Consider the following 144,179-nt stretch of genomic DNA (forward strand, 5'->3'; position numbering starts at 1 on the left):
GAAAAACTTTGTCCTAGTCCTAATACTGTGCAACTTTGCACGTGCACTGGTGCAACGTTTCTGTAATCTGACCCGAAGTGCTACATTCATGCACATAACTATTAGCAACAACACAACAAGATTATCAACGTTGCAGAGCACAAGAAACACACTAAAACCAACTCCTGCACGCTTCGATATGGGCATGAGGAAAGATACCTGAGCAAAGCATAGGCTGCCTAAAAGACGTTCATATATATATGTATGCACTGCAATCAGGTGTAAACTACCAAATCTTCCCAAAATACCACCAAGCAAACAGCATCATACATGTCTGTCATCGTGCCAACTTTCTTTCAGTGAGCAGTCCATTCACACTGACGCCTTTGAAGGGATCTCCCTACAAATATTGGAACAAAGCACGCAGGTGGGGGACTGACATGATGAGGAAGTCTTTAAAAGTGCAAGAGGAGAGAGCGTGGCCCTGCCAGCACGGGGTACCTCTCAAGAACCACAGTTGAGCAGGTGTGTCTAATTAGACTCAAAGGATTCTGGTAGCTGTAGTGAAAACGTTTTTTTCTGTTCAGGTGACCAGCAACCGACACCCCTCCAAAGCACAAGTCCTTCCCAAATTTGGGGGAGGGGAGAGAACCATCTTTATGATTCTCCAAAGTGGGGCACAGTCACCCCGTCTTTTTTGTACTGAATGCTATGGGAGTCCCGGGCTCCAGAGGCAGCGCCACGGGGTGACTGTGCCCCACTTTGGAGAATCATAAAGATGGTTCTCTCCCCTCCCCCAAATTTGGGAAGGACTTGTGCTTTGGAGGGGTGTCGGTTGCTGGTCACCTGAACAGAAAAAAACGTTTTCACTACAGCTACCAGAATCCTTTGAGTCTAATTAGACACACCTGCTCAACAGCCTCCCTGATGATTATTTGAGATAAGAAAGCGCTAGGAGGAGAACAACTACAGACCACAGAAATGCAGCCGAGGGATCTAACCCTGTTATTACTAAGTACCTGATTTGCAGCAAGGGATCTAACCCTGTTATTACTAAGTACCTGATTTGCAGCAGAAGGGATCTAACCCTGTGAATTTTTGTCCATTTTGGGATTTGACCCAGCTACTTATTTTTTACAACAGGTTCAATTGACCAGGACCGGGAGTGCGCGCCTCACCCACCTTCTTTTTTGTACTGGATGTCCTTAATAAGGGCATGGCTGCCTCCAAACTCGGGTCCGGGTTCCCTGAATGAGGAAATACTGGGCTATTCCGACTTTGGAGGGCCCGGTAGTTCCCCATTCAGGGAACCCGGACATCCCCTTTCCCATTCAAGCCCCCGTAGGGCTCAATGGGAATGGGGAGGGAGCTAACAATGGGCCTGTTAATGAAGGGGCCATTGATAGCTCCCTGGTCCCCTTGCGGACCCGCAAAGGACGTCTGGTCTGACCAGACGTCCAGAGCGGGTCCCGCGAGGCAACCTCATAATAGGGTGGTATGGGTTTAACGGCGCGGAACCTTTAACGGCGCCGTTAAACCCATACCGCCAGGGTCCTAATGAGGCCCATGGTCTTTCCTTCCCAATGCAATCTCTTTCTCAAGTGCCACTAGTAACTGTGACTCTAACTTTCCAGGATTCAGTCTTCTGCCAGTTATTCTCTATTTGTCATGTGCGATAACAACCTTTGCCTCCAATGTCCAAGATTTAAATGTTTTTGCATTAAGCTCTTTTTCAAGTGGTACTAAGAAGTTTGACACGTCTCAGCAGTCAGTGTTTCCTAATTCGTCTCTTTCTCCTGTGTCCCAAGAAACGGTGCCTCATTGTTCAGGATGTTATGCATTTCAAACCACTCTTCCATTTGACACTTGGAACTCTGATTCAAAATTCCGGGATTCAGTACGTCTCTGATTTGTCTCCCTGCTGTGCTCCTCGTCACAGTTTACTCTGTGAAGCTTCTCATATGAGTCAATATCCTTCTGGGCTTGACTTGGGGCCACGTTTCTCCCGCCATTGACCATGCCATCATGTCTCATTCTCCCTGGTGGCTTCCATCCATGAACCACTCTCTGCTTGTGGTCCTGCCTGCCATTGTCCCTGACCCATAATCTGTTTGCTCACATGCTCCTGTCAGTCAAGTACATTACTGATATCTTGGGATGTCAGGGCCTTTTCAAGATCTCACCCTCACAGCTGCCCACTTGTCGCATTCCCGACATCCACCATTTATTCTGCTCTCTCTGAGGGCCTTCAATTATTCACCAGCACCCCAAGATGTCTAAGTGTATTACCCCACACTCCTCCTGTTATCCTTGTGTCTCTTCTCTTAACTGTAGCTCAACACAACATGGCAATGGAGACAAGACTTCTAAATGGGTCCTCACATTTTCAGGCTGTTTCTTCTGGTGGTGGATAATCACACCTACATATGTAAAAAAATACTTGCAAATAATTAAAACATATTTATAAAGCACACGCCAAACATGGAATTGGAACTATGAAAATCAAAAATAAAAATAGGCAGGATTATTAGGGTAACTATCCCATCTAGTTTAAGGCCAACCCCAAGACATTTTTAGTGTCAGATAGCAAGCACGTCTTATATCTTTGCTTTCAGGGAGTAGAGAGTGTGATTGGGCTCCCAAACCAAATCTCTTATAGTTTGGTGATATCACGTTGTGAAATTTCAATTTTAGGTACACCAGCTCGAGGCCAACTTTGTTAAAAAATTATAATTGATGCATTTTAGACTTAACGTTTTCACCAAGTCATTGTGGATTTAGCAAAATTAGCATCTGTTCCCTCAAAAAATGTTCACTATCTTGGGAGTATGTATGTCCTAATTCAAGCAACTGTTTAGGTTTTCTTCCCCTATGGTTAAAGAGGCATGGCTACAAGAGCTTCCCCAATTTAACCTCCTCTGTGCTTTCAAGCACAATAAAGAGAACTGCTCACCCTGCTTAAAATCCTATACCCATCCCTGTATCCCTCAACTGCCTGTTTTACATGGAGATTCACTGAGCACCGGCATGGAGGAATCAGAGGGGAAGCACAAACACATGACCACAGCTCAAGTGTTTAGATCTATGCATCCTGATCATATGCATGCCCAGAGATCAGAAGTGCAATGCCAAAGAAAATTGTAGATCTGCCTATATACAACTATTATCTGGGAGCTATGAATTTTGGGCTGTGTACCTTCCTGTACATAGCTGGATGGGATTCAAGTGTATTTAATATGTATTTATGTAAAACATTTCTTAAGCACAACATATACCAGCTAGGGCATATTGGTGCTATGAGAACTAGCTGGAAAGGAAGCAAAATAAAAGGAGAGAAAAAACAAAATAAAAACTAAAAGAGAAAAGATTTGAGGGCACAAAAGAAAGACAAATGATCTTGCCTCTCCCAGAGTGACAGAGAAAGGGTGTTCCAGAGCCATGCAGCGGCAATGGAGAAAGAACATCCACCAATACAGGACCGGTTGAAGCGGGGGATAGATATAGGGGAAGATGCCGAAGAATGAAGATAGCGTGTGGGGGCATAACTGCAGAATTTAGCCTGCAAGTACTCAGGCCCGAACTTGTAAAAAGCCTGATAGACAAAACATAGGGAGTTGAAGTTTACCCACTTGGCCATAGAGATCCAATGAAGTGAAGCTAGAAGAGTGGTAGCCAAAGCGAAACGGGAGTCCCCAGGCTAGCCAGGCTGCTGCGTTCTTCAGAATTTGCAGTCGCGGAAGAAGATATGCTGGTTTTGCCAGGAAAAGGGTGTTGCAGTAGTCCAGCTAGCCAGGCATAAATCCTGCGACTACCAAAGGGTGAAGGTGGAGAAGCAAGTACGGTAACACCTGGGGCAAAGTCCCACGTTTACAATGTACAGCCTGGCAATCTGCCCTGACCTGTGCCTTCACAGAGAGTGAGGCAGAAAGCTTCACCCCCAAATCCTTGACAACCAAACTGGGGGTAGACAAAGGACCAGACTCAGAGGGCCAAAGATTGGTAGACCAGAGAGGGGCCTCCCCCGCCAACCCTATCAAAAGAAATTCATTTTGTTGCCTTTAAGGCAAACCCAGTTGCTCGATACACAAGAGTGGATAGCCATCAAGCATGATCGGCAGACATAAGGAGTAGAAGGGAAAGATAGATTGAGCTGAAACAGTGTCATTCGCATAAGACTAATTCAGAAATCTAAAAGAGTGAATCAATTTAACTAAAGGCTATATGTACACATTAAAGAGGGGAGGAGAAAGAGCAAAGCCCAGAGGTACAACACAGGTGATAGGAATAGCAGAGAAATAGGGACTGTGAACGGCCAGAGAGAAAAGAGCAGAAGGAGTTCAGGGCCAAGCCACCAATAGCAGCCGAGACAAACCTGTCAACCAGGATGGTGTGGTTGATGTGTCGACTGTGGCTGAAAAGTCTAATAATATCAGTGCACTGAAACCTGGGCCAGGTCGTCAACAGCAGAGACACGCATGGACTCGGTACCATGACTGGGTCGGAAACCAAGAAAAGAGCACAGAAGGAGGGGGAGTTCACTAGAGACTCCAGAAGTTTAATAGGGAAGGAAAGTAAAGAAATATGGCATACACTCGAGAGAATCAGATGATCAAGATGGGATTTTTTGAGCAGAGGAATCATGAGAGAGTGCTTAAGAATAGGTGGAACCTGGCAGCAAGAAAGAGAGGTGTTAACTACCAAGGTCAAAGTCGGTGAGATGTTGGGGAGAACCTCAACAAGAATAGCAAGATGGATAGAGTCAGCGGAGATGCACATTTTAGAAGAGGTCAGAGGCCACAAAACTTTGAAATGTATCCCAGAGCACAGGAGCAATACAAGGATTTAAAGAGGGGGCCGGGCATGTGGAGCGCAGGTGAAGGGTGCACTTAGGCCACAATCTTGTTCTGAAAAAAGAGAGAGAGTTACATAAATCTTGGTATGGCAGGACAGGATTAGTGGGGAAGGCAGATGAAACCGACTGAGCCTGTTTGAACAGTTTGCGAGGTGAGTTAACTACCAGTTCAACCTGTGAAGTATAATAGGCTCCCGTAGTATCAATTATGGCTCGTTGATAAGCAGTTGAGGCCTGCAAAGCACCAGGTGGGCAAGGGGACAGTAGGAGATATGCCAATTGCGTTCAACCTGTCTACACAAACGCTGCAGAGTAATGAGCTCAGGAGAAAACTATTTTTCCAATGGATGACCCTGAGGTTTATTTGGCTTGAGTGGAACCAGTGAATCGACCATGGAAGTGAGAGCAGCAGAGTAGGACACAAGGACACGCGAGCTGCAAGAGGCCAGGACATCATTAAGCTAGGAGGATTTGTCAGCATGAAGGACAGGGAACCAACAGTGAGAAGGAGGACGGGGAACAACAGGAGTGGGAGCTGAGGGAGGAACATTGAATGTAGAAGGGATGACCACGCGGTGGAACCAGGACACAGAAAGACATAGAAAAATAAAATAAGCACGGTACATCAGAGCAAGACCGCCACCGGGCTGCGGAGAGTCCCTGTCAAGTCGAGGAGTATCCCAAAAGGGGGAGCTTTGGAGAGAACGGGGGCAGAAGAGGCATGGAGCCAGGTCTCTATCCTGCAAACTAAATACAGAGAGTGCTCTTATAAACGTTCATAGCATGCCAAGGCATGAGCCCCTAATGAGCGGGCATTAAAAAGGAGACACCGAACCACAGAAAGCAACGCAGCAGGAGCAGGGTGTACCCATCCAATAGGCAGGCGAGTATCAGGAGGATCTCACGACAGCAAATCCTGCCAGGAATACTGAACAACTAAGTCAGTGCAGGCCGCCATGCACAAGCCGCCTGTATTGCAGATGGGCGCAGATGGACAGGACTTTGGCCAACTTCAGCGTGGGAGAGGCGCTTCCACTGAACCTCCAAGGAAGCAGTGAAAAAGAGTGGCATATGTCATCTCCACTAGCCCATCAGCTTGTGCTTAGGAGGAGCAACGGCAGTGTCTGTGCAAGTTGGAAATGAAATAAAGGCAGCCCTGCCAGGTGCGACCCCTGGGGTAGATGAGGCAAGGAAATCATGGACCGCACAGGCGGTTACAATGAAATTAAAAGAAATTAGGAAATGGGTAGAAGAAGTAAAATACATAAATAAAATAATTAAAAGCAAGCTGAGTGCAGGAAAACAATGAATCAAAGCGCCCAGTAAAACGCTGGAGGTGCTGGTGAAATCGCGACCTCTGAAAGGAACCAAGCAGAATTATAAATAAATCAAATCAAGATATAAATAAAGCACAATAAAAAGCAAGACCAAGCGAAAACACTGCGTACAGTTAGTCAGCTCACCTGAGAGTCAGAGAGCTATATAACTTTTGACTCTTGCATGCCCAACATGACCACATTTAGAATTAGAAAACAAACAGAAGGTTGATCACCAGGGGGCGCACAGATGAACACCTCTTCTGTGTGAGCTCTGTCCTGAGGTCCCGGAAAAGTGGATTGAGCCCCCACTTCAGACCCCCCCAGAGGTATACTCGACGGAATACTCTTGGGGACGATGTCTAGCATGCCATAGGAAGAAACCCAAAGAAAATCGGGCAAGGAATCACAAAGAAACATTCCAGTTTCTGTTTGCCTGTCTCCTGGCGCAACGCACGTGAAGTTCAACGACAGCGGAGGCGATAGGAAACCCGCATGGAGATGAGCACAGCCTCGAGGGAAACCAAGTTACAACGTGGAGAAAGGGCGCCGAGTCCAATATTCGAAGCAGTGGAGCCGATCTGAGAAAGACGTTCACATGCGACCAGCAGCACCCACTCGACGGCGCTTATAAGCGGTGAGTCGCGCCTACCCCCCCGGATTGTGATAATACGAGGCCCCAGCCCTTAAGCACCGGACCACACGGCGGCACCGCCCATACACACCCAGCACCCGGCACCCAGTGCGTACAACCTGCCAAGCCCAACTGAGCTCGGAAAGAAACATCCGACTCCGCAGGCGCTGGGGGATAAAGTCAGCATGATGGCCGCAGAGGCCGTCTGACCGTGCCCCTGGACCTGGGCGCACGAAGTAAAAGAGACTCCCACCACGCGTGCCCCGTGGGCCGCAACAAGATACTCCCTTCGGTCGCACCTCTCCCACGCTCCTTCACCAAAACAAGGAATACATTGTTACATGCCGAGCCTTACACCGGTGCGGAGGACAGAGATCCCACAACCAGAAACTCACAGAGCACACGGCAAGGGATGTGAAACATGCTCTGAGGGCACTGTGAACCTATTGCATCACTGAGAGACAAAAAGAGGGGAGGCACGTTGGGGGACCCCGAACGCAACTGGAAGCTGAATTACAGAAATAGGCCGTGAAACTTCCCTGAACCCACTCGGGGAGTCTGTCATACCTTGGACCCAAGGGGGGGGGAAACAGGGAAAGGAAAAGGTAACAAATCAGAAGCAACGAAGTCCCGGAACACACCCCTGCAACCGGAACAGTGCCCTTCATTCAGAGGTGCCCTGCCCAGGGCAGACAGAGGCAAAGAGACATTAAAACTAAGGTGGGCCCCATACCAAGGCGCTCCCCCTAAAAAAGATCATTACTCAACGAGACTCCGGAGTCACCTACGTGGCAACAAGAGCAGTACACACACTATCAAGAATGAGGGTAGGGCCCCCATACCATGAAATGCTTGCATTATATTGTACAATTAACTGCTCTGCTAATCCAACAAATAATCCTCGATATAATCACATTGACCGTTAATAATGCAAGAACTAATTTTCAGTGGACCCATCATAAACTGGTTCAATTCAACAGAAATGCTGTGCAAATATTCTTCAATGCAGCATTTAACTCCAACAATCAAGGAAAGTCATACATCTCTATTCTTGAGCTGTATAAGAGCTCCCCTTCTGGAAGAGCGCATCCAAACCTTTGCAATAGACACACTTTTGAACCAGAATTTAGAGCGAGAAAATCTGAACTTCGGAGGCAAACAAACCAGAACTAATCATTAGTCAGTGTAGTCCCGCAGATCGGGCAAGAGCACTTAGTAGTCTTCAATGTAAATATTGGAACTGGATAATATCTCCAAAGAACTTGCTCTATTAACAAGATGGAGAGCACTGGCTACAGGTTATGACATCCAAAAATACAAGGCAGATATGGGCCATTCTAAATCGTGCACCATAGGGAAGCCAAACCTCGGTGCAGATAAATGGAGTCACGGAAACCCAATGGACATCTTATTTTACCAAACTATATGCTGCTCCCACAACTAGGGATTACTGTCCAAAAGTTGCCCCCTCTTCAGAGACCAAATTATCAATAATGCGAGAATATATCGAACACTTCATAAACAAATTGAGTGGTTCGCAAGCGCCCGGGCCTGATGTGTTGAACAACTCAATGTTTAAATATCATCTGCTTGCATGGTCTGTAATTTTACATAATATTTTTTCTCAAATAATACACTTGAACATTATACCCAACTCGTGGCGACGCTCAGTAATTGTTCCCATTTTTAAAAAAGGGGACTGCTCTCTGCCCCTCCAACTATAGGCCAATCGCTCTTCTATATGTACCAGGCAAATTGTTTGCCAGGTTAATCGTACAAGACTTTAATTGTTGGTCTGATATTAATGGCAAGAGAGACCCTTCCAGACTGATTTTGTGGCTGGTTTATGCACTGCGGGTAACCTCTTTACAATCACGACCATTAAAAGTTATCTGGCCATGACGAAACAACCTTTGTATAAGGCATACGTAGATTTTCTTGCTGCCTTTGACTCCGTATATAGAGAGCTTCTCATGCAAAAATAAAATCAAGCCTCTTGCCCCACATATATTTCCACGCTTATTGAAGCTCTACATACTGATACAACAATACAGATCAGGACCACTCTGGAAGATGACATGACTGCTCCTATATAAACATTTCGAGGCATGACGAAAGGATGTAGCCCTCCTTCGGCCCTCTTTCATTTCTTCATCGTTGACCTGCAAGAATCATTCCAACATATACGCTCTGACGCTCCAAAATTGGTTCTTATCATATGCCATCGCTATTGTACTGAAGTGGGAGAATGGAAAACCAGACTCCCGTCCTTCACCTCTCGCGCTTGGCCTAGAGGGTCGCGGCCCAGACACCCGCCACGAGAAGAGTTTGCCCATTTACCAGATGACCAAATACCCTGGTACAGAAACATACGGATGTGTCCATCTGCCTGCCCAACAGCCCGCACTGGCCATGCCGACACCTGCGGCACGGACCAACTAGACTGAAATCTACACATCGTTAGAGATGCCATGACGACCTAGATAACGGGAAGCACCGCTGAACTATTATACACGCTGAACATTTCCACACCAATCTACACGAAGAACATACTCAGTGCTCTGACGTAGGCGACAGGCTTATTCACGGACGTGCATCTTTATTATTTTTACATAGGCTTTCAGAATGCAGAAACGCAAGACGCACCATGAGCTCATTTATAACGCTTGCTCACGCTTCTCTTGAAACCCGTTACCATCATGAGAGATATAATGGAAACACGATACTGGCCATGAAACTGTATGCCACTATAACTTAAAGCATCCATGCACTAAATGGATTACTCGTGCACCAGGCCCAAGTAGGCCTCAAGCAAGAGTTCCCGTGGACATTAACAAAGCAAAAGTCAGGTTGCTGAGCCTGCAGAAAGAACCCAGTGGAGCAACCAGCCAAGGTCGTAATGTTGCAAACCCACAGTCAAGAAACAAATCTTCAAAGGCACGATGTTGCAACCTCGCACTCCACGTACCAATGTTAAAATCATATCTGCAAATTAAACCAGACATACAGTGGAAAAACAATATTAATTGTGCAGAATTATGCCTCAAACACGGTCCCTCCCCACGTGACCAAGCCGAACCTGACGAGATGCCAAAACCCAGGAGAGAAAAGGCGTCTGGGTACCTCGCTACGAGACGCAGGCCGACACACTTGAAAGGCTCAATGGACACCTGCTACAGTGGGAACGGTCAGTCTCCCACCTATGAATAAATCCTCACATTGCCTGCACGTACCCATACTGAAACACTGTTGCAACCACAGGTGCACCGTGTGCTGGGAACAACGGTGGTCCCAGGCTGGGGAGCTCACGGATGCACCAATCAGAACATGAGGTTCTTATCTCAGACGTCAGTAACGTTAGCCAATCCTCAGGGGTCTTCATGTAACAATTCTTATGTATCTAATTGTAGGGACAACCCAGATATACCACCTGACTACATCTTAACCACTAATATCATTCTCTATATGCGTACTATACTAACCCCACCACTCGAGCAACCAATCAAGAGTGGCGATAGGTTCTTTTGGTAACTTTTTGGAATGACGCAAGTAGCGCGTCATAATGTAGTAAAAAGGGCCTGCGAGCCCCACTATTGTGTGTGTGTCAGGACGAACGCGTACGCTCCTTGACCCATCCCTGCCGTTTGCATAATAAACGACAGAAGTTGCCTTGCTCCTTGTGTGTGCCTCATACTCTGTCTCGATCCGAGATATACACGGGAGGAGTTGGGGCCTCCCTGCCCGGAGGTCTGCGGACGGCCCGGCCGACCCCGGCAGAATCCCCCCCGACAAGTTGGAGGCACTGCTGAGATCTGTTTAAGATCGACTTTTATTTTTTATTTTTCCAGGCACTCCCGTTGCGGGGAGGCCCGGCGGCGCGGCCCCCTCTGCCGTTGCCCCCTTCTGAGGACTACAGGACCATCGCGGAGCTGCGAGAGGACCGGACAGCGCAATCCGGATATTGGCCCTCGGGAGCCGGTTGAGAAGTATCCCGCCCGCGGTCGGCGAGTGTCCAGACGTGGTCCAGACGAGGGGAGGTGGCGAGCCGCTTGGAGGGGTGCACGCAGTCGAGCGGCCCTGCATCGAGGGAACTTGGTGAGCATGACACGCACAACAAGCAATGCGAAATTGTGAGGGAGGGGGCGGAAGTAAATAAGGGAGGAGGGAGGTATTGTAAAAAGGTGGGGTGAAGGTTTAATTGAGTGATGATAATGGAATGAATGGTAGTGAATTGAGTGCGAGAGAAGGCGGCTAACGTTACGCGAAAGAGGGGGGCAGGGCACGAGAACAACACGTGCAGACGCTCGCAACAAAAAGCTAACGTTACGCGAAAGAGGGGGGCGGGGCACGAAAACATCACGTGCAGCCGCTCGAAAGACACTGATTGGCCTAAATCGCGACTACGTGTGAGGGTGGGTGTGTGTGGTTTCCTACGATTTGACATTTATCATTCAATGAGTAGATGAGGTTCCCTATTGTTCGAGCAAGAAACTCGATAGGTAGACGAGGTTCCCTATTGTTCGAGCAAGAAACTCGATAGGTAGATGACGTTTCCCTGTGGGCGGTGGCTAGTTACGTAGTTGCCCAAAACGGAAGATAATTGGCTGGTTAAGCCCTCCTGTTGAGGGGCGTATCACACGCGAGGCGACGCAGCGTGCGCAGTCCGGTTATAGTATTGATGAGATTACCTTGTTCCAGGAGAGACAGGAAGACAGCTGTAGGGTTAGCGGGGTAGATTGCAAGTGTATTTTGAATTTAAAGAACATAACACGAATATACCAGTAGTTCGAAGAAATAGGTGACGTCACCAGTAGGGATTTAGTAAGATATCGTGAACACAAGAAGCTTTGGGTTTGACATTGGTGGGGAAGAGAAACATGATAAAGGAGCGGACACGGAGATAAACGATAAACGAGTGGATCAAAGAGGAGAAGGGGAAGGGGGCGTGGCTGCGCACGGAGAACGCCGGCCACGGCAAGTGTAAAGGTGGGAGGAGAACGGGGAAAAAGGACGACTGTGTAAGATCGTCGTAAGGGGTACGCAGCTGCAGGGGGCTGCGTGCGCTTCGGCCGCAGGGGGCCGTAGGGGAAGGAATATAATATAACATCATAAATATATTTGTTTTATAATTTTTTTTTGTGATTATTATCATTGCATAATTTGTCAAAGGATTGTCGTAAGTCCCCACACTTGCGGGGCAAGGTAAGCAATAAAAGGTTGTATGTTGCAAACTGGTAGCAAGGGGAAGGGTAAGAAAGGGTGCGCTAGTATGTCATACGGGAGAGGGTTGGGAGGGTGGGGGAATACCCTCACTACCCCACTACAACATATATGCACCACACTGCCACCACATAGGGAGAAGTTAATTAAGTACAGCATAGAGTGGACCCAGGGGACGGACAACAAAATGTTGACACCATGGCCGCCTAATGGTAGCTTTGACCCATATGCCCAACATTCACTATTAAACCATCTGCACAATACATACAAGGGGAAGAAGTTGGCAAACCATGTGGAGGTGTTTAACTTATGGAGGATGTTCCAGGGGTCTAGACCAGGACCAAATGGAATGTTCACTATGGGGGAAACACCGGAACAAAAGGAGATTAAGAAAGAAGGAACGGATGGGGAAAAGGAGAGTGAAGGAACAAAGAATATGGGGAATGAAAAACTGGGTGGAGGAAAGGTTGATAAATTAGCTGACATAAAACAGGAACCGAGCAATGAGATACCCTTAACACCGGGAGTGAAAACAGAGGGGGGAGGGTTGTACCCTTTAAGAGAATTAGGAGAAATAAAAGGACAGTTAAGGGCGGCTGAAGGATACTCAAACCCGGCATACAGCCCTCCACCATATGTGGCTCATGGAAAGATACCAATGGGGGACGGGAGGAGAGAAGAGCAGACTGTAGAGATAGGAAACGATGAGTGGGTAGCTGCACAGATATTGTTGAAATTACGAGGATCACTAACTGGAGAGGAAAGGGAGGCGGTAAAGAGAACAAACGAGGATAGTGAAAGAGAGAGTGAAATGAGGGGAGAGGAGCTGCTACGGCAGAAGGAAGAGATTTTGGAGGAAAGATTAGCTAAACTAAGGGATGAGCAGAATGAACTGATAAAACAACTTGAGGGGGAGGAAAGAGAGAGAGTGAGGAAAAGGAAAGAAGGTAAGGACGAATTGGAAAAATTAAGGGAGCAAAGTGAGGAGAGAAAGAGGGAAGCTGTAAGGGTAAAAGCAGCAGCAGAAAGGGTATCAAGAGTAGTGATGAGGGAGAAGAAGAAGGAAGAAGAAGAAAATGAAAAAGAAATGGAAATATGGAGGAGGAGGATAATATCAGAGACAGCTAAAAAATATGAAGAGGGGAAGGTAATAGAGAGTATAGTAGAAAGAGAAAGGGTGAAATGGGAAAGGAGGAGAGAGGATGAAAGGATATTGGAACAGATGAGCAACGAAGTAATGGAGGAATTAAAAAGGAAAAGAGAGGAAAATAGTAGGGAGATGGAGGAGAGGAGTGAAGGGGAGAGAGAAGAGAGTAAGAGGGAGAGTGAAAGATGGGGAGAAGTATATAAAAATAGAGAGGTAGCAACAACGTCAGCACTAAGGGGAACAGGTGGTAACAACGGAAAGGAAAAGGGAGACCTAATAGACTTAAAAACTGTAACAATAAAAGGAAAAAAGGCAGAGTGGGGGGCGCAATTTATGAATGATTTTTGTAGTGAGGATGGAAGGAAGAGTGAAAGGGAAAGCTTAGATAAGCTATACCTCACTAGAACAAACATAGATTCGCCATGGGTGAGTAGAAGATGGGAGGAGCTGGAGAGAAGTAAGGAGGAAGTGAAAAGAATGGGAGGAACACAAACTAACGAACACACGCCACCGACGCTCACCAACCAACACACGCCACCCACATCACCATCACGCTCTCTAACGCCACACCCCACATGTTCAACAACTGCACGCTCTCTGCACAGAATAAAGCTCGCACCCTTCATGGACGAAGTTACACCTTATGCATGTCGGCTTAGGGACCTCCCTAGTCGCAGGCAAGACAGGCAAACAGACGTGCCAATATTGAACACAGGAAAGGATGAAAAAAGGGGAAAGGAAGAAGAGGGAGGTAGGAGAAGAGGTAGTAAGGAAGGATTTGAAGTAGTAAAAGGAATGGGGGAAGAGGAGGGGTGTGAAGAGTTAACATCATGGAGCATAAAGGATGACACAAGACAGAATGTAATGCCACTGCTGGAGAGAGGAGGGGTTAGACCACAATATGTACCTTGGAAACATACGGATAAGGAAAACATAAAATGTAGGCTCCCATCATTAAGTGGAGGTGCGGGTAAATGGATATATGAAATGGAAAAACACACCGCAGGACAGAAACTAGCAGTGGGAGATGTTAAGGGCCTGTTAATATCAATATTAGGGGATAGAGCGGATGACATTTGGAAAAGAGCGGGATTCCATGGGGTAACAATAACAAACACATCGCATGATGGGGCACCATTTGCAAACTGCAGACATGCGCTATGGCAGGCACTAAGAGTGCAGTACCCAGACACATCAGACATAGGAGCCATTACTTCCCGTAAGATGGGTGAGAACGAGGATCCTGTTGATTATATCCAGGATATTCAAGAGAAGTGGCGCATGGAAACTAGAGAACAATGGGACAAAACACCAGCCATATTTTATCATATACTAGTACAAGGGCTCCCAGAAGGAGTTCAGAGACAATTAAAGAAAGTAGTGGGGATGGAAGCAAAACCATGGCCGGAAATACAACTGACTATAGTACATCACTGTAGAACATGGCAAGGAAAAATGAAACAAAAGGAAGAGGACAGGAAAACAGAAGAGGCCAAATTAGTACAGAAAAAACTTACTAAATATACCATGGAAGGGGCACTAATAACTGCGCCAACACCAATGGCCCAAAGCCCAACGCAAGTAGTGGCTGCACAAAATCCAGCTCAAATAGCGCCTCCACAAGAGGTAATAGAGCAAGTGCTGCCTCTGCAATCACACGCACAGAACATGGGAGGAGGGTACCCAATGCAAGGAGCTGGGTATTATAATTATAATAGAGGGAGAGGAGGGTTTATGAGGGGAAGAGGATACGGATATAATACCCAACAACAGGCTGGGGGACTCAGAAATAACTACCAGACAGGGCAACCAGTATACCAGGACAACACAGGGAACTTCCCATGGCAAAACAGGGAACCACCCGTGTGTTGGAGCTGCGGACTATTAGGACACATGTCACGTACATGCAGGGTCAGGCCAGGAACACCAGCATGGAACGAACAAGCACAACATAGGACATCACAAGAACAGCAGGGCATACAACCACAGCAGATGTCACCACAAGGGAGTGACCAACACTATTCCCTACCACAACAACAAATAAAACAATACCTGCCACAAGTAACTGGTGCAGCGTTAATACAACCACCACCACAACCTGAACGAACGCAATTGGGTGGGGTGACGGTGTTGGGGCACAACCCTTACACAGGGAATGGCCAGTCATTGTACCCCCAATAGGACAGCCCACAGACGGCCTTGGTGTGTCCCATCCTGTCAGTAACACCTAATAGTGCGGAGGAGCCACGCATAGAGGTAACGATAGGTGACAAAAAATTATCATTCCTTGTTGACACCGGGGCAACCCGGTCTTGCATAAGGGAAGGTAAGTTTAAGATGTCAGGCGAAGCCATGAACACACAAGGGTTTTCTGGGGCTAAAGGGTTGGTTCCATTTACTGATAACGTTCCGCTATCTATTGGAGAGTACGATCTGTCAGTACCACTTTTGTATTATAGTGCCTCACCAGTAAACATACTGGGGAGGGACATAATGAACAGATTAAATATGACGATCTCCTTTACAGAGGATGGCATAATTTGCTCTACTCCAGGGATTAACATGCTTGCAGCACGACAGATTTTGCAAGCATACTGTGGACAGATAGCGATCAGGGCGGAGCCGGTAGACGGCGAGCTATTCCAGTACGGAACAGACATGGCATTTGCATGGATGCCAGGGATAGGAGGGAAAATATGGAGGAGACCAGCAGCCTATCTATTCCGACCAGAAACACCAGCTAATGAACTGGAAGGGAAGGTCATTGCAGTGGACATTGAGAGCATTATTGCAACAGCTGATTATGTTGCTGTGCACGCCCAAGATAAAGAAGGGAGAGCATGGAGGGCGGTGATAGCACTAGCAGAAGGATGTAGGCTGACCCAGGTGTCAGATGAAGAGTTGTTTTCAGAAGAAAAGGAGGAAAATGAAATGGTGTTCATGATGAGTGTAGAAATGTGGCTAACAGTGGCTCACAAACAAGTGGCACAGAAAATTGCAATGGCACTTGAGGCACCCGCTGGCACACCAGTCCCATTTTTTAAAGAAGATATGTCAAAGGTGCCAAAATCATTATGGACTATTAGCCCTTATGATGTAGGATGCATTAAAAGCATAGGGGGTGTAAGGATAAAATTAAAAAAGGGTGCCATACTACCAAGAGTGAAACAATACCCATTGTCAAGAGAGGCAGATGAGGGCATATACGAAACCATAACAGCCCTTATAAACAATGGCATATTGGTCCCCTCAGAATCCCCATGCAACACAGCTGTGTACCCGGTGCGCAAGGCTAAAGGAGGGTCTTGGCGGTTCATACAGGACCTCAGACCGTTGAACAACATAGTAGAAGCAGAGTATCCAGTAACAGCAAACCCGGCCACAATTTTGTGTGGCATTCCAGCAGAAGCATCACGGTTTACAGTGATTGACCTTAAAAATGCTTTTTTCTCAATACCATTACACCCAGACTCACAAGACTTGACAAGCTTCACTTACCGAAATAGGAAGTGGAAACATACCAGATTACCACAGGGATATTGTGAATCACCTTCAATTTTCAATAGGGTAATACAGATGGATTTGGGTAACGTTGAGTTGGAAAGCACAGTGTTACAGTATGTGGATGACATAATAATTTGCAGTACAAATGAAGATAAATGTAGAGAGGACTCATTAAAAATGTTGACGATATTGGCTGAAAAGGGGTACAAGGTAGACATGGAAAAGATACAATACTGTCAGGAACAGGTACTTTACATTGGCCAACTGATATCACAATATGGAAGAAGGATTGCACCACAAAGAGCACAGGCAATATCAGGCACTCCCGTGCCACAGACTGTAAGAGAACTGCAGCAATTTCTGGGACTGTGCAACTACTGTAGAGCATGGGTATTTGATTACAGCTCTTATATAGGACCCCTGCTTGAGGGTTTGAAGGAAGCAAATAAAGGGGAGAAAAAGTTGGGATGGACTATGGAAATGAAGGAGGCATTTGATGAATTAAAAGAAGCAATATCAACTGCTCCAGTACTAGCATCCCCAGACTATGAGCGACGATTTTTTATATTTTCACATTGCGACTCAGCAGTAATGAAAGCAGTATTGGCCCAAAAGACTAGCATGGGCTATAAACCAGTAGCATTTTACAGCGGTCACTTAGATCCAATAATGTTAGGACAATTCTCTTGCGAACAAGGTCTTGCTGCAGCTGCATTTGCAGTAGAAAAAGCATCATCAATAACTATGGGGTGTCCAACTACACTATTTGTAGAACATGCACTATTTGCGATATTGAATAAACCTAAGTCCACACTGACGACACAGAGGGCAACAGGTTATGAGATTATTTTGTCCAAAGCTGAACTGGCAATTGTTAGATGTAGCACGGTTAACCCTGCAAGGTTCCTAGCAGAAGTAATTGAAGAGGGAGATTACGCCCACGACTGCACCCAAGTAACTGAGATGTACTCATGTACTAGGAAAGTTGAAGAAAACGCACTAGAGGGAGGTGAGCTTTTGTTTATTGATGGGTCATCAACTATTGATCAAGGAGACGGGATAAGGAGGACTGGGGCAGCAGTAGTACAAATGATGGAAGCGCCAGTGTGTGTGGCTATTAAGTGTGTACAATTACCACAGCATTACTCTGCTCAAGCGGCGGAACTGGTTGCACTCATATTGGCACTAAAGGAAAGTTTTGATAAAAAAGTTACTATATATTCCGACAGTGCATATGTTACATCCACTGTCCACTCAGGGCTATCAAAGTGGAGAAGAAGAGGGTTTAGGAGAGCTGACGGCACTCCAGTACAACATGCCCTCTTGTTGGCTGAACTAATTGAAGTAATAAACGATCCCCAAGAACTAGCCCTAGTAAAATGCACAGCACACACCAATGGAGAAGACTATATATCAAAAGGAAATGCAGCAGCAGACGCACATGCAAAATATGCTGCATATTTTGGTGAGATATGGAACCCCACAGACTCACAGAGAGGGAGAGGGAGGGGAATAGCGAGGGAGATGTTAATAAAAGAAGGGTACACCCATCTCCCAGCCACCCAGATTATGGAGTTACAAGCGGCTGCACCAATGGCCGAAAAAGAAGTATGGGTGAAAAGAGGATGCACAATGTCACCAACCGACGCACTATGGCGCCAGGGTGGCACTGGGAAAGTTGTAATACCATTGGCATTGTTAAATACCGCCTTGAACCAATTACATCACCCTGCCCATACAGGCAAAGAAATAATAGCAGCACGAATTAGAGAAGATTGGTTCTGTCCCGAGTTAACATCCCATGTGTCAAATTTTATCAGCAATTGCCTTACATGTCAACAGTTCACGGCCGGTCACACTTTAAAGGTGATAAGAGGTACCATACCCCGACCAGAAGGACCTTTTCGGCACCTCCACATTGACTATGTTGATATGATCAACATTTGTCAAGGCAATAGATACATGATAGTAGTAGTATGCCCATTTTCTAGGTGGATCGAAGCAGGGCCCTGTTCACACCCTGATGCGTTTAGAGCAGCCAAATTTATAGTAAGGGAGGTATTCCCCAGGTGGGGAGTGTGCGAGGTGTTAAGATCAGACAACGGACCCCATTTCGCAAATGAAATGTTCCAGCATATCACATCCCTACTGAACATTAAACACAAATTTGCATGTGCGTACCACCCACAGGCCAATGGTGTATGTGAACGCCTGAATGGCCTATTGAAGGAGGCAATTGCTAAAATACAGCAAACAACAAAGAAAAGTTGGTTGTATTGCCTTCCGTTAGCACTGTTCGAACTTAGAAACAGGCCAGGGTCCGACCACCACCTCACCCCACACGAGGTGGTTACTGGACGCCAAATGCGCCTTCCCCTAACACCAACGTCAAGGGCATTCACCGACCAAGAAAGTTCTGCGAATGTGTTAGGTGATGAAATGTATCAATATGTGTCTTCTTTGATTACTAGCGTTGTGTTTGTGTCTCAACAGCTCGAGCGCACACGGGGCGGGTCCACCAGCAACCAAGAAATAGACGAAAATACAGAATTGGAAAAGGAGAACTTGTGCCAACTTGCCAAAGGTGACCACGTACTACTTCGAAATTTTAATAGAAGGTGGAACCAGCAGAGGTTCACTGGCCCCCATTTAGTAGAGGACGTATCAACAAGAGCAGTAAAACTAAAGGATAAGCGTGCGTGGAACCACCTGCATGATGTAAAAATCTACAAACTGCAGACCCGCCCCAGCGCCAACGACAGGTCCATTGGAAAAACGCCAACAACATCCCCGGCAGCGGAAGAAAACACAACCACAGACAACGACCCAATTGTTCCCTCGGAGAGAATAACGGACGAAGAAGGGGGCGATCCCCACACTGCCCACCCCATGGTCACACGTTCAAAGAGTAAAACTGCTCCCGCAATCTGAGCAAACCCCCCCCCATTGACTACTAAATACAATTGTAATAAAAACTAAGGACTTCGCTTGCACCAATACACATGTAAACACGTGAATGTTCTCTTTTTCTCTCGCACATACAGGAGCTGCGTAATATTGTATTGTTAAGAAAAGTTATCTAACAAATTCAGTGTGCAGGCGTAGATGGTGCTGCCAGACGATAGTTACCCAGAAGAATTGTCACACCAATTTGTATACGAAATAAAAAGGCCAACATACTTAAAAAAGAAAAGGGTACGTGTATACTACACGGCCTTCCTCCTGGCCATAGAAAATTACATGCCCCACCTCCGCCCATACTTGCCGGTCTTGAGAGACCGATCACTTAGAGTAGCGTGGGAGCAACTCTTCACCTGGGCACTGAATGACTATTTGATAGGGAGAGCTTAATGAAACAAAACTAACATTTAATAACAAGCACTTTTTGAGAATTTTTAGGCGGGCAACTTTAACGTCGCAAGAATACGCTGCCAGGACTGCAGCAAGGTAAGAGCAAAAATGTCGGTGAGGTTAGCATATGTAATAAAAATAATAGGGATTTTTATGATCACCGGAGTTTTGGCTGCCTCTGTATGGCAGTACAGCTATGCTATGAGTTTTTTTGCTGCACCCAAACCTAATGTACCCCACCTCCCTGCTGCAACAGGTGTTACGTCAGGTGGTAACAGTAACAATGAACAAAAGCGAAATAAAGTTAAACGCAGCACATACTCAGACAATAAAGGTATTGATAATTATGTACAAGATTCAGCACACGTCACAAACAACATATGGTACCAGCACATGACCCGCATTGGTAAGCAGACAACTGAGGATAGCTGTTACGTTTGCTCATTAATACCATACGCCATGAGCGCTTCACGAACATTTGTTGCCACAGAAATAGATGAAAAAACAGCACAGTGCATAATATATTTGGCCCTGTTCCAAACGAAAGGAAGATTCCAAGGAACAGTAGTGCACATGACATGGAAAACACGAGACTCATACCCATATGAAAACAACTTCCTCAAGACCTATCTGAGTTATCACAAGACCAATTTACATGCTGAAGCATTCAGATACATAACAAGTGGCCCTGAAAAAGGAGAAACAAAGAAGGTAACACTGCAGTATCTACCATGTGATTGGTACGCCACGGAAGTTCCGGGTAAACAAGGATGCTGGGAGAGGCCATTACTGACGATAACAGGAAAGGTGTTCCTGGGTACCAGCTGGGAGATAGGAGTGGTTGGCAGCAACATGGTAACAAAAGAAACTATCTCAACCATCGAGACACACAATCATCGATGTTGGACGACATGGATCAAGTATGTACCAATGCTCACGTGGGTAGAAGAAGATGAAGACCCGATACGCAGATGATTTAGTCTTACTATCAAAAACTCCACAAGGGTTGCTACTGGATGCATTGGGAACTTACGTACAAGCCAATTTATTGGTGATTAATTTAGAGAAGACAAAAATCATGTGATGCAATGGAGAGTGGCTCAACATCAAGTTTTACAGATGGAGCCTACAAAATGTTGAACCTGAGATTGTTCACCAGTATATCTACCTGGGCCTACCTTACCATGATCACGATAACAGCAGCATACATGATGCATCTATATTTCAAGCTGACGGATGCCATTTCACAAACTGCAATCATTTTTATCGAAATATGGACAATTTTCCATTACACCGGCTTTAAATTAATATCGACATAAAACAACGCCCATTTTGTTATATGCCTCTGAGACACAAGAGATCATTCCGGAAAGTTCTTTAGTTAAATTAGAAGGAACATTCTGGCGGAACATTCTAAAATTAACCAATTGCGTTCCTATGGCTTGGATTAGATATGTGTTAGGACTCATCTCCCTTTATGGAAGATATCAGTGGAACTTGATGACCCTATTTAGGAAATGCCTCATTGCTCCTTGGACAAATAGATTATTGGACATTACTTCTAAGTACTTATTCTCTTCCAAGCATCCTTTTATAGTCAAATGAAAGTCCATCATTATAAACGTTCTGGCAGAGGTTGTCTTCACAATAGAGCAATTAATTGAGAATCCCACTCGTGCCAAAACTAAATTGTTCTAATTTGACTGGATTCGTACAAGAGTTAAGTGTCAAACATTCCAAGATTTTCGAAATAATCCCTTCTTGGACAAGGCATACGCCACTACAGAATACTATGGGTCTCATTACGAGTCCGGCGGTAACCGCGGTGGTAAAACCACCTGGTTACCGCCGGACTCGTATTACCATTCCGCCTCCGTGATTCCCGGAATTACCGGGGCAATACAACCCTGGTTTTCCGGGAATCACGGAGGCGGAATGGTGTTAATCCCCATTCCCATTGAGTCCTATGGGACTCGATGGGAATGGGGATCATGGAAACACCGGCAGCATCTCGTAATGCTGCCGGTGTTTCCTCGTCCGCCTGCAGGCGGGCGGTGTTAAACCCGCCAGGTCAGACCTGACGGGAACATCACCTCCCGCCTGCAGGAGTCGGGATCAGGCGGTCCGGAAACAACGATGGAGGCGGGTTTACCGCCACCGTTATTTCCGGACCGCCTGAGTTATAATGAGACCCTATATCTACAAAAGTTCCTCTTTTGCACATCGATTACATTTTTTTCTATTTTAGATTCAATTTATGACTGACAAGAAAAATTCAAGCCAGATGTGGCCTCTTGCTCAAAAAAGATAACTTTTGTTGCTTCTGTAAGAAATCATCAGAGAAAGAGACTCTACGCCACCTTATTGCAGAATATATATTTGTTTTTAATTCAAATTTAACTCATGCAAGAATTGCTGTAATCAGCTTCTTAAATGAATTGTTGTTGAAACAAGAATAGTAACAGACCTTGGTGGAATTACCCATTTACATGTAATTATTTTTCACCAATTAGTCTTCAGTTGCAAAATTTGTAAGTCTTCTCATTAGTGCATCGCACAGTTTGTCTGTGATTTGACGATTGATGTTGTTTCTCTTTTTTTTTTCTTCAATCAACGTATCAATTACAATATGTGTTGGCATTGTTATGTTTACAGTAGCCCATGATGTTAACTATATGCAATGGGAAAAAGAACATATGAAGGGAAAGAGGTACATTTTGATGCTAACCTTCATCTTCATTTTTAGCCATTGAAGTCGTGTACTTCTATTGTTATGGTATCAGGTAATATTATTGCCATATATATGGTCGCCGTAAATAATATCGCTGGGAAAATGTTGTGGTGATATTATTTGTGTGACCATATATATGGCGACAGGGGCAAAAAAAAAAAGTTTTGTAAAAAAAAAAGTTTGGGGGCTGCGGGGTGTGGAATCATGAAAATACAATGGGCCTCATTACAACTCAGGCGTTAAGGGTTAACGCCACCGTTAACCCTTAACGCCTGATTCTGATTTTAACGCCTGCTTTTAGCAGGCGTTAAAATCCATGGTGCTAACCTGCCATGGTGCTAATTACGCCGCCGTAATTTACGGCGGCGTAATTAGCTCCTTCCCCACTCCCATTATGCCCTATGGGGCAAAAATGGGAATGGGGAAGGGAAAATGGGAAATGGGGATTTACCGCCCCACTCACCTTGGAATGGGGTGGTAAATCCGCCATCCACCATGGTGTAAACAGAGTTTACACCATGGTGGTAAAGTTGGTGCACTTAGCACCAAGGTTGTAATGAGGCCCAATATTAAGGCTTTTACACCATGCAAAGGAAAATACACCTACACGGGCTTCTAAAGATTCCCAGAATCTTTATTACAAAACTGAACGGTATTGAACAAAGTACACAAATAGCTATTTGGCCGTCAATACATCACAGAGACCACCAGCAGGGTTCAATGTGAGCAGTGAGCAGGATTTGGTAGCTGGACACCAGCGTATTTATACAGTTTGTTATAATGATGTCCAGCCTCTTACAAGTTAATTATATAATGGGCTAGGGTCGCGCCAGGTTCGTTTCCTAATTTACATATCTCGTGCATGCGGTTTACTTTTCAACATATTTACTACACACACTATTATTCTTTAGTTTTAACGCTACACTCTTTACACATTGCTTTAATACAGATCAAACAAATGTTTCACATGTTGTATTTGGATAGCGTTATTGTTCTTGTATACTTGTAGGTTAACATCGCCGATTCAAGTAATCCTCTGATCCCGAGGTCAACGAAGGACAAGGTCTACATGACCCTAACATGTAGCCTGAAGGCAGGTTGGACATTAACCCCCCTACAAAGGTTGGAGAGGTTAAAGCAAGAACAAGAGCACACGAGACAGCCATTTTAGACTACAGGGTGACTTTGTACGATAAACTAAAATGGCGGCTCTAACCTAAAATGGAGGCTTGATTCACTTGAGGTCACAGCCTTGTAATATGGATTTCCTCGCAAAGTGACTGGGCATAGGCCAACTTATACAATGAGGACAAAACAATATTATATCAGTTCTAACAAACCCTCCTTTTGGCCTATGCCAAGCGCTAAACTACTTTCAATCGTTTTGCAGTTAACTCCACATTTCTATGTCTATACATCCCGAATCATTGTCGGACATATCTATTGTCATTAGATCGGACACTAGAGTTTCTTTCAACACATACTCTTTGGAAACCTTATCTGGGGCGTATATTTTATGCCCTAATATACTTGTTGCTTGCGCGCAACACCCCCCTAATACTGAGCATATACCAGGGAGACACTGTATACAACAACAAAGAAACAGAAAACTTCCCAAGATAATCAGCAGGGCTGAAAACAACTTCCATCCCCATGACCGTAGGAGGTCCCAAAACCATGCACTAAGTTCCCAGTTTCCCCCAGGAACATGTACTTCTGAACTAGGAACATGTAGATTTTGGATAGCCCTAAAGATCGTTGGAGAGGAGTCTGGTACGTCAATGCAGCAAGCGGACCCCACTAATTTACATACTCCTCCACGCTCGGCCAGAATGACATCTAATGCCATCCGGTTCTGAAGAGCCACTAATCTTATCGCTTTCTGTTCTAACGTCATATTATAGAGTATGTCAGTGGTCCGATTGATGGTTCTCTCCAATACTCTCGCTAGTCCCCTGATATCTTCTGAATTTGTAATTTGCCCAAAAAATGGCACAAAGGATTTCATGATATCTCCTAGAGTTTGTGCTGGAGTATCCCCTTTCACACCTCGTCGTGGACGAGTTTTCGAAATTTCTGCAGTACTGGCAACAAATACCCGAGGTAGTAGAATTCCTAAATAGCAGGTTCCTTGCCAATCCCTGGGCAACCATGGAAATGCTGCATCACCGCAAAAAAAATAGACAGGTTTGCCTATATACAGAGGTCTGTTCTCACTAGTCAAATTCACAATGTTGGCACACTTTTTAAAATTACCCATTGACCGTGTTCCATTCCTCTGTATGCAGAAGGATACTGAATCGGGGCTATGGTTAACAGAATAAAATGGTTAACAAAATAAGATCTCTCCTCCTCTCTCCTCTCCATCTTGCTCAGTTTCACTGACTGGTCACTTGTTGTACTTCCAGAGCCTCACAGGTCCCAGGCTCCCCCGCCAGTCCTGCACTAGCCTCCGGGCCTCTGCACTACTGCAATCGGAATACGTTGCATGCGAGTGGAAACATCACTGCTCTCTCTGAACTGGGTGCAGTTGTCACCCTCCCCCTCCCTCTCACTCCCTGTCTGTGCACCTGCACTATTAGAAATGCCTCAGTCCTATTATGCTAGTTATGTTTTATTCGATCATTCGGAAACTTCAAGGCCTAAGAGTGATGACCGTAATCCCTTGTTCTCTTCCCACCTTGAAGCGCTTTAGCACTTCACATGTGGTTAAGTGTTTTACAAATAAACAAATACAATTACAATATTTCATTGGTGGTAGGATTAGAATACTGTAGCTTTTGGACAGAGGATGCATCATGACTTTGGACTGCCTTACTGATGACAAGGCCCATGGTTAGCTTTGTCATTGGTAGGGCAAACCTTTGTGATAGGGACAGATAGGCTTTTTCTCATTATTTTAATACAAAAGAAATTGTAAGATTGCCACCATTTGGTCCACCTCCTTCTTCTGACCTACCACAGTTGTTTCGTATATTTTCTTTGCGATTGGCTGGCGGTCAGAAATCAAGACAGGGCATTTCTGGGATAACCTCTGTTATCTTTTTACAGAATCGGTTGTAGTTCTTGAGCAATCTTACGGAAGGATTTTAACTCAGCGTTGAATGCGACAACCAGTGGCACAAGATTTTGGGCCTATTTTGCTCTACCTTCCAGATCTCTGATGGAGGTGGGAAGGGGGGGTATCCATGTCTTGTTCCCTGTGGATATGGTGGTCAACAATTCTGCTATTTGGTGCATGGTTTAGGAAATCTGATCTCAAAATGTGTTTTTTTTTATCCCGGTCACTTGTTTCTGAGCATATTCGATCATTTATTGAAACGTGTCTGAATTCATATGCTTTGGGTAGAAGCTGTCACTCTTCAAAGAGTTGTCCCAGACAGTCTGATTTGTTGTATACTGTGGTCTGTAGAAAGCCATCTTTAATTGTTATGATGGTGTTAAGGAAATGTACTTTTGCAGCTGAGGAGGATAGTTTGAGGTTTATGTGGCTGTGTGACATTCATTAAATCTTCCATTGAAGCATATGAGATCCTGTTCTCCAGCCGTCAAAATCAGGAGGATATTGTCAATGTTGCAACGATAACAAAGTGGTCTGGGGTCACAGGTGGCAAGGAAGTCACTCTAGTTGTGCCATAAATAGAATTACATTCTGTGGCACCATCAGAGTACCCTTGGCCATCACCATCACTAGGAGATAAGTGTCAGTACAAAATGGTAAATAGCTGTGGGTTAAGATGAACTCTATACGCATGTCTATGGGGTTAACACGTTGGTTGTGATTACTCAGATCATTCTTGCATGCCTCTGTGCCATCAGTGTGAGGAAAAGTATTATAGCATGACTCCAAATACATAATTGCAAGTAATGTTCTTCTTGTGAGGGTGCCAACAGCATCCATTTTGTTCAGTAAATTAGTGATGTCCTGGATGTAGCTAGGAGGTAGGTCTCTCTTACAATTGGCTTAAAGATGTTCCCCACCCACCCAGACATGTTCCCAGTAAGTATACCTGATCTAGAAATGATTGTGCATCCATGGTGCTAGTAATGAGCCTCTTGAGAGGGGGCCAATAGCGTTCAGTTTGTTTAGTAGGTCAGTGGTGTCCTGGATAAAGCTGCAGGTCTCTCTTCAAGTGGCTTCAAGATGTTCTCAACCTAGCTGGCAATGTTCTCAGGAAGCGTGCCTGATCCAGAGATGATTGGACATCCTGAGGGGTTTTCTTTAAGTATCTTAGGGAGCATTTATAATGTACTGATAACTTAGTTACCTTGTACCCAGCCCTGAATGTGTACCTTGATGCCATTTGGAAGTGTCTTAATAATCTTGTAGAGTTCTCTTTAATATAATTCGGTTGGATATCCATGCAGCTTTGTGGGGCACATTGGATTTTGCCCTGCTGAAGTACTGGGATGAGTAGGGGCTTAAATGCCCACTCAGCCGCCACACTGCTACAAACCAAGAGCCAACACAATCATAAAGGTAAAACAGGCACAGATAAGAGAAATACCGCCTTCACCTTTTTTCAGAACGTGGGCCGAGGGAGGGTTCTCTGAAGAGGGGTATGTATGTGATTCAGAAGCGACCCAAACAGCAAAGTATAACAGTACAAAATAAAGGGAATGTCCAATCAAGGGTGTATATAAAAATAGATATACTTTAATAAAACACATCACCTGCAAAAATAGAAAATACTCAAATAAAACTACTCAAATCCCACCTCTGATGAAAGAACAGAGAATAAGCAAAGCAAGCATAAAGAAGCACTCTGAGTCTTGAATCAGGGTGAAAGAAAAAATAAGCGACAATGCTCTTTTTAAGAGGATGTGTTTCTTGGATAAAAAAGATGCAAGAGTCAACTAACCAGTCTGTAGGGCCCAAAATGGACTAAGGGGGCACTTATGGAACAATAATACATTGTTTTGGTTATTTGTTGGGTTGACATTGTTGAACCCAGCTTTAAGCAGTGGTGCAAGCGGATCAAGCTCAGTTTGGGTATGGTGGTTCACGTGGGCCCAAGCAGCAAGTGGCCGGCAAGCAGTTTCAAATTCAGTAGCTCTGTATGGCTCAAAGGGGGTTTTCAGCTATGCAGGTCGGGCGCTCACCGGGATCTCTTTGAGGTCTGTCCAATTCAAGTCCAGTTGTAACCACCGGGAATGGTCGATGTGTGACACTTCAGCAGTTAGTGTCAGCGGGCAGTGGTAGCCTAAATAGTGAACAGTGTTTTAGAATCACACAATACTTAATCACAGAATAATCACAATAAATATTGGATCTTCTGGACGTCAACCTGTTTGAAAAATCACAGACATAAATAGTTGGGCCTGTATTGAAGGGGCATTGTCTGTGATTTTCCATATATGTTGACATCCAGAAGATCTGATATTTCTGGTGATTATTCCAACAATTCCTAAAGAATCCGGAAGAACTAGTTAACTTTCAGATTAGCAAATTTAACAGAACAAATCATATATGACTTCACTACATGCTGACAGAGCCGTCCAGTTGTTCTTCATATACATATTGGGTAGTGTAATGAGTATCAATGATAAAAGTCTAAAGGGTATTTCTCATTTACAGACACTCATGTTTGTTATTCACGTTTGAGCACTTTAAGATAAATTCATATTATTGATTTAGAGTCTATGTTTTCCTGTGGGAGTCTGTTTTTTTATAATTCTAATTAACCCATTTTCCACCGAGATAGGGATTTGGCCTTTGGTTCCGAGCAAATTCACAGGAGCCAACACATGTGTGATGCCAAATTGAATGTGGCTGCAATGATCAAACGTAGTACCATGCTTTAACCTAGGCAGAACATATCTTTACAGTTTACTCTGCCACCAGTCTGGGCTACTTATGATCATCATAGTTTTGGTATAAGGGTGCATTTCTTAAATTAAACACCTGTGATGCAGAAACCTGGTTGTCACTTCAGCTGTCAAATGGGCACCTTTGACCTCTGAACCTGTTCTGTGCCAGTTGTAGAAATGGCACTGCAGATCAGGATACTGATGCAGCAAGGCACATATACACACCATGCATTTATTGTGGAGCTTTTGAAAGTGGAATCTGATCAGCAGATTACCCTTTCAGAGATACAATTACCCAAATCACTTTTTTTAATAAATACAAATCAAAAAACCAGGACTACTACACACTAGCTAAATGGCAATCAGTCATACTGTGTTTAGTATCTTGTGTCAGAAACATGTCAGTGTGCTTCCCGAGCATAGTCACTGGTGGTTATTATGACAACAGCTCCTCGTTTGTCTGATGGTGGAATTGGGTTCCATGTGTGTGCAGATACTGTAACCTCTGTTTAGTCGAATCCTGTCAGTCACACAAAGGTTTTTTTAAGTGAGGGATTAGGCCCCTCCACCTTTACTTCCCCTTCCTCACCCACTCTTACTGATGAAGGGTGCACTCTGGTTCTCGGGTATATATATACCTGACAACTCCTGTGGGGTTCACTTTCTAGTGCGTTCAAGCCTCAAGTTCTCTTCAGGAAGGCAATGTTGGGAGTTGATGATTAATTCATTGCCCATCTGTTCAGGGAATTTTGCTCTTTGTACTGTTTTATTTTTTCAGTAACTGAACCTCAGTGGGAGTAGTGATGGAAAAGCTGGCAGTGCTGCATTCCTAAGTAGGGTAAAGTGACCCTGCTGCTTCCCCTCCTGAGTCTGGTTCTGCCGAAAATAAAATATAACACTGGAAGAAGGGTGTACTCCAGTTCCCAGCATTGTAGCTGGCAGCTCTTGGGGCGATCTTCTTCTCGTGCGTTCAAGTCGAACGCTCTTTTCAGGAATGCGGTCCCATGTCTTAATTAATTGCCCATCAGTGCAGAGAATTCTGGTACTTGGGAATGTTACACTGCCAATCCCCCTCCACACTATTGTGGTTCAGCTACTACAGTAATGGTGGAGTTCGCAACACAATACTTGAGCATTGCAACTACAAGGACCAGAATACCCTCTCCTCAATGGGCAATTAATTAACCATCAACACCAGGGCTGCCTTCTTGAAGAGTACGTGAGGCTTCAAAGCGCTTGAAGGGGAACACTAGAGGAGTTGCCCGGTACACTGTTGAGAACTGGAGTGTGCCCTTGCTCCTCTGTTTCACATTTCTTTGGAGAGAACTAGACTCCAGAGGCACAGTACCCGGGGCACTCTGGATTGCAACCTTCATCCTGTGTGTACATGTGTGTGTTCAGGTTGTTCAAGCTGCAGTAGTCGACCAAACAGAGGTCGAAGTAACTACATTTAAAATAAGCCCATAATATGGTTTCATTGTAATACTTTTGTCATTCATTGACTTTACTGCTCTCTTTCTATGAAAGGAAATCAGGTTGGAAGACTGTTTAAGGCGTTTGCTCAGTATGACAAATATTGCTCTTTGTAGGAAACGTGCAATGTAACTGTTCAGTTTGGGGTTGCATAGAGGCTTAGGGGTACAGTTGGAATTGCTCTTATTTTCCCTGTTTCTAACCCTGTTGTTAATCAGTCCAATTATGGCGTGGCTGTCATCCTGTTTGTCATGAAAGTCTTCAGTTGTAAGAAGTCTTCAATATATTAGGAAAGGGACTACAACCCCATTTTAATATGGTAAGCGTATGAAAAGGGGCTGTTTGCCTTTATGGGTGGACGTGTGTAAGGACTGTTAGCAGTCACTGAACATAAATCTACAGAGTATGTTTGACATAAGGGTTGAAATAATGTGTGCCATATGTGAGGTCATTAGGGTGCTCATGGGATGTGCACTGGGAGGTTATAGTTAAGGTGGTGTAGGTTCTAACAGATGCCAAATCTAAAGGGTTTTGGTTCATTAAACCATCACACTTACTGTCGGTGATTAGGGGCTGTAGTGATTCTTCTAATTCTTGCACAATTCTCAATTTCACATGTAATCAGCCCTGCTACTAACATTTTGTGTGATGTGATGTGATAAGCGATGTCTATGTGATTGGTGATGTTATCTGCAATTGTCTTTTACCTAATGTGTTTTAACTGACTCTATATATATATATATATATATATATATATATATATACACACACTCATAGGTGTCACCAACAAGTGGTCTCCTTTTGCAGCAATATACATTTGTATATATTCATCCTCTTTTGGGCTTTGGTCTGTGGCGTTAAGTCCAGTGCCAGCGGTGGTGACAAGAGTGTGATTTCCCAGGAATGTAAGCGACTTTGTAAGTTTTATCTATCCATGCATAGTAGCACCGACTGAAACTGTAACACCATACACATCAGTAACGAAAAGAAGCATAACGGATAATTTTAGAAAACACAGTAAATATGATACAATTCCGACAAATAACAGATTTTCCAATATGCAATAGCTCAGTGGAGTAATGCCTATGTTGCAGGCATTTGCATTAGACATGTATTTCACAGTTCAAATCCTAGCAAGATCAACTCATAAAAACTTCTGAGATGTATAAAATAAGAACGACCGACATGAGTTTTGCCATCAATTTTTTTTTTAGACTTTACCTGAGGACAGGGTTATGCACTATTTAAATTTATAGTTGTAATTGCCACTTTTAAACAATACAAATATATAATTGACATGTTTTCTGATTCCTATATGAGAAGTGGAAACAATGAACGAAGATTGCACACGGTGCCTAGTATGAATTGGAAAATGCTTTGCATTTGTGTAGGTGATATTCTCATATAGAATAGTAAAGAGTATCTGAATTTAGAAACAAGGCAAGAATCAAAAATTGCAGAAATGTATTTTATTCAAAATGAAGGATAAGGCTTATTCCGGCAATATGATTCTCATTTGTGGATACATTTAGGGAGGTAGCCCAGAGGTAACATATCTTGCAGGAGGGGTGGTTGGCAGGCAAAACGGGGGAAAAGGGGCAGTGTCTCAACAGGTTACTTGCAAGAGCAGCTAAGGCTTTGATGGGCCAGGAACAGAGTCTGTTCGTAATAATTGTGCTGGGGGAGTCGCAGTACGTAGATGTGGAGATTATGGTGGATTTTTGTTCATTCTGTACACGGCTATACTCTTCACAAGCTCTGGTTTCGCAACCTGAATATACAGCTTTCTGGAGGAGTTGGCACTTTATTGGTGTGCTGATGAGGAAGAGAATGGTTATGTCGACCTATTACAGAACAGGACGTTTTAGAAGCAATTAAAGCATTCTCATCTGGGAAGGCCACGGGTCCTGATGGCTTTAGAGCCGAGTTTTACAAGCACTTTGCATTAAAGCTAGCTCTGCATCTTCTGGAGGTGCATTAGCAGACACTTGACAATGGCGAGTTGCCAGCGTCTATGAGGGAGGCAGTGGTGACCATACTGTTGAAGACAGGAAAAGAGGCAGATTGATATTCTTCCTACTGCCCGATTTCACGTATTGATTTGGATTAAATTGGATTTGGATAACAACATTTTAGCTAAATTGCCGGTGACAAGGTTAGCGCCTCTAATGCATAAATGTGTAAAATCTGATAAATCTGGATTAAATCCATTGGCTAGTTCGGCCATTTCTTCCAGGGGTGTAAAGGTTGACCATCAAATAAAAAATAAGGCAGTCCTTGTGACGTTGTGTCAAAATAAAAAGGGCCGATACTAAAAAAACCTATTGCCAATTCCTTACAACTAATTACAGAAAGAGTGTGTGGTAAGGTATAAAAATAAAGGAAACAGTGTTCAAATAATAAGTCAGGATATGATTGCCTTGAGGTCTCCCTTCCCCACGTTTTTAGAACAGGACAAGGTGGGACTTTAGAGCAGAGCACATGCTCGAACCTTCCCAGCATGAGCTGACAGTTCCGTTCCAGCTGGCACTGCCCACGCTCAAGTTTCTCAGCCCGAGCCAACAATTCTGTTCCAGCTATCAGGTTCTTCAATGGTAAAGTCTGTTTGCAATAAAAAGTCTCTTGCCCTCGAGGGGCTGATGCATTCCACAACAAACAAACACAAAGTTCTGCTTCACGTATGCTTTGGGGTTACGGCTTCACCCCTGGGTCCCCCTTTTCTGGACGCAAACCCCTCAGCAATTTTATTCAACAAATTCATACAACAGTTCCCTTTTCAGCAAACTTTGGGTGACTGCTTTCCTCCCCTGGATCTTCCTCAACCAGGCTTAAAACCCAATTGACAAGGGGGACACTTTTCTTCGCCTTGTCTTGCAATACTTCTTGCTTTCGCAAATCCTAATGTCTTTTTAAACAGGTTTCCGGGCTTTGACCCTCATTACTGGTTTCCCTCTGCTGGGTTCACTCTTGCCACCTTTTGGTTGTCAGCTTCCCTCTGCCGGGTTCACTCTCATCGAGCTTTGGTTATAGACAGTTCATCATGGGACTTTATATGTCGCTGCCCCTTTTCATTAACATCCCTCCGCCGGGTTCACTCTTGCTAATCTTTACGAAATACAGTTCAGGTATTAACTTTTCACCATGCAGGATTCACTTCCCTTAGCTTTCGCAATCATCTGCCGGTCAAAGACTTTCAACGGTACAGAGGATTTTACAAGACCCCTGTATGACCACTAGGACCTCTTTTCGCCTCTTCCCAAGAGCTTCTGGTTATGGTAGTTTTTCTACCTTCGGGTAATCGCCCAGAGTTTGTTTCCTGCCTGAGCACCCACGTGGTGCCGGCCTCATCTGTTGCTGGTTTTCCCCCTCTTTAGCTTCTCAAAGTTCAAATTAGCCGTTGGCTACTTGTCCATCAACACAGTTTGGTTTCTTATCGATTCTCCCCCCGACTCACCGGCTGTGATGAACTGCTTGCCTTTCTTCATCCTTGGAGTCATGGTTGGTACCACCGAGACTGATGCCCTTACCCGGCTTGGTTATCAGTGGAGCAGGGTCTCGCGTACCGTAGACATCTGCTGCAACACACGCTGGCCTTTGTTTGCAGTCTTATATTTCCATTTGCGAAGGTTTCACGAACCTGGCTCTGAAAGGGCAAGGTCACTTCTCTCCTTATCCTCCCATCGGTCTGTGCCGTCTTTTTCCTCCTCTTGAACTGCCATGCTGAGTTAGCTCTTACGTCGTGCGTACTGCCTTGCTCATATCGTGCTCTTGTGCTCCACCTTTTATCCCTGTGGGGAAGGGAACGGGCCGCCAGGTGTGCGTGATTCTGGACTATTGCCTGACATTACCTGACCCTGGTATTGGGACACGTCAGGCAAATGGTCCTGCGGTTAGTCCGTTGTCTTTCGTGTTGTGCGTGTTTGTATGGAAAAAGTGGGGGGCAGTGTTTTGGAATGTCCTACGTGGTAGGATGGGGAAAAGGTGTTGAAAGAAGAAGGGGGATACCGTGTCTCGCCCGTCAGTGTCCCGTTGCGCACTCTCCAAGGACCCCCAATACAGGTGATCCTCCCTCACTGGTCCACCCCCAGGAACTGGATCCAATAGCGATATCCGTGTCCTGGCCACCGGCATGACAGATCCCTGGGGACTAGCCTGGGAGACACCTTCAGGTTTCTCACATATCCTTTCCCTATGCAAGGTGGATATACCTGACTTTTGGTTAGATTTCCTGTTAAGGCTGGCCAAAGAACAGGGGTGAGAGATGTCCAGGCTCTCTCGCATATTCCACTGATTGTTTTTAAGTTGTGGAGGTGAAGGGATCTTATCTGCCCCTCTACAATAACCTATGAATTGGGTTTCAAAATCTGTGTTGGTTAATAGAGTCTCTTTGGGTATGAAGATAGTAGTATGCAGGCAATGTCTTTGCGGTAATGTTCAAGTGTATTAATATGTTGTTGAAAAGGTAAGGAGTGGGGTCATAATTGTGATAAGGGCTAATAGAACAAGGACAGGGGGACAGAACTATTGTAAATATCTTAATGGATTTCTTTCTGGGGCTTGACAGCATCGAGTGGGACTTCCAGGAACTTTCTAGTGTGTTGAATTGGGTCTGAGGTGGTAGAACTGGTATTACAAGATTTAGAAAGGTGATGAAATTGAACAAGCAGCAACAGCGCTCTGGGACAGGCAAATTATCTACTGGTTTGTATAACATCGCTTCGCACTCAAAGAGGAAGACCGTTTTAAAGAAAGAGCCTTAAGCAGCTTGTTGTGTTCTTTGCAGCTGTGAGGCCCTTTCCAGGGTCTCCGAGGAAAGATGAGTCCCTCTTTTGCCCTTCACAGCCTGAAATGTGGTCAGGGGCACTTGCTGGGTTTGTCACTTCAGCAGACTGAGTATTGGGCACCAGTGTCCAAGCACCAGACAGGGCTTTCCAGCCATCTTGTGTTCGGTGTGCCATAAAGCCATGTTCCTAGACTCTGAGTATGGTTGAGTCTTTCTTCCCAGCCAAGACATTTTCCATTAACACTTGCAGGGGTTTCCACTTCAGAAGGCAGATTCCTGGTGACCGGCTGCATACCAGTGTTCTAACAGCAGGCTGACCTTTTTTCAACAGCTGGTCGATGGTGTGCTGTGAGGCCCTTTCCAGTCCCTGCTCCCAATAAAATTCAAGTGAACAGAATGTTCTTGAGTCTGAAGATAATTCAACTAGTGGAGAGTATTGTCCCATTGGAGAGTAATGTTGCCACAGCAGACTGGTGCATTTCAAACCTTCTGTAAGGGGCCAATCATTGCTGCTGTGACAAGAGTCTTGCCAGCTGATGTGTGCAGGAAGTTGAAAGGGGATACAGTAAGTGTGTGTGACCTAGAAATGCCAAGATGGTGAGACCCTTTTTCGGGGGGTATCATCTTCTCCTGGGCTACAATAAACATCCCCTCTCCCATCCCACCTTATATAAAGAAGACTTAAGTAATTATCCGGCTGCCATGGTTTGTCCATTGTACTAACAGTTTTTCATTCCACCTGGCCCAGTGGGTGCATGTAATGTGCCCCAGTGAAGGTGCTGCGTCTTCTAAGCAGAGAACAAATGGAACCCCTTGGGGTGGGCTAATTTATTTATTTTTGCATTTATGAAGCGCACAGAGCTGCCCTGAGGCATCGTGGCACTATTACAGAAGGCGTAAGCTTAAACATAGGTAGAATGTAACATTCTGCAGTCATACATTGACAGGTGTGGGAGACAAGACAAAGGGTCAGATAGGTTATGCATCTTGTTAATGAACACTAGCATAAGGCAGTGATACACACAACTCTGACACTTATAGGGGTCATTAAAAAATGAGTTGAATAAAAATACCTCAAATGAAATTTGGCAATTTATAAATGGATCTCCCAAAAGGCCAAAAGTAACACCAGGATTTGGGGATATAACACTATACATTGTAAAATGTTTGTGTGCCTTCAAAGGGATTCCCCTTTTTATTAAAAAAAAGGCCAATGTGAAATTAAGGAAGACCTATATGTACATACATTCTTGCATTCTCCTTCCAATTTGTAAGCTGCTTACATATTGTAAGGAATCTGAGGATGTCCTCCCTTCTTTCCCCAAAATATCCTCCTACCAGGTGGCCAGGGAAAGACTGTAACTATCAGATCCTGGCCCTGGGGGTGGGTATGTGAAGAGGACCTCCTGGGTGGAGGAGTCTTGGGGAATGGGGATGAGGCACACTTGGGAGAGACCCAGTATTCCCCATTTCCCTTTGAAAAGTGTTGTGAAGCAGGTTCCATAATAAAAGGCCAACTCTGTAGTAGAGTTCATCAGTTTATTTCTTCAGGTTAATCAGGTTACAATCAGATGACATCAAGATAGATACTTGGGGAGAGCCCACTGGCTCCCACCACCCATGCTACATCTTCCCCAACTGCCTAGGTTAGAACCCCATTCACACAACACTCTGCTCAGGCACAAAGGGTTCCACGCTAACATTCCACACTGACATCACCACTCTGCAGACATGCATACAGGAACAGACCACAGGTATAACATCACACTGACACCAGGATACAACACACCTCCCTCCGTTACAAATGAACAACAGCAATGTCACACTCACACCAAGATACAACATCACACACACCAGGATACAACACACCTTGCTCCGTTACAAAGGAACAAAGTGAACACAGTCACTCTACTGGTTAGCAAACCCATTCACACAACTCTCATACATACCTCCCCTAAAACTCCACCAGAGGACAGGTGCACCCAAACAGGCGTAACTAACTTCCTACAAAATGGGGCAACAAAACCCATGCACTACATACTTATATAAACCCCATGAAACAAAATCATGACTCCTCCCGTCCATTCCTGCCACAAATGAACAACTAGCCTGCCATCCTAGAGCACAAACCTGCCCCTTCATGGGCTACCAAATAACATTCCTCTGCCACTAGTATACAAAAACAGAACACCTTCCATCCATCCATGCCACAGACGGACCTTCAGACTGCCACTGTAGAGCACTGCCAAGCCCCTAAATAGGCTAGTACATTGCACATTGTATCACCAAGAAACTGTATTAACTAATAAAAGTAACATCAACTCTGATTCACACAGGTGGTACCACAACAAAGACCCATACACACACTCACACAATTTTCTGAAGCAGGTTCCATAATAAAAGGTCAACTCTGTAGTAGAATACATCAGATTATTTAGTCAGGTTAATCAAGTTACAAACAGATGACATTAAGAGAGATACTTGGGGAGAGCCCACTGGCTCCCACCACCCAGGCTACATCTTCCCCAACTGCCTAGGTTAGAACCCCACTCACACAACACTCTGCTCAGGCACACAGGGTTGCACGCTAACATTCCACACTGACATCACCACTCTGCAGACATGCATACAGGGACAGACCACAGGTATAACATCACACTCACACCAGGATACAACACACCTCCCTCTGTTACAAATGAACAACGGCAATGTCACACTCACACCAAGATATAACACCACACTCAGACCAGGATACAACAAAAAGGAATCAGATATGCCCCAGGCCTTTGTATGGTATTACAGTCGCTTCCCTATTTCAGTAAACCATCACCTAATACACACCAGTCTTGTACTGGGAAGAGGAAGAGACACCCCATACCCATACATCCTCTCTTTGTTGATATAGACACCACTCTGGAACTGGGACGAGGAAGAGGGATGCTGAGTACCAAGACCGTTATGCAGTGAATGAACATTGCCTGCACCTGAGGCAAAGGGGCCAGTAAAAATGGCCTGCACAGGGGAGGCAAATAAAAATACCTGGGGAAAGCTTGCAGGAGAAGCTGGAGGTGAAGCCAGGAAGACGCATGCCCGAAGTGCCTAAAAACTGCAGAGTCATTTGAGTGAAAGCAGATTATGGTGGGAGCATTCGGAAGGTCTCCAGTAGCATGGCTGGTCTGCATGCCTCCTGGAGTCAGAGAGACCCCCTCTCTGTACAATCGAGGTGGCAGAGATCCTGGAGGAGAGGCGTGCTGAGCCAGGAGCAGCGACAGGCAGAGTGAACCTGCCTCAGTGGAGAAAAGCACCTGGAGACCCGGTGAGTCAGAGAAGCTTGAATGACTCCGGGATGCTGGGGTGTGGACCGCATGTTTGCTGCAGGGCTGGTCACTCACGAGTGAGCAAGGGACAATTTGGAGATATGAATGCTAGTCAAGCTTGAACTAAATACTTTTGATAATCAGGATAACTTGAAGCTGCTGAGAAAACCAAAGGCAATATATATATATATATATTTTTAATATCCACTATAAAAGAGATGAATGGAAATGGTAACATTTGAACTTGTGAATGCACCCGTGAACAGGGTACACATTCCCAGCAGGGAAGTAAACTGGGAATGTGCCGTTGGTTTATTCAATGTGATTGATTTGAATGAAATTAAGCCTTTTTTTAATACTTATTCGAAAGAATGTATGTGTGGTTGAATACCAATTGGATTAAAAAACAGAAAGGTGCATTTCCTTGATAAAAAAGGAACTGCATAACCTGAGAGAACAAGCATTGGCAAGCACCATAAGGATATAAGGAACTGAGTAACTTGAAAGAATAAGCAGTGGCAAAAGCCCTGAGAAGAGTTTGAAAAAGTAATAAGTGAATGGTGGCAAACAAGTAGTAAAGCATCAAGAGGGTGTGAAATGAGACTAAGTCAAATACACCTGTGAAGCTGAAATAGTGACAGTGTGACTGTAAAGAAGAAGCGAGTAAGGTGTGTCCGCTTCGTAACCTGGAATGGATGGAACATGGGGTCAGACAAATACACCTAGACTGAGTACGCACATCAAGGAAAACTTGCATGATGACAAGCCACTAAACTAAACATGAGCTTGTGATTGAATATAAAGGACAACGTGTATGGTACAAAATTAAGGAACTGAATTGTATGATATTGGTGAAAATGGTGAAAGGCAACCAAACCAGCTGGAAAGTTTCCCAAGGAATAGTGTTGTTTTGGAACATTGAGAGACTTGCAAGCTTGGGGAATGGAACCTCTCTTTTTGTAACGTGAACAATCCTGAAACTTGGGGAAGGGAACCCCTCTTTTTGTAATGCGAAATATCCTGCAACTTGGGGAAGGGAAACCCCTTTTCCAACCAAGATCTGGAAGAAGCACTGAACTTTTATTTGAACACTTCATCTCGTTTTGATGCTGAGATCCCTACACATTGTATACAATTAGATGGATAGGTTTTGGACAAAGACAGAAATGTGCTTTGGACTTCCTGACACAGACTATCATTAGTTTCAGTTGGGTAGGGAAATCCCACAATAGCATAGTTCAGGTTAGGCCTTTTTTCCAACCCTCTTTTTCTTTAATAAACGTTTATTGCCCAATCCATATTCAGTTATCTGTGTCTATTTCATGATGTTTTCATAATATGTGTAGCAGGATTGACAACCAAAAACCGGTTTGCACATTTTTGGTAAACATGTCAGCTGAAGCATTTTCTAAGCATGTAGCCCATTGCTTCTAACATGTTTCTGGCATGCCAGTTTTTTTATTTTTTTATTTTTTTATTTCTAGTAGTAAGTATATATTGGGTGTCTTACATATGGATGTTGGTAAATTCAGTTTTACATGCAATGGCTGCAGGCTAATCTTGATACAAACCCATAAACTGCAGTTTGTAAAACACAGAACACTGAAGGATAGTGAGACTGTTTATCAGGTATGACTTACATGACAGTATCATTAACTAGAGCCCCTAAAAATGCAGAAATTCTCAGAAATCCACCCTATCAGAATGTAAATTTGTCACAGAAGGAGGAAAGAAGATGATTATTTTGGTCAGAGTCGCTCCCCACTTCCCATCACTCTCTTCACAATGACAATACTTCTGGGTTCTCCCATTGCAAATACTTTAATAGTACACCAATTGGAAACCGTAAATGCACATTTCTTTGCTGTGACTGTACATCCTGAATGCCTCTATCTTTTATTCAGTCCAGTATGTGTACAGTGCCTCAGCGCCTTCAAGATGGCTCAGCATTTTTAAAACACATTCTTTAAGTGGACCACAAAAATGCAGACTTTACATTAGGCATGCTCTCTTCTGTACTTATTTTGAACATTGGATTACCTTCATGTGTCTCTAAAATGTCACCATGGAAATAGAATGTACTAGATCCCATACCCACTCAGTCCTACTCTTCCTTGGAATGCCTCGTCTGCCTGAATGGTGTCTCTCCTATCCTCTTGCTGACTCCTGCCACCTTCTACAGGACCCCTGGTCTGGTCTCCCTCTTGCACTCGGAGTGGTCTAACCTCACCTACTCTCTCCTGGCATCCACCTCAAAGCTTCTCTTCTGCGGATGCTTCAATATTCACCTTGACTCCCCTGATGCAGCCTCTGGACTCTTCCAGAGCCTCTGTCACTCTTTTCCTCACAATTCTTCCCTCCGGTCAAACACACTCAGAAGGACACTCCTTGGATGCTCTCATCTTCAAACCTCCCACAACACATCTCTCTTGGCCTGATCATGAGCTCCTGTCCTTTCACCTGGATCTCTTGGGTCCCCTGGCTAAGCCTCTGCCCGCACTGTCAGCCTCCTTCTCTGTCATTCGTCTGATGGAGTGAGTGTCAGTTGCTGCTTTTGCCGCCACTTTCATTCCCCCTCCCACTCCGGCCACTGACTCTCACACTGATACAGACATTCTAACGTTCACCTCTCCATCTCCAACACTCTGGACATCCTTGCCCCTGTCATGAGGATCCACATGAAGCCTGCCTCCAAGCGCAACAGCTGGTATGATTGTGGCCTAGACTCTCTGAAATGCAAGTGCAGTGCTGCTGAGTGGAATTGGCTGGCTTTGAGCACATCTCTGACAGACTGGCCTACCGCTTGCTCCATAGGCAATGCAGACTCTCCATCGGCTCAAAGTAGAAGGCCTATATCCAATCCTCCATCTCTGGGGCCACTAACAATGTGGCTGAACTGTTTAAAATTTGCATGCAAATCTGCAATCCTACTGCAGTCTCCACTTCTCCCCTTGCCATGCCTGACCCTTTGAACTGCACTGGCCTCTCACTTCACAACCAAAACTCAGTACATCCTGTCAACACTCTCATCTACACCCCTTTCTTCTCCCTCACCCACTCTTATGCCTCCATTGGCCCCCCTGTCCATTTCCCTCCCACTCTCGTCTTTTCCGCCCATATCACCTGATGAAGTCTCTAGACAAGTCCTCTCTTTGGAAGTCTCTTCCAAACAGGTACTCCACTGTTCCTCCAGAACTATCAAGGACAACATTGCCTCCCTTGATCCAGCCTTGGCTGATTTCTGCAATCACTCCTTTGCCACTGTCTCCTTCCAGCTACTATTCAAGCACTCCCTTGTGTACCCTCTCCTCAAAAAGCCTTCGGTGGACCCCTCCTGCCTGGCTAACTACCACCTTACCTGCATTACCTGCACCCTGAGCAAACCCTTGGAAAAGCTGGTCATCTCCCAGTTGATCCACCACACTGAATCTGTTGGTTGTCTCCACAACCACCAGTTTGGCTTCAGAGCAGCCAGAGGCACAACCCTGTGAAGTCTTGCTCTCAAATCACTATTCCAACTCTCCTTCCATTCTCATCCTTCTTGACTTTTCCTCTGCTTTGATATGTTCAATCATGCCACCTTATAAATCGGCTCTGTGATACCCTTGGCATCACAGGACTGGTTCACCTACTTCTCTGACCGACCATCCCAGGTTCAACTGGGCCCTTTTCTCTCTTCCATCACACTCTCCACCTGTGGCATGCATCAGGGTTCTATCCTCTTGACGTGGCCTTTCAACATCTACCTTGCACGTCTAGCACATTTGTTCTCTGCCTCGTCTCCTCACACTCATTGTTATGTGAATGACAGACAGCTCTCCTTTAAGCTTCCCTCCACTGCTTCCTCTTCTTCCTCTCTCATTCTTGACTGTCTGACTGCTTTGCAGGCATGTTGTGCTTCTAACAATCTCTGCCTTAATTCCAGTAAGACTGCGATCCTTCTCATTGGGACCCCAGATCCTTCCTTCCGTCCTACTCTCTGGCTGCCCACCATGGACCTCGTCCCCTCATTCCCATCCTTTTGTGAGGCAAAAAACCTTGATGTCATCTTTGACTCCTCTCTATCTTCTCTGCTCCCATCATGGACCTTGCCAAGAAGGCCCACTTTCAGCTGCACCTCCTCAGAAACATTCTGCCTTTCCTGACCTTCCCCCAGAAACTCTGTGCCTCCAGAGATCTGGTCCTCTCTAGGATGGACTACTGCACAGACTCTTCCTCAATCTGCATAAACACTCCCTTTGCCCCCTTAAACTATTCCAGAATAAGACTGCAAGACTTATCCGTGGCCTCAAGCCCAGGGACTGCATCTCTCCTGCCCTAAATTCCCTCTGCTGGCTGCTGGTTGCTGCAAGGATCAAGTTCAAGACCCTCTGCATCATCAACAAGGTGTTCTGTGTGCTGGGACTGCGCAACATCCAACTATCTCTCCCTAAAAAATTCCCTTCTAGAGCCCTTCAGTGTTCTAGCTTCAACTCTCTGCAGATCAGACGCTTTCCCAAGCAGAGAGAGGGGGTAAGTTCTCTCTCTTCCACAGGGGCCACCCTCTGGAATGGCATCCCTGAACCTCTCAGACGTGAGCATGATCTCCTTAAGTTCCGGAAGCTTCTCAGGACCCTCCTTTACCCTTCTTCCTTCCCTCTCCCTCTACCCTGGTAATGTCCCTCTTTGCCACATTCCGACTGGCTGCCTGGTTCCTTCTGATTCATACAGGGCACCAGGCCCTCCTCGCCCAGTCTACCCCGGCACCTTGGTCTCCCCTGAGCACCCCTCCCTGCACTGCCCTTCCGAGCCCCCTTCCTGCACTAACCTAGCTGGACCTGCACCCATACTGGGCCCATCCAGCCCCGTCTTCACCCTTAGCATTTGGACCTTCATTCCCCTGCAATCTCTGCCTTACCCTGACACTTGTTCACCTGGCCTCCCCTAACACTCGCCTATCCCAGCCCCCCCAGCACTTGTACGCTCTCCATTCCTAGCTGCACTTTTTGTTCCTCCCTAGCATTAGCGCATTACTCGCTGACCTGCACTTCCCCCACCTCCTCACCCCCTGGCACTTCTTGTTACTGCACTTGCACAATCCAACTGACACGAGGCCTAGGAGGACCGTTTTTGTTCTTCTTCATCCCCTCCCCACACACACCCCCCCCCATGTCTTGGTGTACCTTGAAACACAATTTTCTGTATAGGCACACTATAAATACCCAATAAATACATAAAATAAACATTTACCATAATGGGATCAGGAGTACAGTTTGGGGTCGTTAGGGCAGGTATTTGACAACAATATGCATTTCAGCAAGACTTCTGGAATTTTGTGAAACATTACCAAAATCCTTAAAACATTTAAGAGGAATTGATGAATTGCCATGATCCTAAATTCTGTACTGTACTGAGCACCTAATGTCGAGCTGAAACATGTTTGTTGTCATGTCAAAATAAATACTTGAGTCTTCTGCCTGAAGAGCTGGTTGATTATTGTTGAACAGAGTTGTGCTATACAGATTGGAGGATAACTTGCAAAAAAACAGTGGTATGTTAGCTATATGGCAGATGGTATGGGATTTGTGTCGAAGCATTGTGAGATTTGAGTGGGATTGTGATCTTTGGGTGTATGTGGCACTCCCTGATCCTGTTATGTGTGGATATCTTTCAGATGTGTTTCTAGCTACCTGTGCGTGATACCCTTTCTGGGATTGGCTGGTTATCTCAATTCAGCTCCTTTCACATATGCATATCACTAAAACAGTCCCCACAGATGGCACTATGTGGGACCATTCTATTCAGTCTCAGTATATAGTGGGTGATAGTCATCACTAAAACCCCCTGTGAAGAAAAGTGTACTATATGAAACCAAACGTGCAGAGTAAAAATGAGTCCCGGTTTATTCTAAAGAGCTAACATTTAGGGAGGTGACACATGGTTCCTAAGTGAACGAGGCTACAGCACAATTATGTCAAGGCTGCCCTTTCCATTCCTGCAGGCAGCATTCCGTTTAGGTGACTACTGGGTGACCTTTCCATCATCTCGATTAAAATGTGCCTCCACTAGTTACTATTACCAGGCACAATCTGTTTGCTCCTATACTCCATCCATGTTATAGCCCAGTCTACTATTCAGTTCTTGAGGATGGTGTTCAACAGTCCTTATTGGTGAACCCACCATGTTGCGGCATCCCAGACCGCCTTCGCTGGAGCGTACTCATTGTAGTCACAGAATCAGACCTCCTTAAGTAGGATCACACTGTAACTCTGATGCAACAAACAAAAGGAACGTTAGTAACATTATATAAAAAGCCCCATCCAGTCCTTTTCTTATAGCCCTTCTTTCAGGTGTCTTTGGGATGGTAGCTGAAGATTCCCTGATACCAATTCAGTCACGTATTGGCAAAGCAGCAGCTTTGCATTTTATGTAGGAATTGCAGAGGCATTGGCCAGACACTGCCATATTGACACCACCTGGCTATAAAGTGGCAGCAGTTGGAAAATTGTATGATTACTTGGATTTATGATAGCACTGCTTAGTAAATGCCTATCCAATACCTATAATCAAGCCCAAAGTGTTTGTCAACATTTATTTTTAACAGGACTCAAGTGAAAGGAACACATATAAATGAAGTGGCTGATGGCCCAATTAGTTAAGCAATGTGTATTAAAACAGTAGAAAATGTGCAGCTGAAATGCACTCCCTGCATGCTACTTAGCAAGAACACTAGCTGGATAAAGTTTGAAGTGACAGCTTGTGAGTGTTAGCTTAAACAGATCCCTGGAGGATATGATTTGAATGAAGAGACACAGGTGTTTGGTGGGAACGTCCATGGATATTAGAATGACCATGGGCTGTCAATTCATAGGTAAATACCCAAACCACATCAAAAGTTGTGCGTGCCCCGTCACGTCATCTCCCTCCTATCTGTACTCCAAAGCAGTCGTTTTCGCTTGTATGTGGCACTTACATTCTACCTAATAGCCAAAACTAAAAAGATGCTTGGAATTTAGCTCCCCCTTATAGGAAGTGCTATTCCCCAAATTACTTTTATGAGAAGTGGAGCTGGAGCTTGGAAAGGGAACAAACCACAATGCAGCCTGCACCTCTATTGTCCACTGCTGGGATGGGTGCAGTCTTTGAGGAAACAGGACTGAATAATAGTCCGGTTTTGTTTGACAACCACATTTCACTTAATGTGACTTTAAGGAAAATACCCACGATGTTAAAACAGGACTACAACTCCATGAATGCAAAATGCATGTGGCTCAAACGTTAGGGCTGGTTGAAAGTGTCAAACCTGGCTTATTTTTCTGTGGGAGTAAATGGGTTGGACTAGTTAAGCATCTTTTTCACGACTTGGCTTGAGAAAGACGTTTACAAATGTCATATTAAGACTATGGGCCACCTTTCTTTTTGTCTGGATTCTAAATGTTTATTTTAAATATTTAAAATATTTTGAAATATCTGCTCCTATCTAGTTTTCAGTGGGGTTGCCATGTACGTTTCTGAAGGATGATGTAGCATGACCCAGTGTCAACGGTGAATGGGTATTGTGTCGAAATTCCACCAGTTTTAAATAATGAACAGTTATCCTTTAATGCACATCTGTGTTCCTTTGGTTGGTAATAAAATGTAATTAGATCTTCCAGTATAAACATAGAGAAATAGGCACGAGTGGACAGGGTGGGAGGTTTTCTCTATTGGGTAGGACAAGGACAGATTATGCAAAGTTGGTATGTTGGTGTTCAGGAGACGGGGGTTGGGGGTAAACGTGAATTTTTCCACCAGCTGCTGTTGTGCAATGGCAAGTGCGGATTTCGTTTTGGGTAAGGTAGGTCAATCATACATTCAAACATATAATATACTATAAATGTACCTGTTCTCCAATCGGGTTCTGTAGGCAGACATGATAACACTCTCATTAATGATTGGAAATGAATTGTCCTGTAGGTCGCTGTTCCACCTTACCCTAGCATGGTGCAGTTTGTTGAAGTGCATTACGGTGAAAATATCTTGGAAATCTTGCATTTTGAGGTTCCATAGGAACCTTGAGTTTTGTTCCTCGTGTCGGGACCAGTTGAGAAGCAACATGTTTTCTTTCCCTTCCCAGTGAACATGGTTTATGGCTTCATCGGCAGGAACTATCTTGCAAAAATCCTCTGGAAAAGTAATTTCACCCGATGCGGCAAACGTTTTTGTTTCCCTTCCCGTTGAGCATGGTTTACAGCATTGTAAAGCTTGTTTAGAAACATTATATCCTGTTTCCCTTCTGGGTGAACATGGTATAAGTCTTTGTCGGCAGGAACCATCTTGCAAACCTCCTCTGGAAAAGTAATTTCACCTGATGCAGCCAAAATTAGGAAACTTCTTCAATGCTACCTGCCTTCAACTTTGCCTCTCAGGTCCATTCGCCTCTCATCTATTTTTCGTTTCCCTTCCTTGGAAAACATGGTTTACGGCATTGTAAAGCTTGTTTAGGAATAACAGTTTTTGTTTTCCTTCTGGGTGAAAATATATTACGTATTTGTCGGCAGGAACCACCTCGCAAACCTCCTCTGGAAAAGTAATTTCACCTAATGCAGCCAAAATTTGGACACTTCTGGAATGCAACCTGCCTTCACCTTCGCCTCTCAGGTCTATTTGCCTCTCACCCATTTGTTGTTTTCCTCCCCTATGAACATGGTTGTTGGCAGGCCACAAACCCACAAACACATATGAACTTTTGCTGAAATCCAGGGAAAGAGGTGGGGTGTCCAAATGTCATGTAGCCAGTAAGATCCAGAGGGTTCTAAAAGGTAACTATCCAAAATGTGGTGCGGATTGGTGAAGCAGTATGGAATTGTATAAGGAACAATGCTTCACTAAGCCACATATCCATAAACACATTTTGACTTTTGCTGAAATCCAGGGAAAGGGCTGGTTTATCCAAATGTTATGTAGTCAGTAATGTCCAGAGGGTCCGCAGCGTCCTAACAAGTAACCATGCAAAACTGTGTAGATTGGTGAAATGGTGTGGAACAATGTTTCGTGCCACAAATCCACACACAACTTGTGTCTTTTATGTATATATTACACTGCCTGCGGTAACGGCCGTGTAGTTATGGTTATGTTGCTCAATTCATAGGAAGAACACTTTTTGAGCAGCTTATCATTTAACTAGCCCTGGAGGAATCCTTACCATACTTTGCAAAACAGGGTATATGGTCCGCTCTGAATTGTTTTGGTAAGTTTGGTGAGATTTCATCAATGGGGGGCAAAGTTATAGGGGGGTCCCAACATTTTTTTTCCATACACACAATGGAAAAAGAAATGTGCTCACACCTGCAGCCTAAACCGCTGGACGGATTTTCACCAAATTTGCGGCAGGAGCAGCGGCTTGATCCTGAAAGTCTGCTTTGGTAAATCTGGTGTAAATCAGTCAAGTACTTTTCTTTAAAACGACCTAAAAGCAGGTACAATAAAAGATAGTGATACCTGGTTTCGGTCTGCGGACTCACTTCCCTGTTCGCATCCGATTGGCCTAGAGGGCAACATGATGTCCACTGTGTGGATGGTGAAAAGGATGAAGATTCTTGTAAACGCCTACAATGTTGGATTTGCGGGCATCTGCCGGTGTCTGTGGAAATCGCGGTAAAAACATAGTAAAAAACACAACATTGCACTGTCATACTTATCAAACAATCTCTAGGGATGAGAGGGGTGATGAGGGTGGGATGGGATATGGCCGTAAGAAGCCAAAAAAACAGCGTTTTTCTTCCCCGAAGTCTGCGAACATTCAGCATGTTCGGGTACAGTCATGTAATGTTCGCAAACACTTCAGATTTTCGGGGACATCTAGGCCTATTTCTGCATTACTGGGTTGGTGAAAAGCAGTTTTTGGATGGCTTATAACTTTGGCGCCACTCAATGAAACTGCATGAATTCTATGCTAGATCTGATTCCAAATGATTTTGCAAGGATTGGTGGGATTCTGTCAAGAGGGCGAAAAAAGGGGGGGTTCCAAAATATTGTAATGGCTTATAAATGGGTGCCATTTGACGAATCTACACAAATGTTTGCAAAAACATTTTAGATCTATAAATAAATGTTTTTGTAAAGTACGTGGGATTTTGTGAAGAGGGGGCTAACTTATAGGTGGGGTCTTAACATTTTTAAATGGCTTGTAACTTTGTTGCCATCTGACATATGGGGACAAAGGATTCAAGAAAGATTATAGACCCAACCTTGAATGTTTGTGTAAAGTCTGAATGGGTTCTGTCTAGTGGGGGTTAAGTTATATGACTATTGTACATTCATTTTGACATTTTTGAAAAAATAAAACATGGGCGGATTTCCAGCAAACTCATGTAAGTAGCATTGGCAAGGACCTTAAAGCAAGGTTTTCCAAATGTGCCCATGTTTTATTTTTTGACAAGTGTTATAATGTAGGTACAAACAATAGTGATATAAGTTTGGTGACTGAGGTATAGCCTGTGGCCATTGTCAGTGGCCAGGTTGCCTGGGTCATTGCATAAGGTCATGACCTGGACAATATGGCTACTGGCCATGACCACGAGGGACGACAAATGGGGTTCAAGCAGCTATGTGGTACCGTTATTCGAAAGTGGGATAGGTTTGAAAGGGAATAAAATTGTGCTTGTGGTAATTTGGTCATATGGTTGTCTCTTCACCTTCTGCATGCTGCCATGGAAAGGGAAGAGGGGCTCTGTATGGAGCCCGACCTTCCTTTTCCATGATGGCCATCTTGGAAAAGGATTTTCTTTCCTACAGAGGGACACAGCAGGTGTCCCAGTGTAGGAAGAAAAATCCTTTAATTTTTTTGGCACCCAAGGTTACCGCTTTGGGAACCTGGGGTGCTAATGGTCTTCATCCCCCATTGCAGGGGCTGGAACTTAGGATAACAGTCTGGAGCCCTCATTATCCGCCCTCGCTTCACTTGGACCGATAACTTGGGCTGCCGACCCATTATCCCCCATTCCAGTCCCTGGAACGGGGGATGAATGCCGCATTATTCCCATTAGCAGAAAACAATATGCTAATGGAAATGTTGGAAAATCTTATTGAGTCTATGTACTTTATGGAGTCTATAAGATGTTTTTTTGTTCTATTTTTTAACTGTGAAAGGTGGTTGCTAAAGGAACCTTTCTTTTGTTGTTGTTTGATGGATTTTTTTTTTTTTGCAGGAGAGGTTAGAATGTAAGGTGGGGAGGGAAATGAGGGAAGAGGCACCAAGCACTAATATGGAGGGGCAGGTGGACAGGGGAAGATGTTGCATGTGTTTTATTTCTATGTTAGGGGCAATGTTTCTCATGCTCCTTCATTACAGATTGGTGTGTTGCAGTATATACGGAGGACTGTTGTCTTCGAAATATATGGATGAACAGCCTCTTTTATTGCTTGCAAGGTAGCTGCTGGGATTTTGTGTCCCACAGAAGTAAGCTGTGTGGTTACAGTATTGGTTGAGGAAGATGAGGTGGAGGAAGACAGCCTGATAATAATCTACGGGGGTAGCCCCACACTCAGGTGATACTCCCTCCTACTAAGTGAGGATATATAAAATATATTTTAACCAAAGGAAGGAACACAAACAACTCTCTATGTAAAACAGTTGATGTACCCTCAGACAGCGGAATCTCAAAACAGCCACTTAGCAAATATGGGCTGTGTTCGGTGTTCTGTGTACTCAATAACAATCAGTGTTACCAAAAGATATCATTTTTAATATATTATTCTCTTTTGAGCAAAAGTAATACAAACATTAAAAAACATATACACATCACATAGTAATATACATGTTAAATTTATTCCACCTCACAACATCAAAAGTCCCCAAATACTTGATCACAAAACAACAATGGCAACTTAATTATTCTTATTACCCATTGTGTTAAACAAGCCCAACTTATATACGTTTCTGTCCTATGTGTTACAGGTAACTGGACATTCTTCAGGGGCAGAAGTAGTCCTGTGCTTCAGATAGATCTCTCTTATTCACACACCAGATTCCTATATTTAAGGGTGCAAAACAAGAACATCTTTTCTGAGAGGAACAACTTTTCTGAGAGCATTGCAGTGGTTGGATTTGGTGTGGCGGTGTATGGAGGTGGTCCCATACGAGTAGTGTCCAGGTAGTCCATGACTGAGTACAAAGTTGCACTCAGTGTATTTCACTTTGGTAGCTTTAGCCTTTGGTACATTCCCAACAGTGGTAAAGAACTACCACACCCATGATTCTCTCTGGGTGCTAGAGTTAGGCACTTCCTCTACCACATGTTCTTAGTAATCTACATTGTCTTTAGAAGTACTGTGCTTTTTTTGCTGTGTAGGTCCTCCAGCTGCTGGTGGTGGTGGCTCTTGGGTAGGAGGGATGGCAATAGCTGATGCCATGTTTAAGATAAATAGCAGTTTTGCAAATATTCTTCCAAGTATGTGCTTTGTACTAGATTGTTAATGGATAATAAGTAAGTTTAGGTGTAGGAGCAGTGCAAGGGTAAATTTTGAGCTTGAAAGTTCCTAGATTGGTAGAAAATGCAGTTCAGAACTGTCCTCGAAGCACAGACCCGATCACGAAGTGCAGATGCGTTCACGGACAGGTCATCATGTTGCACGCCACTGCAGGGACACGTGGCACTGTCTGGAAGGTCCACAATTACGACAGACATCCGCGGAACAACAATGGATACAAAAACAGTAGAAAAAGTTGCAAAAAGTGTATAGAATTGTTAAACATGATGCTAGAAGGTGGGAAATGGCAGAGTTTTAAGGTGAAACTTTGCAAATTGGACAATAATGTTGCTATGTTGGGGTAAATATGATATTTGTAAGTTGTAGGAAAATAGCATGCACTGGTAAAAACCCATGAAATGCACAGAAAAAACATTGTTAAAGGGACGTTATGGTTAAGTTGCACTAATAAAATCCTATGAAATTCACTGAAAACACTTTGTAAAAGGGACGTCATGGTTACAAGTAAAACCAAAACACCACAGAAATTCGCCAGTTATGGTAAGCTAAGCAAGCATAACTCGTGCCACTACTATGCACTGCTAATACTAACACCCAGGAAATCAAAGCTGACATCACAAATGTAATTAATGGCTGCTTGAATTTGAACCTAAAAGTACAACCGTGACAAATACAACTCTGAAGGTTTTTGAGCAATCGGTTCTTAAGCACCGTAAACGATCATTAATTTGTTGGATATACATGTCCGATATTTTGACAGTGTACTTAAGATTTCTTTATTTACTAAAGCAAGGCTAATAAAAGTGTATTACATGGGTGGAGTGTCCATCCAACTAATAGAGTGAAGCGCCTTCCTTATAGTCAATTAAGAAGACTCAAACAGATGATATCTGATCCTGTGGACTATCTGCAACAAAGTGAGCAAATGTCACATTGTTTTCGAGCAAGACCATATAACAAGACTCCACTTTCTTTGGCAAAACAGAAAGTAGATGGTTTGAGATGAGACAAGACATGTTGTTGCAAGAAAAACCTAAGAGTTCAAGATCTTGTGTATGTACATACTTTCTCAAAAAAGAGTTTGGAAATTAATAATATCATAGGGACACATTGGAGTATAATACAACATGATACTATTAGCACTGATTTATTCTCCGGGTTACCCATTTTGACATACAAATATGCAACATCTGTGTGGAATTGTGCTAGTGCATTCGGAATGTGACGGTACACCTAGGTCTCTGATATCTAAGATTGGGTCTTATCCTTGTTATAATTGTCAGCATTGTGCCAATTTGATTAAGGGTCCCCGGATCAGATACCCACGTACTGCTAAAGAGATTCAATTGCTGAGTTTTGCAACATGTGACTCTCTGAATGCAATGTATGTTTTAAAATGCATGAGTGTACTTTAAATGTGTGCTTAACAACAAGGAAAGTGACACTACGATGGATGGAAACACAAATACCAAATTCACAACAGAATTCCCAGATCACCAGTGGCTTTGCACTTTGTATAACACAAACATACAGTGGCTCAAATCAAGTTTGTTACCCCGAAACAAGTGACCCTTCCAAAAAGAGTTGGTCACATCATACAATTTCTCCACCAGTGGGAAATACATTGGATTGAGTCTTTGCCTCCCGCGGCCCCCAAGGGCATGAATGTTTCATTTAGTAGGAAGATACATTTGGCATACACATTGGGTAATGATGTTTCTGTATTAGGAAAGGTGACTATATATCTGCCTTGTGCAGGGTCCCTGCAAGGTGCGGGACTAGGGAGGCAAACCTTTCTTTTACAGGGGCCACACTCATGGAATGGGTGTGAGAAATGATCTTGTTGGTTGCTGACTCGGCATTTACTTTGGGCATGCTGTCTCGTCTTCGAGGTGTGTTTTTCTTTTGACCAGTGATATTAACTAGTTGTGTGACTGTTGTGGCTATGAATCTTTCAATTCCTTATTTTTTTTATTTTGGATGATGTTTGCTCTATTTTTTCTTTTTGTACGTTCTTGTGGTGTGTGGCTGTATGTTCGAGGAGCACTAACCCAGTGCAGTCTGATACTGTGAATAGTAGGAATTTGACAAGTGACTGGGCAATCCAAGATTGCGCTCTGCTTGCAGGTTAGGCAGCGCAGCATTTGATGGCACCCTGCGCTATGCCGGGTACCCTCCTCTGTGTTTATAGAGGGGGCACCTTGCGTACTCGCTTCTGGTCCACTTTGAAGTGGAAATTCAAATTGCTTTTTGATTTATACTTTTAGCAAGCCTGCACTTAACACGTTAGATTTACATTGCAACTCTGCTATATGTTCTTGCAGACACTTCAGTTAGCATGTTTTACGAGGGCAGTTGATTGTGACTGTTCTCAACGGGATTGGTGAACGGTTGGTTCATGTGGACAGTTTGATAGATGTTTCTCTATATGTTAGATATGTTGTGGTCTTCTCTTGCGTTCTAGATAATGTTGTTGCCTTGGCAAATATGTTAACTTTCAATGACACATTCCCCAGACACCCAAGAATGGTTTAAACGTTGTTTCTATTTCATTTTGGGAATACAATAACGGCTTAAGTGTTTTGTGTATGCTATGGGACTGTGTGCATTTTAGAAGCCTGACTTCCAGCACAGTGCCCTCGTTTTTTACTCCAGGCGTGTAATGATAATAATTGTATTCTTATATAGCACTACGCACCCATAGGTCTCAGAGTGCTCGAATAACAGAAGACATTATCATCCCTCAGAGTGGTACTCAACGTAGTGACCTCGGAAGGATGAAAGGCTGAGTTGACCCTGTCCAAACCTGCCAGACCAGGCACACCGATATCAGGTGTGATTGCTGAGCTTACTGTGCTATCTGACCAGCTATTTTAAACTTGTGAATTAATCTATGTAAATCTTTCTGGGACCTCAATTACACCAAAATACATATGCTTCAGATTATTCCCGAATCAGTCCTCCCTGTACTACTGTTTTCTAAATGATGTTCCTTAATTCTTTGGAATAGCAGTACAGTGTCCCAAAGTATGGGCCAAGTGGCCATTACAAATCTCCCTAAATGCCTGAGTGGTTGGTATTTGGCCTTACAAAGTCTGTTGTGGCTTGTTGATTTTCGAATATGTGTGGGTTTCTGACTTTTTCCCCAAACGGCACTGTGGATTATTGAGTTTAAAGGTGATCCTTCAGCTAATGGGAGGCCAGTGGAGGGCTCCCAGGCCTGGTGTTTTATCGCATCTTGCTTTTAGGCGCAATGTCCCTCTGGAAGCCTCCACATTCTTTCTTACAGTTGGTGGGTAGACTTTCACAATGATTGCTATTTACACGTTTCTGCAATAATCAGTGTGGCCACCACCTTTCAAGTTAAAACTTATTTATAACAATGTGCTAACATGTCAATTTAACCATTGCATGCCACTTCGAAATTTCCAATCCATTTGCAAACTGCGCCACTTAAACACATATTATCAATATCATCCTCCTTTCAAGTGTCATGCGTGTCAGTGTTGCAGGGGTAAAACGCAATATAGTGGTGGCATTGTATTGCATCTTTAGCCAACTGCGTGAGCTTTAGGGCAAGCAGCCAACCCAAAATAATCTAGGTGAGCACAAACCCTGCATCTAAATTAGGGTTTACCTGATGCCCTACATTACAACAAAGCACCACACTGAGAGAGATAACATGGGAAACAAATTATGCAGAAAAGAATGTCCCTAAAGTCACCTATAACAGGAAATTGCACTCTCAATATAACTCAATCACGCTTGTCAAGGCATTCAGTCGTTTCATCCCAGCCACTTACTAGAAGCCCAACAGCAAAGTAATGTCAACTCAAAATAGTATGGCACACACACTTCTCTGTAAATTGGCATTGTGGGAACAGACAAAACCTCGGTATTGGGGGTCTGAAAATGCTGCTTGGTGCCCCAATACCATTTAACAGAGAAGGTGTGGAGAAGATCTCAATCCTTGCTACTTAGTTCTAGCATAATAACCAAAGATCAACTTAGATTTTCATGTGCAGAGATTGGTGTCCAAAGGAACCCTATGCTGGAAGTGATTGTCTGTCTCCCCAAAACTAAGCATCTTGTCAGGAAATGGAAAGTTGCAATTGGTGCATTCCGTAGGCTTGTGAAAATACTAATCAAAAGTGAGCGATATCACTTATCAGGTTCCATTTAATTTATTTCAGGCAGCTAAAGACCCCCCCCCCCTCCAATTTGGGCACAGGAAAACTGGGAAATGGGAAGTTGATGGGGCCTTATAATTAAAATACCCCCAGCATTGACATGTTCTAGTTTAAATTCCACAAAATTGATGCTTTAATCACTGCTCAAAAACAACGGGAAAAGAGAAGGGAAGACCAAGAGAGGAAGATTTAAGGATTCCTTAGCCATATACATTGATTTATATAACACTTCCACAAAGCCCTTCTTGGATTAGGCCATGCCTTTGTGAGTGCCAGGATCTCCCCATATATTCCCTATATGTTTTATGTTCAGCTAATGCTACATCTCTACAAACCTAAAATTGGGAAGATGACAAAAGAAGTCAGAACTTCTCAGTATGGGCTAGGCTTCATTTGAAACCCACTCATCTCAAATTCAGGAACGTTCTGAAGACCTGACTTCATCCCAACCCTGGACCACCATTGGATTCCTGCTTTCAGCCAAAGATAGTGTGTTATAAGATTGTAAAACAAATGGCTGGCATTCCTAAAGTGTTGTACATTAATTAACTCTATATCAATAAAGGCTGGCACTCTTGTATTGAGAGATTGGTTTTGTTTAGGTAAAGCCTATTTCCAAAAATGAATACTGCACAATCTTTATAAAAGTACAGATAATTGGAAGGTTCCTTTGAGAGATAGAGGATGCTTTTACATATTATATTTTGTAATGATGAGACATCATTGTCCACTTGTTGATACCATTTGATAATGATCAATGTATCTGATTAGTGAAGAACAATGTATCCATAATGAGTAATGTGAGAGGGTCAGAGATTGTACCGCGTTATGAAGCAATGGGGACCCTTCTCATCCTGGGGTGTGAGGCCTACCAGAGATTTTACCAGAGCCAGTCCTGCCGAGAGGAGGGTTGTGGGAGTTGGGAGTGTTCCAGTCTTTGTCCCTTCCAACTGTCCCTGGAGGCAACTATCAAATACCACTTGTGTTCATTCCAGGCATGCCATTCCCTGTTCTGGACAGGGTTTTCTTTACTTATCTTCATATCAGCAACCTGAGAGCTCCACACCCACTTGCATGAACTTTGTGAGTAATTGTTTTTCTTTCTGGCCACCATTGCAATCCTCCAGTGGACCAGAACTGGAGGACCACGCTTATACACTCATTGTAATGGACTGTTTTTGACTATGGCAGCCATAATCAAGCTCTGGCAGATATCCAACAATTTGATGTTTTTCCGTCTCGGGATACTGTTGTTTCTAAAATGTACTTCTCTCCTCTCTCCACTCTACTGTTCTCCCCTTTTTACTCTCCTACTCTTGCCAGACCACTCTATTAGTCACCCCTCTCCACGGTACCACACTACACTGCCCCCCACTTAGGAATTCCTGATGGAGATAGACAGATAAGGCCATTGATTTTGGGCCCAAACTGACAGCCAAGCAGATATTAGCCCATAGGGATTACCAACATATTGTGACAATTATGGGGTGTAGGGACGCATGGGTTAGGAAGGGAAAAGCTCACAAGAGTTGATAGAGAACAGAACAAAGAATATTGAGTCTTATTTCAAACATTTAACAATTAATCCTTGAAATCCCTTCCAAAATTTGGTGTGTTCTTCCATATGTGACAAACTAAATGAAAACAAACGTAAAGAGTTTTTTTTTTTTTTAACAAGATGGTCTAATAAAGGTCTCCTTTGTATTTTTCCATTCCAATATGGCGGCTCCACGTGCAACGAAGCACTGCCTAACCTGCTGATTAGGCTGCCGTTGGCAACGTAGCCTCATTGGCCTCCAGCCTGTTTTAGCAGGCGAATCACAAGCCGGCAGACGCAGCCGGCCCTGACCCCAGTGGATCATACCGAGGTCCGACACTCCATGTGGACTTCACTACATCTTCATTGGCAACAGCACCAGGCAGGAGCCTGTGCTGCAACCCTGACGCAGATTACATGCAAAGGTAAGCCCATGAGGGCACCCCAGTTCCATTGGGACACCTGCCTTTCTATGCATGCAACGCACATCCGCGCTCTTCTGATACGCCGTATATACTCTGTTGCAACATTATTAAGGCCATAATGAAAGAAAGTGTTGCACTGAAATCGACCCCATCCACGGGCCTTGTGATTGCCCTGAAATCGTTTCTCCTTTGTATTTTGTCATTCCAATATGACGGCTCCACGTGCAACGAAGCACTGTCTAACCTGCTGATCCCAAAGGCCCACACCTAAGGCTGACTCTCTTCCGCTGTTACCTACTCGAGGTCTGACTTTATCTTCAGCTTATACAAGCATACCACGGTACTCTTTACCCTATTGCATATGTATTGTCTCTCATAACAATCCCTTGTCGAGCATCCCATGTAATAACGACATGCTATGCATATATTATGTCCACTACCTACCGTAACCACTAGCTTACCTACTAGGCAAGTCATACTCTGCCCATACATTAGCTCCATTGTAGAATATGTGCAATTATCAATTATGCCGCTGTTGTCCCCTTCCCAAATTACATCTAGTAAACCTAGTGCAGCTTTACTTCACCACTGAAGTGAAGTACATGAACTATCGCCATTTGTAACCAATTAGACATACTACTAATTCCCCACCTAGTCCATATTATATGTTCTTTTTACACTTTATTCACTCCTCACTGCCAACTCGAATCTAGGTGATTGACTGTTTGTGTATTTCGAACTATTGCCTTTCTGGCTCCCACTACAAAACATTTCTTCATCACGTGTGGTATCTGCTTAGCCCCCACAGTACAGCGCATGGTTCTTATGCATCCAACTCTACCAGATCTGCTAAACTCACGCTGCCATATATACTAATTGCCAGCAGCCCTACACTACAGAATCCTAATGTTTGCACATGCATCTTTAGCCCTAGTGTGAATTCTGTATCTAGGTGAACCTTGTCTGCCCATGCATCTTTAGCCCTAGTGTGAATTCTGCATCTAGGTGAACCCTGTCTGCGCATGCAACTTTAGCCCTAGTGTGAATTCTGTATCTAGGTGAACCCTGTCTGCACATGCATTTTTTAGCCCTAGTGTGAATTCTGTATCTAGGTGAACCCCGTCCGCATATGCATTCTGCATTTTTGCAACCAACTAGCATGCCTCCCCTGTTCAGTAGTTGGCCTGCCTGCTCCCTGATCCTCTTAATCTCCATAGTTCTGACCAACATGCCGCCTCAACATCCAACTACCATGTGTGCGACCTTACCTAACTCCAATTCATCTAACAGCTTACCGCTAATGATCATTGAGGCACCTCTAGTGCTATCGACTAGCATCCCTTGCCCCACTATAGACAGGAATACAAGACTCAGAGCTAGATTAGCCAAAATCCATGAGCCACTCGCCCGTTCCATGCCCACCAAAAAGAGACTTATCTCCACTCCCACCAGCCCAAACAACCTCAAACCTAAATTATCTCTGACCCACCATAACAAACTTCTACTTCATCCCACTAACCTGAGAAGTACTAAACCTACATAGACATTGTCCCCTACTACAACTATACCCATAGTGAGCCCCCAAATCAAGGGAAGTCTAATCAACGCTAGATCTCTGGTAGCTCATGCAACCAAAATTGCAGACCTAATTATCAATGAAGACCTGGACCTCCTTGCTATCACAGAGACCTGGCTCCATCCGGCAGCAGGCCACATGCTTATGTTAGCAGTCCCTGATAAGTACACGATCCTGCGACAAGACCGACCCAACTCTAGAGGAGGTGGTGTTGCCATCATTCATAAATGTAGCCTTCCTATAAGAGCAGGTACCACCATCAGTGTCCCTTCTTGCGAACTACTCTCAGCCAAAGTTCCCATTACCAATGCCCAAACCCTCAACATCCATGTGATCTATCGCCCTCCAGGCCCATTAGGCACATTCGATGAGGATCTTAACACCATCCTATCCACTAACCTAAAAAACGCCACACAGGTGCTCACCCTTGGAGACTTCAATATGGGTTTCAACGACCCCGAAGACCAAGCCGCCATCACCACGCTTAACACCCTCACCGAACTAGGATTTACTCAAAGAAGCCTGAAACCCACCCATGACAAGGGCAGAATACTTGACTGGGTGGCTGACTATAACTGTATAGCTAACATTACTGACATCTCACCACTAGCCTGGACTGACCACCACCTGGTATCGTTCTCGCTGTCCACCACTAGACCTCCGCCTATGCAGTCCAGTAGGGCCCCACCTACACTCACGAGAAACAAAAAGAGCATCATGGTGGAGAGACTTATCCCCAACCTACTCCCCACACTCAATTCACTCCCTGACAAACTGGATCCTGAGACCCTAGTTGAGGAATACAATAAAATTATGTCCATTTCCCTGGACTTAATCACCCTTCTCAAACTTAGGCCAAGCAAGCCTAAAACACACTTGAACAAATGGTACACACCATTCCTCAAAAACTTAAGACAGCAAAAAAGAAATTGTGGAACCACTTGGAAAAGAGACCCCTCAGTAGCTAATAAAATCAAATTCACCAAACTAGCGGCCCTGTATAAAAAAGAAATCTTCCTAGCAAAACGTACCTCCTTTGACTCCCGTATCTCCCAAGCCAGTTCAAATATGAAGGAACTATTCTCTATTCTGAAAGAAGTAGAAACCCCCATAGCACCACCAGACACCTGCACTAAAGACAAGAACTGGTGCACTGATATCCAAAATGCCTTAGCCAACAAAATCGCTACTGTACAAAATAAAATATCTTGTAAAAAGTATCCTTGAACAACCCTGCCTTGTCCAAGCTACACAAGAAGCAGACTACAAGTGAATATACCTGATTCAATTTCACTAAAGTGACCATACTCGAAGTTGAAAAAATCATCTTGTCCTTGAAGCCCTCTAACTGCCAGGGAGACCTATGTCCAGCACAGCTTATAAAAGACGCTGTCCGCGACCTCTCCCCCTTTATCACAAAGCTAATCAACGCCTCCTTCTCCACTGGGACCATCCCAACCAATCTAAAAGAATCCTGGGCATTACCACTACTAAAAAAACCTACTCTTGACCCAACTACCCCAACCAATTACAGACCCATAACAACGGCACCATTCCTCCTGAAAATCCTGGACAAGGTCGGCTATGTTCAAATACAGAAGCACCTGGAAGAACACCACCTGTTAGGAGCCAGACAATCAGGCTTCCGACCCCAACATGGGGCTGAGACAGCTCTCATCGACCTTAAAACACAGATCGATCTGCTCAGAGACAATGGCCAAGCAGCATTACTCCTTCTCCTCGACCTCTATGCAGCATTTGACCTGGTTGATCACTCGATCCTATGCACTCACCTACACACGGCCGCCTACTTCTCCCCCAAGGCCATTACATGGATTAGATCTTTCCTCGATGGCAGAACCATGAGGGTTTTTTCGCCTACAGATGCTGCAGACCCCATACCCATCACCTGTGGCGCACCACAGGGCTCCTGTGGCTCCCCTACACCGTATAACACATTTACCAAGCCCCTTTTTGATGATCTGGATCATCTCGGTATTACCTACACTAACTATGCAGATGATACCCAGATCCTCCTTCTGCTTACTGGAGATTACGGAAAGGATTTGGCCTTGGTGAATAGGGTTTACATCATCATCCAGGCATGGATGGCCACTCATGGACTATGCCTGAATGATGATAAAACTGAACTTATCACCTTGGGTACCACTGCCAGCCTAAAGAAATTAAGCCCAGCTTACTCATCCTTCATGATCGATGGCAACACTATCAGAGTGGGACACAAAGTCAAAACACTGGGCTTTTACCTGGATTCCAACTTTTCATTTAACAGACAGGTGAACTCTCTAGCCTCCTCCACGACTTACACGTGTAAATTGGTCTGTGCAGCCAAACCTTTTCTATCCAATACCAGCTGCCTGACCCTGGCCAGAGCCCTCATACTATCCCGCTTAGACTACTGTAACACGCTTTATCTTGGGTCCTCCAAAGCCACCACCAGCAAGCTACAAATCCTCCAGAATAATGCACTCAGAGCAGCCCTGGGCATCTCTAGAAGAGACCACATCACATCACACAGCCAGCAGAACAAGTGGACCCCCATCATAGACAAAATCTCCCTAAAAACTGCTTCACTCACCCACAAGTCCCTCAATAACCCGGCCCCCATCTACCTGATAGAGAGATTTCACAGACTGACATCCTTGAGACCGACAAGGACTGCATATAGAGAGAGCCTCTCCGTCCCTAACTACAAATGCTCTACCATAGGAGGTAATAGCTTCCCAGTGAAAGCGGCTAAACTGTGGAACTCCCTACCACCCACTCTTAGAATGGGCTTACCCTACCAAAATTTCCGCTCCAAGATGATGTCTTGGCTGAAGACAGCCGCTGTCTAAACATACTCAGCCAGGATCGCTTCTCTCTCTTGTCCCTTGGACATACAGGACACACAATTGTTAACTGTATATATGTATATTTTCCGTGCTTTCCTCACTATTACTGTGTTTATGCCATGTATATATTCTATTGTCTGCAACTAAGCTTCGCAAATTCTTGTACCTGCTGCGCCCTGTTACCCTAGGGTATTCCGGCACATTACAAATAATAAACAAACAAACAAACAAACAGGTTTTTCAGTTTCTAAGTGTTGCTAGCTTTACATATATGAGAACAGAAATTATGTGCAAGGGGGTGAAGTAAACAGTTTGGATGAGCGAAAAAAGCAGACTGAAGACCTCTGCTCCCCTCGTTCCACACTTTTCACTTTTTTAAGCACATTCTTTTGTTACTTTGAAAATAGGCATTTGCAAACAAGTTGCATTTTGCTCGAGTTACACAGGATAGAAAAGGTACATAAAGGAATAAAATAGATTGATAATATGCATTGAAAATTAGAAATAACAAATCCAGGAAAACCTGTTGAAAAACCATCTCTTTATAAATGGCCTTTAGTTTGATGAATTGTGTTTAGGGCTTGCCAAAAGGGCTATCAGCTTGCATTAAATGTATTCTAACCCGCGGAAGGGAGCTCGGCCAATCAGGTGTCTGAAACAACAGACGAGAATACACAATCACTGCCACCCAAAGCCCTTCCCCAGGTGCCGCCTTTATTTCGCTTTTGAATGAGGGAAGGCAACAGGGAGCCTCTCCCTTTTGCCCCCTCCCCAAAATGACCTGATTCCCCTCCCCACCCCTATACTTACCGGTGGGACCGGAGCATTGCGCTCTGGTCCCGACACTCCTCTTGTCTGGCCACCATAGATTTAGACTTTAGTCCCTTTTCCATATGGTACTGGCCAACTTTTTTCATTTATTTTTCATTTTTCATCGGGAGATCGGCTGCAAAAGCAGTGCAGATCTCCTGATGAAAAATTGTGAAAGCCATTCACACCCCGGACAAACCTGTGGGGTGCGAATGGCTTTCATGCCTTGCCAGGTGGGCGGACAGGGTCTTTAGCGGCCCACAGCCCATGCTGAGGACCTCACTTTGCTCGGGCCTGCCTTACATCAGGCTGGCGGGCCATTAAAGGCCATGTCCACCCACCTGGCAGGGCATGAAAGTCATATTTTACTTTGTTGCAAAATGCCAGGTCCAATAACCATAGCTCAAAGCTTTTGAGGAACCCCAAAATGTATGATATTTCTATCCAAGTCCTCCCTATCAATGATAGCACAAATCTCCATCACAATTCTCTTTCTCCCTCATAGTGCCCCTTGTGATAGGTGTTTGGTTAAGGAACATCATTTGCAGTAAATTAACTTAAAATATATATTGGTGAATATCCATAGAAGGATGGGGGAAATCATGCATCTGATGAGAGACATGTTACAACTTTCATGTTTCCAAGGTTTAACTATGGAAATGTACTAAGGCTGCAGTTGCCTAGTGCAGCATAGTACAGTTAAAGGCTAGTACATACTATTCATAAATAAGAGATACTTACTTTGTTTGATGACAATACACATTTATCGAATGATTTGTTAGAGTTGTTAGAGTGCTTGGAAGATTGATCTCTCATCTGAGCATACACTCCATACCACACTCTTTGTTTTGTACATATTAGTGAAAATGTGCAGCAGATTACCTCAGTTTATCACAAACTGATGTATTCAAGATATTTTAGCGATTTTAGAAAATAATGGGAACCTCAACCTGATACAATTCCATAGATGGTAGTAAACCATCAACAATCAAAATATTGAAGTCAAAAGTAGCCTGAAAAGTGAACATCTGCAAATAGCCCTGCCATGCTTCGACCCATTGGAACTCTATCTCACTGCAGGCCTGAAATACCCCACCATTGATCAGTTCCACAAATCACTAATAACGTGGCTCTTCCATCAATAGTGTCTGCACAACTAAATCCATAGCTGAGCTATGTATATCTTCCTACACATGAAACAAGTCTCTAAATTGTAATGTTCCGAATACCCAGAGAAAGTTAGATTAAATCTAGACTTAAAGTGTTTTTATATTCTTATCATGATTTCCAATGCATACATTATGGGAAAGTGAGAACTGGTAGCTTCATGGGTTTCTCCAAGAAAAGCCAAATAAACAAAGCTTGAACTTGCTGTTCTCCCTTTTAATGATCCAAGAAAACTAAAACTTTGCAGAAGATATCCCACACTAGTTTGTAGGACAACTATTTTATTGATATGGGACCCTCTTTAGAGTGACAGTTAACTTGATACAACTTTGATGTTCAGGACAATGTTCATGGGAGCATAAATCATTATTATCATGAAGGAAAAAAAACAAGATGCAATGAAGAATAAGGATGCAAAATAGCACCTGTGTGGAAAGAATCAGCAACTTTTTATGAGCCTGGACTATCTTGTAAGCTGGATCTAGGGTTGTAGAATGCTACCTGTACGAGCACCTTTAGACTCCCTTTCATGTGTATAGCCATAAAACACAAAGAAGAAGCTTGTAAACCCCTAATATCTCACATTTCCCTGAATCAATGCATGATTCATTTATTTCCCAGATGTTCCCTCTCATAATTGTTGATTTACATAGTTTAAATTGATATAGACTGTTTAAATATAGCAATCAACCTGAAGTTTAGCAATTGGCCGTGGTGGACACATGCGATTACCCGGGCCTACCCACCATCATTGGGGTGTGTAGGGTATTTTGTGGAGATTTGGGGCCTGACGGTATTTCCTTACCGCCGAAATATAACTTAGCAACAATCACTCCTTGTATTCAGATTGGGCCATGTACAACAATAATACAGTGAACATGCATTATTTCAGCACCCAGGCATGCATATTTGGTATGCGTGGGTGGTAGGCGCGGTTGGTGGTATTTTGGTGAGCATAATTCCCTTGTTTTATTTGTGGCCCCAATGTCCAGAATCCCTTATCTTTGCTTAGATTTTTCGTGTGATCACTAGAGAGACCTCAGACCTACATTTTAGGAATACCACATTTTTCAGTGATAGTGTTGGTGTGCCACCATGGGCGAACTCACTGACTTATTTACGACAGAGAGCTATATATGGTAGTCTTGTGGTAATTTCCACTACCTTATATACGGTAGGGAGCTATGTTCAGAGAGTCTCTCTTCCCGTTGGCTCATGTACCTCCAACAAGCTATGCTACAGTCACTCACAATTATTCATACTGATTCTGACATGCACACATCTGTCTTAAAATGACCATTGCACTGTTTAAAAATCTCCCCACATCATCGGCATTGTAATGGTAAATAGTAAATACACCACCCGTCTGTTTTCAAATATTTTTCTGTATTATAAAAGTTGCATTTAAACACGATCTCATTCTTTACAGAAATAAATAAAATGGTACAGTAAAAGCATTGTCTATGACACACTGTAAAGAGAGTGGCGGAGAACAGAACTCAAATTGCAACATTGGTATTTGATTAAGACACGCACAGGAATCCCCTTTCCTACACTGACTGCATATTTTCGTGCACACACGGCTCCCACGCTTATGTAATTACCTGATCTGTTCAGAGTTTTCTTCAGCTGTTCTCCTTCGGAATGTGGTTCCCTTGAAGATTAACCCCAGTAAAAGGATTGCCTTTCCTTTTCAAACCGGGGTCATTGCCTGGAATTCTCAGCTTTTGCAGATAGGAATGCCTCCAACCAGGAAAAGGTCTTCCTCCCAGCTCTGCCAAATCTTGACTGTAGCAGGACGCAGGAATCTGCATTCAGTCAGGAGTCCCACAGCCAGGTCTTCTCCCCAGTAGTGCAGAAAAATGTCTGCCTGTCTTTTTCCCCGATACTGCCCACTAAAACTTTCATCTCAGCCCTCTGTATGACGTGTCCCAATGAAATCCATCATCTCTCATCCTCCTACTCTCAACAATAGCTTCGCTTATACATTTGCAATTGTTGCAAATCTGACTTCCTGCAGTTACTGTGCACAAAAACACGGAGAAGCAGGCAGAGAAGAGAAGAAAAAAAAATCTGCACACACATTTAAATGGCTTTCAGAGTATGCCTAATTCTGCAGTGGAGAACACATTTTATTAGTGGGTTATGTTAAATAAGGTTTTATTAGTCAGGTTAATGGTTAATAGGTTAGCTGTTAATTTTCAAATGTGTCTCTCGCACCATAGGCATTTCAGGTGAAAAATAGTGTGCATTTTTAAATGAGCATGTGTGCTTTTAACTGTAAAAATAGATTTGCATCTTATATGTTAAAATCGTTTTTGACTGAATAGCCTGTCTTTCCTTGTTAATCTGGTAACACATATAGCAATGCACCGCACCCTTGTGGTGGTGCTGCAAAAAAATGTGCTACTTGTGCAGTAGTGCTGTACTCTGTGCTGTTTGCTACCTGTGTAGTAGTGCTGTACTCTGTGCTGTTTGCTACCTGTGCAGTAGTGCTGTACTCTGTACTGTTTGCTACCTGTGCAGTAGTGCTGTACTCTGTACTGTAACACGCCAAATATCCTTACATATACCCTCCTTTTGTTTTTAGAACTTGGCTATAATCCAAGCCAATTCCTAAAAACAACTTGTTCTTTTTTTTTTTTTTTTACAATATAGCAATCCAACAAAATGAATATTCATGTGCATCAATGAAAATTTGCAATCAACATTTCATCTGAGTCCATCAGTTCATAAAATGTTCCACATTTGCCTTCTCAGTGGAAGTGGCATTACTTTAAGTTTAAATTTTCCAAGTCAATTAAAAACAACGAAATAAAACAACTAACTAAAACAAATAATTAATATAACAAATTAAAATAAATAATTAAAATAATAAATACGTGGAACTTCATATGCCGGAACTTTTGTTTTGTCTCTTTCGGTATGTCCCGACCAGCGATGTTATTCGGTTCATTCGAGTACTCTTTCATCTTGGCAATCTTGAATCCACAGTAGTCATCTCTTTTGGCATTCCGGTTATTTTGTCTTCACCTCCACCTGGAGGCAGGCATCTTTTGGTCTTCATCCAGGGGACTCCAGGACTCCATCGTCTCTCCCGTGGGCTCTGATCTCGGAACCTCCGACCAAATAATGTTAATTGTCTAAATCAAAATAGAAAATAAACAAATTAAGTACATAGCATAATACTAACTTCATCCTTTTGCCAAAAATAAAACATGCTTGGTAAAAATATTTCATTTTTTTTTTTTTCTGAAATTAAACACAAGTTAAAAGAAAACAAGCAGATATTCAATATTTAACACACTTTCTCTCTGCACACCAACCATGAGCTTCCATTATATGTGCATTTATTTATTTATTTATTTATTTATATTTATTTTATATTATATTTTATATATACTACAGTGTTTATGTGCCTTCATAACAATCAACTTTTTAACTTCTTTGTCACTGCCTCCTGATTGTACCCATTTATTTTCTCTTTTTGTGTTCAAGGGATTTTATCTGTTTCTACATGCTCAAGCCGCCTGATCTCATGTCTGGGATGGCATGGTTTGATTTGATTTACATGGACAAACTGCTCTATTGCAGTTTCACCTTCATTTTTCAAAATTTTATACACTACAGGAGAGATCTTATCTATAATCCGAAATGGCCCTTGCCAGGCTGCTAGAAATTTAGAATTTTTCTGTTTACTTTTTCCAAAATGAAACTTGTACACCTGATCCCCTACACTGTATTCCTTTGCTGATGTCTTTTTATCATAATATGACTTTGCACTGTCAGCAGCTCTTTCCAGATTTCTCTGCACAAAAGCAAATGCATGTTGCAAATGCCTCCTCAGTTCATCAATATATTCATGAACTGTGGATGCACTCACTAGAGTTTGCTCATGTGTTCTGTATAGTAGGTGTTGTGGTAACACCATTTTCCTACCTGTCAAGACCTCATGAGGGCTAACACCTGTTGCTTTGGCAGGAGTCGATCTGATTGCCATCAAAACCAATGGTAAACGTAAATCCCAGCTGGAACCTGCTTCTGCCACAAATTTCTTTAAAATATCCACAACAGACCTATTGCTTCTTTCAACTGTACCTGAAGACGCCGCCCGATATGCGATATGTAGTTTCCTTTTCACACCTAGTATTTGCCATACTTTACTCATTAGAGTACTTGTGAAATGACTTCCTCTGTCTGACTCAATTCTTTGTGGCAACCCAAACCTTGAGAACACATGGTTCACCAGCAATGTGGCTGCTGTTTGCGCACTACAATCTGGTGCAGGAATGCATTCAATCCACTTTGACATCAAACATACCACACTCAAAATATAACGGTGTCCCCTGCTCGACCTTTTTAAAGGACCTACATAGTCTATCTGCAAATCTGACCATGGGAGAGTTAGGCCTCTTTTCATCAATGGTGCTCTATGCATTGGTGAAGCAGGTTTAAATTGGGCGCATACTAGACATCCTCTAGTATATAATTCCACATCTTGGGACATATGTGGCCAGTAAGCATAATCTTTTAATATTTCTAATGTTTTTTGTGAACCTCTATGGCCTGCAGTTATGGCATCATGTGCATGGTGTAGCATCAGTCCTCTGAATGAAAGGGGTACTACCCACTGTATTTGTCCTGTTATGGACTCTCTAATCATGAGTCCATCCTGTAATCTGATTCGTGTTTTGTTCTTTAATAACACCCTCAACTCTTCTTTTCCCATACAATCATTTTCTGTTAAAGGATTTTGTTCAGGATCTATCAAATGATTATAATAGATTCCCAAAATTTGATCATTCTTTTGTGCCTCAATCAAATCTTGGTCTGGCGTGTCATGACTCCACTGCACCACCGGTTGATCTACCTCCTTTGGTGCTTTAGAACGTGTCACTGCATCAATTTGTATTTCACCCATTAAATAATCAATATGTAGCAATTCTCCCATCACAGCCCCAATCTTAGCCAGATGGTCTGCCTTATCATTTCCCTCCTTATCCTCTCCTGGTGTTTTTAAATGCCCACGAATTTTTCTCCAGTATATTGTTAAATTATTTTCTGACACCAATTTGTCTATGGCTTGTATCATTTTTCCATGTTTAAGTGGCTTTTTGTTGTATGTAACCATGCCTCTTGCTTTCCAACCAGGCAAATACTCCACAAAGCTATTCCGTGTATAGTCAGAATCAGTCACCAGGACAATTTCACTGAACTTTTTATCAACTGCAGTAGCAATTGCTTTATAGATGGCTGCCAATTCCGCCACCTGACTGCTCCTATCCCCAATCCTCATCCCTATACTGGGGACGTCTTCACATTTCAACCAGACATTTCCTATTCCTGCCACTAACTGTTTATTACTGTCATTTTCAATGTGAAAAGCACAACCATCCACATATACAGTTGGCAAATCCTTGCATGTTTTTTCATCAAAAGCTTTGTGTGATGATTGTTCAAATTCCTGCAAACTAGTTTCCACTTCCATTTCATTTGGTATTTGTTCAGCTGCACAATCATGTAAGTCAGCTAACCCTTGAGCAATTGGGCTCTTTTTATTTTGTCCATATCTCACTTCCACGGGAAAACCTTGTAATGCCAGCGTCCATGAAGTGATTCTGGATTGCGCTAGATTGCCTGATCTAATTCTTTTACTCTCTAAAAATTGCAAAGGTTGATGATTTGTTTCAATAATCACCTTTTCTCCCTGAACAATGGGGCGGAAATGTTGTAGCGCCCACACAGTGGTTAATAGGGCCTTTTCACATTCATTAAATTTCATTTCAACTTGGGAAAATGCCTTACTTGCATATGCAATGGTTTTGTGATTCAAATCGTGTTTTTGTGATAATACTGCTGACATACAATGTTCAGAAAAACCTATTTCTATAAAGAAATCCCTGTCCTTTATGGGGTATGCTAAACATGGTGCCTTTACAAGACATTCCTTCAATCTAGCCACTGCATCAGACTGCTCTCTTTCCCATCTCCAGGGAGTATCTAGTTTAAGCAGTTTAGTCAATGGTTGAGTGATTTCTGCATAATTCTCAATTAACTTTCTGTTATAGCCTGTCATCCCTAATAAACTTTTTACTTATTTCACATTTTTAGGATCTTTTAATCTTTGTATGGCCTCTATTTTCTTCCTTTGTGGATTTAGCCCATGTTCAGTCACTTCATGCCCTAGAAAGTTCACTTTTTTCTTGCACCATTGTGCTTTTTGCAAAGATACTTTGGCGCCTGCTTTCTGCAATTGGCCAAGTACATGTCTTATTTCATCAAAATGGCTTTTCAGGCTTTCATTTTTTATCAGGACATCATCCACATAAACTATTGTTCCTCTTTCCGCTGCATCCGGCATGGCCTTTCTCAAAAATATGCCAAATTCACTCCCACTATTGATGTACCCGAACGGAGCTCTAAGCCAGGCATATTGAGTCCTGTCAAATGTAAAGGAAAATAAGTGTTGTATCTCCTCTGCCAATGGCACACACCAATATCCAGATGTGAGATCTAATGTGGTAAATACATTTGAACCATGTATCTGAGCTAGGCCCTGATCAATGAATGGTAGTGGCCATCTAGATACTGGTACTCTTTTATTTAACTCTCTTAAGTCTGCACACAGCCGCCATTGACCATTTGGCTTTAACACACCTAAAATAGGCGTATTGGATGTGCTATGAATGGGCCTGATTATTCCCCGTGATTCCAAATTTTTAATAATCTCTGCCAATGATTCTAAACATGCCAGCGGTAGTCTATACTGGCGTACAAACACTGGATTCCTGCTACAACCTTCTGGTAGTGTGGCCACATGTAAATCAGTTAAACCACAATCATAAGCATCTTTTGCAAATACATCCTTAAACTCCATAAATATTTCCCTCAGGTCGTCTCTATCCTTATCGCTGTCACATGCATCCGCTAAGGAGATCTGCTCTTCTACCATTCTGGAAAATTCTGGAAACTCTTCTGGTAAAGGAATCTCAGCGCTTTCCTCTAACTGTGTGGCTGTGTCTTTTTGTAGAGCTGCCACTTTTAAATATTGTGGCATATCAGCTTCCACTTCAATGGGCTGATTTCCTGTTTCATTTTCATTTAAATTAAATATTATGCAATCCTCTTGATGGCAGCACACTGTCTCATTTGAATCATAAGGATACACAGAATGAATTTTAAATATTCCTTTGGGCTGAGAGTCCAGGTGTTCTGGCAACTCGCCCTTGGCATCTACGTATTTTTCAGGAATATTCCCAATCACCATGTTATTTAAATCTGCCGTATAATGTGATTTTTGTATGGCCATTCCTAATGGGGAGTTTTCCTCTAAATGAATATCCTGACAACCTTTATTATTTACCATGATTTTTACAGATCCCTCACCAATGTCTATCAATGGAATGTATTCATAATCCAGGCCTTGCTGTTTTATGGATTCATTCAGGCATACAAATGCATCAGAGCCTTTCATCTGCTGGCCATTTTTGCATTTCAGTGTTATTGCAAACTGTTTTGTAAATGCAGGAATAATAGTATCTTTCCTTATTTGTAATTCGACTGCATAAGGAACCAGTTGTGCACAATGATAAGCCCTTCTTTTGTCTTCAAATTCAGGTGCCGGACCCCCTAGGCGTGACCATATTTTTTGATTAAGGAAATCTAACACCATACACATTCTGTGCATGATGTCATTGCCCATGTAAAATTCATTTTGTGCTCCACTCACTATCCATACATTATGGTAAATTGTTTTCTGCCCAATGCTAATTTTAAGCATGCATCTGCCTGCAATTCGGTTTTCAAAGTCTGGACTGTCCAACCCAGAAACATATTGGTTTTTAATCCTAAATTTCGGGATTTCTTCCCTCTCCATAATCTTTTGCAACAATTTCTCATTAATGAAACTCCTTTCATGTTCAAGTGCTAAAGTGGCTTTTATTGTTTTAAGATAATCATTTATACCAACATGAACCCATGGTTGCTCATCTTCCATGTGTATTTCTGCCAGAGTGGTAATGTGTTTTTCTGAATCTGTTTTAGGAGCAATATTCTGTTTGCATGTTTTCTCTTTTAAATAGAAACGTAATGTGTGCTCATCTATGGCAGTCTGCCAATCTTTCCTTGGGTCCAAGTATATTTGTACAGTTAGTTTTTCATTGTCGCTCTGCATTTTGTCTTGACACATTAATATAACAGTGACACTAGGTATGCAGCTATTCTGGAGATATACCTCCACAGCATCATTTGTTTTGGCAACGGTGTGACATTCATTTATATTGCTGTTTTGTGATTTTAGTTTCTTAGGCCTCAATGGTTTTTTGGTTAAGGACCACAGCACTCCATTCACCCCATCTATGAGAGGAGACAATCTTTTCAGGCAATCTGTCCCCATCAGAAATGGAATTTCACAAATAGATGTGATCAATACCTCTTGTTTCATTCTGTGCTTTCCTATTTTTATGTCAACCTCAGTTACACCTATGATGGGCACCTCCTCCCCATTAAAGTTATGCACTGGGCCTTGATTTGCCTTCACTGTGATCTGACTCTGTGGAGGCCTCCCTTCATTGATACTCTTTACCAGCTCCTTGGACATAATTGTGGCCTGTGCGCCAGTGTCAATCATAGCAGAGGTGTGGCATTTTTCTTCTACAGTGATGGGTGCATAATATCTGTCCTCAACTTCCTCTAATACACATAAGAAATGTGAATTCTTACTGATTTCAGGGCTCACCTTTCTCAGGTCTTTTTGACTTTTGGCTAAGCACATTGGTAAATGAAAAGACATTTTTCCCTCCTTTTTACCCATTTCTGTGCGAGATATTTTATTCATTTCTCCATGTTCAGAGGTTTTTTGGAGTGTGGCCACTGTTCGCCCATCCATCTGGTTAACATCAGAGACCACATTACAACCTTCCAACTGAACATGTGTAACAACATCATTCAGCAATTTGTCATTTTTTAATTCTGTGCATTTGTGATCATTTAGTGTAATACCACCCCTTTCAGCCTCTTCAAAAATATGTGGCTCAAAGAATTCTTCAGGTGATTGACTTGTACCCTCCTTGTGAGTATTTCCCTTTTCTGTCTGTGTTTGGTCATTGTTTTGCTTGCCCAGGGAAGGAGCTATGGCATCTCCACTTACTCCCTGTTCACTGGTATTCCCCATGCATGAGTCATTTTTCTTAAATCTGTTCCTTTGTTCTTTTGGAATTCCTAATGTTTCTTTTTCATTTGTGCAAATCTTTACTGTTTTATTTAGCTCTAAGTTAAACCGTACCTCTTTTTTAGAAGTATTTGCACTTTCTATCACAATTTCATTTACTGGTACTTTCATTTTTAATCCATTAGGCATCTCAGAGTTGTTATGCAAAATTATATCAGAGCAATCTGTCATTTTGGCACTGCGATTATCATGAGTACTTAGTCACTTTTCGGAAGCCCCCCGGTCATTGCTATGGCCATCAGCCCCCTCTTTGGAAGGTTGTTTTTGCGCTGTATAGAGCTTTCCTATTTGCTCAGCTAACATTTTCACTTGGGCCTCAAGGCACTGGAACCTTTCCATCTCTCTAGGATCCTCTTTCTGTGGCCTAGGTCGATATTGGTTGTTTTCCCCCTGATTGGATCTATTCTGATACCTCTCAGGTGATTGATGTCGGTTGGGATGGTTTCTGAACTCTTGATTCATTTGTGGAGGGGAGCGGGTTGCACCCATCCTTTGATTATAGTCCCCTGGTGGGGAATCATTGTACTGGCGTGGACTGTAGTTCACGTTTTGCCTCATGTCCTGTCTCTCAGATTGTGGGTACTGGCCCCTATGTTGATTTCCATTATCAGTAAATCGATCCACATATCGGGGCCTATCCTGATTACCATATATCATGGTGTTGGGATCAAACCTACTCTGTGTCCCCAATGACTGGTAGGGACCATCATTTCTTTGATCTTGATTTTGTCTCTGGTTATTATTCATACCTGCCATATCAGGCCGATATCCTACCCGGGGTCTATCCCCTAAATATCTAGGGCTGATGTAGCTCTCTCTATTACTAGGATCATGTGTTTGGAACATTGGTACAGGAAATGGCGATCTTTGTTGATTACCCCTTTGTTCAGGTGTCACATTATTTTTACCTTGGCTTTGAGCAGACTCAAGGGACATTTTGGCTGACCTGATTTCCATTACTGTGGCTGAGGGTTCTTTAGATTTAGGCCTGGTATCTTTCATTCTATCACTTTCTCTACCCTGACAATAGAGTACCTCATATAGCTTTGTGCTTTGATGTACAATCCATTCAAGGGACTTGTCACGGTCAAATTCACGGACCAATTGGGATATGATGTCTTTCTGTAGCCCATAGAAGTATGCGGTTTTAAACTCATTGGAATTTGAGTCAAAAGATACATCAAAGCGAGAGAATGCTCTTTTTAAGTCTTGTAAAAATTGGCGAGGGGATGTATTAGGTCCAGCAGTAATTGTGTACGCGACTTTCTTTGCCTCCTGTAATGACTGAAAAGGAGAAAAATGACGCCTAATTTCTTTTTCAAACTCCAGCCATGTCATATTCTGCTGTTCATTTAATCCCCTTATGATGCTGGCCGTCGGGGCATCTAAAGTTAAATGAAAATATTGTCTGTACTGTTCCTTAGGTATCTGGAGTGCTTTAAAAATGTCATGTACCGCTTCTAAGTGATCCTCAATGCAGCATTCACCTCCCTTTTTAAATGGTTTGATCAGGGCTTTAATGGATTTCATTATTTTTATGGGGCTACTTGTTGCAATGCATGGAATTGCACTATTTTGTGACTCAATCCTGTTTTCAGGTGTATGAGATTGGTGGCTGCCCCCAATGGGAGTATTGAATCCCCCAAGGGCGCTGCAACCAAGTTCAGTCACCGGCCCAGCCACTGTAGCACTAGCTCTTTGGGCATAGCTAGAATTCACCTCCACTCCATTGAATGTGGTACCCTGCCGCCTCTCCTGGGACCTGGGCATGCACATTTGCTGTTCTAAGTCCTTACACTTTTTAAGGAGTCTGGTTGCTTCATTTTGCAAATAATTATTTTCATCATTCATTTTATTAATCACCTCCTGCATATCGCACATTTGCATTTGGCATTCATTGAACTCTTTATTTCTCTTGTCTCTTTCTTGAATCATTTTAATCATTTCTTGTTCTGCACTCTGGAGATCACCTTCTTTTTCGCAATGTTCTTTTTGTAAAGTCTGCATTTCTGAAACAACCTCATCTTTATCCTGCCTAATGTGATCCACTAAGGCTTTTAAGTGTGCCAATTCTTGCTCACTATCTTCAAATTGTTTCTTGCTTTTGGATAACTGAGTATCAAAGTCTCTGCATTTTAATTGCATGTCTTTTTGGCATACATCCAATTCTGCTCTCAACATTTCCTGATTTTTACTTGCCCCCTCTAATTCAGTCTTTAACCTGTTAATTAGCTGAGTATCATTCTCTTGCATTCGCAGGGACTTGTTTAAAATAAACCATATTTTGCCGCATAGCCGTATTAAACAGTCTTTCTCTGCACTTTTATCGGCTGCATTCAATAATCTTGTAAGGCAGACCTGAATTATGCTGCCTTCTGCAAAAATATTGTCTAGTTTTTCTTTCTGCACCTCACCCTGAATGCGGTTACTCCATTCTAACGTGCTATTCGAAGACCAATTCCCATGTGCAAATAACTTTGCCTCTAAATATTGCACTAGATCTGAGAATGTGGTTTCCCTTTGTGACATTCTGAAATTCGTTTTTAGTGGCACACTGCTATTATAAAATGGGTTCCCTTTAATGTGCAAATGGCAGTGTGAGACACGCTTGCCACGCCCAGTAGGTACTCTAGGATCACTTTCCCGGCCTGCAACGCACCATAAATATGTAGGGTATTTTGTGGAGATTTGGGGCCTGACGGTATTTCCTTACCGCCGAAATATAACTTAGCAACAATCACTCCTTGTATTCAGATTGGGCCATGTACAACAATAATACAGTGAACATGCATTATTTCAGCACCCAGGCATGCATATTTGGTATGCGTGGGTGGTAGGCGCGGTTGGTGGTATTTTGGTGAGCATAATTCCCTTGTTTTATTTGTGGCCCCAATGGCCAGAATCCCTTATCTTTGCTTAGATTTTTCGTGTGATCACTAGAGAGACCTCAGACCTACATTTTAGGAATACCACATTTTTCAGTGATAGTGTTGGTGTGCCACCATGGGCGAACTCACTGACTTATTTACGACAGAGAGCTATATATGGTAGTCTTGTGGTAATTTCCACTACCTTATATACGGTAGGGAGCTATGTTCAGAGAGTCTCTCTTCCCGTTGGCTCATGTACCTCCAACAAGCTATGCTACAGTCACTCACAATTATTCATACTGATTCTGACATGCACACATCTGTCTTAAAATGACCATTGCACTGTTTAAAAATCTCCCCACATCATCGGCATTGTAATGGTAAATAGTAAATACACCACCCGTCTGTTTTCAAATATTTTTCTGTATTATAAAAGTTGCATTTAAACACGATCTCATTCTTTACAGAAATAAATAAAATGGTACAGTAAAAGCATTGTCTATGACACACTGTAAAGAGAGTGGCGGAGAACAGAACTCAAATTGCAACATTGGTATTTGATTAAGACACGCACAGGAATCCCCTTTCCTACACTGACTGCATATTTTCGTGCACACACGGCTCCCACGCTTATGTAATTACCTTATCTGTTCAGAGTTTTCTTCAGCTGTTCTCCTTCGGAATGTGGTTCCCTTGAAGATTAACCCCAGTAAAAGGATCGCCTTTCCTTTTCAAACCGGGGTCATTGCCTGGAATTCTCAGCTTTTGCAGATAGGAATGCCTCCAACCAGGAAAAGGTCTTCCTCCCAGCTCTGCCAAATCTTGACTGTAGCAGGACGCAGGAATCTGCATTCAGTCAGGAGTCCCACAGCCAGGTCTTCTCCCCAGTAGTGCAGAAAAATGTCTGCCTGTCTTTTTCCCCGATACTGCCCACTAAAACTTTCATCTCAGCCCTCTGTATGACGTGTCCCAATGAAATCCATCATCTCTCATCCTCCTACTCTCAACAATAGCTTCGCTTATACATTTGCAATTGTTGCAAATCTGACTTCCTTCTTCCTGCAGTTACTGTGCACAAAAACACGGAGAAGCAGGCAGAGAAGAGAAGAAAAAAAAATCTGCACACACATTTAAATGGCTTTCAGAGTATGCCTAATTCTGCAGTGGAGAACACATTTTATTAGTGGGTTATGTTAAATAAGGTTTTATTAGTCAGGTTAATGGTTAATAGGTTAGCTGTTAATTTTCAAATGTGTCTCTCGCACCATAGGCATTTCAGGTGAAAAATAGTGTGCATTTTTAAATGAGCACGTGTGCTTTTAACTGTAAAAATAGATTTGCATCTTATATGTTAAAATCGTTTTTGACTGAATAGCCTGTCTTTCCTTGTTAATCTGGTAACACATATAGCAATGCACCGCACCCTTGTGGTGGTGCTGCAAAAAAATGTGCTACTTGTGCAGTAGTGGTGTACTCTGTGCTGTTTGCTACCTGTGTAGTAGTGCTGTACTCTGTGCTGTTTGCTACCTGTGCAGTAGTGCTGTACTCTGTACTGTTTGCTACCTGTGCAGTAGTGCTGTACTCTGTACTGTAACACGCCAAATATCCTTACATATACCCTCCCTTTGTTTTTAGAACTTGGCTATAATCCAAGCCAATTCCTAAAAACAACTTGTTCTTTTTTTTTTTTTTTTTACAATATAGCAATCCAACAAAATGAATATTCATGTGCATCAATGAAAATTTGCAATCAACATTTCATCTGAGTCCATCAGTTCATAAAATGTTCCACATTTGCCTTCTCAGTGGAAGTGGCATTACTTTAAGTTTAAATTTTCCAAGTCAATTAAAAACAACGAAATAAAACAACCTACTAAAACAAATAATTAATATAACAAATTAAAATAAATAATTAAAATAATAAATACGTGGAACTTCATATGCCGGAACTTTTGTTTTGTCTCTTTCGGTATGTCCCGACCAGCGATGTTATTCGGTTCATTCGAGTACTCTTTCATCTTGGCAATCTTGAATCCACAGTAGTCATCTCTTTTGGCATTCCGGTTATTTTGTCTTCACCTCCACCTGGAGGCAGGCATCTTTTGGTCTTCATCCAGGGGACTCCAGGACTCCATCGTCTCTCCCGTGGGCTCTGATCTCGGAACCTCCGACCAAATAATGTTAATTGTCTAAATCAAAATAGAAAATAAACAAATTAAGTACATAGCATAATACTAACTTCATCCTTTTGCCAAAAATAAAACATGCTTGGTAAAAATATTTCATTTTTTTTTTTTCTGAAATTAAACACAAGTTAAAAGAAAACAAGCAGATATTCAATATTTAACACACTTTCTCTCTGCACACCAACCATGAGCTTCCATTATATGTGCATTTATTTATTTATTTATTTATTTATATTTATTTTATATTATATTTTATATATACTACAGTGTTTATGTGCCTTCATAACAATCAACTTTTTAACTTCTTTGTCACTGCCTCCTGATTGTACCCATTTATTTTCTCTTTTTGTGTTCAAGGGATTTTATCTGTTTCTACATGCTCAAGCCGCCTGATCTCATGTCTGGGATGGCATGGTTTGATTTGATTTACATGGACAAACTGCTCTATTGCAGTTTCACCTTCATTTTTCAAAATTTTATACACTACAGGAGAGATCTTATCTATAATCCGAAATGGCCCTTGCCAGGCTGCTAGAAATTTAGAATTTTTCTGTTTACTTTTTCCAAAATGAAACTTGTACACCTGATCCCCTACACTGTATTCCTTTGCTGATGTCTTTTTATCATAATATGACTTTGCACTGTCAGCAGCTCTTTCCAGATTTCTCTGCACAAAAGCAAATGCATGTTGCAAATGCCTCCTCAGTTCATCAATATATTCATGAACTGTGGATGCACTCACTAGAGTTTGCTCATGTGTTCTGTATAGTAGGTGTTGTGGTAACACCATTTTCCTACCTGTCAAGACCTCATGAGGGCTAACACCTGTTGCTTTGGCAGGAGTCGATCTGATTGCCATCAAAACCAATGGTAAACGTAAATCCCAGCTGGAACCTGCTTCTGCCACAAATTTCTTTAAAATATCCACAACAGACCTATTGCTTCTTTCAACTGTACCTGAAGACGCCGCCCGATATGCGATATGTAGTTTCCTTTTCACACCTAGTATTTGCCATACTTTACTCATTAGAGTACTTGTGAAATGACTTCCTCTGTCTGACTCAATTCTTTGTGGCAACCCAAACCTTGAGAACACATGGTTCACCAGCAATGTGGCTGCTGTTTGCGCACTACAATCTGGTGCAGGAATGCATTCAATCCACTTTGACATCAAACATACCACACTCAAAATATAACGGTGTCCCCTGCTCGACCTTTTTAAAGGACCTACATAGTCTATCTGCAAATCTGACCATGGGAGAGTTAGGCCTCTTTTCATCAATGGTGCTCTATGCATTGGTGAAGCAGGTTTAAATTGGGCGCATACTAGACATCCTCTAGTATATAATTCCACATCTTGGGACATATGTGGCCAGTAAGCATAATCTTTTAATATTTCTAATGTTTTTTGTGAACCTCTATGGCCTGCAGTTATGGCATCATGTGCATGGTGTAGCATCAGTCCTCTGAATGAAAGGGGTACTACCCACTGTATTTGTCCTGTTATGGACTCTCTAATCATGAGTCCATCCTGTAATCTGATTCGTGTTTTGTTCTTTAATAACACCCTCAACTCTTCTTTTCCCATACAATCATTTTCTGTTAAAGGATTTTGTTCAGGATCTATCAAATGATTATAATAGATTCCCAAAATTTGATCATTCTTTTGTGCCTCAATCAAATCTTGGTCTGGCGTGTCATGACTCCACTGCACCACCGGTTGATCTACCTCCTTTGGTGCTTTAGAACGTGTCACTGCATCAATTTGTATTTCACCCATTAAATAATCAATATGTAGCAATTCTCCCATCACAGCCCCAATCTTAGCCAGATGGTCTGCCTTATCATTTCCCTCCTTATCCTCTCCTGGTGTTTTTAAATGCCCACGAATTTTTCTCCAGTATATTGTTAAATTATTTTCTGACACCAATTTGTCTATGGCTTGTATCATTTTTCCATGTTTAAGTGGCTTTTTGTTGTATGTAACCACGCCTCTTGCTTTCCAACCAGGCAAATACTCCACAAAGCTATTCCGTGTATAGTCAGAATCAGTCACCAGGACAATTTCACTGAACTTTTTATCAACTGCAGTAGCAATTGCTTTATAGATGGCTGCCAATTCCGCCACCTGACTGCTCCTATCCCCAATCCTCATCCCTATACTGGGGACGTCTTCACATTTCAACCAGACATTTCCTATTCCTGCCACTAACTGTTTATTACTGTCATTTTCAATGTGAAAAGCACAACCATCCACATATACAGTTGGCAAATCCTTGCATGTTTTTTCATCAAAAGCTTTGTGTGATGATTGTTCAAATTCCTGCAAACTAGTTTCCACTTCCATTTCATTTGGTATTTGTTCAGCTGCACAATCATGTAAGTCAGCTAACCCTTGAGCAATTGGGCTCTTTTTATTTTGTCCATATCTCACTTCCACGGGAAAACCTTGTAATGCCAGCGTCCATGAAGTGATTCTGGATTGCGCTAGATTGCCTGATCTAATTCTTTTACTCTCTAAAAATTGCAAAGGTTGATGATTTGTTTCAATAATCACCTTTTCTCCCTGAACAATGGGGCGGAAATGTTGTAGCGCCCACACAGTGGTTAATAGGGCCTTTTCACATTCATTAAATTTCATTTCAACTTGGGAAAATGCCTTACTTGCATATGCAATGGTTTTGTGATTCAAATCGTGTTTTTGTGATAATACTGCTGACATACAATGTTCAGAAAAACCTATTTCTATAAAGAAATCCCTGTCCTTTATGGGGTATGCTAAACATGGTGCCTTTACAAGACATTCCTTCAATCTAGCCACTGCATCAGACTGCTCTCTTTCCCATCTCCAGGGAGTATCTAGTTTAAGCAGTTTAGTCAATGGTTGAGTGATTTCTGCATAATTCTCAATGAACTTTCTGTTATAGCCTGTCATCCCTAATAAACTTTTTACTTATTTCACATTTTTAGGATCTTTTAATCTTTGTATGGCCTCTATTTTCTTCCTTTGTGGATTTAGCCCATGTTCAGTCACTTCATGCCCTAGAAAGTTCACTTTTTTCTTGCACCATTGTGCTTTTTGCAAAGATACTTTGGCGCCTGCTTTCTGCAATTGGCCAAGTACATGTCTTATTTCATCAAAATGGCTTTTCAGGCTTTCATTTTTTATCAGGACATCATCCACATAAACTATTGTTCCTCTTTCCGCTGCATCCGGCATGGCCTTTCTCAAAAATATGCCAAATTCACTCCCACTATTGATGTACCCGAACGGAGCTCTAAGCCAGGCATATTGAGTCCTGTCAAATGTAAAGGAAAATAAGTGTTGTATCTCCTCTGCCAATGGCACACACCAATATCCAGATGTGAGATCTAATGTGGTAAATACATTTGAACCATGTATCTGAGCTAGGCCCTGATCAATGAATGGTAGTGGCCATCTAGATACTGGTACTCTTTTATTTAACTCTCTTAAGTCTGCACACAGCCGCCATTGACCATTTGGCTTTAACACACCTAAAATAGGCGTATTGGATGTGCTATGAATGGGCCTGATTATTCCCCGTGATTCCAAATTTTTAATAATCTCTGCCAATGATTCTAAACATGCCAGCGGTAGTCTATACTGGCGTACAAACACTGGATTCCTGCTACAACCTTCTGGTAGTGTGGCCACATGTAAATCAGTTAAACCACAATCATAAGCATCTTTTGCAAATACATCCTTAAACTCCATAAATATTTCCCTCAGGTCGTCTCTATCCTTATCGCTGTCACATGCATCCGCTAAGGAGATCTGCTCTTCTACCATTCTGGAAAATTCTGGAAACTCTTCTGGTAAAGGAATCTCAGCGCTTTCCTCTAACTGTGTGGCTGTGTCTTTTTGTAGAGCTGCCACTTTTAAATATTGTGGCATATCAGCTTCCACTTCAATGGGCTGATTTCCTGTTTCATTTTCATTTAAATTAAATATTATGCAATCCTCTTGATGGCAGCACACTGTCTCATTTGAATCATAAGGATACACAGAATGAATTTTAAATATTCCTTTGGGCTGAGAGTCCAGGTGTTCTGGCAACTCGCCCTTGGCATCTACGTATTTTTCAGGAATATTCCCAATCACCATGTTATTTAAATCTGCCGTATAATGTGATTTTTGTATGGCCATTCCTAATGGGGAGTTTTCCTCTAAATGAATATCCTGACAACCTTTATTATTTACCATGATTTTTACAGATCCCTCACCAATGTCTATCAATGGAATGTATTCATAATCCAGGCCTTGCTGTTTTATGGATTCATTCAGGCATACAAATGCATCAGAGCCTTTCATCTGCTGCCCATTTTTGCATTTCAGTGTTATTGCAAACTGTTTTGTAAATGCAGGAATAATAGTATCTTTCCTTATTTGTAATTCGACTGCATAAGGAACCAGTTGTGCACAATGATAAGCCCTTCTTTTGTCTTCAAATTCAGGTGCCGGACCCCCTAGGCGTGACCATATTTTTTGATTAAGGAAATCTAACACCATACACATTCTGTGCATGATGTCATTGCCCATGTAAAATTCATTTTGTGCTCCACTCACTATCCATACATTATGGTAAATTGTTTTCTGCCCAATGCTAATTTTAAGCATGCATCTGCCTGCAATTCGGTTTTCAAAGTCTGGACTGTCCAACCCAGAAACATATTGGTTTTTAATCCTAAATTTCGGGATTTCTTCCCTCTCCATAATCTTTTGCAACAATTTCTCATTAATGAAACTCCTTTCATGTTCAAGTGCTAAAGTGGCTTTTATTGTTTTAAGATAATCATTTATACCAACATGAACCCATGGTTGCTCATCTTCCATGTGTATTTCTGCCAGAGTGGTAATGTGTTTTTCTGAATCTGTTTTAGGAGCAATATTCTGTTTGCATGTTTTCTCTTTTAAATAGAAACGTAATGTGTGCTCATCTATGGCAGTCTGCCAATCTTTCCTTGGGTCCAAGTATATTTGTACAGTTAGTTTTTCATTGTCGCTCTGCATTTTGTCTTGACACATTAATATAACAGTGACACTAGGTATGCAGCTATTCTGGAGATATACCTCCACAGCATCATTTGTTTTGGCAACGGTGTGACATTCATTTATATTGCTGTTTTGTGATTTTAGTTTCTTAGGCCTCAATGGTTTTTTGGTTAAGGACCACAGCACTCCATTCACCCCATCTATGAGAGAAGACAATCTTTTCAGGCAATCTGTCCCCATCAGAAATGGAATTTCACAAATAGATGTGATCAATACCTCTTGTTTCATTCTGTGCTTTCCTATTTTTATGTCAACCTCAGTTACACCTATGATGGGCACCTCCTCCCCATTAAAGTTATGCACTGGGCCTTGATTTGCCTTCACTGTGATCTGACTCTGTGGAGGCCTCCCTTCATTGATACTCTTTACCAGCTCCTTGGACATAATTGTGGCCTGTGCGCCAGTGTCAATCATAGCAGAGGTGTGGCATTTTTCTTCTACAGTGATGGGTGCATAATATCTGTCCTCAACTTCCTCTAATACACATAAGAAATGTGAATTCTTACTGATTTCATGGCTCACCTTTCTCAGGTCTTTTTGACTTTTGGCTAAGCACATTGGTAAATGAAAAGACATTTTTCCCTCCTTTTTACCCATTTCTGTGCGAGATATTTTATTCATTTCTCCATGTTCAGAGGTTTTTTGGAGTGTGGCCACTGTTCGCCCATCCATCTGGTTAACATCAGAGACCACATTACAACCTTCCAACTGAACATGTGTAACAACATCATTCAGCAATTTGTCATTTTTTAATTCTGTGCATTTGTGATCATTTAGTGTAATACCACCCCTTTCAGCCTCTTCAAAAATATGTGGCTCAAAGAATTCTTCAGGTGATTGACTTGTACCCTCCTTGTGAGTATTTCCCTTTTCTGTCTGTGTTTGGTCATTGTTTTGCTTGCCCAGGGAAGGAGCTATGGCATCTCCACTTACTCCCTGTTCACTGGTATTCCCCATGCATGAGTCATTTTTCTTAAATCTGTTCCTTTGTTCTTTTGGAATTCCTAATGTTTCTTTTTCATTTGTGCAAATCTTTACTGTTTTATTTAGCTCTAAGTTAAACCGTACCTCTTTTTTAGAAGTATTTGCACTTTCTATCACAATTTCATTTACTGGTACTTTCATTTTTAATCCATTAGGCATCTCAGAGTTGTTATGCAAAATTATATCAGAGCAATCTGTCATTTTGGCACTGCGATTATCATGAGTACTTAGTCACTTTTCGGAAGCCCCCCGGTCATTGCTATGGCCATCAGCCCCCTCTTTGGAAGGTTGTTTTTGCGCTGTATAGAGCTTTCCTATTTGCTCAGCTAACATTTTCACTTGGGCCTCAAGGCACTGGAACCTTTCCATCTCTCTAGGATCCTCTTTCTGTGGCCTAGGTCGATATTGGTTGTTTTCCCCCTGATTGGATCTATTCTGATACCTCTCAGGTGATTGATGTCGGTTGGGATGGTTTCTGAACTCTTGATTCATTTGTGGAGGGGAGCGGGTTGCACCCATCCTTTGATTATAGTCCCCTGGTGGGGAATCATTGTACTGGCGTGGACTGTAGTTCACGTTTTGCCTCATGTCCTGTCTCTCAGATTGTGGGTACTGGCCCCTATGTTGATTTCCATTATCAGTAAATCGATCCACATATCGGGGCCTATCCTGATTACCATATATCATGGTGTTGGGATCAAACCTACTCTGTGTCCCCAATGACTGGTAGGGACCATCATTTCTTTGATCTTGATTTTGTCTCTGGTTATTATTCATACCTGCCATATCAGGCCGATATCCTACCCGGGGTCTATCCCCTAAATATCTAGGGCTGATGTAGCTCTCTCTATTACTAGGATCATGTGTTTGGAACATTGGTACAGGAAATGGCGATCTTTGTTGATTACCCCTTTGTTCAGGTGTCACATTATTTTTACCTTGGCTTTGAGCAGACTCAAGGGACATTTTGGCTGACCTGATTTCCATTACTGTGGCTGAGGGTTCTTTAGATTTAGGCCTGGTATCTTTCATTCTATCACTTTCTCTACCCTGACAATAGAGTACCTCATATAGCTTTGTGCTTTGATGTACAATCCATTCAAGGGACTTGTCACGGTCAAATTCACGGACCAATTGGGATATGATGTCTTTCTGTAGCCCATAGAAGTATGCGGTTTTAAACTCATTGGAATTTGAGTCAAAAGATACATCAAAGCGAGAGAATGCTCTTTTTAAGTCTTGTAAAAATTGGCGAGGGGATGTATTAGGTCCAGCAGTAATTGTGTACGCGACTTTCTTTGCCTCCTGTAATGACTGAAAAGGAGAAAAATGACGCCTAATTTCTTTTTCAAACTCCAGCCATGTCATATTCTGCTGTTCATTTAATCCCCTTATGATGCTGGCCGTCGGGGCATCTAAAGTTAAATGAAAATATTGTCTGTACTGTTCCTTAGGTATCTGGAGTGCTTTAAAAATGTCATGTACCGCTTCTAAGTGATCCTCAATGCAGCATTCACCTCCCTTTTTAAATGGTTTGATCAGGGCTTTAATGGATTTCATTATTTTTATGGGGCTACTTGTTGCAATGCATGGAATTGCACTATTTTGTGACTCAATCCTGTTTTCAGGTGTATGAGATTGGTGGCTGCCCCCAATGGGAGTATTGAATCCCCCAAGGGCGCTGCAACCAAGTTCAGTCACCGGCCCAGCCACTGTAGCACTAGCTCTTTGGGCATAGCTAGAATTCACCTCCACTCCATTGAATGTGGTACCCTGCCGCCTCTCCTGGGACCTGGGCATGCACATTTGCTGTTCTAAGTCCTTACACTTTTTAAGGAGTCTGGTTGCTTCATTTTGCAAATAATTATTTTCATCATTCATTTTATTAATCACCTCCTGCATATCGCACATTTGCATTTGGCATTCATTGAACTCTTTATTTCTCTTGTCTCTTTCTTGAATCATTTTAATCATTTCTTGTTCTGCACTCTGGAGATCACCTTCTTTTTCGCAATGTTCTTTTTGTAAAGTCTGCATTTCTGAAACAACCTCATCTTTATCCTGCCTAATGTGATCCACTAAGGCTTTTAAGTGTGCCAATTCTTGCTCACTATCTTCAAATTGTTTCTTGCTTTTGGATAACTGAGTATCAAAGTCTCTGCATTTTAATTGCATGTCTTTTTGGCATACATCCAATTCTGCTCTCAACATTTCCTGATTTTTACTTGCCCCCTCTAATTCAGTCTTTAACCTGTTAATTAGCTGAGTATAATTCTCTTGCATTCGCAGGGACTTGTTTAAAATAAACCATATTTTGCCGCATAGCCGTATTAAACAGTCTTTCTCTGCACTTTTATCGGCTGCATTCAATAATCTTGTAAGGCAGACCTGAATTATGCTGCCTTCTGCAAAAATATTGTCTAGTTTTTCTTTCTGCACCTCACCCTGAATGCGGTTACTCCATTCTAACGTGCTATTCGAAGACCAATTCCCATGTGCAAATAACTTTGCCTCTAAATATTGCACTAGATCTGAGAATGTGGTTTCCCTTTGTGACATTCTGAAATTCGTTTTTAGTGGCACACTGCTATTATAAAATGGGTTCCCTTTAATGTGCAAATGGCAGTGTGAGACACGCTTGCCACGCCCAGTAGGTACTCTAGGATCACTTTCCCGGCCTGCAACGCACCATAAATATGTAGGGTATTTTGTGGAGATTTGGGGCCTGACGGTATTTCCTTACCGCCGAAATATAACTTAGCAACAATCACTCCTTGTATTCAGATTGGGCCATGTACAACAATAATACAGTGAACATGCATTATTTCAGCACCCAGGCATGCATATTTGGTATGCGTGGGTGGTAGGCGCGGTTGGTGGTATTTTGGTGAGCATAATTCCCTTGTTTTATTTGTGGCCCCAATGTCCAGAATCCCTTATCTTTGCTTAGATTTTTCGTGTGATCACTAGAGAGACCTCAGACCTACATTTTAGGAATACCACATTTTTCAGTGATAGTGTTGGTGTGCCACCATGGGCGAACTCACTGACTTATTTACGACAGAGAGCTATATATGGTAGTCTTGTGGTAATTTCCACTACCTTATATACGGTAGGGAGCTATGTTCAGAGAGTCTCTCTTCCCGTTGGCTCATGTACCTCCAACAAGCTATGCTACAGTCACTCACAATTATTCATACTGATTCTGACATGCACACATCTGTCTTAAAATGACCATTGCACTGTTTAAAAATCTCCCCACATCATCGGCATTGTAATGGTAAATAGTAAATACACCACCCGTCTGTTTTCAAATATTTTTCTGTATTATAAAAGTTGCATTTAAACACGATCTCATTCTTTACAGAAATAAATAAAATGGTACAGTAAAAGCATTGTCTATGACACACTGTAAAGAGAGTGGCGGAGAACAGAACTCAAATTGCAACATTGGTATTTGATTAAGACACGCACAGGAATCCCCTTTCCTACACTGACTGCATATTTTCGTGCACACACGGCTCCCACGCTTATGTAATTACCTTATCTGTTCAGAGTTTTCTTCAGCTGTTCTCCTTCGGAATGTGGTTCCCTTGAAGATTAACCCCAGTAAAAGGATCGCCTTTCCTTTTCAAACCGGGGTCATTGCCTGGAATTCTCAGCTTTTGCAGATAGGAATGCCTCCAACCAGGAAAAGGTCTTCCTCCCAGCTCTGCCAAATCTTGACTGTAGCAGGACGCAGGAATCTGCATTCAGTCAGGAGTCCCACAGCCAGGTCTTCTCCCCAGTAGTGCAGAAAAATGTCTGCCTGTCTTTTTCCCCGATACTGCCCACTAAAACTTTCATCTCAGCCCTCTGTATGACGTGTCCCAATGAAATCCATCATCTCTCATCCTCCTACTCTCAACAATAGCTTCGCTTATACATTTGCAATTGTTGCAAATCTGACTTCCTTCTTCCTGCAGTTACTGTGCACAAAAACACGGAGAAGCAGGCAGAGAAGAGAAGAAAAAAAAATCTGCACACACATTTAAATGGCTTTCAGAGTATGCCTAATTCTGCAGTGGAGAACACATTTTATTAGTGGGTTATGTTAAATAAGGTTTTATTAGTCAGGTTAATGGTTAATAGGTTAGCTGTTAATTTTCAAATGTGTCTCTCGCACCATAGGCATTTCAGGTGAAAAATAGTGTGCATTTTTAAATGAGCACGTGTGCTTTTAACTGTAAAAATAGATTTGCATCTTATATGTTAAAATCGTTTTTGACTGAATAGCCTGTCTTTCCTTGTTAATCTGGTAACACATATAGCAATGCACCGCACCCTTGTGGTGGTGCTGCAAAAAAATGTGCTACTTGTGCAGTAGTGCTGTACTCTGTGCTGTTTGCTACCTGTGTAGTAGTGCTGTACTCTGTGCTGTTTGCTACCTGTGCAGTAGTGCTGTACTCTGTACTGTTTGCTACCTGTGCAGTAGTGCTGTACTCTGTACTGTAACACGCCAAATATCCTTACAGGTGATTGGTATTAAAGCCCTCAGCTTACATTGGGGTGATGATGATTTTATCTTGACTTCTTGCAACAGATAATGGTGTGAATCTATCTAATCATTAAACTAAAGAATGATTGGGGGACCCTAGAGGTATCTTAGATAACATATACACAACCATTCACAATATCCTTGCTTTTTACATGGATTTGGTCTATTTCCCCCTGTAGATTACCAGGAGCAAGTGGTGAGCATTCTCTATTCGGCTCTATGATACTTACCAAGTACACTACACATCACAGCACCCTTGTGGTTGGCTGCTAACATTGGAGGTTAGATTTAAACAAAATACATGTTTTATGTTCTTAAAATTACAATATTCAAAAATAACACTGAAACACGGTTTGTTATTTTTTGTAGGAATACCGATGTAAATGTGTTATTACCACTTGGAAGATACTGTAGAAAATAAGCCCTGGTGATGGATGGTTAATCTGAGATGCATCGCCTACCTTTTTAGAATTTACTTTAAGTCAAGGGTGTTAACAATGGAAATATACTTGTACACCTGTATTTGACATACTCTGATTGGGATGTTGTTTGTTTTGAAATGTACCTTGATTTAAAGTGGCAACCCAGGAAACTTTACTTTGTATGAATTTATCCAACATTGCTAGATCATTGAATGATGTTGGATTACAATTCGTGAATGTTACAATACATTTGGATTGTTCAAAATTTGGTACACAAGAGAGCTGTATTCAATTGGTGGAGTTCTCTTTGGCTATGTAATTTACACTCTGTTGTGATATTGAACACAAAGCTATTGGGCTCACCATCTGAACACGAGAAACGTCATGTATGAGGTTGTTTGTTCTCTAAGAGTGCACAGGGGTTACCTGTTGGCGACAACAGGGAGGTTGTGATAGTGTTGTATTGAGTCTCCTAGGGCCAGGAGATTATACCCCCATGCACCAGAAGTGTATTTTTAAAGAAATCTTGTTTGTTATACAAGATGATGTTTATGAATTAAGACAAAGCCGACAGCAATTGAAACTGTGGTGATATGATATAATGATATGATATATGATATGATCGGTTATTTATAACACGCTTCCTACCCAGATGTTTCTAAGTGTGGACCCGGGGATGGAACCTGTGTAACTCTGTGTCGTATTGCTTCCAAGGCAAGCACGTTGCACCAGAGCTATCCTCCCATGCCCCTATACGTAATCATATGCTATCCCCTGTTTGTGAATATGGATTTGCCATGTCTTGCAGGTATAGTTTGTGATAGTGTGCATAGTAAACAAGCCACCTACACATTTATTTTGTTTAGTCTTTTTAACCAAATTGTATAACAACATACAATTATACGTGTATTATAAATGGCCTTGATTAACCGCTTTAGAAAAGTGCATGGGAAAAGAAAGCCTAAATGTATGTTCTGTGCATAGAGTACACAGCTCATTGATTATTGTGCTTTCTCTGAATCCCAGCTCCTAAAGAACACATCCTGTGATCTTGAGCAGCAAATTGCAATGGGACTTATTCAGTGCTGGAAACTAGAAAGGGATGACTGTGAGTATCACAGTCACTAATAACAAACCATGTTAGTAGTATGGTGGGACAGGTGGCCCTGCACCTTTTCCATGCCCTCAAACCCCTATACATTTGATTGTAACCCAACACATGTACTTGACCCCCAATATGTTTTAATGACATTTCATATACAATTAATAAGAACCACAAACATGTTTACATACAGGTGATGACTCCCCAATAAAACAAATCATAAGAACCATGAGTTAGGGCATAGATACACATGTAATTGGACCCTTATAAATTTAATTGCACTAAAATAAAAATAAATCATATAGGAATGGAGGGAGGGGATAAGTAGCTGCAGATTATTAAGGGTTCAGCTAACATTTTATTTAACATTGATAAGGCCCTAATGCAGGGTATAGAACTTTTGATAGCGATGTATTTGAACCTCCTATACATTTGAGCTCATTTTATTCAACCCTCACCATCAAACCTTATACTGGGAATGCCTTTCCCATGCCTACACAAAAGCTCAAACTGTTGGCGTTGCCAAAACGTGTTCTTTAATGTGAATGTCACTGTAATTTTAACACTGAGATCTTGAACCAAATTTACAGTAAGTGTACCCCAAGCATATATTTAAATTAAACTGTTTGCATTTATACAAGTTTGGGACCAGTAAAGACATTTTAAAATTGTACACACATTAGAAATTGTCTTACAACTTTCCATATTTTAACACTTCAGAAATGAAGTCTGATGCTGAAGCACTGCAGGGCCAAGTCTGCAGGATGCCCCTGGATTATGGCAGGTAAATAGATTTGGGTATTTCCTCGTTGCACGACACCACTTGTAAATGATTGGTTCCACCTGAAGCAGCTCCAGCGCTTGCTTTGACCTGGGGCTCAAATTGTTTAATAATACCATGTGGGGTGTTGTGGTGCCTCTGTGTTATGAGCTAGAAGCTCAATTGTATGCTTCTAGATGAGAGAAAAAGCAACGGCATCCTTTACCATTAATGTTTGGTGGCAATGGAAGTGGACATGTCTTTTCCCCCATGGCTGCCAAGAATTGTAACATGTATACTTACTCTGGGTTGTGATTTCATTCAGAAATGAGCTGCTTTATCACCTTGATAAATTACAAGTATTTGGTATTTTGGCATCTGTTGATACAAAGGAACTACCTTCTAATCGTGGCATTCAATTATTTTAGTTTTTATATGTATTTGTGATTACACCAACATAAATGGGGAAACATAACAAAAGAAAAATGTTCCACAAGCTGGTGTAACGAAGTGAGCCGGATACAAAACGGTTCTGAAGCATCATATAATCAAAGCACTTTATTTGATCTTTGTGCTAGTTGTTGTTAGGTTTATTCAGATCAAGACAGAGCTAGAAACACTCACCAGCCCCCATCATCAGTCACTTTCACCTGTCCTTTCCAACCGTCCTCCTCAGCAATCTCGCCACACCAACGTTACACTCCACCACGCATTCTCAACCAAATTACATCACACCCAGTCCTTGAACATAGTGCAATGTACAAATAAAACATTTCAAGTCATTACACTGGGTTTAAAAGTAATTGGGCTGACTGCTTAGTTAAAATAAGTGTATCTCTGCTGAGTGTAAACAACATGCTACAGAACACATGGCCCTTCCCCCAAGAAACCCTTGTTTAGGAGGACGGTCAGCAGAGGGTCGCAAGTCCACGTTTCCTGGTCCTGCTCAGGGGTTTAAACAGTCATTATAAGAGCTGTAGAAAATGGTGAATGTCGCAATGGCTATCAGATGAGGGTCACGTGAGACAGCATAATTCCAAGCACCATTATAAATTGTGTAATTTCGCCTGTAAAAGAGTCCTTAACTCACACATTGTTAGAGCACATTGGCTGGCCCATTGCAATAAGATGGAATTGGATATTTTTCAAGAGCGATACTTCAGACCGAGGAGTCCCAGACACGACCCAGGGGCTGCACCCATGCAGATAGCTTGTCTGCAGGAGAGTGCTCGCTACAAAACTCAAACGGTGACTGTCCAGGATTTAAACTATTTAGTGAGAATAAGGTAGGCAAATATTTGTTTTTAAAAAATAGCCAAAATGCCAGGTCTTCTGTATATAACTGTTTTCAACTTTTTAAAATGGTGCCTTTATTTGTGACATGCATATGGTAGTTTACAATTTAAGATTTCTGTGTGTGATTAGGTCTGGGCTGGGATTCTGTGAGCAAATATTAAATCTTGCTGCCTGTACATTTGCAAGCACACCATGTTGCGGGAGATAAGTAAACTGTGCCTTTGATTGTGATGTGGAGATGGTAGCTTTAAATGGAACATTTCTGTGTTTGTGTATGCCTTGATAGCAGCCTGGGATGGAGTTCTGTGAAACAAATATGTGTTGTGTAGTGCATGTCTGTGATGTGTTGTAGCTAGTGATGTCACGTGGAGTGTTGACAAGTGAATGGTGTGTGAGATTTCTGAGTGGGGGCAGTTAGAGCTGGCCTGCCTGGGTGATGGGAGCCGGTGTTGTACTAGCTATTGTCCTGTATCTATCTGTAACTAAGAAGCTGGAAATAAACCTAGCGAGTCAACCTAAGAAGGCTGGGTGTTGCTTCTTTACATTGGCGACGAGTTGGTCTCAAGAGGTGAACCTACGCTATCAAGTTGGAGAGGAAGCTCAAGGAACCTGCTGTTGGGGATTCAGGCTGGACAAGGACAATCTGCAAGGAGATGGACAACACCGCCCCCCAAATCTAGTAAGTCCCATCACCCAGGGCGCAGGGGAAGAAACAGGAGAAAAGCCACGTTGCTTGAGGGATCAGCACAGTATGAGCTGTTTGGATAACTGCATCCCGGGGGCTGGAGAGAGAGCTGGTCCCAAGCTGGTGGGAGTCCTGACTCCTGGGCTGAAGGCTGATTCTGGACCATAAGGTGAAAGCAATCTCTAGAGGATAGCTGTGCCCTTAAGGAGACAAAGGAGGCTGGAGAGGCTGAGTCAGCAGGTGAAAGGGAGTGTTTGAGCTTGGAAGCGCCCTATATATTGAGCAGACTTAAGAAAAGGATTGAGGTGGTTTGAGGCAACAAGGGGTGCCCATGTTGAGCGCCTGGAGTTGAAGTATGAGGAACTATGGTTGTATCACGTCAAGCGGATGTTATTCTATCCTGCCCCCCTTCGTTCAGTGTAAGGAGTTGGTGCGGTGACGGTTGGCTACATGGGTACAACACGCGCTCGTATGCTTTCCTGTGTGTGCTGCCAATGATGATGTCAGCCTTGGTGCAACAGGAGTCGGCGATGCTATGGAATGCTGTTTGATGTTCTCGAAGGGTAATGAATCTGCAGTTTGGTTTGCATCATTCAAGACGGCGAAAAAAAAAAAAGGAAAAGCAGACCCAATTACGTGGGTGTGCGTCATCAGCATGCTAAGGGAAATGTGCTGAAGCATCGCTGTGCGAAGGGTTGTTGGCTAACCTGCCAAGGAAAGAGTGAGAAGCATCTGTGCTGCTCATTCCAAGGAGCAAGCGGCTGCGGCTTAAGGACAAAGCAGAAATTTCAACCAAGTGCGGCATCGTTGGTAGGGATGGATGCGGCCCACCGCTGGAGAACATTGGAAGGAATAGGTTTTATGTATCCTTTTGCCTTGATGGCATGTCACGAAAATGTGGTAGGAAGAGTATTATCACTGGCGATTTAGCAATTTAGATGTTATATTCATTGCTAACGTGTTAACATGTGGAATGTTTGTCTGCAGTTAATGAGCAAAGTGTCACATTACTGATGTTATGGGCGTCTGGATGAAGACGGGATGGATGTCGGCATGGGTGTTTATTAGCACTGGGAACATCTAATAAGCTGCACTTAATGGAATGGTCTATGGCGGAGGAAAGAGGTGCTGGGTAGCTTCTTTTCAGGTGTATCCTGTGTACATTACAATGAGAGCATGGTAGATGTGTGGATGTCTCTGTGGTTTTGCGAGATAGTATGTCAGTATGGTGTGACGACTATTTTGGTTTAGGTGTTGCAATGGGCGATGTGTGGTGCATCTTGCCTGGGTGATGTGGTTGCTGCATTGGTTTTGGTTTGGTTATTTACAGGGTTTATGTGGTTTGGTGAGGGTCTACCAGCCATGCAGATTTTTAGAGGGAGGTAGCGCCTCTGCTCTATTAGTTTGGTCTGGTTATTTACAGAGTTCAAGTGGTTTGGTGAAGGCCTACCAGCCACATGGTGGTTTTGAGGGAGGTAGCGACTCTGCTCTATTAGTATGGAAGGGTTAGGATTTCCTGAGATGTGGGAGGTTTTGGAGGAGGTAGCGCCTCCGCTTGTGATTTTGTTTTTCTCTCTTTACAAACAGTAGTAGTGGGGATAATAGTGGGGTGTATAGCTGGGGACACCCAGTGTAGGCCCATTGGGATGGAGTGCAGTGGAGTTCTGAGGTGACAAGAAATGTTTTTTTTTCTTATTGTTTGTGGTGTTGTGATGGACCCTGTTTTTGTATGATGGGTTCAATGTCCCGACTTGTTGAGGTGTTCATCTGAGCTTAATGGGGTGTTTTGTTAACTAGTATTAGTTGATGGTATTAGGAATGACTGGCCAGCATTCTTAATGTGCTGGGTGGTTTGCACAGCTTGGTCTGGTCTGGTGGTATGTGCTCTGTCTACCGAGTCGATGTTTGGTTTTGTCGCAGTGATATGTGTTTCCACTGTATGTGTCGCCTTTCTGGTGTGATGGTGTGGTTGATTTTTGGGGGCTTTGAGGCCCAACTGTGCTCTAGAGTGGCAGGCTAGAGGCCCGCCGTAGTTCTAGGGTGGCAGCCTGGAGGCCTGCAGGATTTGAGGCGGGGGCGGGTGGAAGGTGGTGAAGAAGTTTTGGGGTGGTGTCAGAATGTAGTTGGGTGTGCCTTAGTACTGGGCAGGTTTGGTCCTGTGGTGAGAGCCCAGTGCCTGTTCGTGGCGAGAACAGGCAGAGGGAGTATTGTGTATATTTTGTGAGGGGTTCTCAGGAGAATTCAGCTTGTTAGGTTTGCTGTCGTGGTGGTGGTGAGCACGCTGTGGAAGTGGTGGTCGGCGTATGGTGTGTCACATGCATCTGCGTTTGGTAAAGGAGGGAGGTGTGTTGTGTAGTGCCTGTCTGTGATGTGCTCTGGGTATGTGTGGTTGGATAAAGGAGGGAGGTGTGTTGTGTAGTGCCTGTCGGTGATGTGTTGTAGCTAATGATGTCACAGGGAGTGTTGACAAGTGAAAGGTGGAATGTTCTGTGTGAGAGTTCTGAGTGGGGGCAGTTAGAGCTGGCCTGCCTGGGTGATGGGAGCCAGTGTTGTCCTAGCTATTGTCCTGTATCTATCATATATGTCTTATATATGGATATGTAACTAAGAAGCTGGAAATAAACTCTTGGTGTCTGCAACCTTTTAAAGCATGTATGTCGAAGTGGCTTTGACAGCTCCCCAATGGTGTATGCGTGGGAGATAGCTGCAAGCCATTAGCACACCATTTATGTTGGGAGAATTGTATTGGAAGCATTAGTTAGAGGGTATTGATGTTTTAACAATAGCCAGAAAGACGTAATGCTTTGTGGAAGTGGTTAGTAGCTAAGGTTACAATCATGTTTTGATCATGGCGTGGAAAGAGTATTTTAAATACAGATGTTGTTGTATTCTAGAAGAACAATGGATTCCAATTGTCGGTCTGCACAGCTATCAATGAGGTGTCCATGACCTGGCGCAGGGTATATGAACAGCTGTCCACCCATGTATACCAATCGTAGATCCTTTAAAATAAGGAGCCGCAGGTTAGAGAATGTGGCACTTGATCAGAATTGTTTGTGTGTTTCATCAAGGGCCCGTGCAACAAGCGCTTGTATATCAGATCAGTATAGTTTCTTTGTTTCAGCAAGGGCCAAAGCAACAGGGGCCCCTGCACCAGATCAGATTTGTTTCCTTGTTTCAGCAAGGGCCAAAGCACCAGATCAGAGTTGTTTCTTTGTTTCAGCAGGGACCAATTGGACATGGCCCCCTACAAAGGATCAAAGATGTTTCTTTGTTTCAACAAGGGGACGTGGAGTTTGGGCCCCCCAGTCATGACAGCAGAGGGCCCCAGTCACAGGGACCAATCTGCGTTATGGGCTGCTACAGGGCATGGTTTTCTCCTGCACAGTGGGAACGAGGTTAATTTTGGAATTAAGGAGCCAACACCTTTAACTCCAGTGACTCATGACAGGGAGCTGAGCCGGCCCTTACACCTACCCAGCATTCAAATTCCACTTTGCTGTGTGAAGTGCAGACAAGTGTGGTGTCAATGTTAGTAGTATTTGTGTTGGAAATGGGGAGCCCCCCACAGTAAGCCATTCTACATGTTTCTTTTTTTTTAGCATGAACTTTTTTGCATTGTGACCATACATCACATTAATTATATTTGTACAATATGAGCAAAAAATGACAACTTGAGAAGTAACCCCAATACAGAATAAAAAGGCATGGGAGTTGAGGAGGTGAGGGCACAGGTCAGTGAATCACTGGCACAAGGGGGGAGTGAGGCAGGCAACCCAGGAACCGCATACGTGCAAATAACCACAACCATAACCACACCACTACATTGCACGCCCAGCCTTACTGGGATGCCCGAGGAACTGCAATTAGCTGAAGCACGCCAACAAAATGAAGTCTGTTCTGCCACTGACGAAGCCATAATGGGTAAAGCCGACGGGACGACACACCGTGGGTAATAATAAGCAGCGCTCAGATACCTGAGGGTTCGTAGCGCTATATAAATGCCAAATTATTATTATTATTATTATTATTATTATTATTATTATTATTATTAAAATTATTATTATTGAATTTTGATCAGTGCACTACAAACCCTGCCACAACAGCTCATTACAAACTTGTTTGAAATGGCGAAGCTGTGGTAATTGATGCTACCACGGTTCCGATCCTCAGCGGTTACAAGGTGGGAGCTGCGGACTTGATTACTTTGTTTACACTCCCCGTTTTAGACTGCCATTCGCAAGCGAATGTGGCAATACCTCCAGAGGTGCCATCAACAATACAATATGAAGAACGCTCTGACCAGTTTTTTTTCAAGCCCGTACAGCCAGTGTCTGCACAAGTACCAGGAGCAGCGAAGGTCAGTTTGTTTGACTCAGTGGCAGCTCATGGAAATGAAATTGGAACAAGCGGGGCTGGAAGCAACCCAGTGTCTCCTTTTGTAATGCATGCTAAGATCACTCCGACTTACGAATCATTGCCTAGTTAATCAGCATGCGGGAGGCAATCAAGAGCCTTGGCTAAAAAGTGGCTGTGGCAGTCTGGTTCATTGAATGAAGTGAATCACTTTACGCCTACTTTGAGGGAACTGACACCTGATATTGTACTACAGAGTGACATAACTGATGGTGCTAGAGGGTATGTAGACACAGAAAGGTCAGCATTATTCTGTCCTGAAATGACACCAAGATGCTGAGGTCCTCATCAGACTACTCCCGAAAGGGATCTAAGAAAATCACGCCCGCTAACCCCCCTGTTCCCTTCAGTAAGAAAACCATATCTGATTACTACATGAAACATGGTCCATCAACAAGCACAAATCTCACACCTTCAAGCATTGGCAAGGACAAGGAAAAGCCTTGACTCTACATGCACAAACTTCATCAGTGATCAGAGTCTTCTGGATTTAGGCTCTACCATGGGTTTAGCAAAGAATTACGATTCATGCACAGATAGACCACAGATACTTAATGCTCCAATTGACGTCAACGATTTTCCTTCATTCTTGACAGAGCACCCAAACAGCTCGACTAGCTTACAAGAGGAGGATATGGTGACTAGTGCTCCTGCCCCACATCAACAGTTACATCAGGTAAGGTTGACTGCCTCAGAGATATCAGCATTAAATACGGTTTTGAGCTCTCTGTCATCTCTCTATAATAACATTTGACTAGAACTGGCAACACACACTCTCCAACTCATTGATGTTAACATTAATTTGGAAATTATTCAAAACTGTAACTGATCTTTCAGAGGCTTTGGGGGAATGGGGGAAAGGACCTACAATGGCAGCAACACTAACAACTAACAGTACAGTAGATTCCCAGACAGTGGCTCAATCCACAACAATTACTCTGAAAGAATGTCAAGTAGTGGCAAAGCCAACAACTAGTTGGTTGTCCAGTAAGACAAATCCAGGGGGCAGGAAAAATGAAAAGGGAGCTAGCAGGTCCAACTCGAGGAAGTTTATCCATAATCTCCATCTAACAGAAGATGTTGCACACCAGGCAAATGAGGACAGGACGGCCAACATAAGTCTGGCACCGGCAGAAGGGAGAGAACTGGCAGACTTGGGCTATGGTGATGCACAAGCAGATGAGGCAATTCTAACTGCCAAATCCCGACCTGTGCCTTTGTGTTCATCTCTCATAGCTGTGTCCACGGCCACCTAGACCAAGGAATCAGCACTCAAGACTGTAGCAGTAAATCATAAGGTGATGCAACCCAGAGATATGGGCTTTCATTGTGAGAAACCTACTGTGTGCAACTAAATCTAGGATCCCGATCCTATCCTATGTTTGCCCTAGGATGTGATAAGACCAAGCACTGCACTCATTGAATGAAAGGGGTGTGGATTTGTCAAAAGGGGATATGGACTCCTAGTGTAATCGGCAGCCAGCTACTGTGAGGAACCTGTGGGTATCCTCACTTTTTTTCCCCCTGGATCATCCTCTCAGGTGGCCAGAGAAAAGCCATCACTTGTGGATCACGACCCTGGGGGTGGTTATGTGAGGGAGGTGCACCTGGGTGGAGGGGACTTGCAGAGTGGGCAGGGGATGTCTTTAGGTAAGACATGGTATCCCCCTTTCCCTTGTTAAAATTAGCCCTCTATTCCTTGAGCCTTTGTAGGCAATGGTCAGTCTTTTTCCCTTCCTTCCCCCAAAATATCCAACAGAAACATCACTGTGGTACTTGGATGAGGAGGAGACAACACAGTGTTATGCATACTTCCTTCAATTCAAACCTCCCTAAACACCACTCTGATACTGGGACGAGGAAGTGGGTTATGGAGAACTACATTTGGAACAGTCAGGCATGTCCAGTGAATCGGTTTCACTGTGGTCAGGCAATTAAAGTCAATGACTCGCCCCTGCAGTTGTTTAAGTTCCAGGTGTATAAAAATGGTGACCACCCAGCACAGAGGGAGAGACAGCCTGGGGATAGAATCGGAGCAGGTTGGAGAGGAACAGGCTTGAGAGAAACCATACAGAGGCTGGCCATGAAAGGGTCTAGGATCCTGCTGTGCTTCCTGTCCTGTGCCCACAGCAGGAGCTGTGTGGCGCTGAAGCCTTCCGACCACCACAGGTCTCACAGAGAACAAGTGGTGCTCTCAGATTCGGCGCTGGGGAGGAGCAGAGCTACGCGCTGCAGGATTCCAAGAGGGCAAGCAATGCTCACTGTGGTACCCGCGAGAGAGAAGCAGAGTGAATAGGAGCAGGAAAGCAGAGCTGGAAAACCCTGCCGTATACAAACAGTGAGTGAAAAGAAGGGAGCACTTGTACCGGGGCACTCCCGGACTGGAAACAAGCATGTTTGAATGTCGAACAAACTGAAATCAGTGTCATTAAATACTGAACAAGCTGCACGCTATTATGAACACTTTTGAAAATTGAAACATACCAAACTGAATGAAAGACATTGTGAGCACATTTGAATACTGCACAGAACAAAAGCAAGTGATGAACACTTATGAATGAAGTGAAAGCAAGGTGGTGCTAATGGAAAACACAGCAGATTGAATTGTGTGTGACACAAGTGTTTGGAAAGCCAAAAGATTACCAAGAAGGATATGAAATGAGAAACTATGTCTTGACCAAAGATACAGGAGCCCAAGGAACCACAGGTTAAGAGAGAAAACCTGCGTTGGCAAAAGCCAGAAGAAAACTGATAGTGTAACAAAGTGCATAGGAGTATCGTTTGAGTGACCTGTGATGGCTAAACCGTGTTGTTTGACAACTACGCCTAGACCGAGTTCCCCTTCTTGGAAAGAATCAAGATAAGTAAATGTGTAGACGTTTATGTTATGCAACAGTTGTTGAAAGAGAGTTTGAAGAGAAGAAGCAGAGCAATCTATGTGAACTAGTGAAAATCCTGGATAACCTTAGATTTGAACTGGCATTGTTTTTGGTAAACTTGAAGATGAAGTTGAAGGGTTTGAACTAGTGTTGTTTGTTTAAAGTTGGAAGATTTGAACTCTTGTGGAAGCAAATCCAAAGGGTGTCTGAACTGTTCTGAACTTGGGCAAGGGGAGCTGATTGCAAGCCAAGAACTGGAAGAAGCTTGGAACTTTATTTTGAATACTATTCATTGTGCTACTGACATCCCTTAACATTGTATACAGGTAGTTGTGAGGGCAAGTATAGGTTTTGGACACAGAGAGACTTTTCATTTAAACTTACTGACACAGACTATCCTTAGTTTTCTTTAGGTAGGGAAATTCCACCTTAATATAGGGCAAGTTAAGCCTTACTCTATTCTGAAATGTACGTATAATAGAACTTTGATTATAAATTTGAATCTGTTGTCTGTGTCTTACTTCGTGATGCCTTCACACTACACCGACGGAGCAGGGTCGAATAGTCCAATTAGTTGTTTTCAATATGGACAGATTTTGTTCCCTACTGACCAGAACCATGGAAGAACAGAGTACGATGTGCCCTGCTCAATGTGCCAGCAATGCCCAATACAGTGGTCCATGCAGAGCTCAATGTGACAATCCTAAATAAGGACTATGAAAGGCCCAAGCATGTCTCTTGTGGGACTAACAACTCATTGGATTCTCACCTAGCGACTCTGCCTTGTGCCCTTCTTGGTCCTGCAAAGGATACATGTAAGGGCCAGGTTCAGTGTCAGCAATCATGTTCTATTAGCACAGGGGAGGCATCATGTAAGGAGCACCAGTGACGTAGGGACCATCAGGAATGTTTGGAGGGTGCTGTTCAAGGTGGAGAGCCACACAAGGATAACACAAAGTCCAGCCAGACAGGTCCTTATGGGGTGACATATTCATTGGGCCCTGTTAGGATGGGTTCCCCTTGTACTTCTATAAATGCTTATAAGGATCTGTATGATTATCATAGGCCATGGGATCCAATGTTCTATATTTCCCAGCCTCCCTTAACTTTCAAATAGGAAGGTTCTTCTGTGTTAACCAATCCACCTTCAGTGCCAACTAGGCTCTCCCTGGAGCGACCCAAGAAGGACAGCACCACTGTAGCATTGAATAAGACCAAATTAATCCACTTTCTACATGAAATAATTCAACTACGTCTTGTTGCATTGCAAGACATTGATAGCGTTTATTTCTCTTTTGTTGACAAAGCTGACTGTGCTACTGGACTTCAAATCACAGGCCATTGTTGAAATGATTATGGTTGAAGTTGACTCCCTTAGAATGTTGGGTTACGATCTTATGTCTGAAGTCTGTAGTGATATGAAAGTAATGGACGAGGGTCCCCATTTTCCCTTAAAAGTAATATACGCTATTGGGGCCCACAACAGAAGGGTGGTGAAATGTGTGCGGCTGGAGCAACTACCCGTTGGCACCAGCCAGCCCGATTTAAATATGGGTGTCGGGATCACTTGGCAGAGCATTCGGAAAGCAAGATGACTTTGGAACAGAGCTTTAGTGACCCCTATTGTTCCAAGGCACTTGGTCATTTTGAGTTGGAATACCAGAAAGATCAACATTCTTAAATGTATTCGATATAGTTAAATTGCAAGAGGTTTGGGTAACCGATCTAATTATTATAGATGGTTATTCCCTTGCTCAGCAAATTGCAGTCAAGTGGACTGGAGGGCGGACTTTGGGGACCTTATAGTAGCTGTAAGGACCACCATCAGGGTAAGCGTGGAAACTATATCTGATAGCCGCATGGCCTACTGGTAGTCAGACTTAGGTTGAAGGATGCAATAGAGGTAAAGCCATTCTCCTTGTGAATGTCTTCCGAAACCTGTGATGTAGCACTATACATGATTTTGTTGATAAGATGTCCTACCTTTCGGCAGCTTTTCGGGTGGAGGAAAATGGGCTTCATATCATGATCATGGGTGACTGTAGCGGTGACTGCATTGCCCAATATGCTCAAAATAAGATGTTGAAAAGCACCAAATACAACTCAAAATGTATATCACAAACAGAAGGAATGTTATGGGCAGACTTTGTTGATACTTGGAATTTAAAGATGGTTAACAGTGCCATTAGTTCAGTTGTCTCGCCTAATTTTACATGGTCAAAAAGAGAGAAATTGTTGCTTCTGGGTTATATGATAATGTCCTTGGGGTAATTTGACCTTTGTGTTGAATTAAAGATTAGAGACACTCATCTAAGTGACCACAAAACGTTGACTGCTCACATGAACTGGGTTGTGATTGGTGAAGGAACACTGCTCTCTGTAACCTGATGGTTAATGCAGGAAAAAACAGATTGTTCAGGGATGTAAGAAACATTAACAAATATAATGCAAGCATCAGTACCTTTTCCTCCTCAACTTCTTTGGAAGATAAAATGAAAGTAATGTCTCCTCAATGTTTCCAGGTACTTATTGACCAGTTCAAGAAGGTTTCTTTCAGTAATCAGATAGCATCGCATCCACTGACCTGTCAATGTGACCCAGTAATACAGGACAAAAATGAACAGCGAGGGGCTTAGCAATTGAAGATCATAATGAAGGTGCCAGATTACTTAGGCAGAAGCCCAAAAATGGGGTGAAATCTTACAAATTCATCTTACTCCAGAAGGGGGCAAGAGGTGTTGGAGATTCTAAGTAAGAATGACTCCTGTTACTTCTGGGAGGTGATTAACAAGCTGAATACTCGCCAGGAGTTTGTTCTAAGTAACCCGATTCCAGAAGCGATCTGGGTGAAAAACTTTTTGCATCTTTATAGGGAGTCTGATAACTTTGTCCCATTTGATAATCAGCAAACCACCTGGTCTTTGACAGTATCAATAGAACTAATTGAGGCTAGAATTAGGAATGCTTCTGATTCACGAGCCTCAGACCCTAAAGGGTTGCCCATTGTCGAGCTAAGGGAGTATGCTCCGTTGAGGGCAAAGATTTTATATATCCTATGTGCAAAAATTATATCAACAAGGGTAACACCATTATCCTGGAAACTTGCTGTGATCGTACCCATATACAAGAAGGGAGATAGGAGTAGACCTCTTAACTATCGACCTATATTCCTTCTTGATTGTGAAAGTAAGATATTTTCAGGTTTGGTATTGGGAGATGTGGATTGTTGGGCAACTGCCTCTGGCAGGCTGCAGAAAAACCTGGCTGTCTTTCGGACAGGTCCGAATCTGAACGCTTTTGTGGTCAATTTCCTGAAAGAGGACTCAGTGATGGTTGTCAATTTGCTGGTATACATCAGTGCAATTGATTACTCCCAGGTTTTTGACTGCATAAACCGTAACCTATTTTGACAAATGTTGAGTGGCATACCCCCCGCTCTCCTCTCTATTCTGGTAAAGCTGCATGATTCTACTTTCCTACAGATGCAATTGAATGGGCAGGTGCTCTGACGGAGCGTATCCCATCTAAAATTGGACTCCACTAGGGCTGTGTTTTGGCACCCTGCCTCTTCAATCTCTACATGTCAGAATCTCGGTGAATTTGTTTCAAGATCCTTCCTCGCCCCACAAAGGATATCTAAGCTGACTGTACTCTTTTTTACTTACACTGATGACGTGATTCTTTTGGATAGATCCCCGGTGGGCTTGCAGAAACAGATTGATCTGATTAGAGATTATTTCTTTAAAAATGAACTCAGCATGAATGAGAAGACAGCTAGTTTTCTCAGTTTTCATTATAATGTAAACAAAATAATAGGTAACAGTTGGGTCATTGGGACTCTGATATAGACCCTTTTTGAGGTTTGCTTATTTGGGTTCGGGCTAGACTCAGTGGACAATGTTGATATTTTGACATTGCATAGCATGTCCAAGGCAGCACAATTAGCCACCCAAATGAAGAAAATCAACTCAAAGTTTTATTGTTTTTCGATTCCTCCTTTGATGAATTATTACAAGTTCAAGGTAATACCAAAACTTCTATATGATATGGAGGTGGGTGCCAAAAGTAGGATGTTGAAATATGACATAGTAGAGTGTGGAAGCGAGCCTTGAATTTAACTGTTTGCCGATCACAGCCTTACAGTTCAAGTTGGGTCTAACGTCTTTGGGTTCCCAAGTGGAGTGGAGTATCTAGATGTTATCTAGGAACCTGCTGGTGTCCCAAATAGGATTTATATGTTATGATCTTGCAGATGGTATGAGGCGCATCTTCTGGCCCACTGTCAAACATTAATAAACATGCAGACCAGGTGTTGGGCGGCTGCGATTATTTGGTGGAAGATATTATTATGAATTCAAGATCTGTTAAAAAAACGTTTGTTCAGCTATGTTTGGATGCTTACAATTTCTAAAATGATATCCTCACAACTATATAAGAGTTTGAGTCCTCTCGATAAGCCTCTGGGGGAAATCCCAAGGTACTTAAAGAAGTTCCCTATTGGGTGCTGGCACCAACAGTTTCTAAGATTTAGACTAAATCTGCTTCACAATGGTGAAATATGCTTGATTAGGTCAACTCTTGATGGGGATATAGGTGGATGCGGCTTATGTAAAAACAATAAGGTGATGCAGACTAGGGGATATATTTTGGCTGCATATCCTAAATTGTGGTAGGGTCAATTAGTCCACAACTCAGACTATTTAGTTTTGTGTGTTTCTTCCGTTGTGTCTCTAGTGGGGAGGAAACTGTAGTAACTATTGGAGTGGTCAAGCTTATGCATTGTGCAGGATTGATTTGAATATTGTGGTGATAATGATGTTATCACAGAGGTACTGTTTTAAAAATGTAATAATGCTGAAATATTGCAAATGTTCTTAATGAGTTTTATTGAAATCCTTCTCCATTTTTCTGCCCTTTTTATTTTTTATTATTGCAATTGAAGGTTGAGATTGCTTTAATTATTGAAAATTACAAATATTGTTTTTTTGTGATTGGTTTTATTATTAAAATCAATGTTGTAATTTGTGTAAGGTTGGGTATGAATAAACAAAATCACAATAAATAAAAAAATATGTCTTGGTGGGTAGCACATTTCCTATAAATTTGCAACCCTCTGTTGAATGTGTGCGAATGGATTTGGGACTGCTAGCAATGCCTGACCCTTCATGCCTAATGCCCAATGATTTGGGCTTCAAATGACCCTTAAAGAGTGTTCAAAAACCTCAGGTGAGACAAGAGTTGAAATGTAAACTGATGTTTGAAGTTGTAAATGCCGGCTCTCAAGAAAGACAAATCCTTCAACCAGAGGTACAAAATGAAAATGTTATTGAACTAAGAATGAGGTCTAGAGGGAGACGCTTGAGCCTTAAAAAAAATAAACAAGCGTCTAGTAGAGAGGTGTGGTATCTATGTTCTATGCTGATGTTCTGGGCCTCAAGCCTCAAGAGATAGCATGATTGGTGATTGTTATAACGGGTGGCTAACATGCTTGTTCAACAGGGGGATGATGTAGCTCAAGCGGTGGTAATCACCAGTGATGATGATACTGCTATAGCATGTTACACCTTGATTGATCAAATACAGTGTACACTGGTAGCAAATGGGGAAAGTGTAACAGGTATTACTACTGAACAAAATATTACAGATGGTCTTGTGAATGTTCCAGTGAACCCGGCTGACAATTACCAACACACCCCAGGTCAATCCTTTGACAGTACAAGAAGGTTATATTCAAGAGTGTGAGCCTAATCCCCCTAGCCCCTCAGTATGAATACATCAGTCTGTGGGAAGATGAAGATGTGTCTGTAGGGGCTTATGCTAGGCCTGATAATGAGTGTGCGCAGTTTGGTTACATAGATGCAGCGTTGGATGCTCTGCAGGCTGATGAGTTACAACCCTGTATTAATGTGTCCACGCAGGAGATTTCTGACATGGCGTATAATCTCTACCACATTCTATTCTATTGAATTTTTATAAAGCGCTAACTCGGCCGAAGGCCTCGGAACACGCACATGACAGTACAGACAGAAAACATGCACCGCTAAAACAGTGGCTTAAGGGATGATAAGGTCTGCATTGGTCTTGGGATGATAGCTCAGCGGCAACGTGCTTGCCTTGAAAGCAAGGTCGACACGGAGCAACACAGGTTTGATGCCCGGGTCCACACTTAGAAATCTCTGGGTATAAAGTGTGTTCTAAATAACCAATCATATCATTTTATGTTATGTTATGTTACTTTGCATTTATATAGCGCCTTATGTACCATTGGTATGGTCTGAAGGCGCTGGTAGGTTGAACGTCGTTGGGAACCGAAGTTCAAGTTAGTAGAGAGAATAGAGAGAGTCAAAGGTGCGTGTGCGCACCGGATATGTGTGCAGCTGGTGTGGCATTTGTGTGATAGCTGCTTCTTAGCGATAGGTGTGGTGGTTGGGAGATCAAGAGTATGTGTTCGCAGTGGTAGGTTTTATCCAGACCGATTCTGGCTGCGTTAGGCCTGAGGAGAACGCCTAGGCTGGAGGGTGTGTAACGAGCAGTGTTTAGTTAGGGTGATGGGGAGTATGAGACAGATGATGGTATGAGAACAGCTATACCGAATGGTGTCATAGTATCGCTGTGTTCTAGTTGAGTGGTGGTGTAAAGAAGAGAGTAAGTGTGGAGATGTGATATGGTGGTTTACCTTGGGTGTTTGCGATTGGGCTGACTCCAATAGTTCCATTTACTCCATCCGTTCCATGTACTTTGACTGTTCCATGCATTACAACCGTTTCAAGCACTCAAAACTGTTCTTTTCCATGCTCTTTGAAATGTTCCATGCACTCCAAACCATTCCATGTAAGTCATGCCATTTTATGCACTCCAATCCGCTCCATGCACTCCAGTCTGTACCATGCACTCCAATCCGTTCAATGCGCTCTGTACCATGTACTCCAATCCGTTCCATGCGCTCCAATCCGTTCCATGCACTCCAATCCGTTCCATGCACTCCAATCCGTTCCATGCGCTCCATCCGTTCCACGCACTCCAATCCGTTCCATGCACTCCAATCCGTTCCATGCACTTGAATCTGTTCCATGCACTCCAATCCGTTCCATGTACTCCTAGCCATTTTATGCACTCCAACCATTTTATGCACTCCAACCATTTTATGCCATGCTCCTTTCATTCGTTCTACCCACGTTATCCTTTCTCCATGCATCATCCATCCGCATACGTCATCTTCACACGTTCCATCCACTTCACTGGTTCCACCCATTTCACAGGTTCCATCCACTTCACCCGTTCCACCTACTTCACCCATTCTACACCTGTTCATCTGTTCCATCGACATACTTCACCCGTTCCTTTCACATATTTCACCCAGCAACCAGCAATGGGGGTTCATCCGTTCCACCCAGTTCATCCGTTCCACCCAGTCATCTGTTCCACTCACATATTTCACCCGTTCCAACCCCATACTTCCTCCGTTCCAACCACATTTTTCACTTGATCAATCCACTCCACCCGTTCCATCCACATACTTTAATCGTTCTATTCAATATATTCAACCCATTTTGTCGACATACTTCACCCGTTCCATCCTCATGCTTTACTCGTCTCATCTATATACATCACCCATTCTTCCAGATCAATCGTCCGTTCCTACCACCCACTTTACCCATTTCTTCCCCTTACTACACCTGTTCCTTCCAACTGTTTCACCCGTTGTTCCATCCACATACATCACCCGTTTGCTCCACACTCGACACCTGCTCGGCACTCTACACCCGCTCTGCACTCTACACCTGCTCCTTGCTCCGCATTCTACACCCGCTTCGCACTCTACACCCACTCTGCACCCGCACCGCACTCTACACCCGCTCCGCACCCGCACCATACTCTACATCCACTCAACACCCTACATTGGCTCAACACCACCGCACCCTACATCCGCTCAACACCCTACATCTGTTCAACACCATCACGCCCTACATCCGCTCTACACCCTAAATCTGCTCAACACCCTACATCCGCTCCATTCTAGTATCCACTCACACAACCTAGATCTGTACCACAACCTACATCCGCACCATGCTCCTATCTGTTCCATGCTCTCATCTGCTCTATGCCCTCATTCATGTTGCGCTCTCATCCGCTCCATGCACTCATCTGCTCCACGCACTCATCTGCTCCATGCACTCATCCGCTCCACGCACTCATCCACTCCATGCACTCATCCTCTCTACGCACTCATCAGCTCTACGCACTCATACGCTCTATGCATTCATCCGCTCTATGCACCCATCCGCTCTGCACACTCCTCCACTCTTACACACCCATCCGCTCTACGCACCCATCCGCTCTACGCACTCATCCGCTCTTATGCACTCATCCGCTCTTACGCACTCATCCGCTCTACACACTCATCCGCTCTACACACTCATCTGCTCTACACACTCATCCGCTCTACACACTCATCTGCTCTACACACTTGTCTGCTCAACGCACTCATGCACTCAACGCACTCATCGGCTCTACACACTTCATCCACTCCACCGACTTCATCCGCTCCACTCACTTCATACATTCATCCTGCATTATCGGTTCAGCCCATGTCACATGTCGTACGCACTCGATCCGTTGCATGCTCTCCATCTGTCCCATGCACTACACCCGTCTCATGTGCTCAAATTGACTATTCTGTACTTTCCATTTATAGCATGCACTCATACATTCCATCCCATCTGTCTTGTGTACTCATCCGTCTCCTGTATTCATCTTTCCATCCTCTTCACTTTATTCATTTCGTCCATTTTGTTCCTTTCGTCTATTGCAATCATTACATACATTTCATTAATTTCAACTGCTTTACTGCTTTCGTACAATTTATTATTTTTATCCACTGCACTGCTTTGATCTACTTTACTCATTCTATTCTGTTTGAAGCATAGTGAAAGGCTGAGGAACCTAGATTCCTCCTCCATCCAACAAACAGGTTTTAAGAGCCTTTCTAAACTGAGTGGCGTAAGGTAGCTGCCTGATGGATAATTGAAGATTGTTCCACATCCTTGGTCCCCATGCATTGAAACTTAGGTCCCCGTATTTTGTCAATTTGAAGCATGGTGGGAAAAAAAGGTCCTTGTCATTAGACTGTAGTATTTATTTTTGTGGTAGTCTCTTAATGCAAGATTGCAAATACTTGGGGCAATGCCAGCAAAGCACTTATATACCTGGCAGGGTGCCTTAAATTGGAATCTCTGCTGCACAGGGAGCCAATGTAGATTATTCCAGGCTTTTTATATGTGATCCTGCATCCTATACCACAGACAGATTTAACAGCCCTGTTCTGTATTATCTCTAGTTTTTTAAAATTAGCTGATGTAGTGCCAGCTAGTAGGCTGTTACAGTAGTCCAGCCTGGAGTTAATGGTTGCTGTTGTTATCACCGCCCTAGTAGCTTCTGAGAGATACAGGTGAATCTGCCACAGTAAGTGAGTCATATAGGTGCAGCTGGAGCTTACAGAGGCAACCTGCTTATTGAAGTTAGGATTGCAGTCAAAGACCACTCCAAGTGTCTTAATGTGACTGGATACCTGGGTGTTAGTTCCTCCAACACACAATGCTTTATATTTGGACCTAGAGTCTTAAGTTTAAGCACGCTACTGATGATCAGGATCTCCGTCTTTTTGCCGTTCCAGGCTGAGAATGTATCTCTCATCCACGTTTTGATGGCATTGAAAACTCCTGCACCAAACTGAGAGTCAGCCTCATAGGAACCAGATAGTTCCAGGATGATCTGGGTGTCTGCACCATAAATTGCATATTTGACACACAGACCATCCAGGAGATCGAATACCAACTTGGAATAGAGATTGTAAAGCATTGGGGACACACTAGACCCTTGGGGAACACCACAGCAGAGGAGAACATCCGCAAATTGGAGTACCCTTGAGCTACCTTAGCTCTCCTGTGTCCCAGGAAAGATCTGAACCAATTGTTTGTTGATCTAGAGCCTCTGTCTACCTCGGTTAGCCTGACCGCCAGCCTATCATGATTGACGGCGGACAGGTCGAGGAGGAGCAGCATGGCCACCTTCCCCTGATCAACACTTTCTGAAATGGTTGATTTAACCTACAGCAGCGTTGTTTCAGTTCTGTGATATTTTCAGAATCCGGACTGTCAGTTGGACAGAAGGCCCCTCTCCTGAACAAAAGTATCATATTGCATGCAACTTTGTCAATAATCTTAAGGAGGAAAGGGACGTTGGTTATGGTTAGATAATTCAGTGGCTCCAATGGATCCAAGCCATTCTTTTATTTTAGTGGGGTAATCCAGCCCTCCTTAATGCATTCTGGAACTTTCCCTTGCCTGCAAGAGTGATTAATGAATAGTGTAACTGGGGCAGATATACTGGGGAAGTATTTCTTAAACATGGAGGCGGGAAAGATGTCACCCATGCAAGTAGTGGGTTTGAGGTTCTCAACAATTACAGGTAACTCCTCAACTGTAACCTGCTTGAATGAGAAGATGTCGGCTCCATTATTCTCATCCTTACTAGGGAAAGCAGTTTCTGCGCCAACTCCCTGATGCCTGTGCAAATTGGATAGTGTGGGCCCTTGATGCTGTTTGACCTTGTCCACGAAAGTATCGTGGATTTTCTGGCAACATGCATCATCAACTGCTAGCTGTGATTACTGAGTTTTTTCTTTTAGAATGTTGAACAATTCTCTGATGCTGGATTTGGCACCCGAAATACTCTCCTCCAATTGAGCTTTTTTCGCTTCTAGCATGGCGTCTCTGTAGTACTTAGCTACCTCTTTATAAAGACCCAGATTGTTTTTGGTTGGGGACTTTCTCCATCCTCTTTCAGCCACTCTCTTAAGCTGTCTGGCTGCCAGGACATCTGGGGAGAACCACTGTCTAGCACTAGGATGTACTTTGTTTTTGCCAGAGCATAGTTTAAGGGGTGCTTACTTGTCAAAGCCCTGATTTAAGATGTTGCGTAGCTGAACTGTGTAAGGGTACAGTGTCCTTTAAACACCATGCAATTCAAAGCCTGCATTTTAAACGTGTAAAGAATTACAAAAAAAGTTAATTGAATGTTTTTTGAGGGGGTGGGAAAGGTGTAACGCTCACCTGATTCCCGTAGAGGCGCCGGTCTTGACTGGGCGTATACCGTATCTTCAAAGGTGATGTGTAACACACGGCTGGCTCTTTGGGCTGGACCTCTGTGCACTGTATGTCTGACTCGAAGGGTAAAATGTCTGCAGATAGAAAATATGGGATTAATGAACTGGGTTATTGAATGTCTCTCTCTTCTTCCCTTTCTCTTCTCCTGTAGAACCCCAAAGGTTAACGCTCTCACCTTAGGTAAGCGAACGCCGTGCTCTCCATCTGCCTCGGGGCAGGGTGCTGTAACCAGTTTCTTCACTGGATAAGGGGAGCAGGCCTCTTGACTTCAGAGGACTGCTGTCCGTCGTTTACTGCACGAACGGTAAGTTTCGAGTAATTCTAATGTCTTTAAAAGTCTTTAGTAATGATGTCTCTTGTTTTGCAGGGTTCCGGCGATGGCGGATGACGGGCTGAAGTGAGTTGAAGATGGAGCCCGTGTGATGAATAGAAGCGCCTGGAAGCACGTAAGTAAGCGCTTGTTGCCTGCTTCACGATGCGCTCTAACTGTCTTTTTATTTTGCAGGTACAAGTTCGGAGCGGCTGCAGGGTGCCGGAATACCCACTGGGTTAGATGTGGAAAGGAGTAATGGCACGTGAGTATTAAAGTCCCCCAATGTCTTTAAACACACCTTGTTTTGTCTTTCAGATGCGGGATGCAGCGCCGAAGGCCTCCGGAGCGTGCAAAGAGTTGGTAAGCTTTTGTCTTTCAGATGCCGGAATGCAGTGCGAAGACCTCCGGAGCGCACAAAGAGTAGTCAAGCCTTTGTCTTTCAGATGCCGGAATGCAGCGCGAGGCGTTGGTGACAGCCGATGGACCAGGTAAGTGAAGCGCTGTCACTGAAAACCGTAATGCTAACCTGTTCTTTCTTGTCTTTATAGGTGTTGCTGAAGACTGGATTCAGGATGGTAAGCCTTTTTCCTTAGGCCCAGGATCAGATGCAGAAGACACGATGAGCGTTCTGCTGCAGAGGATGCAGAATAACGCAAAGCAAGATTCATCCATCGGGTGTGGTTTAAATAGCCTCCTGTAGTGCTTAGGTGTCTCCTTCCACAGCCACGCCTAGGTAAGAAAAGAGTTCCTGCTTTCCAGAAGAGTTCCAGTGTTCTGAACCTAGGGAGTGGCTCCTGCCCCACCCAACAGGAAAAGTAGTTCCAAACAGAAGAGGATCAGAGGCTCAACTGGCAGGCAAGTAAGCAGCATGGTCTGCTGCAGGTAAGTCCACCCAAGCATTATGAGCCCGGCGCTTCCAGCGCTGGGACTGGGCATATTTATGAGCCTGGTGCCATTGGCGCCAGGACTGGGTCCAAAAGGTCCCAATTGGGACTGGTTGGCACTCGGAACCTGGGTTATGGATCTCCTTCCAAGGGAGTTGGGAAAACCCTGACCTTTTGGAAGCAGAGATCATGACAAAAGGGCAGATGAGTGGTTGGGGTGGTCGGGTATAGTTACTAATAGGTGGGGTTTGGGAGAGCCCTCCAAAAAAACAAAAAAACAATTTGATTACCTTGATTACCTTGATTAGCTTGTTATTTTATGCATGTTTGAAATGCAGTCTTTGAAATGCCTGGCGATGAAAGCACATAGAACCCTGTGTAAGATTCCAATGAATCATCATCCTGGATGGCCAGAAGTAGGGGAGAGGTGATAGATGTGAAAGCCTCAAGCGAGGCATTATGAATACATCTACGTAAAAAGGGTTTCAGATTTGTGTGTGTTCTCTCCTTAACATGGCCAGATGTACAAAGAGAAAACGAGACAAGATGGTGGTCAGACCAGCAACAGGATTTAACATTGACAGGTGAGATAGACTGATTTCTGTTCCGTATCCAATCCAATGTCTTACCTGCATGATGTGTCGGGACGTTAACATGTTGTATAAAAACCACACTTTCCAGTAGGTTCAATAAACTGCCTGCTTCCAGATTAGTGGAATTGTTTGCCCATAGGTTAAAATCTCCTGCCACTATAAATGAAGTCTGGGGTTTGATGTGCAAACTTATAAAGGCCAGAAGTTGTTCCTGGAAGTCTGGTAACATAGTAGAGGGACGGTAGGTAATAAAAAGGCTCAGCGTAGAGGTAGGGCTTAGACAAAGCTTCACCAATATGCCCTCACAGCCATCTAGTATTGGTGTACAAGATATAAACAAATTGATTCTTGCCACCCCTCCACCCTTTTGCCCTGCACAATTTTATAGCTCACAGGAGTAGCTAACTGAGTAGAGTGCAAATTAGCCTCAGTCAGCCATGTTTCAGTGAATAGCATAATATCTACATCTACATCACTTGAGAGGATGTGGTCAGCTACCTCTGTAGCATGACAGCATGACCTGCTATCGAGCGGGTGTTCAGTAGTACCGTTTCGAGTGTGCTTACATTAGGGTAGCTGTTTGTTTGCTTTAGATTGATTTGATAATAGAAAGCATCTTTTGCTGCCTCTATAGAGATAGATTTCTGTGATTCTAACACTAATTACGGTGATTCTGCCATGAGGAAAGGTATGACAGGAATCTCCTGCCCTCTCCTTGCAGAAACTGTCACTAACCGGCCCGTTAACACCAGGCGGGTTCGGGCCTGCGTTTAAAATTTAAGAACTACAGGAAGTATTGGAGTTGTAGATCCCAAGACTTCTGACAGTGCGAGCAGAACTAACGCTTCTGCTTCAAATCGGGCGGGAAACAAATAAAAAGAGGTATACAATTATGCACACAAGGACACAATAAAACAGCAGCAGTACAGGCAATTAAAATGGTAATAATGAATAAAAACCGATTGAAATTGATAATCACAGTTAAGTAAAAGCAACACATGTAAAAAGGCAAATGGAGGTAGGAGGTAAAGTAAGGCAACAGCTATGAGCCCTGAAGACCCCTGTTTAAGCACACATAATGATTACCATGTTGTTAATGAAAAGAATTGTGTCAATGATTCAGATTATGTGCGTGCTCCTCCCGCTTGCTCCTGTTGACTTTCAAGATGGTGGGGCCATCAGTATTACCATTGTAAACAACACAAATGCATGCATTGATCAGGAAGTTGTCATCAGAAGGGCCTTGCTAACATCCAAAATGACCACTAAAGAGGCAACTGCTGATGTATGTGAATATACATTTGTCATATGTGCAGGCCTCTGAACAGTGCGAAACCCCCCACCTTCAACAAAAAAGAAAAGAAAAGGGCTGTGTAGGGTGCGAAAACCTACAACTTCAGCGCTAAAGAACAGTAAACAACATGTAGGTACTCCCACTTTAAACCAGAGCCATGCAAAAATATTGGCTTTTGTAAAATCTTTGAAGCCCTATTGTAACAGTAAACTGGGGAAACTTGTTTTCCGGGGTTCTTTTAAATATGTGGAGTAGGTAGTTTCTACATTAATAAAACAGCTGGCTGATGTCACTACAGCCTTAGCAGTGGGGTTTTGTGGGATGAACACAGGGAGCCACCCTGACTATCTGCACAAGATGTTTAACACAACATACTAGTGTCTGAGGGATCCTGTTGGTCTGAAAATAATAACACCAGTTCTGCCGCCTATATCCATTGAAAATCATGTTGTAGCAATAGCTAGTTCCAGTACAGTCACTACCCCACCAGTACCTGCTCAAGCAATATTACAATCATCAGATATAATTGGGGCAAACAACAGCAAATGCTCATGACCAGTGAGTAGCACACACATGAAAACCAAATGCAACATTACAAAACAGATGCATCTTTTAAAAACACAGCAACCTGCTAAAGCATAATCTCATGTAACCAGCCTGAATGAAACTAAGAAAAGTCTGAATCAGAAAGTTCAACTTAAAATTTGTTTGTGACCTCAGAACTAAAATTAAACAATGTGTAGGGATGTCAGCAGTGAAATAAATGGTGATTGAAATAAAGTTCTGAGCTTCTTCCAGCCAGCCTCTAGCTTGCTTTTCAGCCCCCTTTCCCCAAGTACAAGAAAGTTCCACACAAGTCTTGGGATTACCTTTCCCAAGTTCAAGACAGTTCTACAAATCTTCTGTGTTCCCTTCCCCAAGTTCCACATAACAAAGTTCAAACTTAAAGGGGCCTTGAGGTTCCCGTCCAAAAGACAGCACCAGCGTTCAGTAGGTCTCAGGTTTTCCCTTCCCCAAGACATCAGCTTGACAAGTTATACTTAGTCTCAGTCTCTCAATGCTCAAACAATTCCAGATCAATGTAACACTCCTTCTAGATTGGATTAACAGTTCAATCAAATTACTTCTTCTTGATTTACTTCAACGATGTCTGTGGCTTTCACAATTAAAGGTGTCCTGGTCTAGGTGCAGTTGTTAGACCACACAGTGTACCCATCACATGTCGCACAACCAGGAACCCTAGGCTCTTTATCCCACACATGTTCTTCTGTATCTGCCTCTGTGTGAATGTTCACACTCACTTGGCTTCTCCTTGTCAGCCTCTTGTGTTTATGTTTAGGATTCATTCTCACTTGGCTTTTCCTGGTCAGCCTCTTGGCTTTGCCACAATGTTTTACATATTCTTTGCCAGTCTCTGGCCTTGCCACACTGGATTTATGCATAAGGTTCACTTTGTGGTGGTTTAATGTATTCGCCACCTTTCTGTCATGCTCTTTAGGCTCTTTTACACTTGCTCTCTTATTTCATTTGTTGCTTTCAAATGGGCAGTTTCACATTCATCTGTCGTCAAGTCATAGTTCTGTCCATAAAGTGCTCATACAGTTTGGTATTGAATATTAGTGACTGTTCATTTTTGCCGGTTCACTTTTCTCCCAGCCCGTGCCTTCGGTTTGTTTCATTGTAGGCATATTATTCTGTGCATTCGGACTTCATCTCGCTTCTAAACAGCCCCCGCGCCCTGGTCTCAAGTGACTTTTCCCTTCAATATCTGGTCTCTGGCATTCCATCCGGGCAGCTGCGCTATTCTGTTTCTGCCCCGCCTGCTGGCTTTCCATCATCCGCAAGCCCCACTCACACTTCGGATGCTCTTCTGTTCCCACCGGCAGCTCAGCTTCTCTTCCGTGCATGTGTGGCTACGTTGTTTCCTTTTCTTTGCCCACAGCTCTGACTGCGTATCTCTGACAACAGAGGCTCACACACCTGTGGATTAATTACAGCCCACCTGGTTCTGGGCACCACAGTTTCTTGGGGTCATCTGCCTGCATCCTGCCTCTCCTGCAGGACCCACCACAGTGGCGTCCTCGTAAACAGGATACCCTGCTGGTCTTGGCCTTGGTATCAGGCCTGGACCTGGTCTCTGTGTTGTTAATCTTCTCCCTTCTTATGCATCAGCGCCCATTTAACAGGTTGCAGGTGTGAGTTCCCAATTGAAATTGACTGAATGAAATTAGAGTAAAACTTGGGACATGCCTGACTTTTATAATACTCTGCAGGTGTCTTCCTCATCTCAGTACTAGAGTGGTGAAATGACTTACCGGTGTTCACTACTCCTAGTTGCCTCTTCCTCGTCCCACTACTGTAGTAGGTTGCATGAAGGAAAAGGAGGGGAGATGTTTTCTCAGTACTGTATTAGGTTGAAAGAGGGAACATGAAAGGAGATGTTTTTCAATGGACCATAAAGGCTGGGGGAGGGTTAGGTTGGTTCTCATAAGGGAAAGGGGGATCAATTGTCTCACCCTTAAACCTTCTTCTTCCTGATGCTTCTATACTGATAATATCTCATGATGTTTTCTTGGTCAGGGGAACAGGGGTAGCAATAACCCATAATTGTGTTTAGGATTGAGGGTTCTTCCTGAAATGGAAATGAGTGTTACCATAGCTCACCTAAGGACATCTCATCCCCAATCTCCCAGGACCCTCCACCAAGGTGATCCTCCCTCGCTTCTCCACCCCCAGGGTCAGGGTCCAAAGACAATGACCTTTCCCTGGCTACGTGAAAATAGGACCCAAGCGGAGTAGATGTCAGGACGCCCTCATGTTTTTCACAATGGATACCCAGGTCAGAAAGGTCATAAAGGCACCAAACGATCCTTAGAATGGTGTAGGTCCAAAGCTGGTTATGTAAAAACTTCAAAAAGCTAAGTTAGTTATATCTAGACAAGATTGTGCTAACACATGGTAGCCCCAAACCCCACAGCCTGATGTTCCTGCGTGCTTGGAAAGGGTGAGGACATATCAACAGGCGTATTAAGTATTTGCAGCCATCAAAGATTATGAGGAATTCAGATTTACTAACTTGCACTAGTTACGGTCGTTGGGCCAAGGTTGTGGAAACACTGGTCAGGCGTATATTGGAAACTGCTGGACCCAACAATTTCATCCAAATAGGCATGGATGCTGATGGTCTAACCAGGCCTCTGTTTAGAAGGCGATCAACTTGTGATGTCTTCTGCATTTTACAATTTATAGAAAATCTAACACCAAAAATATGAATTTTGCACCCTTAAATATTGTGACACTAGTTGTCAGACCCCACTCCAGAGGTATTTTCAAACCTCTGAACAAAGTAATTCAGCCACATTATACAATCTAAAAGCAGATGTCTATAAAATTTCAATCTCAGGCCATAAAATCTGTGTCTGTCATCGAATCTCATAGGTTTAACTGAAATGCAGAGCTGTACAGACACCAATATACTTGACGATATACTTGACAAAGCATTGAAAGCCCAGGAAGAGTTTGGTATTCAACGGACACCCCAGTACATTTTGGACAGGCGCCTCTCTTTGCAGAGTATTTCGATAGACCCATCCAAATACTGTACTTCAACCGTGGTGTGTGGAGATACTTCCAGCTAATGGATAAAACAGCCAAAATACAATTTGTATGATTTACTGGAAAACAACAATTTCTATGGTATAATACACCTACAAAACTTACAGGGGGCTAAAAACCTCTCTGAGCATTGTCACCATATTTTCAACAGAAAAAATAAACACAGCTGTCAGTATCATTGTAGCTTGTGTTTGGGGATTGCAAAGCACTTAAGGAGAGACCTTCAAAATGTCTGCAATGTCACACCTTTGCCAGGTCCTTCGCTTGTCTGAACATTCACATTGTAAAAGTGGCTACTGGGGCTGTGGTGTGTGAGCCCCATTTTGACGGTCCTGCTAGTGGAAAATGTACCTCTGACAGTCATAAGTGTAATGGGCTAATCTGCCGTGTATGTAAAGTGTTTGTTGCCAACACAGCTAAGCACCTGTGTTATATGACGCCCAGTAGACCTCAAAGAAAAGTAAGAATTATATTGTGTACAACATGTAGGCTCAGCAGTAGAATAGAACGCATCAGACGAACTACATTCATGCCTGCCATTTAACATTTGCTAGATGTTGTTATTTTGAGGGTGATGTGTGTATGCATGGCCTTCATAACAACAATATCAATGGGCTATACATTTTTAGCTCATAATGCCAAAGGGTACGATGACCGCTGTGATATATCAGTAAAGATTCCTCGCTAAACCTGGCCTGGGACCCTTCTCATGTGGCCAGGGAAAGGCAGACGCTTCCTGATCCTGACCCTGGGGCTTGTGTACTGTGGAAGGATCACAAGGGGGGGAGGCCAGGGAGACTGGGAAAACACTGTGGTTAACTTTCCCTGATATCTCACACTTTTGATGGCTGTTTGCCGTACAGCTGAAGTTAAAATAAGTAACTTTGTTGTTGGGGTCTAAAGGTCCCATTATCCCATGACTACTGGGACGACGAACAGAGCTGAAGAGACATGCTGTAGCAGTAGTCAGGCAATTAAGTCTAAAAGCCCACACCTAAAGGCACCTGGGAGTTCTAAAAGCCCCCTTCAGGTGCAGGCAATGAGAAGGAGCTGGAACTGTGACTGGAGTGCATGCATTAGTAGTAGAGGCAGAAAGAAGAAGACAGGGTGCTGGCAAACCAAGCAGAAGTGCGAGAAACAGAGGGATGCTGGAACGTGGATGCAGCAGATTTCACCTGCTTGTTCTGAGAGGGTCCTGTTTCCCAAGCTCTGTGGTGCATAGACTGCACAGTGGAAAACGTGCAGGGAGGCTGTATTTTTCCCATTGTGAGCCTAATTGCTGTGGCTGCTGTGCAGGAAATGTGTCAGAGGTGAGGAGCTGTGGGCGAGTCGCGGGTCTCAATGGTCAGAGGGGCTCTTTAATCGAGTGACCGAACCAGAGACACCTTCAGAGAGGAAGGGTGTGGATCCCAAGTGAGCCAGAAGCAGTAGAATGTGTGCAACAAGTGGGAAGTTGATCACAGAAGCTGTGAGTCTAATCTTTCATTCTGATTTCTTGCATGAGCACTGCTGATAGCAGTATCCAGCTTAAATGTTAACTTGCGTGAAGCAGAAGCAAGTGGAGGTTGTTCATTGAAGTTTCTATCAAGGGTACATTGGTAAGTATAATAAAGGTTCTGGGAGTCCCTCTACCGAAAACAAACATGGCCATATAACTTGTTCAATGGGAAGGTGGCCACTCAGGATGGTCTACAACCATGTTTTAGCTCACTCTAACTTTCACAGAGGAGAAATAATGATTTGCACATCTGTCTTTGGCGCACCCACAAGGGCAGTCCAGCACCAAAATGCTAGGCAATTCTCCTCTGAACAAGAGAACCAACGGAAACCCAAGACACATGTTTTGGCCTAGTTGGGCCCCATCAGTGAGGTGAAGCTGTGGCTCTTTAAACACAGTGAGCAAGGAGTCCACGTCTGAATACCCTGGGTAACGTAGGATGAAAGAACTTTACAGCACCATTTTAAATCCCTCTGAATAGCAGAAGGTGTTCCCGACACCCTCAACGATAATCACCTTCTACCGCTGAGCATGGTGAATATGGTCATCGTGGACGATTTGATGACAGTGGGTGGTCAGAGCACTGAACTAAAAAAAAGACTTTACTCAGGATTAACATCACCACTATCTAAGCATTTTCTATATTCTGCAGAACTTGTTGAAAATGGGTAAGAGCATCAGATCTATAACACTGAAGGCAATGTATATAGGTTATTTAAAAACCCCTGTGATAAACAACAATTTGCCATGATAGCACAACAGATGTATCCTTCCAAAACATAATTCTTCTTGGAGTCTTTTGAAGATGCTACCAGTAAACCCTATGGATATCTGTTGAGTGTTAAAAAAAAAAAAGAAGGGCGTCATCAGTAAACTGGTTAATAAGTGAATATAGATATGGGCTAAAAGAAAAGTGCTCATGCAGGCCGGTGGAATCATAGAATCTCTCATAGGCATATACCTATCGTTAATCACCAGAGTGCTCATTGGTCAGTGATGGAGTCTGCTCACAAAATGTATTTTGTGGAGAAACGCCAGTTCGAAAGCCTGCCACCCACACCCCCAGATGATTGGGATATACGGAAAGGTGCCACCATGGTGCTTGACTCGGAAATGAAGGATGTTTTAAATTGGCCTGATATAACGGATTATGATAAAGCGGCCTTATGGGCAAACCTTCTGCATAAATACTTAAATCACGCTAAGCACGGTGATGCAGAAAAGAAGAAACTAACATTATACATGCCACTGAGCGAATCTAGCAGTGGGAAGGTTCCACAAGCAGTAGACCCTGTTGTGGCGGACATGGTGAATACACTTAGCCAGCACTAATGGGGAACTACTGCTACAAAAAATAAAGCTTGAAAAGTAGGTGGCAGCGTGGACCTATAGGGGCAAATTCATCTAGAGAGGATGGGTTGTAAGTGGGCTTGAACCTACATGATCCAGTGCGGGGTATTACAAGTCTACAGCCAAATTCTATAAAAAATGCTCCCAGCGGCAGGAACAAGATCATGCAGGGGGGTTCTGATTTAAATATTCAGACATCTGTTGTAGGCAATGTTACCCAATGACACCTTCTGGTGAGGATTAAAAACAGTGCCCCGCTACCCCACAAGAACAACACACTCATATGAATTCAACCAGGGGAAACCCCCTATAGACAGACCCCCATTGCCCAGTCCCGACGCATGTGTCCTACCTGAGGCTTTAAAGACTCCTTACCCACCCCCTGTTGCTACTATGATGACCCTGCCATCTATACCTCTGAAGCTCCTAGGTCTCGCAGGAGAAGCACACACAGAGTTGCTTGTCTGATTAGTGTGAAAAGCCCATTGTTTGTGTATATTTTAAATGATTGGTTCCAGTGTACCCAGTGTATTTTCTTTATGTGTGCATTAAACCGATTGTGCATATATAACCTGTACTCCTTTCTGTATTGTAATGATTGTACATGTATAACTAATGTCTAAAGAATATACAGCGAGGTCTGCATATAATTGATTTAGATTCTTAGAACAGTAACGTGGTAAAATGTGAATACTTTAGACTGCCTTTCACATAATCCATTAAAACACTGGCGTATATGGGGTGTTGTGGGAAGTGTGCCAAGATGATACACACAGTTAGCATATCCCCTTCAAAATACAGAGCTATCCAATGCATTCTGTCCCGGGTCTATGGATTTGTGCTCACGTGGGGCATGTACCACAGGCATATACACCATGAAATGTTTTCCGGCCATGTCTATGGTTACTCAGGAATCCTTTTATCTATAGACTATGCATTAAATATCAAGAGTATGTTTTGTTGCTTGTTGATCTTTACAATGCTATTGAAAATGCTCTACACTAGAAGCAAGTGTGTAGCTGCTAGGTTTCCTTCAAACTTTTCATCAGCCATAGGTTGCACTCCCCAATACGGTTAAAATGGCTAGATGACGCATTGGTAGGATAGTCATTGTGGCTATAGTCATTGTGTGTGGAAGGCAACCGTCACAGTACGCCTGTGCTTCCCTGTAATAGACACCAGCCCTATGTACTCCCTGATTATGTTTGGAAGACCAAAGTAATGTGTATGTTTTGACTGGGATCATGACACCATCCTTATGCAATGCTGCATAGTTTATGTTACAGTGTTTGAAGTCAAAGGGTTTTGAGCATATGTGCCTGTGAGTGACACTGTTTCAACAATCCCTATGGTGATTATTTTTGTGAGTTGTCCCAGTAACAGGTTGTATTGACTGTTACCCCAGCTACCGGTAGGAATGCTGAAGACTTCTACAGCTATTCTCTCAACGGGGTACTTCATATTATATATTTGCAAAGCCTCTGTATTTCCTGGTCTAATGGTTGGGGAGACACTCAAATGTTCAATTAATATAGTAGCCGATATGATGACTAGCTTGTTTAGTTTCGGCATCCCCGCTGATGACACAGAAAGCGTTCATGTTTCCGGATAGTTTCACTTTAAGGTCAACGCTGTTGATCAACAGATTATCCTGGAAGAAAAGGTACAAATGTCGACTTCCTAAACAATTGAATGTTCTACTGAGCATGGTGTAGTGGGCTCTCTTGGGGAACCCTGCATTCTCACCATCCAGAACAGCGGCATTGAACTGCCCTGCAGTGCCTAGCTCCCAAGAAGTGGTTTTCCAAGGCATGAGGGCCATAATGAAATTGCTCTCCATATGGGCCATGTAGGCATACATATTATCACTCTGTTTTACCATTTGATCACCCAGTGTTATGTCCACCTGGTTGAACATTGTGGCTATGGGGTATGCGATGGTAGCCACTCGTGCACCTGCCGCGATGTTCATGCCGTTTGATATTTTGATATTTTGGGAATGCATCTGTGGATGTATCCGCAGATCCAGGCACAACAACTATACGCGGAGTGGTCAGAAGTGCAGCTTAAACCAGATTTTATCAGTATATAAATGATGCAAACTGCCCATGAGCATCTCTTAGCTGAATGTTGATGGTGTTGAAATGGTTTTTACACATGGGGAGGTAATCGGGTTTGCGGTATTGAATGTTCACAATGTCATTGTTGTTTCCTCTAATCTCCATGTTTCTAAGTAATGGTACATAGCTATCAACCACCTTTTGATATGCCGATATATTGCTATAAATCAGTAAACTGTAAAAACCCTGTTAATATCAGCTTAGTATTGTTCCACGGTTCTATTCTTCCAACGTGTTGCATGGTTCCCAATATGCTATGCAGTATCCCCCTTGTTGAAAACATGACAACCGCGTCCGGTCCCTGAAGAAAAATGTTCCGCTGCTGCAGGTCTATATGTAACACTGTATCACCATACTCTGATATGTTTCATATGCTTTTGTAGATGAACCTGACAAAATCCTTCAGTGAACAGTCCCAGTGAAAGCCTCAGCGGGTTTGTGGTAAACATGGAGTCCCTGCTGTCTAGAATATCACACTGACTGATGTATTGAACTTGTGTGAGCGCTACAGTCCACTGCCCTTCCAAATGTACACGTTTCGCCAGCTTCACGGTAAAGTTTGATATTTTGTTCTCTGGGAATGTACCTGTGGATGTATCCGCGGACCCAGGCACAACAACCATATGCGCTTTGATTACATTACGTTTTCACTTTAAGGATACTGACCACAGGCTGGTTGCCTGGACAAACCATGACAACTATATAGCAGTCTGTACTGACAATGGTACTTACATTTATTCACTTTCCTGAAAATGTTCATTCTTTCCTGCACCCCATGCTGCATTTCCTTAAGTTGTTGTCTTGCTTGTTTCATTCTAATGATTTGGTTAGTCTATTTGTGTTTTTACATATTGGCTTTTAAATGCTTACCATTGCAATCCATTGTCGTTTACTAACTGCTGTAATTGTAATTATCATTATAATCAGTGCTTTGAATGTGCTTCTTATTTTTGAGCATTTGAGTACCAGCACTTCTCAACACCCGAAAGAGAGTACTGGTACTCGACTATGTTGCAAGGTGAAAATTAAATCTTTTCATTCCACTTTATTGCAACTTAAAAGACTTAGCATCTGCTTGCTGTAGAAAGCAGCACCCTCTCCCTCCTCGCTGCAGCACCCATTATATCGCTTCAGTATTCATCATACAGAACAAAAGGAGAGACAAACATGCTGCTACTGTGCTCTCAGCACACTAGGCATGGAACACTGTTTCACTAAGTGGGCTTCACCTGTTATCATTGGTGTCCTTTGATGGACCAGGGATTGATTTGGAAAGCCTGGGAAATTACGTTGTTAAGATGTTTCTTTGTTATTACCACTGCCTTTTCAAATATGTAAATGTGTCAGTAATTGGAGCTCTGATGGAAAGTTTTCGACTGAAAACTGGCACACAGCTACAGTTACCTACCACATTTCTTATTGGGTAATGAAAGCAGCCAATAATAAAACTCCCCTTCTAAAGCTTAATTTATAGTTATCATATCTGGTAGTTTGATATGCAAAAAAGAAAGTCTCACATTAAAACTGTCTCAATACAATGCATAGCAACTGGAAGTTTGTGTTAAAAGGTCTCAGATACACTGCATTACCAAAGTGTGTGCTCCTTGGCACATCATTTAATCTCACTGTAAATGTTGTTAATGTTAAAGGACATTTGTACCGCGCACTATCACCACCATAATGGTCCCTTGGCGCTCTGGCGGCTCTGAAAGAGGAGGGGAGGATGGGTTAGTGGGAGGAAGCAGGAAAAGTGCAAGAGAGCAGTGATGTGCTGTTGGCGGCCTCAGCCCGGTGGGTCCGTTGGCTGGTCCTGGGGTGGTTGCAGCCGGTAGTCGTCATGTACTGTTGAGCAAGGCTATGTATTTTTTTGTTTGTTGTTGCCATGTGGTGAAGTTTGTGCGGTTTGTTGTGCTGTAGGTTTTGGTTGTGTTTGGTTTGGAGTTTGAGAGGTGTATGCAGAAAAGGGAAGTTGTTAGTAGGGTTGGTTAGTTTGCGTCTCTATCCTGAAATGGAGCGCTCGGCTTGCGTAGTCTCCCCTGTTGTGGCTCTGTCCTGATCTGGGTCTGACTGGCATGCAGGTTCCATACTCCTCTAGCCCCCGCCTCTAATATGCTCTCTGATAGTTCCCCTTATCCTCCATTTAGACTCTAGTGGGCTTGCCAATGACAACCTCTCAGGTAGTGGGGGAGATTGCCAGTGTCTCGGTAATTCCACACCAATTTGGTACCTGGCGGTAATTAAATTAAGGGTGGGCGAAGGTGTTGGTGGGGTTGTCTGCGTTAGTTGACTCAGTCTCCATGCGTGCCGCCTGTGTTCCTGTCTATCCGATGTCACCCATCCAGCTACCGTGGGCTTTGCTCTCCCCGGTCAGGGGTTTCCGAGTCTTTTCGGTTTAGTTGTCCTTTTTACCAGTTTAGTTTTCCAGGTTTAGTCTGTGGTGTTGTAGAGCCAGGTTTTTAGTGATTTCCTGAATTTTAGGTGATCTTCAGTGTTTCTTATTTCCTTTGGGATGCTGTTCCAGGTTTTTGCGGCTAAGTGGTAGAAGGAGGTGCCTCCAAGTTTTTTCTTGAGGTATGGTTTGAGTTGCAGGCGGATTTCGTTGCTCGATCAGAGGGGTCTTGTTGGTTTGTAGACTGTTATTTTCTTTTGTAGGAATTCTCCTCCTTGTCCGCTGATTGCCCTGTGCGTTATGCACATTGTTTTGAAGGTGATGCGATGTTTGATTGGGAGCCAGTGTAGGGTTTTTAGGGCTGGAGTGATGCGATCTCTTCTGGATAGTTTGAGGAGTAGTCTTGCTGCTGCATTTTGGATCCGTTGTTTCTTCAGGAGGTATTCAGGTATTCCGAGGCAGAGACTGTTTGCATAGTCTACTTTAGACATGATTAGGGCGGCGATAGTGAGTGTTTTGTGCGCGAAGGAGAGGAAAGGTAGAATTCTTCTTGCCGTTCGGAGGAGGAAAAAGCATTTCTTCACTGTTGCGTTTATTTGTGGCTCCAGGGTTAGGTTGTTGTCCATTAGGACTCCCAGATTTTTTTACTACCTTCGATGGTGTTGGTGCGTTTCCCATTTCCGTAGGCCACGGGATGGTGGTTTCCTTCTCTTGGCCTTTGGATACGATCATGATTTCTGTCTTTCCTGGGTTGATTTTCAGGTTGTTGGCATCCATCCAGTCGAAGACTTCTTTTAGACAGTCGGTAAGGGTTGAATGGTCGGCATCAGTGTCTTTGATTTTGTAGAGGATCTGAGTGTCATCTACGTAGTTGTAACATGTGATGTGCATTGCCTACAAACAGCAGAGCGTGAAAAAGGGACCTGTGCCCAAGATGGCGCACAACACTTCACTTTTTGTTTTCATTTAAAGAAATGATTTTAATTATAACACACTTTAATATCAAAGATATGTTTATAATCACAGATCTGGGACTGGACCCCACATTGTTGTTTTGCTTTCAAGACAAACACGTTTCCCCTGAGCTATCCCCCTCACCTATGACTGTGTTGAACTAGATATTGATATTTTCTTTGGAGAGTAAGACTGTACTGTTCCTCGGTCGCTGTAAAATAGCTGATCGATCCCCTTATGTAGGATCATCAGTACGTGATGTGGGAGGTTTTCGATGAGGACACATGAATTCCAATACCTTCTCTGCCTTACCCTCAAACCTACCTACTTACTGCAGATGGCTAAAAGCTGGAGAGTAAGTAGACACTAACGAATTAGGCATGGAAAGCAATTCTGCAGGTAAAATGATCCTTGGCCCACCATGAATCTGACACATATTGCAGTCCATATTTCTTTGTTCAAAATATGAAAAATAAGAATGCACAAACATTTGGAGGACAGGGTGCACGGCAAACTGTAGACGAGAATAGGAGTTGAGTGGGTAGAAAAAAGAGAATATTTTGATCTTTTTTATGAGTAATTCCCATCAGAGCCCTGCTCACATTTCTCATGCTCGCAATAACACAGAGCACAGTTTGCATATAGGAAATCGGCACGCGCACTCCTGCTTGCCCATATCTCACGAGCTGATGTGAGCGAAGTGTGGGCTTGCGCTTTCGATGATGCATCCGCAGGGGCGCGAAAAGGGAGAACTGAACGTGACGAGCAGAAGAAAAGTGCGCAGTCGAACAGATGCCAGCTCCAGCGTGGTGCCCAGCTAAAGAGCATGCTGGCTCTCGCTCATTAGCAGGGCTGGTGATTGTCTGGGAGCCGTGGGGCAAACTGGCTTTACACCTCAACGTTACCACGACAAGGTGCAGCACCACCTTCTTCAGAGAGAGGAGCAGGTACAAGTGACGCACCACAATGAAACAAGAAGCAGGCCTGGCTAGCGAATGATTGCAAGGCATGCTTGTATAGATACGCCGACACAATTGTGTACATTCCATCGTATGTGTGCCCTCACAGAGTAAATGACAGTGCCAGTAGCAGAACAACGCAGATAGGTTAGTTGCCGTCAGAAGTGGTGTGGCCCAAAGAGGTGCAATGACGGTTCAGCACACGGCTTTTGAGGTGATTCAGTTTGCTAAATCAATTGATAACTGTATGGACGTACTCTTTTATGCTAATGCTGTTGGTCCAATGATTTGTAGGGTTTTTGGGGATCACAGGAGATGCTGCTTTAAATGTCGGTTTGCATTCTTTATGTCTGTTGTTCGTTGTATTGAGCAGAATATATGCCAAATGTAATGTTGAGGTGAAACAAAATAATAATAATTGGACTTAATATTAACGATTGTAACAGAGTACACTGCTGCAATAGAAGAGTGAAAGTTGAAATTATAGACAGCGAAAAAGGGGTTGTAATCTGAGTAAGAGTTCTGTCATGAACACTGAGGATTGTGTCTGGCCACAAAGCAGACGGGCACCTGGGCACGGAGAATATGTGGTCTGGTGGCTAAGTGACCGAATTGTGAGAGGGACGTCAGAGGGCAGAGGCCACTAAGGCTGCAATCTAAGAGTGTGCGCGAGACCAATCACACTATCCTTTATAAGTATAGTTCTATAGAGGAAAATCCCTCAGAGAAACAGAGGCCATGGATAGCGTAGGCGATCCACTGGACTTTATTTGTGACGCTGCCTTTGAGAATCCAGTAAAACCCTTGACATTTTTCCCTTGCATGCAGCCCAGCTCAGCTGGCATGTCCTTTCTAATGGGTTGCCATCTCTGCTGTCAGGAATAACCTCCATATTTCCCCCTTTACAACCAAACGTTGCCTCTCCAGACATGTTAGCTCCATTTCATTTGGCTACCCCAAGGCTCATGTATCCACGGAAGTGTCTATTGGTATCCATTCTGGGACCATGAAGACTCTGTTGTGAACCAGTGCCCGGGCAACATCTGGTTGTGACCCAGGTTGGCATGTTTATACTGCCTACATTTAACTCATGGCTCTGTGGAACCAGATTGTCAGGGTTCTGTGCTGCCTGATAGTGGTTCGGACTCTAAGGGAGGGCTATGTCACAGAGCTGAGTCAGATCAATAGCATACAAATACCTGTTCTGATTTCACACAATATGTATTTTTAATCAACAGAGCTGAAAAGAGAAGAACTTCCTCAAACCCTTTTCTCAACCACATTGGCTTCCCTCAAGATGCTTTGGGAGATGTTCTGGGTTTATAGAGCCGGTGCCTAAAACAGCACATCGTTTTCTCCCCTCCTTCAGATTTAACTAATAATGGAGTATTTGAAACACAGGATGGTTTCACTGTGTGCAGACCTCTGAACCTTAACGTGCCCAGGGAGGTGAAAGCAGAAGATACAGTTTTGGGTGGGTGAGAGCCAATTGAGTTATATGGGTGGGTAAGAGGTTTGGTGGGTGATTGAACAAGAGAGAATGCGAGTTGGGAGCTATATTTGTGACAAAAGTCCCTGGGAAAGGAGTAGAATTTACACATTCACAATTGATCACTGGGTGAAGAAAGAGTGTCTTTTAACAGCACAATGGGCCTCATTCCAAGTTGGGCAGTAAGGGATACTGGGCACCAGTAAGGAGACCTGTGCCGGTAATCCCTTACCGCCCTACTACAAGGTCCCTTAGCGGGTCCCTCCTTTAACGCCAAATAACGGACTGGCGTATGTCAAACCCGTTATTTGCGCCCTCCCCATTCCTATTGAGCCCTATGGGGCTCAAATAGGAATGGGGAATGGCATTTTCAATGGGGACCAGTCCCGCAAAGGTCGGACTACACCGGTAAGTCCCCATTGAACTAGACCTGTGCCGGACCCGTTATTGGTGGCAGTCATGGCGCAAATAGCGCCATGACTACCACCAACCTCGGAATGAGGCCCAATGTCTTCTAATGTGTTGGCCCTTCCTATAAAAGTCCCAGTCAATCAGGCTGGGACATTTATTTCCATGCCCTTCTATTTTGGTCCTTGTCCTCCTTGGCAGCAGTTGCCTTCTCATCCTGGATCCGCGGTATATAGGAGACCCTTCCTCCTGTGGTCGGTGGGCCTGAGTGTGTTTGCACTTGTGCTGTAGAAAGCCAAGTGGAAAGAGTGCTTCCACTTAAGCCCCCAAAGTTGCCTGGTAGACTGGCACCTCTTGACTTTGCTTGTGGCTGAGTTCAATATTGTATTACTTTCCCCTGCTTGGGGAACCTGCCTTTGTTTCCTATCTATCCTTTCTTTTCTGCCTTCTCAATGATTCATAGCAACATCATGCCCAAGAAATTTCTCCTGTCAGTCCTATCTTCTTCCCTTCTTTCTGTCTCCTTTCCACCTCCTTGATGGATTGAACCTCTTTATACCCGAATTGTTGTTGTCAAATCCCCCTGACCATTTACCTGTATAAGGCAGGGGTTACCACTCATTATTTGATTTAATTTGGACCTCATACAAGACCAGAAGAATTTGAAGCATTTGTTGGATGCAGTTGATGTCAAGTCCATTCCAAACTTCTCTATATGAGCGAAGACAGATGCTTCGATGAATGAGGGGTGTTCTGTCCTCTAACCATCCACAGGAAATACTGTGGTGACTGTTGTTTTGACTTAGGCTTGCCACACTACCAGCTGCACTTCAACCAGGCTTCTCACTAGATGTGAAGAGCCCCCTACATGTACCAGCCACATTCCATGGACTTCCTGTGAAGTGTACCCATGACTAACATTTTCCCCGAGCCCCGGGAGAAGTACTCAAGCATGCTGAGAAGTTCGAAGCAGCTTTGACTCCTGCTTCAATGCTTCAAACTGCCTTAAAACGTATTTGACTGTGCTTGAAGCCTTAAAAAAACACAGAACATGCAGTGCTGCCTTTGACACTCTCAATGAACCTTGAAACCAGTACGATGATGCATCGCACCAGCAGCGCTCATCATCCCTTTGTCTTAAAGGCTCACTACTGCGGATCACATACATGTTCTGCATTCTCTGTTTTTGATATTGCGTTTCTAGATTGTTAATTGCATATTAGTTTGTTTAATTAACCTAGTTCCTTTTATAGAACCTTAATTGGGCATTATTCCATTCTTGAGTTATTGTTCTATTGTTGTTTGAGCTTTTTTATTGTCACATTCACACTAAGAGTATAGCATGCCCTTAGCACAGCTTACCACTAAAGGCAAACGAGGTATATTACTTGGCTGTCCTATTTTTATGATTGTGATCAATGTTGGTTTGAAGTATTACGAGGCAGAGCATGTTATTCAGCCGCTACCCAACCTCTGTACTCTCACAGATCAGTAGTCATTTTTCACACACAGAACAAATGAAGACGGTAATTTTGAGTTTTCAACAGAGTTGTATCTACTCACGAAAGAAAGTCGTACACCTAGAAGAATAATACGACAAAAATTCCTCACTCTTAGATGAATAATAAACGAGGCAGCACTCCGGGCAGCAACATATTAATTTACACAATGTTAAAGTCCCCTTCCTGCCCACAGGCCCCCTTCCAAGTTTCATCTGTCTACAGACTGTGTGCACAAATACCCCAAGCAAAAGTAATTATATAGACAGGTTGGATGCATCCCCAGACAAACAGAGGTTGGAGAATCATATAAACAGCACACAAAAGTGTCCGTATACAAATATTGTGAATCTCCTGCTTTTCACAGATGTCCTCAATAAGACCCCAATCGTTTTTATTGACAGGCTGCAAACACACTCTAATGCCTAAGCCTCTATAACTCACCTAGAGATAGCAGGTTCCTCCTTATACAGGTGCCCCTACTCCCAAGGTTAGGTTCTACCAATTAACGACCCCCACTGTCTGAGGTCTTCTGTTCTGGTGGTGATGGCCTATAGGCAAATGCTTTATCTATGTAGGTCATGCAGGGACTTTCAACTTGTGCAGTGCTCTGCTCCACTGGTTAGTTCCAGAAATCAGGGTGTGCCAACTAGAGACACAAAAACCCAGTTGACCCCCTTCCATGCCATAATGTTCCTCTATGTATGCCTCACTTTCACTCTCTCTTCCCTCTTCCTAATCCTTTCCCTACTACCCCACTCACCAGCTCTCCTCTCTCTCCCTTACACTTCCTTTTCTTTCCCTCTGAGGTTCCTCTCTCTCTTGCCTACCACCACCATCTAATGTGTTGCCCTACTATGCTTAATCTTTCCCTCCACAAGCTACTACTACTCACCCCTCTCCACACCACTATTACAACCTCTTTCACACCTCCACTTTGCCCTCCTCAACACCACTACTAATCCCTCCTCCACACCAAGCCTACCCTCTCCTTTACTCTTTTCTCCTCCCTCATCCTTTCTGCTACCACTTCTCCCCACCTTCATCTCCATTATACCCTCCTTTAACTCCTTTGATCAACCTCATACTTTCCCTACTCTTTCATGACTACTTTCACCTGCACAAATTCCATGCACAATCACAACACATTATCAGTTATTCTCACAAATCAATACTTCACCTTTTCTACAATTTGCCTTCGCACTTCTTTCCAACATCATTCATCCTTCTGGTCTCTTGGTCCGGCACCTCCTCCTCCTCTGATCTCACCCAAATAACCTACACCTTCCTGTTTCCTGTGCCTAGCCACCTCCTCCCTATCCTTCTCCCATTGGTCCTCCCCTGCTGTTTCTCCTGTTCATTCTTGTCTATTCTTCCCCATACAGGAAGGGTTTCACTAAATGCATAAAGAGAGTCCAAACAATGTCCCTTGAGGACTAGCCAGCTCACTGGTCATCTCAGGACAGGACCTAAAAAGTACTCAGTCTCAGGGAAATACGTATGCCTGGGGACTTCTATCATTGTGGTGTGGTCTGTTCCTTCAAGAAACTGGTTAGTTTGGTGACTGTGTATTTGGCTAAGTAACCTTCTTGGACGAGGGCCAGGTCACCTGCTGGAATTGTTGATGGCATCCAGTAGTCATTGAATCCCTCATATCTGCAGAGATCTAGATGGTGCATAGTTCTTCACCATGCCTGCCCATGTGGGCTCCATTAGCTACCCAGCTAGGACAATACTGGTATGCATTCATCCTCTACCTGGCTTCCTCTGGTTAGAATTATGTATGCGTGTTATGGTTCTTAGAGTTTTGCTGATGGCTTACTCTATCCACCCTAGTCTAAGCCCCCACCATACCATTCTGTTAATGGTAATGATGGCTATATAGTGCCCCTATCTTGCACAGAAACCTGAAGGGTGAATGATGTCCCCGACTCACTTCAGCAACCTTCCTAGTGCTCTGACTGTTCCCCTCCAGATAATGATCATATGTCCTCAGCATGGATCATACCTTATTTTTATCTTTTCCCTGGGTACTAACACACATATTTCCTGTAGATGACTCCTTTCTGCTCCCTGGCTCTGGTAGCATTCTGTCATCCTCGGTTTTATTCTACAGCTCTTGTCCTTCAACTCAAAAGTAGACCTCTCTTTCTGGGCTGAGAGTGGTCCCAATGCCCTCTTTATAGTCAGGCTACTGTTTCTGTCACATTCTCCAGATAGCCCTTTTATTCAGAGTCCAAAAGTCCAGTGCCAAGTCTAGAAAGTAAATCTTCCTGGATTGCCATCTCAGGACAGGGCCTTAAAAGTACTCTGCATCAGGCTACCTTACTGGGTTGTATTCTACAGCTCTAATCCTTCAATTCCTCCTTTTCTAACTCCTCTACCTCCTCCTGTTTCACCTCTTATTACTCTCCATCTTCCTACTCTCACTCATTCTTACCCCTCACACTCATTGACTTCAGCTCTTAATCTTCTATTCCCCCTGTTTTTTCTCTACTTTTATCACCCTTCCTTTCTCTCTTATTTTCTCCCCCACTCCTCTGACCTCTGTCCACCTCCACTCTCACTCCAGCACTCAAGAACATTGTTCTCTCTATCTTCCAAGCACGTTTTGTGTTATGTTAGTGATCTGTACAATACAAACCATTGTCATTGTCATGGTCTCCAGGCACTCTTGTGGAGCTAAATCAAGCAGGAGAAGCTTGGGTTAGAGGGTGCAGAAGGAATGTGAAAGATGCTTTACTGTTGTGTTAACGTGTGCAGACTGGAAGTTCCCAGAACTCATCCAGCAGGACTTTTTCTAGCTGCTATTTGTTTGGACACACACGCATTTGTTTCCAGAGGCTTGTCGCATGTGTTCATGGCGCTACAATGTATTGGCCAAGGCATGTGGTATCTAAGTTAGATATGGAAATATAGTTTTGTGTTTTAGTAGTGTAATCAGAGGGATCTTTCAGTGCCGGGTGCCAATGGCATAGCTGCTATATGTCTACTATAGTAGAAAATTTAAGTTGCTAACCTGTGATTGGCACAGTACACAGTGAGTGAACTGAAAATGTACTTCTGGTAAGTTGGTTGAAGGTTGCCAGGATGTTGCTAAGGCTATCTGAATGTGTTAAACAGACAGGGTTTCTGGGTTTTCCTGAAATTCATTTGTGTACATTCCCTTTGAGAGGGAGTTTTCAGAGTTTTGCCACAATGAAAGAGGATCCCCTTGGTTTCTAGTTTTTATCATTTGCAGAGTCGCATACTTCTCCTTGTTGTAAAGGAATTATGTTCCCTTGGATCTTCTCACCTGCATGACCCTGAAGTGCTCAGTGAAGTGATTCCTCTTTTTTTATGTGTATTATTGTGAATTAGTTAATTACAAACTTATAGCACATTAAAGAACAACAAATGAAAAAAGAATAAACAAAACCCAGAAATGTATGAATTAAAATAGATTGTTCTAAAAGGATTAATATCAAAAGGATATATACCTATATACATTTCATATATTAAAAGACATCCATAGTGTGATCTATTAACAAACAATTACATAAATATAAAAAGCAGAAGATATAACAATAGACTCAGCACCAACTACAGTAGACCAAAATGAGTTGCTCCTAATGTCATTGATCTGTGTGACATAATCAACATACATTTTAGTATAATGTTTATTTAAAAAGATACAATGTGTTAATATGTGACGGCTGGACTCTACAGCAAAATAACAAAGACAGCAGCTACATTCTGATACTTGAGGTTTTTGCCACTTGGCAAAATATTCTATTGTGGGCAAAAGGTTAAATCAGAGTTGCAGTATAAAGCATTTAAGCTCCCAAGAACATAGCTTAATCAAATAGCTGCGTGGTGCACACATAACGAAGGTCTGGTGTGAAAATTAATTGTACCTTATCTTAGTATGCAGGATATCAACATTCCTAGCTATGTCCCATTTTCTTGATTTCTTTTTTATTATCATTTCATAATTTGGCATAGTGTCACAAAATGTCATTGGGCCTCATTAGGACCCAGGCGGTAAGGGGTTTACGCCGGCGTAAACCATGGCGCCCCTTACCGCCTGAGTACGAGTTCCCGTAGCGCCATGGTGATTTTTACGCCTGCTTTTTGCAGGCGGAAAAATCCATGGCGCTAAGGGACTTGTTGTTAATTACGCCACTGTAATTTACGGTGGCGTAATTAACGCCTTCCCCACTCCCATTATGCCCTATGGGGCAAAAATGGGAATGGGGAAGGGTAAATGGGGATTGGGGACTTACCGCCCCGCCAAGGTCGGAATGGGGCGGTAAGTCCGCCAACCCCCATGGCGGAGTTGGCAGCTTAGCGCCATGGACCATGGTGCTAATAGCGCCATGGTCCTCCGCCATGGTCCTAATGAGGGCCATTGTCTAGGCATTATCCATATTTAGGCCCAGAAGCTTTAGTAGCCAATTAGAGATCTGATTGGTCTGCATGAGCTTATCGTAGAGTAGGACACTCTGAACCTGCCACAAGAACAGCAGAGCCGTCTGCCCAAATTCCAATCTAAGAACCTCGACCGGCACAGATTGGGAGACATTTATGACTGTGCATAGAATCCTGGCTTCCAGGCAAGTCAGCCATTTTTCCTGACTATATGTCAGAGCCACCAGTGCACATAATATGCCAGGTATTCTAGATATACAATACACTTCAAGCAAGCCTTGGACATTATAGTCGCCACAATGTAGTATACAGCGTTTTAGAGCCAGCCACTTCCTCCAGATTCTATTCTCAATTTGCTCCTCAAAGAAGGGCAACAGAGGGTTTATTCTAATGGGAAAGCCAAATAAGTGTATTCACTAACATTTTTCAGGGGGTGTTCTCTTCATTTCCATTCCCAAAAGCCTTTAGTCCTGATCTTTTCCCCCAGACACATTGTTTTTGTTTTTGTTATGTGTATGACCATGAAATTCCTAGACGCATACGCTGAAGACCAACCGCCGTTTGGACAAATAGTGTGATGTCATCTGAATAGGCAAGCCATGGTACATGCACGCCATTTATTTTAGGAGGAACTTTTTGGATGTTCGATAGAACTCGGTTCAGATCAGCTGTATACAAAATATAGTAAATGGAGGCAAGGACACAGCCTTGTTTCAATCTCCTACTTGTGCCACAATATTTAGTATATAAACCAGCAGAATTTAATCAAACAATATTTGAGGTATTTGCATATAGTTCTTGAATAAAAAATGATAGAGTATTTATTATCTATACCCCAATCCATTAGCTTCTTCCAGAGAACTGGGTGTGAAACAAGGACAAACGATTTGCTGAAATCAATGAAGCAACAGTACATGTTAGGTCTAGACTTAGCATTGGTTTCCAGAGTTATATATTGAAGTACTGCAATGTTAGTGATTGTATTATATGATTTATGGATGCCAGTCTGAAAAGGCTCAATAAGTTGTTTCTTTACTGGCCAGCTAGTATGTTCTCTTAAAATAACTGTTGCAAAAATCTTTTGGCTGCAGTCGTTCATTGACAAAAGGTGGTAGTATGTAGGGTCCGACCTACCGGCCCTTTTAAAGATTTCCACAAGCACAGAACAACGCTAACTGACTGGTATCAAGCCAGTTTGCAGTATGTGCTTGTACAATTTATTTTATATTTTTGCACAAAGGGTCATTTCAGCTTTCATCACGATGTTGGGTATACCATTGGGACCCAGGACACGGGAACTCTTCAGTATAATTATAAGATTCATTAATGAGTCCTAGTCTATGGCCAGTTTTGAAGGTTTGAAGTCATCAAAGTGAAGATTAGTTTTAGCTAGAATATTAATTGATTCATTGTGTAGATCAGTAATGTATGCACCCCATACATTTTCAGAAACAGGATTTAGCTCCACGGGGCATAGGCTTTTTCTATAATCATTAACATTAGACCAAAATGTAAGGTCCGTATGTGTTGTAAGCCATCTAAACAACATTGTCCAATTTGCAGTATTAGCAGATCTTTTGTGCTGCTTAACCCAGTCCATGTAGAAAGTTGTTAATGTTCTGATACAGGCCTGTTTCACACAGTTGCTCTCAGAAGTATCACTTCTAGTACTTAATCGTGTTTTAAGATAAATGTGTTTTTGTTCAGCCACCTGAGGGTCGAACAGAGCCTTGGTGTTTATACCATTATAATGTGTCCTTTTATTATATTTTGAGCCAATGTATTTCATTCTTCTTTGGAGCGTATGCTCAAGGACCCAATTCGATGACATTAAAGCCAAATTAAGATTGTTTTTAGGCTGCTTTAAGAGTTAATCTATGAACCTAATATCAGTTTCCAACCAGCATAGTCAGTTTCCCTCGAATTTAGGGTTAATGTTTACGCAATATTTCTTATTTGTGTAGGCAATATCAAGACAATACTCCCAGTTTAGGATCACATGACCGCTTATTAAAGTGAATTTAAATCAGGCTACACTTTAGCGTTAGGCCATAAACCATCAAAACATAATCTAAGTGTGATTTGCTTAGAATATTCGTCGATGTGAATTTTTTAGTGACCCTTGGGAGCGTTTACAAACAGTAGTAGTTTTAAGTCATGCGGCCTCATAACGAGCTTGGCGGTAGCCGTGCCTGTTTTCCAGGCCCATGGATGCAATTACGAGTTATGCTCGCAGGTGCCGCGCAGCCCGCCAGGTCAGACCTGGCGGGCTGACAGTCACCCGCAAGCAGAACTCGTAATTTGGCAGTACGGTATGAACGCAGCCGGTGCCTTACCGGCACCGTGCACACCGTACCGCCAAAATTATAATGAGGCACAAGTTCTTTTACAAAACAAGGCCAAGTGAATGTAATGATATGCTCAGAAGAGGGAAGATAACTGAGACTTCCTATATTGAAATCACCTGCAATAATGATAGAGCCAGGAAATGATGTATCATGCCAATTGACAATAATGTCATCAGTTTCTGTGTGAATCACATTAGAATAGCAGCCCCCGGTGGGCCATAGGCATTTATTGACAGTATAGGTGTAATCATGTTTTCCTTTGGACTGAAAATGTCTGCCAGTACAAATGTAGAAGTCAATTTTTCGGGAAAATAGATCAATGTGTGCACCTGCTTAGTACCAATCGCCAGGCCGCCTCTTGCTCGACTTCTATGCAAAGAGACTGCAGGGTTAAGAATCATCTGAATTCTCCAGAATAAAAAGTAAATTCCCTTCTTTAAAAATGCATTCAGGGGCCCAACTGTCTGCCTCCAGGGGCTCTGTACGGGCCTTATTTGTAAAATGTGTTTGAAGTGCTACATTATCCAAACTCACTGCACTTTGTATGCTTGATATCTTTGTAGGAGTTTTGGTTCGATATGGTGCATCTGTTGGTTTTTTGGTCTTCCGACAAATGGTGAGAGATCGGCCCAATTTTGTCAATTTTGCTATATTTGACTTTAATAATGCCCCAATCAAAGCTGTAGTAAATTCAATCAAGACCCAGTTTGTATGACCTCCGACCTTAGGTAGTTCAATGCATGATTAAATGTTAGTTGAATTTACCAAGCCGGAGTTGGGAAGTTGTTTTAAAGTGGCCAAGAGATGCGTCCGATTTAGGAATGTGCTACATGATGTTGGATGGAGCTCTTCTAAGATGACCCATTTGTCCAGGTTCCTGATGGTATTGGAATTCATATTGAATCTTTCAGTTGTCAACCAGTTATTTTTGAGTTCCAAATCTTTTTGAAAGACATTTTACTTTCAACCACCTGCATTTCGTTTAAATTGTTGGACCAATAACAGTAGGCCGGGTTTAAACAACAACATGAAGAAGTCACATGCGATTTAGAGCAAGTCATATTTAGATGGAAAGTGGCTGATACAACCAGAGGTTTAGAAGAAGTTGCAAGAACCAACAACCTTTCTAAAATGCCTGGGGGATAGAACCGTCAGCAAGGGTATTTGGTATACGTATTTTCTTTTCCCATGGAAAGTGTTTTTTTTTAAAACATTTAGCCGACATAACATTGTGATCATTTTGGTAATGCCTTTAGTTCTCTTAAATTTTGAATTTAGATCAAATTTCACAGTTTTAGCAGATTATGTTTTCATCAATGTCTTCTTACTTGCTTTGTTTATAGGATCTGAATCGGGTGGCAAGAAGACCTCTTCATAGTGCCAATTATCACTTTGATCTTCATTTTCTGATGAATAAAGGGGCAAGGGACTAAGTAAGCCATATCACTCGCTGATATAGAGGAAATAAGTATGGGCTTCATGGCGCTGCAATGTACCACTTCTTTTGTTATGAATTTAACAGAGACAGGATCGATCGGCTTCATTTGAGGCCGTTCCACTAGCTTAGCTAGGGTCACCTTAATGTTAGTCTGGTCCCTGATAATAGTGACTATGAGTAGGGTTAACACATCTAATTTGGATATGAGTATATTGTAGTCACTTTGCAGTATAATTCCATTGTTAGTGGGCTTAGTTTCCTGTGCATTTATGCTTCCGTCACCACACTTAGATTGTGTTGCCGATGAATAGGAGTAGTCTGAAGATGAGGCCAAGGCAGCGAGATTGGGCAAATTTGATAGGTTAATATCTATTATATTACCATCAGTTCCATGTAGCGGTTGCCCAGTCTTACCACCAAGCAATGTTCATTGAAGACGAACAACTATTTTCAGGAGCGAGTTGTTGTTATCGATTGCTTGTGACAGAGATTAGTCTGGCGTGTTTGATGAAATGCTGGTGGGCTTTAGAATCGGAGTTAATAGTTTGGAGGAATCAAACAAGTTTGTGATGGGGGATTGTGAGCTTTTAGGAGGGTGTTGTTTGCTTATAGGTCTTATGCCAGTGTCACTATTTTTGGTGGGGACAGACTTTTTTGATGGGCAATGAGACACCTGCCTTGCATCATGGGCAATGTATGCTTCAATTAAATTATTTTGCAAGTATTTCTTATAAGAAGGGCTTACCAAGGAGGTCAGAGATTGGCCTCCCCACCGCCACCAGACACAAGACAATCTGATAGCACTGCCGGAGCACAAACGCACATGTTAACATGCTTGTTTCCTGGTTAAGTCGGCAGTTGGAGACCACCAGGCGTAGTGTAGATTGCTGAGCCACTAAGCCAGTATAATCTATCTCCCAATCACTGCTCCTGCACGTTCGATGTACAATTTTGATACAGTCATCCAGGATGTAAAGCACACACCGATGTGTCACAGCAGGATCTCAGCCACACAAGACACAAGCCACTCCAATAGCACTCCCGGAGCACAAATGCAAAGTGACCTGATGTCTGGTTTAATTGTTTCTTCTGATGGGTCTAACCAGAAGTCATGATGATGAATTTTGGGTGCGTTGAACTTATTTGCAAGGTGGTCTGTCATGCTGAAGTCTATACTGTATGCATAGCCGATTGTGGACAGGGCCAATTATGTGATAGTGAGTACCCTATGAAGGAAGGCGAGGAAGATCATCATCCCCCTGATTTGGGCTAGGTGAAATAGATCTTTCTTTAACAATAAATTGATTTGAAACTCTTGTCTCATTACAATCTTGCTGGTATCGTGCCAGTAAATCAGTAGGATACCACCAAAACAGTAGTATTGTTACCACCATTTGGAATGCTGGAATTACCAGCATATTCCAAGTGCCGGCAACAGTGATAATTCCCAATTCCATGGAGTTCCTCCATGGGGTAACTGGCAGTATTAACAGCATTATTTTGGTTGTGGGGTGTCAGAATTACCGGATGCTCAGAGCTGCAGGTAATTCCAGCCACCACACTACCAAACGTTTAGTTTGGCGGTGCAGGAAAAGTGGGTGTAACGGAATTACCACCACTTTTTTCCTGCACTGTCAAACTTGGAATGAGGCCCTGATTGAGTCCCCTGTCCCCTAACTGTCCTTTGATCTATATACCCACCTCTTTCTCTTGTTGACAATACATGTTCCTTCTTAGGTCCTGGTGAGGGGGGTTTTCTGCTTGTATAACTTGTTTGACCACAAAGTTAGTGTCAGGTGGAGGTTGCATGGCTGCTTCTGGAACAATGTATCTGCAGTGGAAGTTTGTGGGGAACTGGTGCTCATTTCCACACACTCTGGATTTGCACATTTAACTGGACACCTGATTCCTGTATCTACCACATGTTTTGCTTCACAGTCTAGCCTTGGGTTCTTGTCAGTCTTTGTCTCTCAGGAATATGCCACACTGGGACTTTCACCCCGCACATAGATTCAAAAACTAAAAGGGAATATGTTTCTCTGTCTCCTTATCCTCCTGTGTTTGTGCTTCCTAAAAGGTTGTTAATTCTTCATCATCAGTCTTTAGAAGGCACATGCACCCTAGGTCGCTTTAGCCAGTCTTGGTAGATTGGGGCAGTGCTAGTGGATCCCCATTTACCACCTCCAGATGCTGCATCACAGAGCATGTGTCTTCGCTGGCCCTCAGAATGTTCTCTTCTCCCTCTGCTGTTGGGTCACACTGACTTTGTCACAGTGATCAAACAGTATTTTGCAGATAGTGAGCAGGGGGAGTGAGCAAACAGTAATGCACAGGCAGTGAGTGGGCATGAGTTTTGAAGTGTTTGAAGAGTGAATATTGATAGTAAGGAAAATAACGATGGAAACAGTGAGTAGGGTCAGTAAGGAGTGTAAGGACCATCCCACAGATTAGGAGGTGATTGATGGAGAATATTAATGCAGAGTAGGGTGAATGTGTGAATGAATTAACAGTTCTGTGAAGCCAGCGAGTAGGAATGAGTGAATGTAAAGTGTGCAGTGAATGCGGTGAGTAAAGAAGTTAATTTGTGAAATGTGTTAGTAGGGTGATTACCGGAAAGGTACATTGTAAACTCTGAGAGAAGATACACCATTGCGCAGATAATGAGAGGGAGTTAGGTGCTGTATGAGCTGTGAGTGGGTAAGAACTAAGAACTGCTCAGTGAGCGGAAGAGGAGAACTGGACAAACAGTGCCATCCCTGGAATCTCCCTTTTCTTCGCAAAACGCACCACAATAACTAAAGTGACAATAAATGAACAATGCCACACACTGCTTATCTCTAGCCGAGATAAGACAGTGTCTTAGTAGTAGAGGACACAGGGGCAGGTGTGAGCTAGCACCTAGAGAAGGTGAAACCTGGCCTCCTTGATTCTAACTGTACGACTTGATTTCAGACAAAGGAAGGACACATTTATAATGTTTTCTCCGGTTTCTTTAAATAACTTGTTTTGGCCCCGAAAACGCTGAAAGTGCTAGCATCTTCTATCAGTATGGTTTTATTAGTTACGTATGAAAGGTTTGTTCAATACATATGTCTCCCGTCATTTAAAAAAAATATCTGACTAACATTCTTTATCTCACTCAAAGAAGCGTACTTTTTTTAATAGGCTTCCACATCAACTGTTTTAATCATTAACATAGGGATTCATGTTTCACACACTCCTAAGACACCAAGGAGAACTCAGCTTTGCTCTTTTCCTTGTGGCGGAGCAGCCTTCACCATATCACCAAAACAACCCCTCAAGTAGTGCTTGCACTGTAAATTGTTGTGACCCAACAGTGCTACACATCTAAACCTTGTGCAGTTGCATGTCATGCTCCTCTTTAAACTGGACACTGGTCATACTAGCATGTTGTAAGTATGGCAAGGGGACTTCCTGGTTCTGAGCACAAGAACAGCTTCTGCCCAATCACATGGCCAGATCTCAAAATAAATGTTTTTATTTTTTATTTTTTTATTTAGGTTTTCTGGGAATTGTCACTTGGTGGCTAGGTTCAAGTGCGTGACTGCCTTGTGACAGGGTCAACGTAGGAATACAGGCCTCATGTTGATCAACCTCTGTGATTTTCTGGCTGGTGAAATGAGGTATTTAGTATGGCGTGGGATGGATACCACCTATTGGAATAGTGTGGGGGTCAGTGCTTCAGCTGAAGGCGGAGTGGTACCTTTCAAGTATGCTATGGGGGAAAAGCTATGTTCTGGGGCCTCTGCATGTAGAAAATATTCCAAATTAGACATAGGACAGCCGCCAGCCCAATCAGAAAGAGGAAATGTAGGACCTGCCTAACCTCACTATGCACTATATTCACCTTGCGCACGTGTGTGGTGGAGAAAATGTGCTGGTACTAGGATCTTAAGTTGGTACTGTCATCCTCACTTCTTAAGCCTGACACCCAGTGGGAATGTGCAAAGTGTCTAGATTGGAATTCTAAAGCAGGCACGTCATGCTATGTCAAAGGGGACAGTTTACAGCTCTCTGGTTAACAATAGGCATGACATGTGCTCAGTGACTATGACTCAGATGAGCATTTTCTCAGATGACAATACAAATAGTCAAAGGCTCCATAGGATGGGATTAAATATTTAATACAAAAACTCACTTCAATTATCTATCCAAAGACAATCTTATCTATTACACAGGTTGACCAATAATACAGAAACTAAGCACCAGTTCAGTGCATTTGTGCATGGTTTCTATAGTCCACTTTTGCTGCCATTATGGGGTCATAGTTCTCTTACTGCCACCTTTAATAGAGATTTACTCTTTTCTATATAAAGGCCCAGCAGTGTATCCTATGGCCAGCATGGCTGATAGACGAGGTGCACCTCTGCAGATATGTGGCTTACGAAGGTCACCAAATGTGTGTTCACCTGTATCGTGTATGCTGGAGGTAATTGGTGATTAGTGCAGTGCTGAGTAAAAGTCCTACTCCTACAACAATTAATCCAGGCAGTTTAGGTTTGGTACATGGGACTTTGCACATTGCAACCTCATACATGATAAATCAAATTAGGTCCCATTCACTTTTGCTCTGAAAACCTGCAATGGCAGGTTCTGTCTGGTCATTTCCTCATTACCCTACCATGCAAGTGTAGGGAGCAATGAATCACCAGTAAAAAAACAGCCTCATTATAAGTTTGCCGGTCCGGGAACTACGGTACCGGTAAGCTTGCCGGTACCATAGTTCCCGGACCGGCAAACTACGAGTTATGCTTGCGGGTGCCTTTAAGCCCACCAGGTCGGACCTGGCAGGCAGAGCGTCACCTGCGAGCACAGCATGTCGGATGCACCGGCACCGTTATAAATGGTGCAGGTGCATCCTACCTCCCCATTTCCAATAAGCCCTTTGGGGCCAAATGGGAATGGGGAGCATATTTTTCCCGGTGCCCGCAAATTGGCCATTACCGGGTCCGGCAGGGCCGTATTGACCCGTAATTGCCCATTCGCGGCTACCGCCAATGTCATAATGAGGCCCAAAATCATATGAGGACATGATCCAGGTAGACATTACAAAAGTACATGGCTGTAAACAGGAAGATAACATTGTTTTCAGAACGTTAGATTGAACTCTTTAAAAGACTTGATAGAGAACAAAACATGAATAATTGATTTAACTAATTTGGGTATCTGGAACATTTGCTTAGTAAACCTTCAGCATTTGGCCCTGGAAAGGGCAGTTCCCATGGCGAACATAGCATAGTACTCAGGCTTTGCAAAGTTGAAAACAATACAAAGAAGAGAAACTGTAATAAAAAAAAAGAATATTCCCGCCTCACGAAGCGTAGATGCGAGAATAGGATGCCCATCCATGTCATGAGTAATCTAGAACATGGTAGCTGCTTCTGTGCCCAGTTGTGAACACCTCTGCAGGGCTTGGAGCCAGGGGAATTTGGATGCACAAAATAGAGATTGAAAAATGTCTAGAAATCCAATAACAAGGAGATACAATCGGTAGAATAGAGAGACGCGGTTGCTGTGCCTCTGAGCATGTCTTCTTTATATCTTTTCTGAGCACCGAGGGATACTTTGGAACCGAAGAAGTCAATGAGTTCAGCCGATTATGGAAAATTGAGTTTTTGGTTTACTGCACAAAACACCCAGTCTCGCTTGTAGTGGAAAGGTTGCTTTAATGTGACAGGCGAAAGCTCACAATTAACCGGTAACCTTGCTCCTTCAGTGGTCGAAGTGTACAAAAATAAGTAGTGGGACTATGTTCCCTGCTGGCCTGGCCTGCTCCCCACAAACCCCATTGTTGCACCCCCTCCCACACTCAATCCAAACCCCCAAACAAACACACCTGCTCTTTAAGGGAATGTTCAGTGCAG

The sequence above is a fragment of the Ambystoma mexicanum genome, chromosome 11 (assembly GCF_040938575.1).
Source record: "Ambystoma mexicanum isolate Mex_15411 chromosome 11, UKY_AmexF1_1, whole genome shotgun sequence".
Taxonomy (NCBI): domain Eukaryota; kingdom Metazoa; phylum Chordata; class Amphibia; order Caudata; family Ambystomatidae; genus Ambystoma; species Ambystoma mexicanum.